We start from the raw sequence: 144,179 nt of genomic DNA, 5'->3' as shown, positions 1-144,179 counted from the left end.
GGTTGCGAGATTGAATACCAGCCACGGCGGCCGCATTTTGATGGTTGCGAAATGCAGAAATATTCGTGTGCATAGATGTAGGTGCACCTTAAGGAACTCCAGGTGGCCCAATTTGATCCGGAGTTCCCGAATATGGCGTGCCTCATAATCAAATCATGGTTTTTGCTGGTAAAACCCCACAATTTCTTTTTAATTTAATGTAAAACACGCTACAGTCCCGATGCGTTTCGGTGATCGGGTCATGTGCCTTTCATTGGGGCGTTCCTTCACCAATCGAAATGCTACCCATCTGTGAGGGCTCATGCTGGTCACGTCGCGCAACATAGACAGATAACCAGTCAGCTAGTTCATAAGGATGATACGGCGCGATGAGGGGTTATATGGGTCTCATCACGGCTGGTAATGGCTCGACGTGCATGGATAAGGTGCGAAACAGCAATAAAAGCTTATAACGGCCGGGTAAATTCTGACAAGGTTGATAAAGACTGATAAGGGTCGCGTCATATTCGATAAGTTGATAAGCTTAAATCAGGGTTGATAAGGATCGGACTCATTGCGGTAAGATTGATAACGAGCGATAAGTGTTGCTAAGTCATCCATGTCCGTGTTCCTTTGCGCTAAAATGGATTTCAATGTGTATTAGCCAACTCGTGCAATAAGTTTTACTCCTAAAGTGTTCATAAGGGTAGGATGTAGCCCAATAAGGTTGATAACGACCGATAAGGGTTGATAAGTGTTTAGACTGGTCGCATCAAGTTCGGTAATTTGATAAACACACTGGGCTGCGTGGAGATGAGCAAGTTCACAATGTCTAAGCATGAGTGAGCAACTCCAGTGGAGTTGCTTTGTTAAATTTTCTTTCTGTGCCTTGAGCACGCAGCTTGTGTGATGAGATAGATACACATTTTATTAATGATAATATACCTTTAGGTGCAGCACACAGGCCGCAACAGACTTCGAAGAGCAGACATCGACAACACTACACTGTTTTTCATATTGTTACGTAGGAAGACGCAGGTGCCACCGAGGTAAAAGACTACGTTGGCGAGCATGATAGTAGGGTCCCACCGGTGATTGCGGCTGACGTGTTCGTACAGGCTGGTCCATTCATCGACGTCTTCCCAATCTTTGCCCGAGAATACGCCAGGATCACGGGGAGCGGGGAGAATGATGTAGGTCGTCGAAGTGGCAGCAGGTGCCGGAGCCGGTGGAGTCGAGTTGCCGCGAGCCATGAAGGAAGGCTTGATGTATCCACTGCGAAGCTCCGTGACGAGGTACAGGGAATGTCCACCTCCACCAGATATGTTACGTAGGAAAACGCAGACGAAAAGCTATATACAAGTACATTTACAAGGAAATACGCCGCACTTTGCCAAGAGGCAGCAGCCCGTGCTAGCCTCTAATCGGCGTCGTCGTCTTCACACTGCTCGTCTCTTTGTGATCGCAAATACGGTTCCGTAGCAATAACTGACTTTTGCAGTGACTTTCATGTTACGAATTTTCCTGTCGGAATAAACTAGTCGGAATAAACTGCTAGAAGAAACTGCCATTATCATAGTAGAAATGTTAGGAGAATGTATGTTGGAGACCTACGAGTGAAAATTTTTCGCGACCAGAATTTTTCGCGAGACTTAAGGCAGCAATCGTAAAATCATAGAACAAGCATAAATTCATAAAATTTACAAAAAAAAATCAGGAAGAGTTGGCAGGTACGGTTTGACGATATGTGCTAACCTGACACCGACTGCGGTGCGGCTTCACATTCAGAATTGCAAATTCACAGCTAAAGCTTTTTCTCTTTCGTTTGTCGCAAGAGAAAGCTTGCTGCTTTTCTAATTTTCTGGGAATATAGCTTCAATCAAAGTTGATCAAACATGATTCATCAGCATTTTACTTCTTATTCTCTTTCTCAAGAAGGTTCCGATTTTATTCGACAAGCTCGCCAAACACTTGGTGGCAAAATCTATTTTTGGTGGCACGTAGTTTTGTCCTGTATACCTCTAGGTAGGACTATTGGGTAGCAACTTAAACATGAAATACAAACAGATATCGCTACAAAGTCTTTCCAGAAGCCACAGACAAGCGTTCGGCAGCACAGGATAGAAATTTTTTCGTACAGTTTTCCCAAGCAGCGCTTCTAGGAAGGCTTTGTGGGGAAATCGCGCGTAGAATGGGAAAGCATCGCTCTACGTGCTTCAGCTCGGGTATCTCGAAATAGGTGCTAGTCTAGGGCTTTCCTCGAAATGGACACACTTCGTGCATTCGCCAGCTTCGTTTCCGCGAATACAACACGTGCGCTATGGTCATTACTTAAGGAGGTAATTGGTGGAATTTATTAAAATGAACAAATTTTAGCAATGAACGCGCAGTAGTTGGAATGTCCATCACTTGTGAATTTTCGCCAACAACAGGTAAAACATGTTATCAAATCCACCATTTACCTAAATCGAAATCATAGCCTTAATAGTTTTGCAAATATCAGATCGTAAAATTAGTATTCTGTATTGCTATTTATTTTGATGCCCAACTGCTCCAGTATGGTTTCGGTAGCTCCTCAGGCCACAGGGCACTTCACGGCGCCATGGATATAGGGTCTGTCCATTCAGAAAGGTCGCAGCGTGCTCATATACTTGTGAGCAGCAACAGGCCTCATAGGGCGGTGGTGTAAACGTCGCTTGCGAAGACAAATGGGCTCCTGCAAAAATTTTCGATTATCGCTATATTTATCTCCTCATGGTCAAGCATTCCATCTTTTTTTGGCCTCAAGTTCATCCTCGGACATGTCGGCAATCTGCTATACTTAACGTACAATTTCATTATCTACACGAACTACAGCTTCATAGAATATCGCCCCAAGCCATTCACGGAAGCCAAACATAATCCACATGTTGCGACGTACCCAGCAGTTCGAGACATCGAGTTTAGTTTGCTTCTATACTACCCAGACGTGTCACTTGAGTCTGTTTTTCCACCTTTTCACCTTCAGTGGAAACATTCTTCTGTATTTCATACATTCTTCTGTATTTCATACTTTGAGTAAAGCGCATTTCACCTTGTTTATAGATGACAGGTCACTTGGATGCTTTGATTTCCCTGCATTGTGTAAGTGCTTTGTGATTGGGTAGCATACTTGTGGTCCAGACGAAGTTCGAGGTGATTTTTTATTCCAAGAATCAATATTTAGCTTAATTGGCCAAGTTCGTCCCATTTGGAGCATTACAATCGCATTATATGCATACGATATTTATTGTCTTACTTCGTACAGCCCCTTAATTATTGTTTGTTACGGACCGTAGCACCGAGTGTCACTTTATATAGAAGGCACAGCTACTGGGGTATTTTTCTGTTTATACAAGGAAAAATTTTCACTATTCCGCACCTAGGTTTTCCTTATTTTCTTTACAAGGCGCGTTGATTCCTACGGGATCCAGTCTATGACAGTGTTGACTGTAGTTCTCTAACCCGATAGAGATCGATTAGTATAACATGTTTTGCTAATCTGTTATGGAAACTCCTCATTTTTTCTTGTTTGGATCTTCTTGTTCTTTAATGTTGGTTCTTTAGTTGTACTGTCGGTGTAATACTAAGCGTAATACAATCATGCCGGTTTGAAAGAAGTTGTTTTCCGTTAGTTGAAACTGTTGCGCAGAGTGACAAAGAAACTGGACTTAACGGACTGGACTTAACGGACTGGACTTAAAACAGTCTCGAAGGCACTGGACTTGAAACAACACATGACACTTGAGCGCAAACGTTTCGAAAAAGAAGGTGCCTGCTCTTTCCCACATTTCTTAAAGACTAGCTTGAGTTGTGGTGTTCTCACCCATGTCCTTGGGACAAAGGAACGACAACAAAGTAGCGCAAACAATCACAAGGGCATTTATTGCACCTTTCATCGACCAATGCCGGCTAGCCGAGTTGCTATCCACAAAACATACCTATGGGCGCATGACAAATCGCGAAAGTCCGACTCACCGCTATCGGATAACGAGCGAGTATGTTCGCCCCATACTGGACTCGAACGCCTGGTCGTTGGCATGTACGGTCACGCGAACGGTGGCGCGTTCGAACGATCATGTTCGTCCATTCCGGGGTAGGCAGAAGCGTGGATTTGCGCACGCGTAGAACCATCGCGCCACTTGCCAAACCCGAGCCAAAGAAGAAGAGCCTGCTCTTTTCTGCGCCCAAGTAACCTCTGTGTTAAGTGGCGCTAACAGAGCCACACTCGCGCCATCTCTCGCAATGCGCTTCAACCATACCAACTGCCGCTGGCACCAAGACACGCGGCGAAGCCGGATTACAGGAGGCGACAGCTATGCGGGAAAAAACATACCAGGCGACGCGTGAGAGTCGCGCCTCCCCACAGAGTAGAAGTCTTCCAGATTTCATTTGTTCTCGGGCGGCCCACACTCCCATAAACGCACTTGCCCCTGCAATATTGCGTTATTGTAGAGATTCTTTAAAACGCTGTTTTTCGAACTTAGACGTCTCTTCTAGATGAAGGAAAGTTTCACATATACCAAGCCTGTGTCCCAGTGGTCTGGAGTGGCCTGGAGTGTGGCCTGATCCCGGTGACCAGAACCGGTAACGCACTCCCTCACCAGAGCAGGATTGGCCACCCTGGTGCAGTACTTGGACACAACCTCCTATATGAACACGACAGTCGCAGAAGCATGAAACTTGAATTGGATTATGGGCTGTACGCGCCAAAACCACACTCGGATTATGAGGCACGCCGTAGTGGCGGACTCCGGATTAATTTTCACACCATGATGTCCTTTAATGTGTCCCGAAATCTAAGTGCGCGTGCGTTTTTTTTTTTATTTCGCCCCCGTTGAAGTGCTGCTGCCGCTATTGAGATCAAATTCATGACCTCTAGCAATGCCATAGCCGCAAAACTGAGCCGGCGGTCACAGATGTTTTGATTTGACAGTCGACCGCTTCCGAAGTGATTCCTGGACCCTCCGATGCGCTTTCATTATCGCGGCTCAGCTTCTGCGCGCCATGCATAAGTTTCCCGCTTGACCAATTTACATGGCGCTTATTTTTGAGAAATAGCAGCAACGTAGTGTATCGTACCTTGAACTTAAGCTTATCCTGTGTCCCTGCAGCCGCTGTCGTATAGTAGTAGGGTTTCCTTTACTTCTCACGTCACCTCCCCCCTCTCTTTTACGGCAACTGCCTCTTCTCCTACCTCTCCTTCCATGTTCTCTTCTCCTCGCTACAGTGCTAACTGCGTCCCCTCTGGCCTCGCAAGTTAGTGGAAAGGGAAGCGCTAAAGTTTCTGCAATGCTTCTGAGGGAAGTCACGGATAATTACAGCTGTAAAGCAGCTAATGTGGCGACGGTCACGGAGCTCCAGAAGGTTTTCTGCACATTCGACGCGGTGAGGTGACAACGAGTTTCTCCCGCAGCCTTTCCTTTCTTACTCGCGCCTGGCATATATATATATATATATATATATATATATATATATATATATATATATATATAAATATGTGTGTGTGTGTGTGTGTGTGTGTGTGTGTGTGTGTGTGTGTGTGTGTGTGTGTGTGTGTGTGTGTGTGTGTATATATGTACGCTCTGAACCACTCCCCGACGTGGGGTGCGCGACTGCAGAAGCCACAGCAGCAGCCACAGCAGCACGAGTAGGCAAAAAAAGGTTTGCTTTAAAAAAGGTTGAGGCCCGTACGCGAGAGCGCCTCATAGCGAGCCATTCTGAGCTGGTTTTGCGGAGTGCAAATGAGACCTACCCACCAACCCACCCACACCCACGCACACAGGCAAGAGCGGGGCAATCTACGTGTGCAAAAAGGGCAGGAGCACCCTTTCAGTCCGGTCGCAAAGAAGGGGAGTCGGAATGACTAAGGTGGTGGAGAGGAAGCTCTGTAGGCCACATAAAATGATGGAGTAGCGGTTTCCGGCCATACAGGCGTGATGGCGCTCAGGCTTCCCTGACCGCTGGTTCAGATGGACTGAAGAAGAAAGATGACTGCTGTCCAAAGAGCAGTCAAGCACCCTGAAGATAAGAAAGACAAGGACAATGTTGCGCTGGTATTTCAGGGTGTGCAACTCGAGGGCACTGAGGTGATCCTCGTAGGCTGGCATGAACTTGCGACGACCAAACTGACGGGAGTAGAGGGTGCCTGTTGGCCGGCGCTGAACAAGCTCATGTTTGTCAGCGAGTCGAGCTTGGTACGGGGACTATGCTGAGAAGCACTACTCAAGACATGACAGAATGATCGAAGTGTAGAGTGCTCTGAAAATCTGAGGTCCACAGAGAAGGGAAACACGGGACACAAACCCGAGAATGGAACGAGCCTTAGATACAGTGCGAAGCGTGCCGACGCATGCCAGTGTTTGGACATTAGGAGCTACACTCTCAAATGTTCACAGCACGACGCGCTCTCCCCTACCCCACCATGCACTCAAAGGCACGCGCGCACGCACGCGCCCCCACTATACACACATACCCACACACACTCGCGCTCGCACGCAGCACGCATGCGTGTTCATCGCGTTCAGACAGTGATAAGCGGTTTTATATGCTGGTGGATCGTATACTCATGCAGCTGTGCTTTAACTAGTGTTGTGCGTGACCGCCAAGTGTTCCAGACCATGACAGCTCACCACATCAATCGGCGGGTCTTGGTGTAGGCATTTCACGAAAGAAGTAAAAATCTTTGCAGTATTGCACAACCTAACACGCAGTCTTTTATGCTTCTTCAGTGATTAGCATCAGGGTGCCTAAAATTCTTTCAAAGAGAAAAATTTTTCTCAGGAAAGCGCTCTCTTCATCTAGTGCATAATCGTGCCGAAAATAGAATGTGTCAATATAGAAACTTACATACCTTCTTGCACAAGATGTAGCCGACTACTTCCTGTCATTGATGATTCCTCTTTGATTGGACCTTGTTCGTATTACCGCCAAGTATACGTATTTTGCATGCTCTATCTGTATCAGCAGACCATCACAGCGGCAGATTCACACTATCACGCACTCCAGCAGCTAACGGGTACTTTGTAGATGGGTAAGAGTGGTCATTCATTCAAATTTAAAGCGAATCTTATCTTGCCTATTACTGATACTGTTCCGCTCTGGCTGCTGTTGCGGTCCCTGTCTTACACGCCGAATCGGCAGGTGACTGAGAGCACACGATAGGAGGGCGGGTAAGAGATGGAAAATTACAAAAAGCAGCTTTCGTGGGCAGCCAGCGTGGAAGCAAGGCCCTGTGGAGCTCCCTGGGAGTCGCGTAATGCCTTTTCACCGCAAAAGAATTCCATAGTGGTAGGGCTCATTATGGTGATCAGCATTCGTTAGACCTTTTCCACGAGGCAGTCCTTTAATCAGCGAGTGCCCAGACGACGCTGGGGCCAGAAATATAGACTCTGACGCGTAAAGAAACTCACTTCGGGATTGCAAATACCGCGAAGGTCGCTCTACTTGAACGTGAACATGACAATCTGAATTCATTCATAAAAGGGCCCAACTTCGCAATCTACCGTAGGAACAGCTTTGATCTCCGATTCCCAGATTGCTACGCGCATGGTCCATATGCGGTGGCGAAGGCGCAACACAGGAGGGGGAGTCCGCCGGAAGGGTGCGACTTCATCGAAGGGATTTCGCAACCGCTTCGACGATTGTGATTGACCGAGATGTAGTCATCAGATTCCCTAGTGTAGTCTCATAGGGGAGAGAACGGTTTTAAATGCAGAGGCTTTTAGTGCAATGAGGTTGTGCTGACGTGTTCTCATGGGAACTCAGACGTTTAATATGCGCCTACATGGAGTGGGCTTGCGTATCTGGAGTCAGCGAAATGATGTAAAGTATGCCGTTATTCATTCATTTCTACTACCGTACGTGCTCACCCCCATGCCGGGTGGATTTCTGGCCTAAACGCTACCCCGAGCCTCAGCAAACCGGTTAGCAATGGTGAGGTCAATACGGCAGTCCTCGCGATCTGGAAACGGTGGACCTGGGGACGTGGCTCCGGGAGACACCACCTTCGTAAGCTCGAGGGAAACTGCGGAGAGAAGAGCAACTTCCTTGGATTGGGGATCAGAGGAGCTCCTATTCGTGGCTCAGGGTGGCACAAACGTCGCAGTATAACGGCATGAAGGGTTGGACAACACGGGGAAACTCAAAGGAAGAGCAGCAGAAGGCAGTCCTCTCGATATGGGATCGGCGTACCTGAGAACATGGCTCCAGGGGGCAAAACGTTTGCAAGCTCGAAGTTGTGTGATTGCTGGTGCGACTACGTTTTGCCGGACGATAAGGAAATTAGTTCTGATTGATTGCCACCGGGTGTGCTGTCTACATAGCGGAAGTTGTCGGTTCTCGCAAAAGCATGGATATCAAAGGGTGAAACAAAAAGAGGAGTTCATTATGGAGAATAAACTAGAGTGTACGAGAATCAGGTTGAGTGCGGCGAGTGGCTGGGGGCGGCACATGCTTTGCCGGGAGACGCGCATACGAAACATACTCTGGCGGCGCTGCGATCTAAGTGGGTTCGGTCGCATCAAGGTCGCGCCGTTGGAGACTGCTGGCGATACTTTTCGGAAGCGTCATTTGTACTACTTCCTACGCTGGTATATGCGTTCAGGCCGCTCAAACAGTACTGATAATTTCATATAACATGTTTTTATGCATTAGGAATAGATGCCGTTCATTCTCTCCTTTATTTCATTTGTAATGCCACTCGGCGATTACGCATGCATCGCGGCCGCAGTGTTGGCTTTGATTCTGCTATGTTATTGTACTGCTCCCTTATGGGACATATGTTTTTCTTGTTCTTCAAGCACCATGTATGCTTCGTGTGTATTTCTTGCGCATATATTTTCCATCAGTACGTCGCGTGAAACGTAGAAGGAAACGCATATTAAACCTTCCTGCTTGCCGCTTCAAACAAATAAAACACAAAACATGCTACCTGAAGCGCCCTGTACTCGAACTTAGAGAAAATAGTCTTATAGAAAAATAACAGAAATCTGCAGTGCGACTTTCCACTCATGTTTCCATCTTCCTCGCGTAACAGAATGTGGAGGTATTGGTACGGTTTTGGTTTACTGCGGTCGAACATCGGGTGCCGAAAACAGTTTTAGGTAGCCATTATATATGCTAATCAATGGCCCGTGAGCCGGGTGCAACGTTTTCTCTAGTCTCTGGTTAAAAAAAAGGAAGAAAAAAAAAAAGCGGCGCGTAGGATGGCTAGTGGTTATATAATGCATATGGCGTTGCGCTGTTAAACTCGAGCTCACGGATGCAAACGATGTCGCTGAATTCGATGGGAACGAAATTGAAAACTACTGCTTAACTTATGTCTAGGCGCACGTTGAAGAATCTTAGTGGTGTGTACAGAACAGGGTGCCTCATAGTCATATTGCCAGACGTAAAACGCCAGAATTTAAGTAAAAAAAAGAAACAAAAAAGTATAACTGCGTCCTTCCGTTTTTTTAAGGCTGTAAACAAAAGAAATTATTCTCGAGTCTGATTTCGGAGAAAAACATGTTAGGCTTATCTCATATTTCATACCTAAATGTAATGCCGTACCCAACTGTACGTCCGCTCATCTAAGCTGCGTCTATCTTATAAACGGCTGCTTCCAGTTATCCCGTGCACAATCATAAGGAAAATAATGAAAGAAATACAGGAACCACATGCCTCACATACACGTACAGATATTTGTATATCTGCTGTGTTCTTTGAGGCAGATAAATGAGATACAACATTGGGCACCAACTTTTAATGGGTTGGAGACATGGTGAAACTGTGAAAAAATGTTTTCCTTCCCAAGTCAAGTTAGCATACTTACAGGCTGCCCCAAAACGGGGTGTTTATACTGAATGACAGCGAGGAACTTGTTAAGCAAACAGATTAGCACCATTGCGTTAATTTTCTCCGGAACAGGTGCGCCTCTGCGCAACAGCCACGACTCTGCAGCAGCGCAATGATTCGAAATAAGAGTTCTCACTCTTATTAAGAGTTCTCACTCTCACTCGCGGAGTTGGTGAAACGGAAGCACAGCAAGTACGTGCGACGAACCTTTACACACAGCATTATTATAACCTGAGCTGTTTTTCTGAGGCCTCCGTTTGCCGGTTACATGTGCCCTCGTAAACCAGTACTAGAAAAAATTTAATATGTCGTCGTGACGAGAAAGGCACCCAGCAACGTAAACGCACCGCGACTTCTATAACACCAGCCGGAACCTTGCCCTTGACGATCCTAGTGATTTGCGTCCTGTCGCATTTAAAAATGCGTAGAATATTAAGTACTGCGTAATTTCAGAGCAAATACAATAGTAGCACCAGTGCGACTTTCACTGCCGAAGACAGGTCGTCGAGAGTGTCGAAGACACCTGCTGTAGCTTGTGGATTCACTACCGCTTAAGATATATTACCCCGAATAATTAGAGCATTACAATGATGTGTTCCGTGGTGAATTTGTAATACTACTGGAATTTCTATTTTGTGTCTCTGTATAGTTGAAAAAAGGGCCCTTTTATTAGCATTTTTGCGTTGGTACTTATATTTGACAAGCAAAAATTAGTTCATTGCAATGTTATTCCTCCCAGTGGGCTGAATATGAACCCAAGTTAATCCTGTCTTGCCTATTAAAATGTGCATATAACAATTTTAAGTATATACAGCTGTAGTTGGCTTAATCGCTGTAAGATATTTTGTTCTAAAAGTAGAGGGCTATTCATAATTTTACTGATTCCATGCAGAAGAACCTTGTTTCTTATACCAAGAAACTCTGACAGCGTTGAATGAAACTAAGTGTGGTCTATACTTCTACTAATTTAATAAAAAGAATTTTGTCTGCCTTGTATCAGAGATTAGTTTACCAACTTGTGCGATACAATGTTGTGTCAACTCCTCCTCTACTGTTGTTGTCCGGCATATTTTGGTAATTTTGAAATGTATCTTATTTTAGGTATTAAAGAAGTGGAAACAGCTACATGGAAGTAGCCATCTTACCCAGCGTGTTATGGGTGAGACAAATCGTAGAAAGGCACTTTCCCATGTCTCATTAACATATGATGCTATTTGTTGTAATTTTTGTGTCCTCATTCCTGCCTTTATTAATTTTAGTATTAATGTGCAAATGCTAATACATTTACATAGAGACAAAGTGGTCACACAAAGATGAGACATGGCTGGAGGAGACAACACATACAACCCTCCTTTGTCTCTGTCTCAATGTTGCACATTTACTCTGTAGTTATCTGCCAACAGTGCAAGTTTCTCGTCACCTACATTTAATAATTCTGTGTTATTACAATTTTATTGACACAAGATTGAAAGGACACATGTACACAGGAAGACAGAGCCTTGAAATCATAAAGATCTGTGGAACAAGGAGACAAGTCCTGACATCAAAATCTTGGCTCCAGCGAAATTCCTTGTTCTATCACCATTTACTGATAAAAGGAAGCATTATTGCTTTTGCTGAAGTCGTGTGCATTGTGGACTATGAATTGCCAGGTTGAAATGTCAAGAATGTGAACGTTATGTATTCTATGGCTAGAGCAAGAAAAAGACAGAAAAACAATAATAATATGGAGAGAAGCACATTGCCATTTTCCACTGCTCGGCTGCACCAGCTTCTTTCTTGGCTTACACTTTGTTGCATTAACGGCCATAGGAACACGTTAATTGAATTAGCTTGGTGATTTACTTGTGTCAAGAGATGTTGACCTTTTATTGATGCAATATAAAAAAATGCATGTAAAAAATTTACAGTGACATTTTAAGATGGCAGGCTAGCAGTTGACTAAGACAACTTGATGGCATGAGCTCAGGTTTCAACCGAGCTTCCATGCACAGATCAGTTGCCCATTATTTTTTGTCATTGCTTGCATTTTCATATATAAGTGCCGTTTCGTTTTTTGTCAGTATTCTGTTTGTGTAGTAGAACCTAACTGTTTACATTTACTTGTGTAGGCAGCCTTGTGCAGACAACAGCTGCATTTTTCTTGTAAATTGCAACATGGTAGGACTAAGAACATTTTTGCAAATTTGTTCCAGGTACAACCTGGCGGATCCTACCTCTGCTTTCCGCCACCACATTGTTCCAACTACGTCCATTATAGAGTTGGCAGTCTTAGTGACGATGCCGAGCAGGCCGACCGCAGACAGCAAGATGCACGTAAATACATGTAATTCATCGGTGCCTTCTTCACTGAAGCAGCTTGTAGCCACTCAGCTATGAAAGAATTAACTTGAAACCAGTTTAGACTCCCTGCTATCAGTGCAAGGATGCTCAAGTCCATGAATTTGTACATGTGGATTGGACAAAACAATAATGCAAATTTTGAGACCAGTGGGAGACCACTTGCACAATTTTTTCTTGCTTAACACAAATAACTACTTTGATAAAGTTTTACTAACATAAATATAATATAGTGTGGTGGACGTGGTATTTAGCGTATTATTACTAAGGCCGCTTCAATGGTAAATATTTGGATAAACAATGCTAAGAGTGACTTTTTTGGCAAGCTCATCCTTATCTCTGTACACTGCTGTACAATGTACGTTTCTGAGACGATTTTGTGCATTGAGTACAAGTCCGGAGCACTTGGATTGCATAAGTTCACAGCTTTTGCTGAAAACCAGCTCTCCAAAAATAAAATTTTTGTCCATCTTTAACGACCCATAATAAGTTTAACAATAGCTAATGAGCAGTCCCAATATTGGTGTAAGGCCTCTCTTCATTCCCCTGAAAAATTTGTTCTGCTCTCAAATGAAGGAAACGCTTTTTGCTATGCCTTTTTTGACGCATAGTTTCGTGCCTTACACAAAGTTCACGTAGCACTTATGCCACTAAAAATTTCTTTGCCAGAAGTATTTCATGAAATTAACAATCCTCCTATATTGAACGGCCTCCAGTTTTTCAAAAAAGAAATTCCAAATGTTCATGTGGCAGGTTGGGACAGCTGGCATTGAATAACCTACTTATACAAATGGGGCACACGGATGGCCAAGTAATGTACATTTGACATTATGTTAAGAAGCAATTATTGATCCACCAAAAGCAAATAAGCATTCCATCCTATAAGCAGTTCTTCACATTTATGTACTCTTTTTGCACATTTATTTATCTTGAATCTGGCGACTTGTGTCTGCTTTCATTATCTGCTATGTGTAGATTGTAAGCTTCAGGTTTGTCTTATGGTGTAGAATATTCTGGCGCTTATAGATATGGACTGGTGTTTTTCAGGTTTCCTGAAAATTTTACCTAAGCTGAGCCACATACTCGGGCCAGGCCTCTTGGAAGCGACGCATAACGAGGCTCAATGCATGAATGTCAAATGTGTCTGGAGGTCTAGGCAACCTGCTTTGCAACCTATGGTGACCCCTCCACATGTTTCACCTATTTCGCAGCTGTACCCTAGTCTTCATCTATCCAAACAGCATCACCAGCTCTGACCATTTATCGAACCATAAGCGAATACGGTGGTGTTCCCTAAGCTAGACATTCTATTTATCTCTAAGGATTCTTAGGAAATATTCATATTATTATAATTTATATGTGTCTTTTGTACATAGCTTTTAATAGTTCATTTCTCTTACAATTCTTAGCATCAACGCCTGCTATTACTACATATATGTGTCTTTATGCCCTGTTTTTCATAGTTCTTTTGTACCTGTGTATGTAATTGATAGGTTCGTAATTCTTGTTATACATGAGGCTAAAATGCTGACTTGAGGCATATTTTCTTGCTTTAATAATCTACAGCAAAATATTCAAGTAATGCAACTCAACTCGGGCTCTGGTGCAGAACAAACTGAAGTGCAATATATAGTAATAATTTCAAGCACCCATTTTTTTAAAATAGGCAATGACATAGGAGCACAAAAAAGAAAACAATATTAAACTAGAGAAACATGCGTGCCCATCATAAGTCTGGTAATGTGATCTTTAAGTCTAACGATACCAGTGGCACTGGAACACAAGGTTTCAGACATGAAACCTAGGATACCGTTGGCATTCGTCAATGTCGCAAATGGGCTTACCACATTGACGAATGTCGGAGGCATCGTAGGTTTCATTCACACACTGGTTGTGTTACACCTTATGGGTACTGCATTTCTCGAACATAAAGGTTTACAGCATTGCTTTGAATGGGAAATGTATTTCCTAATCTTCAGAATTCATTAGTGCAAGAATAAAAGTACAGACCATGTAAAAGTAAGTTTACAGACTATATGTCAATAGATACATGTTTCTCCTGATGACGTAGTACCGATATGTTGTGGTGGGATGTGCTTACTTAAGATTTAAATATTGGCTCCAGGCCTGCGTTAGCCTCCGACATTGATTCCTCTGGGTAAGAGTCCATTTAATAGAGAGAAGTGAATTAAACCACGAATGATAAACAGCAAAAGATCTTGTTCGTGACACTAATGTGACAATCAGAAAGGTTCCTTATGCATTCATTTGCAAATATGTGATATGCTTTATATGACTGCTTTGATTGATGTGTAAACAAATATTTATTTTTTGGCACACTACAGTTGACAGTACCCATTTGCATACAACCCCTTTACACGCTAAATATTCAGTGGTTTATTAGGGCGTTTCAGATTTTGCACACTCAATGTTAAGAGACGCAAATGACGGTATACATTAGAATGCAAAAATTACAAATGTGAGCAGGGCATGGGTATCTTTGGGCAGATGTGTGGGTGTGCTATTTATAAAACTCTCTATGTTGTGCCTGAAGGCAGTTTCAAACGCTTAGGTTGAATACATTGGCAGCCACTTACTGAAGGCAAATGCTCCAAGAAACCTTTTTTTATTATTTGTACTAGAGACTTTAAATTACTGTCAGTCATAGAGTGTTTTATGTAAATGTGAAATATCTCATTAATTTTTACGAAGCTGCGAAATTTTTTTCGTTATGTCCTACGCAGCAGCAAAATATTCTTGCAGGCGGGTTCTTGCGTATAAAAGTTTCCCAAAAGCATTTGTGCTGTGTCTTATTTAGCTCGTTGTAGAGCGCAACGTAGCCGTCCAATCTATCCAAACAGCATGTACAATAACAGGACCCATGCAAGAAAAAAATAGGACAATTTAAATAATTCTTAGAGATATTGCAATTTTAAGCAGATACCAACATTCTACATATCTTGAAGGGTATCTTTGCCAAATTTCGTTAGTATAGGAAAATTATAGGTGCATAAGGTTATTCTCATGTGATTCTAAAAAAGATATTGAAGTGTACTAATCTTTCTTTACTTGCATATTTCTAAAAAATTTAACAAGCTGTTTGGATTGATATTAGCACTTTGTAATCTACTAAAAGCTGATTTAGCTACAGCACAATGCTTTTTGTGAAAATTTAATAAACAAGAAAGAGCCCGCAAAATTCACTATACATTTTGCCGTTGTGTAGGACATAACTCAAGAGATGTAGCAGCTAAACAAAGCTAATGCATGAGATGTATGTTATGTGTCACTCAACCTTCCGTGACCTCCATTGTTTGTAGAAACACTTCTTTCTGTATATGTGCCAAGCCATAGGAAAGCTTTACATATGTCAATCATGGTCGCTAAGTTAAATATCAGAGCATGGAAAATCACAACATAATTATATGAGTGATGTATTATTGTGGCACTTATTCTAACTTTTTTATGTATTTACTGAAAGTAGATTACAGCCGTACATACTCTGCTCTTACAGGATCAGTTGTGATGAGTAAAAGAAGTCTTCCTCACATCTCTAGTTCCTGTTTGTGTATTTTGGCTCTTTATGCATTAAACAGCTGCATGTGTGCAGCTGGGTATAGTTATCACCTATACTGGTTTTTTCCTTGTCCTCATCATTCATGTACTATCTTTGTCATAACAAAATACAGCTACTGGCGCTGCATATTTGTCAACATGTTTGCTGTATGGCAAGTTTTGCATTAGTGCTTATTTCAATCTGTCAAATTGTCAGTGTCAGCTATTATATTTAGTCTTGAAAAAATATGTTTTTGAACATAATGAAAACAATTAGTATAAATATTGATAAATTTGTCAGCATAAATAAAATGATGAGAGTAAATATTGCTGTAATTCTTTTTGTAATATGGTCAGTTACGAAGTTTTTATGCAATGTTGCACATTGTATGAAAGAATAAAATTTAAGGACAACTTTTTAATGTGGTGTCTTTCAGATCAGTTTTCAACTCAAGCTATGAAACATGCACGAGTTGTGTGCGAAAAGTGCCAACAAAAGTACCATAAGGTGAGGCAGATGTTTTTACTGTTACATTAGATTATCGATAGCCAACCAGTTGCTTTCAGCAAGCATCTTATTATGCATAGGTTATGTAATCTGAGTTGAAATATCGTGTTTATTGGGCCTCATTATATGTGTTCGTTTCACATCAATGTGGCCCTTTTTATGTGTTGCGTCTACCTTATTAGCAGATAAAATTGTAAGTCCTGAATAAAAATATGTCTGTGGGAAAAGTGAAAATCTGTAAATTATAAACATTTGACATAAGAGACTTGTGCTGCGGTGAATTGAACTTTTGCACGAGTTACATGCCATCTTGGGGTGTCATGGTTCTAAGTGGCATGGCAGTGTCATGTATATGCAGCTGCAAGGTGCATATTGGATGTTTACGACTATCTTGCTTGGTTGGCCATTGATTCCAGTTTAATAAAGAAGAGAGCTGTCTTGCGTTCATAGTGATTCTTTGCTGACTGATAGACGTGACACTTCCAGAAGGAGTGATGACATATTCACTTTTTGTTGCTAACCTGCCATGCGCTTTTTGGCAAGTTTGCTATGGATTCTTTGTTATTCTAGGTTGTCTTTTCACACTAGCCATATTGAGAAGTCACTTTGCACTGTCCGCAAAATTTTAACTCGTTTTGAAAAGTAGCACAACACTGCCAGCCAAGAGTCGAATGACTTACATGTATTAGTTAGTTTACTCTATTTGCAAGAGTGCTGCATCACGCAATAACGGTAACTTGGCACGCGCTGCTGGTGTCAACAGACTCATCAAGAATTGTTAGCCGAACCCATCAGCAGTAGTCTTGCAACCCTCTTGAGAGGGTACAGGTGAATACTATAACAGAGTGTACATGACTATTGTGTGAGGAGTTAAGTAGCCACCTTAAAAACAGTATAGATAATCTCGGGACACTCTGCCAAAAGAGTGTTCGCGTGTCTCCCTCAAAGTGTGTCGTATCGTATACGTGGCGAGTCCAGACTATTCGAAAAGAGTAAGGGATACTCTTTTTTTCTTAGTGTGGAGGACAATCAACAACAAAACTCAAATACGCACTGAAACATACAGTATGGGATTTACAAATAATATTGAGCACATGAAAAGCATTCTGAAAGCTAGACCGCGATTTTGTAGCGGTGCTATTCCTTTTCTCTATTCTTTAGTGGTCTGAACGACGCCCCAGCCCGTGCTACGTACTGGAACAGCCGGCCGTTAGCGGTGGGTGATAAGATTAGTTTAAAATCGAGGGGTAAGTGTCGCTACAAAATTGCAGTCCTTACTTTATTACACACTGCCCTAACCTACGATTGCAAGAGCTGACATCACGTTCTTAAGATTTGGTTGGTCTATGTCTTTCTTAAAGACCGGCGTCTGATTGAAATATCTCGATTAAAAAGAAACCTCGTTATTGTAATATCGGCCTATATCTGCTCTGCAACGTAGTAGACAAATACGCGAAGACACTCAAGAACATAAACAATACACACGGGTTCTCGCGACACGGACCTCCAAACCGAACTGTATACATACAAAAATCTTCATACAAGGTTCTATCTGCTTAAGCATCAAACATAGCAATCGTGTGCCAACGCGCGAAGCCTATGATACATCGACGTATACTATACACATATACTGTACTTGCGGAATTGTCTATATAACAAATAACTTCTTGCCAGGAAACGACCGAACGAACAGCAACTTTCAGAGTTTTCATAATTGTTTGCCCATTCCGACATAGCATTCATGGCGGGTAGCGTATATTTCACAGAGGAGCACAAGTACGCTGTAACATCAGAGGAAGCTTTCGTGAAATTACTTGCTAAATGTTAACAGCAACATGGCCAACCTACGATCAGAAAGCGCTCTGCTCTAGCTAGTTACACAACACTCATTACGCCAACCATAAGCTTCAAGAATGTGCGCAAGCGCGAAACTTGCCTACCTTTCAAGACAGTCAGCAAACGCTCCTTCGTCTCACAGGTACCGTGACACCGACGTTATTCTGGCGCAAGCGCTGTAGAACTTCCGATGAACTCCAGCTCCATAAAAGCACAACCTTCAATAAAGTCTTCCATACACTACGATTCCAAGCCCCAGTACCAGACTTTTCACGCGAGCACGGGCAGGCAGCTCGACAAACCAAAGGCAGCTCGGACGGGCGCTGTAGTAAGACAGTCACTGTCGACACTGGTGGATCGCACGAAACACACGTGGAACTAATGACACTTAAACGAGTCCGGGGGGTTTGCGATGGTTAATGAACACGACAAGGAGCAAGCACATTTTGTCTGGGCACTTCTAAAATATAATTCAACCGCCTTACTGCAAGGAGCCTTCAGTACAACCAACGTGGTATGTCGACCGAACATATACTGCTGTAGCGCCACTCTGCGGTTATTAGAAAAATGTATATTAGCTTAGAAAATTGCGTGTTTTTTACTAATAACAATCGGTAGAGACCCTTTAACAAATTTGTTGCGTCCAGAAAGTGTGTACTTTGTAAAAGTATGTACTTCGTACTTTGTGATACGAAGTTTAAGGAAATGTACATATAAAAAAACGACGCGGATGTTGCCTTGAATATTCGCAACCATTTCATGCGCATGCAGTTTGCAAAAGCATGGCCTTCGAGATCAGACTTTGTCACTTAAAGGAAGCCGTAGCTGGGAGGAGGGCAGGCATTTAGCCCCCAATCGTTGGGCTTACAGTATCTAGGTAGGCTTCCTTATTTATAAAGCATATACAGGGATTAAGCCGAACCATAAGCGAGCTTTAGTTGGCGAACACGAGCCAATCAGCGCGCCGTCCATGCAGCTGTGTCTGCTTGCAATGGTGGATGGCCTACAGGCTTCTTTGACACCTATAGAGCACAAATTCATGATCACCGCTATTATACACGTTTCCCATGGCGCTAGGTGTCGTGTTTTCGAGAACATATGCCCTCATATTGAATTGGTGAGACCATATTTCCTCTTAGGGTCCGGAATTAAAAGCATTCTTTTCCTATGAAGACGCTACTATCATCTCTTACTTGAAAGTTGATTTAAAATTCGGAAAACAGTTACTGTGCAAAAAAGTTCAAAAGCAGCCAGTCATTCCCTATCCATGTGTAATTAAGATTATGTTATCTGTTCAGTTTTCAGTAAATAATTCCTAAAAGCTTTCTAATAACCAGTGTTACTAGAAAGTTGATTGAAAATGAAGCAAATTTACACCTGTCCATGAAACAAGACTGTCTTGCACCAGCCATGTTCACTTGACAATTATAAGCTGATTTAATAGTATTCATGCATGTTGTGTAACTTGGGTTACATACCTTAAAACATAAATATTTGTATTAACTTCCTATTGAATGGTGTTTCAAAAAGTTAAAATAGTGTGTCTTAACATTCTAGTGACTTTTCCAACATACTGAAGTTCGAAAAAAAAAGTAAGTAACTTTCTTTTGAGAAACGTTACTAAAAACTAAAAGTCCTTAGAATGTTACCAAAGTGGAGAGGAAATTCATAAAAGTTCTAAAGAAATAAGGAAGCATTTTTCTATGGGTTGGTACAGTTCTCTCTTTTTTTTACTGCGGTTGAACCTCGGGCGCCAAAAACAGTTTTAGGTAGCCATTATATATGCCAATCTATGGCCCGTAAGCCGTGTGCAACAATTTGTCTACTCTCTGCTTTTAAAAAAACGAAAAAAAGGCGGCGCGGCAGGCTGACTAGTGGTTATATAATGGATATGGCGTTGCGCTGTTAAACTCGAGCTCGCGGGTTCAAACCATGCCGCTGAATTTGATGGGAACAAAATGGCAAAACACTCGTGTACTTCTGTTTAGGCGCACGTTAAAGAAACCTAGTGGTGTGTTCAGAACAGGCCTGGTGCCTCATAATCATGCCGCCAGATGTAAAATGCCAGAAAAAAAGCATACCTGCGTCCTTCTGCTTGTTCTAAAGCTGTACACAAAAGAAATTATTCTCGAGTCTGATTTCGGAGAAAAACATGTTACGCTTATCTGATATTCCATACCTAAATGTAATGCCGTCCCCATCCCTACGTCCGCTCATCTACGCTGCGTCTATATTATAAACGGCTACTTTCAGTTATCCCGTGCGCTATGATAAGAAAAATTATGAAACAATTCAAGGAATGGCATGTCTCACATACACGTAGAAATATTTGTATATCTGCTGTGTTCTTTGAAGAAGATAATTGAGATACCAGATGGGGCAGTTGGTTTTAATGGGTTGCAGACATGTTGAGAATGTCAAAAAATGTTTTTCCTTGCCGAAGTCAAGTTAGCATATTTACAGGCTGCCCCAAAAGCGGGCGTTTATACTGAATGACAGCAAGGAACTTGTTAGACAAACAGATTAGCACCAGTGCGTTAATTTTCTCACAAACCGGTGCGCCTCTGCGCAACAGCCACGACTCTCCAGCAGCACAATCATTCGGAATAAGAGTTCTCACTTGCATCGACCCTTCACCTTCGAGACATCAAAAGTGCTGTTATGCGTTACGTTCGAACGGAAACGGCTGTTCGATAATTTTTAATAGTGAATTCTGAAGTCGACTACTATCTAAATAGCAAATTCCATTTCGTTAGACTATAAGTTTCTACTTCATTTTGCCTGCTGGGAAGTCGGAGGAGATCGTGAGAGAAGCCATGGAGATGGCATTTGTAAGAACTTCCCGGTCTCCCAATTGAGTTTGATTTGATATGCAATGCCTATTTTCTAACACTCTTGTTCATATTACCGTCCTATAATTCCCTTGATTCCTTTTACCGGAAAGTCGGTTGGTTCCCCTGGGGATGGTGCAGGACGTGATTTCCAAGATACGCTTATTCCAGTCGGGAATTTCCAATTTTTAAATCTGTGCATTTAGAATATTTGATAATTTTTCTCATACATATATGTCGTTGATATACCGTACATCAGGCACGTACCAAGGATGTTGTTTCGAGGGGGGGGGGGGGCAACCTAAGATAATTCTTCTATGCAAATGAGGGGGGTACCACTACTACTACAAATGTGAAGAACGCCCACCATTAGCCAAAAAGACGCGTAAAGCCACAAAAGAGAAATGAGCTAAGGTGTATTTCCCAGCTACGCCTGTGAGATACACCTCTCCTTTACTTAGAAAACAAGAAACCACGTTAAGTTGATTCACGCAGAAAAGAACCATAGGAAGAACACTGACAAGAATAAGTAAACAAGCGAAAGTCTAAAATAAACATCAGTAGGCAACCAAGGCACACAGAGCGCGCGGGATTGTGTTACTTCACCAGCCAATCACAGGAGCATAGAAAATCGTCATGCGGCCATTTTAAAATGCCGTAGTACTTGATACTTCCGGAGCGTCTGCGGTTTTTCAAGAGTCTTTTCATCGGCGGAAGCAATGAGGTGTGCAACAGACATGTACAAAGTGTACGGGGTCTGAGCATTTCACTCTTTAAAAGTCTGCGGTGAAGTTTATTTCACTGATGAACCAGTTTTACTCACGAAATTTCACTGGCATCTGAAGTGAAACTTGACAAGAAATTGTTGCAGCGAAGCAAGCATATTATTTCAGTTTAATAAAGAATTAGGCTTTCGCAATTCCGCTATAATGGGTAACAGGAAAAGTGTGATGTTCGAATTATTTGCAGCCTCGCGGAAAACGTGTGCGGGTCTGCACTGCTGAATGAATTTGTATTCGACTACAGCAACGTTTTTTGAATTCGCTCTGAAAGAATCACTGATTATTATATATTCGCGGAACAATCACAGTTCTTTTGGATCCCTCGTTTACTGCTTTACGAAGGTAAGTGCCACAATGGACTTGTATTGTTATTTGGGAAGTTGCGTAACGATGAGTGGCCGCCAGTCCCGTAAGACTCCGTAGAGCGCAGGGCGCTGCGATCCTAGACGTACTACGCCCACCGCGGTAGGTTAGAAAAATATGTATATATGCGGAAGCACAGCAGAGATGTGGCTACAAGCAGAGAAGAGAACTCTGGAAGCGTCATTCAAAACACACCGAATTGTTCTCCACTTCCGGCGGCGTTTTCTCTACTCGCTTTTTCAATAAAAAGATGTTGATCTATAAATATTTTCATAAAGAACAGTCAGATTTGCTAATTTTTGCTTTTTCTTCCTCTTTAGCTGCTGCCTTGGCTCTCTGCCTTAGTAGATGGCTTAATTTCTCAACTTATCGCGACCCTTACTTCCAGTTATCAATTTTGCGCTAGAAGTGCTGCACAATTAGGGAAAAACCAGACGAGGTAACGGGTGACAGTCATATTGCTTATGAGTTTAAGGGATATTGCAGGGGTTGATGATTGACGCTGTCTCGCATTATTTCATTCTGCTCATCTAACCCATGTAGCGGGCATATGGTTCCGAGGATCTGCCAGCGTCGCGGCGAGCAATCATTCGAGGAAATAATGAATCAAAAGCAAATGTTAAACGCAAGTGGCGTTTTCTCCAGCCGCAACTATTTCTACTAGCATACAGACCAGCTGACGACGAACCAAATCTCTTTCATGGTCCCTTCATCAGCCTAAACTAAGAAAGTTGAACTAACGAAGCAACAGCGATGGGCGTGACCGTTAAATAAATGGCGACAACTGAGTGCATCTCGAGCTAATCGCGCGGGCACCGAATCCATGAAGAAACCGGCCTTCACACCCCAGGAGATGCCGATAAGTAAAAAAAAATTAAATTATGGGGTTTTACGTGCCAAAACCACTTTCTGATTATGAGGCACGCCGTAGTGGAGGACTCCGGAAATTTCGACCACCTGGGGTTCTTTAACGTGCGCGTAAATCTAAGTACACTGGTGTTTTCGCATTTCGCCCCCATCGAAATGCGGCCGCCGTGGCCGGGATTCGATCCCGCGACCTCGTGCTCAGCAGCCTAACACCATAGCCACCGAGCAACCTCGGCGGGTGCCGATAAGTACCGCCATTCAAAAGGAATAGAAAAGGCAGCAAAATGTTGACCGCCGATTATGTGCCAAGTCTCAACATTGATTTGACGGCGCCTTAGGAATCTGTGAGGACTGGTGACGTGGGCAGGGAGGGGGGCGGTATGCCTCTTAATTCCAAGGGGGGGGGGGGGGGCGGACACCCCTTGCTTACGTGCCTGTGTGTAGGGAAGGTGGCCGAGCACGACATCCATAACCGAATTTTCGAGTATATCGAGACCAACGACCTTTTCCCTCACAACACGATACATTTCAGGCCAGGCCTCTCCACCCAGGACGCCATGAAGCTTATCAAGATCCAAATCCTGGAACGCTGCGCTCGGAACACGAGAGCCATCCTTGGTTTGGACCTCGAGGAGGTCTTTGATAACATCCGTCATGAGTTCGTTCACGATGCCATCTCCAAACCCGACCTAGGCTCGTCCTTCCATGACTTCAGCAGGTCTTTCTTGAGCAAACGATGCGCCATCCTCAAACCTGGAGGTTTGGAATCAGAGAAAATGGAGCTGAGCGAAGGAGGCACCCCCCAGGGATCAGTCATCTCACCGCTCCTCTTATACATCGCAATGGGTCTACCTCTCGAGATACCTAGGCAAGATCCAGGGCATCGGTCACACGATCTAGGCGGATGATATCACTGTCTGGTGCACGGGAGGCAGTGACGGACAAGTCGAGGCCGCTCTTCGGGAAGCTGTCGACACTACAGAGCGCTTTCTAACAGACATGGGACTCCGCGGCTCCCCGAAGAAATCGGAGTTCCTTCTCTACAGCCCAACTAGAAAGGGCCGCAAGCCACAGAAGTGGAAACCCCCCTCCACCGGCAATCGACATTAATCGCTTCACCAAGTGCGGAGATCCGATTCCCAAAGTCGCGTCTATTCGAATCTTGGGAATGACACCCGAAGGGGCGGGTACAAATAGCATCACCATTTACAAATTGGCAAAGAAGACGGATTGCGTCATCGGTCTAATCAAGTGAGTAGCTAACAGAAGGAGACGCCTGAGCGAAGAGATCCGATAAGGCTAGTCCACGGTTTCTTGTTATGCCATTTCACGTACGTAGCGGCCATGCACGTCTGGAAAAGAGCCGAGCGAGACGAGTTAAATGCCATGATAAGGATGGGGAATCAAGAGCCCGCTCGGACTACCAAACTACACAAGCACCGACCGACTCCTGCAGTTGGGTATTCATAACACCTTGGAAGAAATTGTTTTGCGTGTCCCCAAATATAATAAAAATTGAAAAAAAAGAAATGGGGAAGCCCGCACCACCAGTAAGGTATAGCAGGCGTAAAAGCCATTAAAAAATAAATGAACAGAGGAAGCATGAGCTATCCAATGTGAAATTTATGTAAGAGCCAATGAGTAAAAGAAAAAATCGTAGGCTAGCCTGAATGGGTGGTCAGAAGCAAAATGTGATCGCCGTAGGAAAACAATGAATCGTTTCGCATAGTGGAGAGGCGTGCTGCTATTTGTGGGAGAACCCTACAGCGCCCCAAAGCAGCCCACCCACCGCCCCCGCTGCCATTTGCAGCACTGGTGAAGCTTATTGAAAACAAATCAGGTCAAGGGCGCGAAGCGCTCTTCGGAGCTTGCGCATATCCAGGGGAAGGCAGGTGTCGCCAGCGTAGCCATGCAAGAAGGCCTCAGGTCGTAGCTGCAGATCGCTCTTCGGAGTTTGCGCGTGTCCTGGGGTAGGCAGTCGACGCAAGCAAAGCCCAGAAAGGATGCCACACCAGGCGTCCAGAGGAAACGGCTAGGCAGGTAGAGCCGATGCCTTGGGCTGCACGCTTGGCTAGAGGCAAATGATAAGTAACGACCAGAGAGCACAGGGATACCAAAGAATGGCCAGGAAAAAGGGGAACGTGATACGACATAACCAGGGAACAAAGAAGAAAGGAAACGATAAAAGAAAAATGAAGCATACAGCTAGAGTCAGCTGACACGGGAAAGCCCCGCCAATTGTACGCTGAAACAGTGCAGGTAACACGAAATAACATGCATAAGTAACATGAGGTAAAAAAATGAATAACATAAATGAATGAAAGAGTAAAGTTAGGAGGCATCATTCACTAGGGAAATGGGAGAGGAACAAATGACGGAAAAGACGACGAGACGTGCTAGCTGCAAGAACAATGCCCGTGATCATCGAGAATCAAGCAGAACGGAGTAACTGTCGGGAGACAGAGACTGAACGTGTGCTTCGTCACACAATTGTCGTACTTTGTGCGCCCTGAGGGGCAGAAGGTGAAATAATGCGTCACATCGTCGCACACTGCGCCGCGCGTGCACAGGTTTGAAGCACGAAGGTGGAATCTATGTAGGTAAGAGACAAAATGCCCATGTCCCGTAAATAAATGTCCAAGAACATTGTTTGGCGGGAATCAATCAGGGATAGCGTGTACACTGGGAACCCAGCGGTAAAGGCGCATGTCGCAGCCCTCTCGTTGCCAATAACTACTCCACTGGTTTCGCGCGATGTTATAAAAGCGCGCTCGCACTGTTTTGATAGAGGCAGTGGTAGTCCGAAGCATGCCCGATCTGCCGCCGACGACGCAGCGGTGGCTGCCAACTCGTTGCCCACAACGCCCCATGTGTCCAGGGATGTGATGCAGGCATATGTGGCGACCCTCACGAGCCAGCAACGTGAGCGCCCGTTTACACCTCCACAGGCGGGAGTCCGCGTCGCGGAGATGTGAGATCAAAGACAGCAAGGAAAGGCAGTCCTTGTAGATGTGGACGGGCGCTCCCACAGGCAACCAAGCTATGAACGCGAGCGCTTCGGCGAGGGCGACAGCTTCAATGCTGCACGCGCTTATTGCGTTTATAACCTTGAACTTGCGCACCACCGTCAAGCGTCCGTGAGGGTCGAACATAACATAAGCCTCCCCCGCCAAGACACTCGTGAACGCGCCGTCAGTGTAGATGTGAAAAGCTGAGAGGGCAGCGATTCGAGCAGCATGAGCTGGAGGAAGGCGCGTGAAGGCGAAGTGACATATTTCGCGAGGGTGACGAGACCACGAGTTAAACGGGCAGTCGATGTCACTCGGATGGAACGTGTCAGACCCGTAATGGGTAATCTGACGGAGCGTGAAAAGCGAAAACTCCGCGCTCAGGCGGTCCAACTCCACAGTGAGAGGCGGGCAGTTTGCCAAAACCTGCAGCACTGATGTTCTGGTCGTATGGTAGGCTCCAGTCAACGCCACCAACAGAGACCGTTGTACCGACGGGACGCGTGTCTGAAGGTGCACCGTCGAGAAAGACGGCCGCCATTCCAGCGACGCCTATGCAACCGCAGGCAACAGAACCTGTCTATATATATGACGTAAAAGTACTGGACGCAGCGTAAAATGAATGCTGATGAAATTTAACAATCCATTTACCAATATCTCGGCTTTAGTGTTAAGATAGTCAGCGTGGGCGTGTATTGAGCTTGTCATCGAAGACTACGCCGAGCAATTTTATGTGATCCTGATGTTTTAGAAAAGCGCCATCCAGTCGAATAGACGAACGGCGCTTCGAAGTGCCAATGTGCTCGTTGTTTAAAAAGACAGATTTTAATTGGCTGGTTATGATCTTGTTTTGCTTGGCCCAATCGCAAAACAAGGTTAACATCGATTCTGCTCAAACCTGCAATTGCAAACTCGACGAACTAGAAAGCAATACAATGGTATCGTTTGCATAGGCCAGTATGTGGACGCCCTCGTGCAGTGGGAGACTTAGCAGTGAATGAATGACTAGGTTCCATTGTAGAGGGCTAATGGACGATCCCTGCCGACTGCCAATGGAAGGGCGGGCCGAGATATCTCCAGTTTTAGTCCGCAGAGCTACCGTACGATCGGTGATGACCGACTGAAGAAACCGATACAGGTTCGCGGGGCAACGATGGTTACGAAGAAAAATCAGTATCGTGCCAGACACTATCGAAGGCGCCAGTGAAATCCAATTACATTAACATGGCAGGCGGCTTGGCGGCGTCAAACGCGCTGAGCCGTTGCTTGAGGACGTACAGGGCCAGAGGGGCATTCCGGGCATGAGTAAAACGAAACTGGTTGTCAGGGATGAGGGGGTGGGAGGTAAGGAAATATTAAAGGCATGAATTGAGCAGGCGTTCAAGAATTTTATCAAAGACAGAATTCATGACCAGCGGACGATAGGCTGATGGAAGGTGAGGGAGATGGCCAGGCTTAAGGATAAAAAGGATGCGGCCCGTCTTCCAGGTAGAAGGGAAGTGGCCCAAGCGAAGGGCAGCGTTCAATATGTGTTAAAAGAAATGAAGGTGAAGATGAAAGAGCTGCTGCACAAGCATGCCAGTTGGCCCATCCGGCCCCGGTGCCGCACGCAGTTTTCCCACAAGGAGCAAATGTTCTGCCTCCGGCAGTGTAAATGGGTCGTCGTCTGGTGTCGCCGGATAAGGAGAGCTCGCGAGCGCTCGAATGCGACTGTGAAATTCACTATCTGCAGCGGGATCGACCACCGCGACGTGCGTGCACAGTAAGAGCGCAGCGGAACCCGGAACCGATGTGCTGAGGGCGCCATCCGATGTATCTAGTGGGGGAAGACCGGTGGGAGAGCGCAGCCTTGCAAACGCCGGCTGGAAAGGCCGGATGAAGAGGTTGCGGGACGTAATGTTCGAACACATCGCATGGTCATGGATCCTAGGTAGCACAAAAGAGATACCTAACGTTTTGGTAGCGTTTATCCAAGACGATAAAAACGGTTTAAAGAAGACACAAATGAGAAAACTTCGTTGTGAAAACGTCGTATATGTCTGCTAATGTGTGGCTTAATTACTTTCTTGAGACGATCTACAACACGTCTGCAAGACGTATTCAAAAGCTGGTCTTGAAATAGGACTGGGGAAGACACAAATATTCTCTTTGCCAAAACTATGCGTAACCAATTTCTAAACTTCTTCAGGAAGTTATCAAAAAGCTGGTATAGAAGTGGTCTGGAAAGGTTTACGATACTCTGAAGCAAATTTTCGCAGGTGCCAGGGGCGCGATCGGACATCGTTGATCGAAACGCACGCTCAGTTTCGCCTCATGTGACTGGCCTATGCCGCACCGACGTCGTGCGCCGCACCCGTCGGCACGGCCTAAGCCAATCGCGTGAGGAGAATCTGAACAGGCGTTTCCAACAACGGTCTCCGATCGCACCCCAGATTAGTAGAACCATCGGTGTTGACTGTAAGAGCCGTGGTGCAGTGCCAAGCACTGTTGCCCGGAAGGCCGGCGCATCCTCTATCAAGTCACATGAAAATGAGCCTGTTAGAAATAATGAATCCATAATACCGTCTTTAGTATGCTACGATGCTTACAACCAAAATGGGAATGACATCCTGCAAAGAACAAATGGTCACGACTTGGCAGGCGGCCAGACCAAGGCCTTCATGCCAAGAATTCATGAAATGAGAACGTTGTGACCAATGAAAAACACTTTATTAAAATGTAATGCTTATGCAAGGTTTGAGCAAAATGTGTGAGAAATGGAAATAGATAAAGTACATCAACGATGACAAAAGTCGCAGAAACAATTCATAATGAATTCTAAAGTGAACATTAACTAGTAAATAAATAAAATTCCAAGTACACATACAAAAATGGACAGAAAATCATGGAGTGTACTAAAGTTTCTCATTTATCATAGTAAAGAGCACGTGCTATTAGATGGACTAGAGCTATTCAGAAGTGACATCGCAGCGAATGGAAGAAGTAGACTGAAAAATGCAAGAGTTTGAATCGGATGGTAACTGCCTCCATGGAATGTTACCAATCATTCAGAAGCTTGAAAAGAACACAAAAAGAAATACCACCGCATACCACCATTAAGCAATCCTGTGACAGTAATCAAATAATGGGAACAATTCAAAATTAGAAATATTGCTTGAAGATATATCAAAGACCATAATGGCACGAAAAAGAACCATGCAACAAAAAAGCACTAAAGTGAAATTAGTATATAATACTTAAGCGGGGGAGTAGTTCACTACTGCAGTACAGTGAACGATGAGACTGAGTAATGCAGCATAAATAATCTTGCCACTCCAGAACATGAGAAATGAATGTGCAAGCCTCATATTAGAAACTTACATAAACATGGAAATAACCTGGAATGCACTGGAAGCTGCATTTGTGTAAGAACAGAAGCAATGCTCATAATCAACACTAATTGGTTTATCTAAAAAGCCCTGTACAAGAGGCAAATATGTACCACTCTGGCAAAAACAAAGTTGCAACGAATACATTAGTACACTGACGTGTCACACATTGCACACATCTCCAGTCTGCTAAAGTAAAAGAAGCGGTATGAATGCTAAAAAAGTATAACACATGTATCCCAGAGCAAAATCTTTGCCAGTTCACCCACACTTTCCCATCCAAAAATATTTGCCACAGAGTCCAGGCACAGCTCCACCGATATTTACCAGTTCACCCCACTTTCACGTCCAAAAGTATTTGGCATACAGTACAGGCAGAGCTTCACCGATGAAGAGCTTGAGAGCACACTACTGAATATTCTACAGTCCCGCTGGAAATAGAACAGCCGTACACGCTGGTAGTGGTTTCAATGTAGACACACTTGCTGCCCTGGACAGGAGTGCCAGATATCTGCACTGGTTCTCCATTTTGTCGAAGTAGACACATTGCTGCACTACACCGCTGGTTGAAATTTTTTGAATGCACAAGCCTTGGCTTCACCAGAAAGACTGGCCCACATACCACCGCTGGCATATATATGCAATTGCTCTTCACTCACTTGCACAGACCTTGAAGTGTTCCCTCTAGGTAGGCCTGCTAGATAAGTGGCCAGGCCTACACATTACTTCAAATTTTTCCAGCTGTAATGAAACACATAACAGCACAATTAAGGTACAATGTGAAAGACATACTAAATTGTATTATGACTTATGAAAGTGGTGTGTACACAAAATATGCAACTATAACACCGTATCCAGATCATAAATATAAGCATACGCAAGGTTAAATATTGAAAAATTACTGTGGCAAATGCACGCTGGTTAACGAAATGAGCACACACTATGTAGATTCTACTTTAAGTATACCAAGCATTTCAACTGAAATTAGTGACAGGATATACGATGACCATGTAATTTGTGTTCACTCGCCCTGCCTGGTTACTTCCATTTCTCAAATGGCTTGAGAAGGTCCTTTTTAGCAGATAAGGGAAGATGCCCAATTTGTGTTCAAACTGTCTCTTCCCTTTTAACCAAGGACCACTGTGTTGATGCCAGTGCATTGAATGAGAAGGCTCAGTTGGCACATTGCAAGGAAGCAAAGATAATAAAAGGCACTATGCCCAAGGTTTAGGTGACCTGTCAAGTGCTATTTACCATTCAAGACACCATGCTATGTTATCATGACATGTCCAATACTGCTGCATTTATTGGCACGCTGTAGCCTTATGATCGCATTTTCTACTTAGACCTCCAGACACTGATCAATCTATGCAATTAGTTATGCAGGAAGCAATTTTGCACTGATTGGCTCTGTAAACAATCCATAACACATCCCCTCTAAGTACCAATTGTTGTGGACTTTTACCCATCAACTTAGTGCACTGACTTGCCTAAACTGAACTCCATATATTCATTCTATCATATAAGTGGTAACACTCCTAAATTTTTTCCTTATATCAACGTTTGCATTTTTTAAATTTACAAATAGAATACAGCGTTGCTGGCCCGATAGATAAATTTATTGTCGAACACCACCCGTTCCTTTATAAAGAACGTTTAAGCATTGGGTCACCTCTGTTAAGTTTATCAACCAAGATAGCTGGCTGAATATTATGTTGCTTAAGGGAATGAGTGCTATTGCTGCACTAAGCAGGCATCACATCTATTTTGCATGTTGGCAAAACATGTTTCACTCTGTGCATATCAAATATAATAATTCATATCGAGGGGCCTGTCAGTGCACCTGAAGCAAAAATGCCTAAGAGCATGCAACCTGCTACAATGCATGCAAAATGAGTGATGTATGCCTTCTATGTATTCCATGTCAGTATATAATAATCAGTACTTTACATACCTTAAGGTCCTGAATTATGAAGCACCACTCAAGCAAAATGTAGTGTGAATACAATAAATAACATGCATGACAACCAGTACAATAAGGTGACTGGTACGTAGCATCTCCAGCCAGAAACAGAAGCAGTAAATACCTTGTATGCGAGCCATTACACACATTATACTAAACACTTTCAACAGAAATCAATATTATGAAGCTAGATAAAGCAAGTTTCTTTTAAAATTTAAATTGTACTTAAAACATAAATTCCACTACACAGCAGCTTGAGTCAAAATTATGAGCAGTGATGTGGCCTATAAGTGCGCCTGCACAGTGGCAGTCTTTTGTTGACACTTAATTTTTTTTTCCTGGAGAAATAAAATTTTCAAGCACTGATAAATAAGGTACCCACAATAACAAAATTGTCTCGTATACTAATGTAACTACTTCGCATAGAACTTATTCATGATGGCTCTCCATGCTTGCGAATAATGTACTGTAATGAATAGCATACCTGCCATTCATGAACTGTAAGTGGCACTTGCAGAGCATTAAAAAAGGAAGGGCACACAAGGTAGATGACTATTGTTTGTGGACAAGATAAGCACCTAAAGGTCCAAGTTTTATTAGTGTCTACTCAACATACCTCTTGATATCAATAGGTCTACTCAACATGCCTCTTGATATCAATAGCAGTGGATAGTTTTTAAAACTGTTTCCCTAAATACTTGGCATCTCTATAAAAGACAAACATTTCAACATATATAATAAAATTTTTCAAATATCTGTGAACAAGTGCAAATCAGACCTGGTTGCGAACTTATCGCGTTCTTAGGGAAATTAAACGATGTTATCTAGCAAACAATGCTGAAGTTGTGGAAGTGTCGTCGCCCCGGCGTGTTTGGCATTTTGCAGCCATACCATGATGTTGGCTCTGATCTCATCAAAAGGAGCTTCACGAGTTCTGACATCTGTATTCACGACTTCTATATATATAGGGACACAGGCAGAAAATTTTGTATTAGCAGTCCTGCAACATATCACGCAATAGCGTATGCCAAATTTCAGTTCTTTATGTGTGACGTTTCCCCATTTTTACTATTCAAGACAAGCAATGTTCATTATGTGCAATAATATGCGTGCATTTTCCTAACAATACAAGCGTTCGTGTTTTTATTATCTGAAACATATGGCTGGTCATACCTTTAATGATGCTCCATAGATGTAGGCTGGCAAAATTCCTTTTTGTTTTTGTTTTTTACCAAGAAAACTGTAAGCTGCTGCCAGCCCATCAGAAAGAAGGTAGCGAAGTTATGCCCTAACTGCCTGGCCAGTATTTGCTCCTCGAAGGTCCGCCAGAAGTTTTATCAGGAAAAAATACATAAAGTCGAATCTATGGTACTTTCTTGTAGCATCTAACGAATGTATGGCGGGCATCTTGATCTTTTGCAAGCTTTTCTTCCAGATTTTCCAGCTGTTCCGGTGTCTCCATGGGGAACAGAAACTCTTCCCACTCGAATCCTGTTTTTATCTTAGTCATTTTGTTCAGTATTGTCAAGATGTTTTCATTCTGATTTTTATGAATGCCAGCGCCTTCAAAATCCAGCCTTGGTCAGCTGTCAAAAATGTGTACGCACATCAGAACTTGAAAAGTCGCACTCGCATACATTGTTAATAGCACCTTAAAGCACTGCATCAAGATATCACTGCATTCTGCCTCATGTACTGATACGTTCCATAGCCAATGAGATTATGAAAGTAAACCACAAAACCTGCAATTATTAAAAGGACACTAAAGAGCGAAAATGGTTTCACCTCTTTGAGAAATTATCTTTATAAATTGCCAAGAGCCACTCTTATCCACAGATAGCCAGGAAAGTTGCAAAAGTGAAAGAGAGTTGGCACAAGACTTTTGACAGCATTTGCTAGTTAATAGCTCATCAATGAAAGTGGACTACATTGTATTCTAAAGCTGATAAAGATCTAACTTGCAAGTTTTACAAACTTTTACTCAGTCAAGGAGGCCCAAATTCATAACAAAAGGTGCTTAGATATCCTTCAAATCATAGTAAAGTACAGTGAACGAGTTCTGGCGGGAAATACAGAAAATGGAACTTTGACCTTAATTTTCTCTTTATTCAACTTATTTTTTCGGAAGTAATGAAAATAGTTTTCAAATATTATCTAGGCAGTCTAACCTCATTTAGTGTGTTTTTGTTGTCTCTTTAAGGAGGATATTCTTGTTACATGCAGCAACACAATTGGCCACATAAAGAATTACAAACATTAGGTTCAACATACCAGATATAAGTTGAGTTCAAATGTGGAAATTATGCATGGATCTTTTCTGTCATGTGTGTCGCCTTGACAATCTTTGCTGAACTTTTTCATCTTAGCGACATTGAGCTGAATCCCACAAACTATAATATAGCAGGCACAAATACATATGTTGCAGGGCTACTAGAAGCAACAAAAAGGTTTAAAGTGATACATTATTGCTCAGGTTGTTTTATTTATTTATTGAATGATTGCTAGTTCACAAAATGAAGGTTAAACACATTTTACAAAATATTTCAGCCGAACTGCAGCGTTACTACATTGCATGAATTTTAAAGGCCTATGCGAGGCACGGCCGATTTTTTTGCCATGTATCTTCAAAACTTGCTTTGTCGTAATAGATTATAATCCTTATTTATCCATTATCAGTTACCTGGCACTAAACAGACACTATTGCAATTCGTAGCACAATGGGTTAGCACAGAACTTTAGAAAGTTGCAGTAACAGTATTTTTTTCATTTTGTCACTTCTGCCTCCCCAAACCTCCTCTTACTGTAGAAGTTGCCCTTCTGCTATTTCCAAAATGGAGTGTACTAGCGTACTATAATGTCCCTTTTTAGAGTCCAATTACCTTGACATAAACAAATTTCCACATGCTATATTCTGGCCAGTCACATACCTTAGACCAAATGAAGCATCAAGTGAGCAAGTCACATTAGGCGTACTTAATAGCAATGCAGCTGCAGGCAACTGTGCTAGCTTTTCAACTTACATTCGCACTGGCAGCTCTTAGCTTGTGAAGCAGAGTTGCTTGAATATCTCTGTGATCTCTGCTCTGGCACAGACATCGGTCTAGAAAAAAAAACATTGGCATTCGCTCCTTGTAGTTTGCTGACAAAATACTGCAGCCTACCGAGCTGGCATGATCTCACAGCCAGCATTGTCACGTAGAGGGCGAGGGCTGAAAAACCTAAACAATGAAATCAAGTACGAATTCATTCAATAATCATATAAAGCATGGACACCCGAAATTCAAAATTCTACAGTTGTCGTCCCCTAATTCCATCACACATGAAGTGCTTTTAAGCTTAGCTTCCCACAGACGTGGGCGGAGTAATCCGCATTAGTGCTTCTCAGCTTGGCCTGCTTGTAAATGTATTCATATTTGTATCTCGCAGCACAGGTTCAGGAAAGACATGGGCCTTAAACAAAATATTCTTTAAAATCTTTATTCTTTGTGTTTGGTGCTGAAAACTTCTATATATATGAAATATTGTGGGCTTATATTGAATATGAGGTCTCTTAAATGTCGGTTAACCCGCCGCGGTGACTCAGCAGCTACGGTGTTGTACTGCTAACCCCAAGATCACAGGATAAAATCCCAATTGCGGCGGCCACTTTTTATAGGGGCGAAAAGCAAAAACGCCCGTGGTCTCATGCATTGGGGGAACGTCGAGCAGTACCTGGTGGTCAAATTTAATCCGGAGTCCCCCACTACTGCCTGCCTCATAATCAATCACGGTTTCGGCACGTAAATCCCTAGAAATCATTGATTTGTTACGTATCTTAGGTAAAAGCCAGCATCCCCTGCACAACAGATGAAGCACAACCTCAGAGCAAGCCCATCATCTTCAGATGCTCCTTAAAGGCTCAGATGTCAGGGTGTACCAGTAATCGTACTTACATTACCCAATAATGAAGTTCTCATAGATCAAACCCCTCCATATTTTACAAGCACCAACTAGCAACACACAAAGGTCCATAATTGTTGATCTGCCTTGGTTCTAACTTGATGCAAGCTTCTCGTAAATATATTATCTAAAGATGTACAAAATATCACTCCATAAGACATCACTTAACAGGTTACCGGTAGCTTGCATATTATTCAATGAATGCCTTAGAGGAACTGTATTGATATGCCTACTCTGTAACAGGAGTTGCACGACGTTGAAGCTGCAGAAGGACGCTCTCTCGAGTTTCAACTGCAAAATCTTGCAACTGTTGTAAAATGGCAGGCAGAGCAGCATGGTTTATGATGTGGTATTCCATGAATCATACAAATTCTATTAATACCCTCTTAGCAAAATCTGACAAACCAAGAATTTGCACGCCTAGTATAAAAATATAAACAGAAGATATTTTTTTTAAACTGGACGTGATAATGGAAATAAGCACATCATATTGCATACACGTACAAGTTTTCTGCACTAAAAAATATTCTCAGAAATTGAGAGCAAATGCATATTAATCTTAACAGCTGTACTTCTACGAATGACAAAAGCTTACTCCTGCACTGACCTTTGAGGCACTCTTGAAGGCATGTGGCGGTTCCTGTAAGTATAAAGAAAATGAGGCTCATAAAGCTATAACATATTCATCATCATCAGCCCATTTTTATGTTTACTGCAGGACGAAGGCAACTCTCAGTGATCTCCAATCACCCCTGCCGGCTGCTAGCTGAAAACAACTTGTACCTACAAGGTTCATAATTTCATCAACCCACCAAATATGCCTTCCTCAAGTGCGCTTCTCTTCATTTGGCCAACCATTCTGTAACTCTAAAATGGTTCACCGGTTATCCTCTCTATGCATTACATGGCCGGTCCAGCTCCATTTTTTTCTCCTAATGTCAGCTAGAATATCAACCATCCCCGTTTGCTCTGTGATCCACATGGCTCTTTTTCTGTGTCTTAAAGCCTAGCTTTTTTGTTCCATCGCTTTTTGTGTGGTCCTTGTTTCAAGCTTCTATGTTAACCTCCATGTTTCTGCCCTATATGCTAGGAGATGAAGGTTGCAAAGATTTCACACTTATAATGACAGTGGTAAGCTTCTAGTCAAGATTTAGTAATGCCTGCCATATGCTCCAGCCCATTTCTTCTGTAAATTTGCAGGAGCAATCAATCAGCTAGCGCAAGACAGAGGTAATTAGAGAATGCTGGAAGAGACATTTGTCCTGCAGTGGACACAAAATTATAGGCTGGTGAGAAATATCATTCTCGTGATCAGGGTTCCCTGCGAGGAAATAACCTCGATAAACGTACTCCTGCACACACTCTAGAGGTCAACTGGCAATCATGAATTATTGTTACCTTTCCTTGACAGGCTATTGAACATAACATTTGTCTTTTGCATGTTAATCTGAAACCGTGCTCTTACACTTTCTCGGTTAAGGTCCTCAATCACTTGTTGCAGTTGATCCGCAGTGTCAACAGGACAATGTCATCCGCAAACCAGAGGTTCAGATATTGATCGTTTACCCTAATTGCTAAGCATTTAAAGTGCAATAGCTTGAAAACTTCTAAGCAGGCAGTGACAGCATTGGAGAGATTGCCTCCTAGCTTGCCTGACAGATAGTATAACTGAGCTAATCCATCAAAAGTAGTTTCCCAAGTTGGAAACTACTCTGAAAGCCGTGTATGAAATTACAGTACCTATCAACTGCTGTTTTAACTATTAAAATGCACTTACTGGTAGTAATATGCTGGCCTCAGCAATTCTGAAGAATGATGGCTCCTATACAAAAAGACAATAGATTTAGCAAGGCAGCTAGTAAAAATGGTTTTCAACTTACACATACGTTAAGGCAGCCGGAAGATATTCCTGGTGACTCTGTCAAAATCCGAAAAGCTCATTTGTACAATAGAAAAGAGGCGTGAATTGTAGTGAAATGCCTTGTGCTAAACATAAAATATGTGAGCATACCCTGTCAGCCTTTCGGTTTCTTCACTCAACTGTGGACTGCAAAAGTTGTATTCAAAATTATATGCACTGGCAAAACACTTCAAGTAGTCTCACAAATAACTTGTTCGAAACAACGTTAACATACTTTCCTTAATAATGCAGACAACTATTATGGCCAGGTTGCAGGGAAGTACAATATAGAAGTCAAAGACAGGCGCTGCTTGCAGTAAGGCAGAACGTGGCCAAAGCCACATATTACTGCACTCAAAATTGCCAAATGTAGTGACTCGTGGTTATATGATAGAGTCACTGGCTGAACTTTTAAGCAGAGGAAATATCAAACACAGGAAAGAAACTCATGAAAAATAATACCGCAGCAGATACAACCAGCAGGCAGGATTATGACCTCACAAATGTGGTAGAATCGTAGTTTTGCATAACATAAACATTGTTATGTCTTCATAGTAACAAGTAGCTGGACTACCTGTATTTTAGAACAATAAAATAGACCTAATTGTCATGTAAAGACCTAGGTGACTAATGCAGGTGAATGACAGTTTCTGCAGAGTTATGAATAGTTAATATGGCCACTTGAACAACATTTCAACTTACATATTATATGATCCAATTGCTGAGCACCAGTCAGCCGAAGACATGTAGCTATCCCTGCACCCACAAGAAATTGTTATAACGAATTCACTGATTTTGTCATTATAAAAGGTGCATACCCAGTGGGCCTTGTTGTTTCTTGGGAAGCAGGAATCTGCATACTGAATGTGAAGATAGTAGTGCATACAAAACTCTGCTCTGAACACATAAGAAGTTAGAAACATAGTAATGATGCTTATTTTCTGTCGTATCGAATAGTTGTGAGCTTCATATTATTGAATTAAATATCGCCACTAGTTCATGAGGCATTGCTACAAAGGAACACCCAAGCAGCTTGAATATTATGCAGGACCTGAAATTTACACTTGTCAATCACATATCAGAGACTTGCTTGGATGTCTGCATGGAGGCAATTTGCAAATCATCCTCACTAATTGTAAACAACATGGCTTGTTAGTGAACCAGTAATAACACGCCTATAACAGCTGAATACCACAGACACTGCAAAATTTTGGTGGTCTACTATGGGATGACCAAAGTCCAACTTACGGTGAACTATGAGCCTATTCATAACAGTTGCTTTTAGAATCAGGCCTGCAGGAAGAGTGGAAAATACTAGCGCAAGAAAGCTTACCCAAGCGCACACGTGTTATGCCCCAGCTGCTGTGGTACTCGATGGCAGAATTGAATTGGTAACATGTTGCTGCAATCAAAATCCCCTTTAACTATTCTGCCACCGTTGACTCCCTATGCTCTGAATTTCTTATCAAATTATTATTTATATCTAGCCATAAGCAACGCCAATAAATGAATATTGTTCTCAGCCTTTGATTGAGGATGGAGACCTTACTAGAGCAGAAAAATCAGGCACACGCATTGTATTTCCAGTAAATCACTGCAACAAAAGCTGAAGAAAATTAGTGCACAACCAAATAACAATCCAAAAAATAAATATTGTCCCTCTACAGAAGCATATAAAATAAAACCGATGCGAAGATGGCATCACTTTACTAGTAACACAAGCTTAAAAAACTGCAAATTAGTCAAGGATTGGAACTTTACCTCCCAGTCACACGTTTGGCCTGTGGTGCAGAGCTGTAATCTTCAGGGCTATCCACGCAGCTGCCACAGGAAGCAAAAAACAAAGAGCTTGTAGAATCAAAAATGACAGATTCCTGTCTATAATCAGGCCTGTGCGCCATTAACGAGCTGCGCTTCAGCATGTGCTAGATTTGTTTCACAGCACTGTAATAACAGTGTCTGTTTGGAATTATGAATGCCATAAACTGCAACACACTATGAGCAAAATGAGAACAGGGTGAAAGGCACAACCTCAAACACATAAACGCCCATACACATGCAGTGCAAGCATGACCTCTCCAAATGAAATCACATGTTTGCATGATGATTGCTGAGCTAGTTGACATGAATAAATACAAAAAAATTAAAGTATGTGGTTTTAGGCGCCAAAACCACTTTCTGATTATGAGGCACGCCGTAGTGGAGGACTCCGGAAATTTCGACCACCTGGGGTTCTTTAACGTGCACCTAAATCTAAGCACACGGGTGTCTTCGCATTTCGCCCCCATCGAAATGCGGCCACCGTGGCCGGGATTCGATCCCGCGACCTCGTGCTCAGCAGCCAACACCATAGCCACTGAGCAACCACGGCGGGTACGAATAAATACAGACTGTGTGACAATACAGGACATAAGGAAAGAAAAGGACAGACGACCTGGGCTCATCTGTGATCTTTTTTCCTGGTTTCCTGTCTTGTGGTGCAGTTTGTATCAATGAAAGAAACTCAACTTAATGATCAACCTGTTAGACAAGGCACGACAGCTGCAAACTAAGTTTTCATGTAGACTACAGATAGCACGCACGTCTACGAAACTGTTACTTTTGTCTTTTAGGCCACAATCCCATACAGAGCTGTCACAGAAGCTGTAAGTGGCAAGAACTAGTGCTAACCATCAGAATAAATTTTTAGAAAGGTTCTAAGCTCAACCAAGCTGGATGCTAAGCTTGGCGAATTGGTATGGTGCCATATTGCTCAAGTAAAAAAGAAGATCACGCTATCCCCCTTTTTATCTTTTCCTTGCTAAATCTACAGCAACTTAGTTTCAGCACAGGGAGCCCCTGACTAATAATTTCAAGACTTGTGCAAATGCTTCCCCACTATACAATCAAATGAAGTCAACATACAACGTCCCAATAGGAGCCGTTTCTGGTGGCTTATTGTCCTCATCGTCAGAGTTGCAACTAGGTGACCTGCGAAGTAAGCAAAATTTCGTCTTTTAGTGGTGTCCCAGAAACACATTAGTAGATCAAGCTTCCTTGTAACGTTGAGCTGGTGAAAGCTGACGTTCCACAAAGTGGAAAACAAATGTGGTGTATCAAGTGAATTTCAATGAAGTAGGTAAAAATCATACATCTCACAAACAAATTTTAAAAAACTTCCATGATGGTTACATGTGCGTAAGGTGAATGTTTGAGCCTAAGCTGTGGTGTGGCATATTACACCCCATCTTGTGCTCGCCGAATCGCATGGAAGTCTAAATGTTCCGCTTCTTCCTTGAAATTTCAGAGAAAGGTTGTTTTATTCATTCTTGGATAAACTACTATGCTCCTCTCCTATGCTCGAGTACTCGCTAGCTTTCTAAGGATACAGTGGCGCAGGCGAAAACACTATGATGACGATGGCATGACAATTCTGAAATTATCAAGGTAGTATAACATAACAGCACAACGACACCATGAGGACTATCAGATGACAAGTGTGCGACAACGATGGCGTGGCAATGAATATGATAACAATATAACGAGAATTGGATGATAAGCTAGAATTACGATGATGGAGCGATCACAAGGACATCACGACGACGGTATGCGTAATGATGGAAAGAGAGCGGCGCGATGACTATGTGGCGAGAATCGGATGATGCCGACTATAAATGATGACACATAATAAGTGGCATGATGACACCCATTGGTACATACCCAGGGGCACATAACCATGAGAAATGTAGACTGCACCATCTCCAGGGTTGCCTTACCACTGTAGACATTGCAAAATTACGCAAGAAGCTAAAAAAAGCTAATGCCTTAAGATAATAAAGTGCAGGTTCTCAGATTCTGATTAAGCATCTAGCCTTCTTGAATATTGTTAACAATAAGTGAATAACAAGCTGCAGCTAAATAAGAAAGTCACTTATGCAGCCTAAGTTATTATTGTCAAGAATACACTAGACTTATTTTGAAGTATGAACACAGATGCAGCATGAAAACCTTACCCTGTAGTCCCAACCTAAGCAGCAATCTATTATATCTCCTCGAAAAGAGAAAGTTCATCTTAAAGAGTCTACAATAGAAAGTGTAATACGTATACACACACGCGTACAGTTCTGATTTTATAGTAAGACATTGTATGGGGTCAATTGGTGCACCTGAACTTCGCATAAAATCTGCACAACATGAACAAAGGCAAGTTACAGAATTCGCTACTGCCTTTGATTTCTGTACTTTCGTCCACACTGCATTGCGGTTTTTACCTCAATCTCGCGTCCCAATCTTAGCTGTATTTCAGTGAGGACACCACATAAGTACATTTTGCACATATTACTAGAAACAAAATACTCCACAAGAAAATATCTGGAATTTCAAGGAATCCAACTCAGGTGGATCGTATGCAAAAACACCTCATCAAAATTCCAGCACACCTTGTGGCAAGCAATACAAAACATCTATCACTTCAAGGTGTTCGATGGCAGTACTCATCACATCAATTCAATGAAAATAATGCATAACCAACTATGTTACATGCAAGTTCCTTCTGGACTTGTCACTATAGATATAGTTGCATTAAGATTTATAGGTTAGTAATATAGAATAAATTTATTTTGAATTTCATACAAATTGTATGTGCTTAACTTCATGACCACTCCTAACGAGATTTTGCATTGTTTTTGTTTTATGGTGCTCTATGGATACTTGCTCTAGTGACAAGGACCAGTGGATGTTTCTACTAAAGTACTATGTAAATCTTGCCAACTTTAATGCACATCCCTTGCATATAATAAATTACATAATCAGACTTTCAGAGTGCTTTACAACAGGTTACTTTTCCTGCAGCCTGCAGGAATTTCCTGCAGCCTTTTTTTATTAACATTCCCCAGTTTTATTTGGGATTTGCTGTTGCTGAGTTTTCCGTATCTGCTGCAATGCGCTTTTCTGCTCAGCTCTTCAGGAAGTGCTGCAATGACATTCGGTTTTTCTCGACAATCATTGTTTCAGAGGGCACCTGGGCCCTGTTTCAGTTATTTGAAACCATCACTCAAACGTTCTCCAAGCATCAGCAAAATTTTGTAATTGCGATATGCACGACATCCTCGCCCTATGGATGACACTACAATGAGTGAATGTTGACTACACTTGGAGACAGCAGCGATGCTGGGTTACTTCCGACAATAAAATAAATGGGGGGATATGTAAAGAAATACTGTTGCATTTAAAGGTGCAAAACCACCTTAGAGAATGAACCCAGACGTAAGCACCTATGCACCCCCCGAGAAATAGTTACCTCATACAGGAACATGAAACTTCCATGTATTTGTGCGCATATCTTCGTTTGCCTCGGCCTCTCTCCCCATCAGTAAAAGCAATGTTTTCAGTGTCCTCACCGACGATAGCTTTTTCTCTGGCACGTTTATATGTGCCTGTAAAGAAACAGTGCATTTCTCAGGTGAAGGCGCAGGTGTGACATCGCAGACGCGACAGGCTTTAAAGGAAAGAATAGTATTCATTATATGTACATACTAGCACAACTGCAATCCCCAATGGTTTTCAGCCTCATAATTTTTGAAGTGTTTAATGTACACATGAGTAATGTAACCGATTACACACCTCATATTTGTCCTTCTGCAAAGCGAAAGAAAAATAAATGTCGCCATTTTTAGGAAACATTTTAGTGATTTTTTTTCAGAAGGCCCTAAGACAGGAACGTAGTAAATATATGTGGTGATTCCAATAAATAATGCTCCTCTGAAAAGCTCAGCAAAATAATTTCCTGGCTTCAGTCTCACAATAATTGACATTAACCCCGTCATTTTATGAAACCCAGTTACTGTTTCTGCCACCTTTTGATACTCCTAGCCAACACACAATGTCCCACTAATTGCAGCATCAAGGCTTATTAACAGTACAGCGTTCGAGACTGCAAGTAATCAGGAGAGCTGTCAGTTGGGCTGAAACACGAGTGCCTTTAATCACAACCAACGCACTTGTACAACCCCTTTTTTAAATCGAATTCATTTAAAACAACACGAGATTTTAAAATAGGGTTGTGCACATGCCTTGGCTGTGATTGGAGGCACTTGTGTTTCGGTCTTCATATCTCGCATTCAATTCTGGTTTTCAATGACGCTGCTTCATAGTGACGTAAGTTCTTTCTGTATATAAGAACACATTTGCTAAATAAAATTTTCCAGTTGGTAGTAGCGCTTTGTCCTGTGTTCTGGCTAAGTCTCCATCTTAGTAGCACTTTTCCATAATAACGTAATCAGTGCCCTTCGAAAATGCAGTGCCTTCAGAAAATGTTTGCTCAGCGTGATAGTTCCACTTCTGAACAATTTGACGCGACTTGGCCCTTGATGCATTGAACTGATATAGCTGAGAGTGCATGCTCTTAATTGGCATTGTGCGAAGCTATAGAGACTGGCCTGCAAGGATGGCAGACACATCCAGTGCCGGGTCTTGTGGAAGCAAAACTATCTCTAACGTGATCAACGGGAGGTCAGTGCCCCAGTCAACTACAACGCTTTGCTTGCATATCCAAATCAACTCATGTCCTGCTGATAGCATGGCTGATGGCAAAATAGATTAGAAGCTCTCTAAGAAAACAAAAAGCTGCACCTGCAGTGGCAGTTTGAAAATTATCGGTAATAGGAACCGGGCACCGTTTCGATGACCTAAAACCAGATTTTTTTTTCCACATCAACATTGGGCACAATCAGGCGTTATATATTTTCAATAAATATTTAGCTGAGCCAGAAGTGCTGAGGTTGAAAATGGTAGTGATAATTTCATGTACTTACAAAGGTTGTGTGAAAAGGTTGTGTTGCCCCTAATGTAATGCCCCTGGGGCCCTTGGAGAACCAATAAATAAATAAATAAATAAATAAATAAATAAACCTAATGACACTTAGTTTTCATAAATATTTACACAGTCTCAACAAGTCCACGAGCAACGAACTACTAATATAACCACCTGTTTTGGCGGAACTATCACGTTTCATAAAGAGTGTGACTGTTTACCTCGACCACAATTATTTTAAACACGGAAGCCTTTCCCAAGATGCGAGATACTTTCATGCTGTCTTTTCCATATACTTACTGTTTATCACGTATGTAATGTCACTGCTTAGCAGAGTAATGGCTATTGGGACAGGTAGGGGACATAAAATCGATTTAAGCCATTGCCAATGCATTCACAGACCAAAACTTAGCAGTAAAATTGTTCAACGCAGCTATGCAGTTCAACCCAGAGACAAAGAAAAGTGACCCGCAGCAATGCTGCTACCATTATTAAACCGTGCTCGACCTAATCGCTAGTGCAATATGGAAACGTAGAGAGCATATCAAGTAGGCAATGCCTTCCTTCACAGGAAATTGGGTAAAAAAAAGGTGTGCAACGACACCATAGTCAACATTTTTAACATACAAAAAACAATGTGAGAAGGTGCATGCTCAATCTGATCCTGGAATAACTGTTAATGAAAAGTACATGGCTTAAGCAAGCAAGCGTAACATTGAGGGGGCCACAGATCGCTATTTATTTACTCTTAAGCCTCCCACACTTACTTGCTGTTCCAATGACCCTGATCTTGTGTCTTTCAAATGTTCGATCCGGCGTTTCGCAGCGCATAATGGCTTTTTTGAGGCGAGAAGGAGAGTAGCCAGTTGGCCAAAAGCACATTCCATTTTTCAGCCAACATGTTGGGACTGCCTCAACCTGGTTGTCTCCAACAAACCGCACGATAGTGAAAACTGCAAGCAATAAGCAGGTCCAAAGTAAAACTGCCTTCTGTTTCAGGCAGCCATATAACAATAGCTTACGGAAGTAATTCATATGTGCTCACCTTGCTCAGGTACAAAATGTGGAGTGGCTGCGGAAGCACCCATTTTTTCGGCTGAGAGAACACTGTGTTGATTAGAGAAAAAAATGACGCAATTAATATAAAAATTCCAGGAAACAATGTTTTTAAGTCTGGGCAGACACCATTAAACGAGACCTGATATCGCAGAAACCAGAAAGAGTAGAAGCATGATTACTATAATCTAACCTCGTCCGCCAACATGGTAATTAACTTATTGGTAACTGAGGTCAGCGGACGTTGCCGATGACAGCCACTGCTAGCAAAAGCAAAAAAATGAAGAATTTGCTGCAGGTATACTTTACCTCCAAACGGCATGTAAACTGGCACGCATAATAAAACGGCTCAAAGCAGGCATACATCAAAGAGGCAAAACGAAGAAATGTGCCTTGCTAAATTTAGCGTCAGCGTGGCGCAAGAAAATCTGCCAAATGAAAGATCATAGATCTCTTAACATAAACATTATTAACCCGAGGCATATCAGGCAAGCCGGAAGCAAAAGTCTGTGAAACGAGGAATATTTAACCACTGCAAGGTGCGAACAGGCTGAGCAGCCTTCCCCATCTTCCCGCGCCGCACCGCAGTTACTCGGAGAAAGGCGCCATGCTGAAGTCCGGCGCACGTAGCCAATGAGGAGCCATGTGTAATACCGGTGTCACACGACCGCTCGTGATCGCTATTAAGCGCGATCCGGATCGAAATTCCCGATGCGATTCACTCACTCGCGCAGCTTGCGCAAAGGAGCCAATCACGACCGAGAAATTCGATTTGTAACGCACTGGATAGCGATCAAAATGGTCCCGTGTGAAACCGGTATCAAATAATGGACAGACGTACGCTAGGAAAATTTGTTGCACACGGACAAAGAAGCTGCGGCATACCCTGTTGCGCAAAGCGCACGAACATAACACAAATAGAAAAAACCGCGCGAGCGCTTCGCAAACTTCATGCGCACACATGGCACCCGCACGAACTTGGCAGGCGGCCGGCTAAGTACAGCGCGAAGGGCGCACAGCGTACAGTCCGACACATGTCCCAAACTGCAAACAATTGTACTACCTGGAGCATACAAGTTATTTTATACCAAGGGGATAGCCGAAGCGCACACGCAGTATCCACAAGCGAGTTATGCAGCGTACATGCGGTATCCATTCGCCAAGTAGAAAAATTGATAACAAGCACAAAGACACCATGGGCTCAATATATTGCTACCATTTGACGCGTCAAATAAAATCGAATTTGGCCGTTTCATATATTGGACACAAGTTCCCCGTAAGACCATGAAATACCCATCACGTGGGTAAAGGGGCTCAAAACACAATCGAGAACCTGAAGCGCAAACGATAACAGCACGGTATGGTGCACGCAAAATTCTGTCATTGTGCAGTAGCGCGGGGGAAGAAAATAGGGCGGGCACTTGACCTCACCGCTTGGGATACCATACTAGTCCTGAATCATTAAAGAAAAGCCCGTTTGTAACAAATCTCTTGTCTGCAACATCCTTGCTAAACGGGAGACTAAAATACCACGATGACGGCTCTCCTGCGGAGATCGGCAAGATGCGCAGAGACAGCAATTTTCCCGCCTTTCTTCGCATTCTCCAAAACGCGGCTTCTTGTTAGGATCACGCATAGTGGCCGATCCCGACGCTGGGACAGACAAGCACCATTTCGTCCCTCTAACGTTCGTCGTTGCACTGCCCTTAACGCCTGAATTACAACGTCATAGAAAAGGCGCCTAACATAACATGACCATGAACTTGAAGAGCTGATTAGTGCCCTTCACTCAGCACCCTGCAATTGAAAACACTACTGATTTTCAAATTAAAGCCACACAAACAGATCGCGCAACCCAAACTAATCACAGAATATCGTTTTCTTGACAGCAAAACACTGCAACATTTACACGACAAAGGGAAGCGGCAGCACATTACAAACAGCCGCAAACAAACCACAGCGCCATGCGAGTGCGATAACGCAACTATAATCGGCTCGCCCGGCTTCACGAATCACGTGGCCGCCTTGGTCACATGCCAATTGAAAACACTACTGATTTCCAAATTAAAACCTACAAAGAGATCGCACAACGCAAACTCATCACAGAATATCGTTTTCTTGACAGCAAAACATTGCAGCACTTACATGACAAAGGGCAACGGCAGCACATTCAGCACAGCCCCAAACACACCACAGAGCAATGCGAGTGCGGTGAAGCAAGTATGCCCGGCTCGCCCGTCTTCACGAATCACGTGGGCGCCTTGGTCACATGCTTGGTCTTGTAACCGATGTGACGACGGTATCGCCACCTTGCGAAGAGGCTGACGCACCGTGGTGTGGCGCCTTAGTGGGCGCGTCTTCAAAGCCCCTTAAACTTCGTAAAGTAGCGGCACGCTTTGTAGAATGCCGCCTCCTCCTCGCGCGCTCTAGTCGAGGCCGACGCCGCGTCGCTATTGGCCTAATAGCATCACGTGGGCCCTCGCGCCATGCATAAGCGTCATTTTTACTGGAGAAGCGCCTACGGAGGGACGAGGAGCGCATGTTGGCGCTGTTAGATATGGAGCTGTTTCCTGCGACTACTTCAAGTTCCCCAAACCACTTCGAGTCGCAGCACAGCTAATTGAGGAATGCAGAAGCAGGAAAGCGCATTCCAGAGAAGCGGCCGAGCAAACAAGTTTAAGGCAACAAGTTCACGTGCCAACAAGTTCGTGCGTCGCCGGGATTAGCAGGTGGGCCTCCAACAATGGAGCATGAGCAGCCCCCTCCTTCTCCTCGTTAGAAGTGCATTGCCAGTCTGCGAGGCAAGACCACAGCGAGCCGCCAGGTGTGACACCGCGACACGGGCGCCTACCATTGGCTGAAAGTGGCGTCATCGGAGCGGACTCTCCCATTGGTCAAACATGACGTGACTTGCAGTGCTCGAAGGGTTTATAAGAAGCCTTCCAGAGAGACCTGAGGATTCTGGGACATTCCCTGTTTCCCTGATTCACCTCTCTCGAACTTCTTGCCGCGGGCCGCAGCGTCCGAGTTGCTGCCGGCCCGTAATGACTGTACGTCTGATATTTGACGCTCACCTCCCTGTATAGAATGTAGAATAAATCCTCCCAAGTTTGGGTTTTCATCCCGAAGTCCCGTCCTCCAACCCCTACATCTGGTTGGCAGCGGTAGGATCGCCTCCGAATGCATCAGCTGGTGGCAGCGCTACGGATAAACCTTCGTCGAGAGAGATCCTAAGGAACCGGGAAGAGCGAAGAAGAGAGAGCCTTCGTCTGAAGAGGTCCGAAGAAACTGGGAGTAGCGAAGAAGGAGCGAGCCTTCGACCCAGGGAGTCCGGAGGAAACGGGAACAGCGGACAAATGAACCGGATGGCAGGGTGCTGCAACCGTAAGTGAGCGCGTGGTTTTTTTCCTTATGATTCGCCAGACTCAAAGGTTGTGTGTTCAATTTTGATAGTTCTGGGAATCGGGAATTTGTTGCATTGCGTGTTTGCACAAATTAATTAAGGAAAACAGTTTTAACCACCTGTCGGGGCAGCTGCCATGGATCTTAGAAGGTTGACGAGGTTAGACTTGTTGTTGGTGTGCGACGATTTGGGAGTTGAGGCGGACGAACGGATGAAAACGCCAGCTATCATAAAGGCGATTGAAGATAGTGGCAATGATGATAAAAGCATTGAGCTTGCTTGGGAAGTGATACAGGAGCCACGGAAGCGTGTGCGTCGTGTACGTTTGCGAGAGCGTCGTGAACTTAAGAGTAAGAGTAGGCGTGAAAAACGCGAGAATGAACGGAAGCATGAGCTTCAAGAACTTACTCTTAGGTGTGAGCGTCACGGACGTGAGAATGAACGCGAACGTGAGCGAGAGGAAAAGTATGAGAGAGAGAAGGCAGCACTGATCAAAGAGATACAGCATTGTGATCAGTTATTGGCACAGAGACAACGGCTGTCTGAGAATTCTGTAGGTAGTACAGAGCGAAAGAATGAGGAAGCATCTAGCAGATTTTCGCCAGAAGCCGACGAAAAGAGTAGTGCCTGTGAGATTGGCTGCAGATTCATAAGTAAAGGGAAAAGGCTAGCTGCTAACGATGCCTTAGTAGCAATAGAGGCCGTTAAAGGCCAGAGTGAGAGCGACGAGGTGCTGTGCCAACAGATGACTGTAGAGACAGCTAGGCCAGCTGCGAACAAATTGGCACAGTTACCGAGGGTGTGCGTCGCTGGTAATGTTAGCGAGGTTGCTAGCGAAGAAAAGGGTACTCCTGACCCGACGGACGCGAGCACCCATGTCGAGCCAGATGTGCGTGCAGAAGTGAAGTGCGAGCTGAGCGGTGCAGTTGAGGGTAATTCTCAGGATTGCGAGCTGCGTAGCTCAAGAGAATACAACTGCATGGTTCAGGGATCGGTGCGGCTCTCCGCCAGTCTAGGTAGCCTAGATAGGGATGATTTAATTAGGAATCATTCGGACTGTGCGCGTGAGACAGCGATCGATACCGACGGGCTGTGTGCCGATGCACAGCGTGTGCTGGGCAATGTAGTAGAGGGCAGTTCGCAAGAGTGCGAGTTGTCTTACTCGAGTAAAGCCTGCTGCATTGTTCCAGAGTCGGTTGGGCTGTCCGCCAGTCGAGGCAAAGTGAGAGTAGATTTAAATGTAAATCACTTAGACTGTGCGGGTAAGAGACCGATCCGGGCCGACGAGATGTGTACCGGCCAGCACGAGGCACGAGAAGGCGACATGAAAGTGAGTGCGAAGAGAAAGCGCCGTAAAAAGAAGCGCAGTAAAGACCGGAAGACGGTAATTAATGTCGCGCCGCCAAAGATGGCGAGAAACCCAAATGGGCAGGGCGCGAGGAAAAAGGTACGGTCGTCACGGACGATGCTGACGCATCGAACAAGTTCAAGCCACCGGTCAAAGGGGGACCGCGAAGAATGTTCTGCACGGACGCGGACAAAGGGCACGAGGCTGTTAAACTACTCGTCGTTCCCTAGTTCTTTTCATAGCTCAGCGTGCAGTTCGAAGAAACGCAAGGTGGCAGGACGACACCAGGTGGGGAGTAGCGACGCGGTCAATCGAGTTTGTGTTGAAAGCGGGGCGCGAGGACGCAAATTGGCAGGAGACCGTAACGTCTTGGGGGAGCTGATAGTGAATCAGCCCTTTTGTTGTCTCTCGGCAGCCAGAGTAGCTTTCAGACCACGTCCACCCCGCGTTCGACTCAAAGTATGAGTCAGACGGAAGCGTTTGGAAAAGGAGGCCTGGAGCGCTTCCGTAGAAATGAAGTGTCTTGTTTTATTTTTGGGCATCGGAAAATTTCGTGATTTGAGACTAGGTTTTCTTTCAATATGTAAAGGTATGAGCTTTGTTTGTGTTTTCGTTTGAGAAGCTCGAGATTTGAAAGATGCGTTTTAAGTAAACATGTAGTCTCGCGAGATGCTCATTAATAAGTAGATAGGCCTTTTTTTTTGTGTGTGTGAGTAACCTGAGGGTCAAGGTTCTTGTTGAGAGGCCTATCGTAACGCGCGTGTGTTTTATTTAACCTTCTTTCTTTTTAAGTGTTTTTGAATTTTCTAAGGTTAAGCGCGTAGATTTTCAGTGAGTGCATGAGTTGCACTGAGAGGCGTTCTTAGTTCCTTTAGCGCGTGTCCTGTGTGGACGGAAGGAAGCAGATTTATGACTGGGTTGCTAGTGTGTGTGGAGGGCAGCCGTATTCTGACTTCTTTAGTGAGCGTGCGGGGAAAGAGTTAGTAGAAGACGCATCATTTTAAGAGTTCTGCGGAGTGTGTAAGTCCCGCAAGTTTAATTGTTAGTTTATGTCACGTGTCCTGTAGGACTTTCAGGGAAGAAACGTGAGTAAGCGTAAATGAAAAGTTTGCCTACAACGCAAGTACGTGTTCTGTTTAGTGACCACAAGGCTAGTGCGCTTGTGATTACGTACTTGTGAGGTTGACCAGATTGTTCAGTGGCACCATTACGTGCGATAAGTACGCCACTGCGATAGATTGGAAACATGCTGTTCGTGTAGTTAGGCCACTTAAGTTATGTTCGGCTGTTTTCATTTGTTGTTTGCATCGTCAACGACCCTTTTGTTTTGCAACAACAATAGTACTCTGGTCTTGTCGGCAATCGAGGAGAAATGGATAGCTGTTTGGAAGGGTGGTTGGAACTGCTTTGTCAAAATTGGGGAACTAAAAGATCAGGGTTGATTTTGACTCAGTAATAGCCTGGCGAGTCAGGGGTGAAGAGCCTGCGCTTACGCGTGGTGCAGCGCTGTGTTGTTTGGTTTGTTTGACGTATGTTCTCCAGGGCCCAGGATCCCGAGGGTTGTCAAACGAGGCTCGACCCCAGTACCCTGCAGCTTCTTTCAGCGTTCCTCATGGCCAGCGAATTGAGTTCACCGGCCATTCAGAACAACCGCGGCGAGGACGAGCTGTTAGATATGGAGCTGTTTCCTGCGACTACTTCAAGTTCCCCAAACCACTTCGAGTCGCAGCACAGCTAATTGAGGAATGCAGAAGCAGGAAAGCGCATTCCAGAGAAGCGGCCGAGCAAACAAGTTTAAGGCAACAAGTTCACGTGCCAACAAGTTCGTGCGTCGCCGGGATTAGCAGGTGGGCCTCCAACAATGGAGCATGAGCAGCCCCCTCCTTCTCCTCGTTAGAAGTGCATTGCCAGTCTGCGAGGCAAGACCACAGCGAGCCGCCAGGTGTGACACCGCGACACGGGCGCCTACCATTGGCTGAAAGTGGCGTCATCGGAGCGGACTCTCCCATTGGTCAAACATGACGTGACTTGCAGTGCTCGAAGGGTTTATAAGAAGCCTTCCAGAGAGACCTGAGGATTCTGGGACATTCCCTGTTTCCCTGATTCACCTCTCTCGAACTTCTTGCCGCGGGCCGCAGCGTCCGAGTTGCTGCCGGCCCGTAATGACTGTACGTCTGATATTTGACGCTCACCTCCCTGTATAGAATGTAGAATAAATCCTCCCAAGTTGTGGTTTTCATCCGCGAAGTCCGTCCTCCAACCCCTACAGCGCCGTTGCTACGCTCGAGCAGTGTAGGCGCCACTGTCGAGAAGAGAGCGTGAAAGAGAGAAGAAACGAGGAGGAGTGAAGGCGGAGGAGGAGAGTGTCGCTACATTAAAGGGAAGCTGAAAGGTTTTCCAGAAAAATGAGTGAACATCTGTACATAATGGTTTTCAACCCTCCGAATTCGAATATCGTATCGAAATTGAGCGAAAGAAAGCGCAAATATATTTTATTTCGACGAAAAGTGCAGCAGCGGACACGCCCAGCTCGCGCGTCTCGTTTCCGCCTGTGATTGGTCGGTGCGCCTCGTGACGTCAACTCTAGTAAAGGCCGATCCACACGACGGACCAAGTTCGCGGGCCGCTCGGTCACGTGATGCGACGTCACGGCCTGGCGCGGTCCGGTCCGGCGCAGAGCACATCCACACGGCGGACCGCCATAGCAGACGGCAGAGCAGACCAACCAGCTACACTCTCGGCCAGAGTGTTATCATTGTTATCATTCCGGCTCGAGTCCCACAAAGCCGGGAACTGCTCAACGAGGCATACAAAATGAAAAAACCTCCTCGTCACTCCAAGAGGACACTGTGTTTAAATAATATATCTGCTGCACGTAGGTGTAGGCGGAACGGCGGACATGAAACGACTGTACAGTGTACTATTCTAGTACACTGTAACGACTGGCTTGACTGGCTTTTGCTGAGCCGAAAACTAGATTGGATTTGGCTGACGACACTCTGTTGCCGGACAACATTCGTTGGCTAAGCCAAAATCGCTGCGGTTTGCATGCGGTCCGCCGCCAAAACGGAAGCGGGAAAAGCCTCGGCGATTTGTTGGACAGCGAGGGCCGCGGTCTTGCGCGGGCCAACGGCGGTGCGCACGAACTGGTGACGTTCTATCATGTGATGCGCGGACCGCGGTCCAAAAGAGCAATTTGGTCCGCCGTGTGGATCGGCCTTAACCGACCGCTGCCGCTACACATGAAGCGCGGTGCCAGGTAGTTTGGTGCTGTTTTTCTGAGACGGTAATGGAAAATTTAGAGAGACTGCGTTTTTCTGAGGAGTTCGGCATTACTCCCTACATGTACGAGCCGATTGCGAAGAGCCGGCCTCTCGAAGAAGCAAACGATGCTGGTGCGAGAAGTGCTTTCGACGCGAACGAAAGCAAAATCTTGGGATCTCCTCGTGTTGGAAATGCTCTTTGGTGAGTATGTTTTTTGCAAAGCGATCTAGTGATCTGGCCGATCTTTCGCCGATCTAGTGAGCTCGTTTTCGGTCAAACAACTGTAGTGTTGTATTCCTGCATGCCTCCTCGTGGAACATAAGCGGGGATGCGATCGTCGGCATTAGTGCGCTGTCCAAAGCTGTCGGCAATCTACAAAGACGGTTTCAACGCGTGAAAAGCTTCCCGGTTCATGCAGTACGTGTAGTGACCTTCATCTGTTGACTACCACTCACGTTTTTATTTATTTATTTATTGATACTGCGGTCCTGTTACCAGGACCTTAGCAGGGTGGATACAAAGTGAAAAACATCCAAGTAAATATACAGCGATACATAACATAGGTCACTCGCGATGTACAAATGCAAGCAGTTACTGAATAACATAGAAAATCACTCGCTACATAAACATAGGTGCGATTCAAATAATGGCAATGAGCATTGAGTTACAACGTCATTAGTAAGATTATTCCATTCAACAATAGTTCTGGGGAAAAAGGAAAATTTGAAGCAATTCTTTTTAGTAATTAACGGTGTTATTGTCTGTGAGTGTCGATGACGTGTAGCATAACCAGTAGAGAAAGTGATAAATCGTGATCTATCAATGTTGTAGTGCCCCTTTATGAGCTGAAATAAAAACTTTAAACGGCATGTTTGGTTCCTTTGTGTCACAGGTGGCAATCCACTTCTCCTGAGAAGCTCCGTAACTGAAGTGCGACCATACGAATTATATATGAATCGTACTGCCCTTTTTTGAACTTTTTCTAGTTTAGTAATGTTTCTTTTAGTAAAGGGATCCCATATGACAATTGCGTATTCCAACATTGGTCGAATGATGGCATTGTAAGAAAGAAACCGCACAGGAGGCGTAGCGAATTTTAGAGAGCGTCTTAGGAAAAATAGTTTTCGAAGGCAGTTTGCCGTGACAATGTCAACATGTTTGTTCCACGAGAGAGTGTTAGTAATCCAGAGGCCAAGGTATTTATATGCGGTTACTTCAGAAAGCATGATGTTTTCGGTATTGTAGTTGTACAATAAAGGCTTGTTTTTTAACGATATTCTCATAAAGACAGTTTTATCGAAGTTAATTTCCATTTGCCAATCATTGCACCATGTTACTATGCTTTTAAAGGCATCATTCAGTCTAATTTGATCGTCAACAGAGGAAATTTTTTCGTACAGAACACAGTCATCAGCGTACAACCTAATACCCACAGAAATGTGATCCACAATGTCATTTATGTAAAGTAAAAACAGAAGCGGACCAAGAACTGATCCTTGGGGGACGCCGGAATCAACGGGCACCTTATCTGAACTGGCTGAATTTAGTGTTGACTACCACTCACGTTGATTACCACTCACGTTGACTACCACGCACGTTGACTACCACTCTACATACACGCAGATGCACCAACAAAGGAATGCAGGGTCGATCGAAGCAGATTACGATGGTACGCACGCAGAAACAAGCGCGGTCAGGCACGGTCGCGGACGCTGCGAAGGAACGAAACAGAGTTGACGTCACAACACCGCGGTTTCCAGTCTCCGCTCCGCTCGCTCACTCAACGGGGGGCGGAGCTACAGCGCAATTTCAACCGACGATTACGTAGCTCCTAACTGAAAAAAAAACCCAAATTTTACCTACATTGTTTATAAGGTTCCCGCATCCGTATATGAGCGTCTTTTGGAATTCGACAGACTCTTCAGCTTCCCTTTAAGAAGTTTAAGCGGCTTTACGCGTCTCGCGTGTCGTGCACATTGCGCTTTTGTAGTTCTCGACCCGTGAATCATGTTGCGCAGAGCCAGACGCCGCGCGCTCTTCCTTTGTTCTTTTGCCACTCCACCTGCAACATGAGTGGCGACCTGGAAGTTGCCACTGTGCGTTCCGCAGGCCTTTCATTTTCCCCTCTCATTTCGGACGCTTTCCGCTTTCAGTGCCGCGTCATTGTGGTTGCAGCATGTTAAAAACAATCGGCGCTTCTATATAGGTGCGATCAAACCACGCTCTGCGCCCAAGCATGGCGAGCCTATAACAACGACTTTCAGAACTATTAAAGCGAATAACTTTCTGTCTCCGTCGGATGTTTTCGTAGTTGTTCTGTCGTAGGTGGTCCGTCGTCGGACTGTTGATCTGCAAGGAAAACGCTCACGCGTTCGTTCGTTCGCTCACACGCTAACTATATTTCACTCCTCTCTCGCTCGCTTTTTCTCGCGTTCTTTTGTTCGCTCGCTCGTTCCGACTACTCGCTCGCGACTATTGTGCTCACAGTATAGAATTCGTTGCCACACTTTCTACGAAGCACCGTTACAAGAAAGAACTGTACTGATGTGTTTCTCCCGTGGCACCAAAAGTGATGTACGCGTAATAACTCGATACTTTTATTTATGCTGCACGTGACTTGCATGGATCAGCGCTCTGGAGCCAAGCTCCAAGTTGTTCATGCGTCTCAGGGGGAAGCGCGTTGTCTGATGAATAATGGACGCTTATTGTATTGCATATGCGTAGATATAACGTAAAATTTCATATGTAGTTGAACGCGTGCACACACACATACACTCATTATATATATATATATATATATATATATATATATATATATATATATATATATATATATGGTTAACTTCATACGTACTTATGCAAAGCATTGTGAACATGTACATGCTAGAGTAGTGGAAAACGTTTGCTGCATTCTCTTTATATTACGCAAGGAGGAAATAAAATGCAGCTTCTGTTTATATTAAAACCGCAGTTTTCATTATTCAGACGATTGGGCACAATATGTTAGCTTCGTACGCACGAAAACTGTACTGCAGTCGTGCTTCAGCAGTAAAAAAATTTAGTTGTTTAGGTAGGTAAGGTATTCATATCACTGTACTGTGAATAAGAGGAAACACGGGAAGGCTACCTTGTCCAGCGGGGATATAGAAGCATTTGCATGCGACGCTGCTCATTTTCCAGGAGCTCGTTGTCACATTTAGTGATGACACTTTTGATATTCCAAACACACTGGTAGGAATCGGGGAGTCATACAGGTCTTTCCTCCTGCTGAAGGCTCGGCGGACTACCATTGGCGTGCGGGCATCCGAACCAAAAACTAAACTATCGGCTATTATGACCGTTCCATCCAAAAGAACACAATTGTCAGCCTCACTTGTCTTCAAAACAACGCTTTGAATGTGTGCTACCGAGTGCTGCGTACCAGCACAATTCTGCGGCAGCAACACTCCTTCGTGCGGCTGTTTCAACTGCAATTCTGGCGTGACAGTGGATGAAAGTGTAGCGCAGGTGGCTTGATACTTCTCGTGCACGCGCCTGTAGAGCTGCTGCAGCTGATGTTTCCCAGGTCGAATGAGTCGTCTCATTTGACTCATGTAGTTTTCTGCCCTAAAGGCGCTGAAACAGTCCAGGGGGCCAAATTTCCGGACATCCTGAGCGAGGTGTACGAGGCGATGGACATTGCACGTGACATGTTGCTGCCCGTACAGTTGGCTAAGCGTACGAACAAAGAATACCAGCAGCTTGTGGCGTACTGGTTCATGCTGTGGCACAACTGCTGGCAAGCCAAAATTGTAATGGCAGGATGCAGCGCCAAGAAGTTGCCATACCTTTGGCGATCTAAGCAGCGTTGCATTATTACCGCACCTGTGTACAAAAGGAATTGCCGGTACTCGGTAGCCTTCCACGAGCTCAGGTCATGTAGAGATTGCGGTTTGCGGGCGAATTCTTGGCAGACGTATATGCTACCAATGTTTACCGACTTTCTTGACAAATTGGAAATTTCATCTGGCCGTAGTTTGAAAGAAGGCCTGCTTTCTCTTTTCCACAACTGTAAGAGTTTTTTCTGCCCGCCCAAGCACACCATATGCCTGTCCTCGTATCGGACCTGGCTTACTAACCCAATGGGAAGTTCCGAGAGTGGTGTGTTGTTCACGGGAGGCTCAGGGCAAGCTCTTGTCTCAAAGTCCTAGCTGTCCGCGTGCTTCGGTATCAGGGAAAACCACTTTGCCCATGCAATACAGCCCCTTGTGCTGGAACTGGCTGCAGCCACGGTATCCAGCGTGATATTTAATACCAAGCACAAATGCTCTTGCTGGCGCGTCGCAAATAAATCCTTTCACGTGCATATGAAAGTGGTGACCATTCGATGTGGCGCCAGTGTTAATGGCTCTGGCCAGGTCCACCACAAACTCCGAAAGGAAGGCTTCCACAGAATGAGGCTTTCCCTTTCCTTGGTAGCAGCCAATCATAAACACAGAACGTGAGCCCAGCTCACACAGCTTCCAAGGATGGGCCAGAATTGTTCAGTGGTGCTGCTGCCAACACGCATACCGTCGATGTAAAAAAGCAGCTCAAGCCTTGTCCCACCAGTAAAGTTTTTTGCAGCTGTAACCATTCAAGTGTTTTTGCAAGGGAGAAGTGAATATATATGCCAGGCGGCACACTACGTGTCGGAGTACGCCTCGGCGTACTGAGCAGTGTTCTTGCGCCAGACGGAACATCCACGTTGCACACATTCTGCAACTGCACAATAAGTTCTGATACCGCAGTGAGTGGGATGGCATGCCGAGTAGTCCAAGAAGGTAACCACGCTTGGAACCCCAGAGGCGGCCTTGAAACCGTGAAGCCAACCTTGACGCCGGCTTCTAGATGGGACGCTGGACAGTCGTCGTCGTCACTTGCCCCTGGCAGTTGACGATTGGTTCCGTCGCTGCTGCATACTGACAGTTCCTCGGCTACTGATCTAACGGATGCGCTGTCAGAATCAGCGTTAACACCAACAACATGTGCTGACTGGCAGCGTTCCTCCGAGGGCGATGCGGAGCCGTTTTCTGTGTTACAAAGAGCGGCTTCGATGTTTCTGTTCTCGCGCTCCATTTTCTCCTAGCGCAAGACACTTCCCGTTAGCATGCCAACTTCATGTGCAATCCTTCGTATTTTCTGACATGAGGTTGACACCACAAATGGCTTTCTTTTTCTTGCCGCACTCATGCTGATCTAGGTCGAATAGAGGAGCAATTGACACGACGAGTGCTGCTTGACAAGCGAGGAAGTCTCCCGCCAAAAACGGCGCTGTCGAAAACGTACCCGGTACGCTAGATAACAAAGCAGATAGAGCGAGTCATGTGAAGTCGTTTTCAAAACGTATTCACACCTCGATTTTAAGCTATCTTGTTTGGAACGTCTTTGATGCGTCGATTTTGGTCAAAAATTCGTTTCAGACGTTGCATCCCTTAATGTGACATTTCAAAACTTTGCGTGCTACCTGGGAGCGGCATCCTTCGCGCGACGAAAGCAGCGCTTATAAACCGCTAACTCCTGCAGGCGTACTGCAGACGGAACACCTCGCGCAAGGCGGGATCGCGTACGCGCTGATAACGCCTGCGCAGCGCGCGCACTCGCGACCGTTCCGCGCTAAATTGAGGCATCCACCATGTCCTTGCGCCCTCACCACGAGACCGCAGCTTGCGGGCGTACCGCTGGCATAGAGCGCCATATGCGGCATAGAATCTCTCCAACGCGGCGTCAAGTATCCACGCCAGTGAGAATCGACAACGACACATGTTGCCAAACCAACGATCGCGGCTGAAAGCCTCCAGGATCTGCGCCCGAGCGTAATTCGTGACCTATACTTCTCGGACGCACTCACAGCATCCCGCAGCGTGAACTCGATGTATCGGTGATCGGATAGAGTGTCGTCGTCAGAGACCGACCATCGATATCCACTGCCAACGACTGAGACGGACGCAAGGGCGACGTCGATCCAAGAGCTAGCATAGGACGTCTCAAACTTTGGGAGGGAGTCGAGAAGATACAGAATATGGCGTTGATTGCTACACGCAAATTGGGCGAGCTGCGCGCCGCGCTCATTCTCCGCTACAGGTCCCCAAAGCGCGTGCTTGGCGTTGAAATCACCGCCCAAGACAAAGCTGAGAGATGGAAAACGCGTGAACACTTGGCTCAGCTCGTCGAGGATGGGCCCGAGAGGACGATGAGGCGGGGCATAGACGGCAACGATTATAAAAAAAAAAACGCCTGCCCCATCGCAATGCACCGCCATCACCAATTGAGATACGTAATGAGGAAACAAATTTAAACACGGAGCCCGCGCCAACAAGACCACAGACGAGTGCTCGTTTGCGTGAAAAGAGTGGAACACGTGCGTGGGGCACGTTGGGCACTTTGTGATAGCCCGTATGGGGTTCGGATATCAGCCCAAACGAGATGCCGTGCTGAATCATATGGTTGAGGAGGACTTTTCTGGCGTCACCGCTGCTGGCGAGGTTGGCCTGGGTCGGTGTTTTGTAGCGATGCCTTTTTCCGATTCTATGCTTTTTCAGGCTTTTCGCGCTTGGCCACTGGTCAGAGCGACGGTCTGTCCATATTATCAACGCGATCAGGCGGCCGTGTGTGGTGGATGATAAGAATGGCATAGGATAGGATAGGGATAAATTTAATAAAGTGCCGGCAAACGATGGTTTAACGCGTCGTGACGCTGGCCAAGCGTCGATCCGGGGTCATACCCTACTCTGCACTAGCCCAGTTAGGCCCGTTTTTAGTGGGTCATGAGGCTTGTGCTTTTTGAGCGCACCGCATGCCTGGTGGACGGCCCATAGTTGTGAGTCCTTGTGTGCAGACTGCAGTGCACCTTGAAGTTCGGGCGGGTAAGTGCTGGAGGTAGCTGCCGTCGGGAACCCGGCACAGTCCCACATGATGTGCCATTGGTCCGCCGGACCCGCTGCACAAACACCGCACAGCCCGTTCGGATAGAACTCTGGGTGAAACACTTGCAGCATTGCGGGGGCGAGGAGTGACGCGGTCTGTATTTGTCTTAAGATTACGGCCTCCTCCCGACAGAGTGCCGCGTGGAGAGGCGGCATTGTCCGTCGAGCTCAGCGGTAACACCTGGTTACTTCGGCATAACTAGTCAATCTGTCCTTGGTTTCGAACCACCACACGGAACGGTCACTTTCGAGGGCGCGGAAGGTAAGCGCTCGCGTCGCCGAATGGGCCGTCTGGTTGTGGTTCGATGAGGATGCACACTCGCCGGCGTGCGCCGGGAACCACTTGATACGGACGGTGCTGCCGCGGTCTTGAAGTTGGAGCTTGCCGATGATGGCGGCCGCCAGCGCGCATATTCGCCCCTTGGCAAAGTTGCGCACGGCATTCTTCGAGTCGCTGAGCACGGTGCGACACTCAGACTCGGTGATCGCCAGAGCGATGGCAACCTCCTCGGCGTCTGTGGCGTTCGTGCACCGCACGCTCGCTGCCATTGTCTTGGTGCCGATAGCCGCCGCAACGACCACTGCCGCGAAGCCTTCCCGCTTGCATTCTGCGGCGTCCACGTACCTGGCGTGCGGGTCTTGGGCGTGTTGTTCGGTGAGGGCTTTGGCCCACGCCTGGCGCCGTTCTTGGTTGTACTCTGGGTGCATGTTCTTCGCGATGGGGTCCATGTAAATGTGGGCCCGCGCCTCATATGTGATCTCGCAGGGTTCCCGGCTGGGAGCTTGGGGGGTTGTAACCCAGGGCCGTCAAAATACTGGGGCCCGTCTTGGTGGTAGAGAGGCGCTCGAATTGCGCGGTGAGCTGCGTCTCGGCTATTTGTTTTAGGGTGTTATGGACGCCGAACTGCAAGAGCCGAGCCGTACTCGTGGTCTCCATTAAACCCAGCGCCGTCTGATCAGCGTGTTGATCTTGGTCCTGTCAGTGACGTGTCAGCTGAGGTAGGCCGTAATGTAGGCGATGTGACTGATCACGAACGACTGGACAAGGCGCACGAAACTGTCTTCCCGCATGCCCGCCCGTCGTGTAGAGACTCGATGTATGAGCCGGATGGCGTACATTGCCTTGGTGGTAAGCTTGTTGATGGTCTCGTCGTTGCGGCCGCTCTTGTTGAGCAGCAGGCCCAGGACCCTGATCTTGGGAATTTCGGGGATGCGTTGCCCCGATGCAGTTACAATCTTGATGCGATCACACTCCCGAAGGGGAGCGCGCTTCCGTCCCGGTCGAAGTGGTGTGAGGACGAACAGCTCAGATTTGGCGGGCGAGCACATTAGGGCTGTACCGTCAAGGTGCTGCTCGATGGCGGTAACCGCCGCTTGCAGCTGTTGCTCGATGCTGGCGTCGGTGCCGCCGGCCACCCACAGGGTAATGTCGTCGGCGTAGATCGTATGCCGGACGCCGGTCCCCGCTACTGCCCTCGCAACCCCGATCATGACGAGGTTAAAGAGCAACGGCGACATGACTGAACCTTGTGGAGTACCCGTACTGCCGAGCTTGTGTTCGGGGAGCTCGAGGTCTCCGGCGTGCAGTTCCACCATGCGGTTGGTCAAGAAGTCTTGAATATAACTGTAGCTCGTTACCCCCATGTTGAGTCTTGATACTTGTCCTAATATGGCTGAGTGTTTGACTTTGTCGAATGCACTTTGTAAATCGAGACCCAGAATTACTTTGCTGTCTTGTGTCTTGTTGTCAATGATTTCTTGTTTGAATTGTAACATGGCATCTTGTGGGCTGAGTCTGCGTAGGAAGCCGATCATCGTGTCAGGATAGAGGCCTTCCTTCTCTAGGTATTACCCGTTACCCGTACCACTGGTATGGTAACGTCTCGGTCGAGCCACGCGTTGGGACGCCCCCCGTACAGCGGGTGGGTTTCCGTTGGCGTGTCTGGCAGATACCTGGCTTCCAGGCTCCTGATAACAGCGTCTTTTCCTTGTTGTTGTGTGATGGTGTGGATGAGGTGGGCCAGGCGGTCGCGCTGGTATGACTTGGTCTTCGTTTCGTCTAGGAGGTGCCGAAATAGATTCCATCTACAACTGCGATGCAATTCCCTGCCAGCTCGGTTGCAGATCTCGTTCCACTGTTGACGGCACAGGAGCATGCAATGTTGTTCAATGGCCCTGTTTAAGTCAGCCACCTTCTTCCTCAATTTGCAGTTCAGCCGGTGCTGCTTCAACGCACCTGTATCGAACGTTTGGCCTCTATCAGATGGGCCAGGCGGCTGTCCATGATGATGACGTCCTCATCTGTTTCTATGGCCTTTGTGGCTGAGCGCACTGCATCGCCGAGCTCCGCCGTCCAGGTTTCAATCTCTGTGATGTCTTGTGCTGTGGTCAGGCGCCCCTTACGGAATTCGTCCCAGTACGTCCACTTGTGTATAATGGTATTGCTCCGTAAATGGTTGGGTATCGTAATTTCGAGGATGTAGTGGTCACTGCCCAGGTCGACGCCCATGTTGTGCCATGTTACTTTGCCCGTATGGTCATTTTTGATGAATGTAAGGTCTGGTGTGGTGTCTCGTGGTACGGAGTTCCCGATGCGGGTAGGATGCGCGGGGTCCGTGATTAGGACACATTTGTGGTCCAGGGTATCCTGTAATAAGTCCCGTCCCTTGGACGTGTCCTTCACATAACCCCACGCTCGATGGGCGGCGTTGAAGTCCCCTCCGATCAGCAACGTGTTGTCCCTGGCTTGGGTGCTGGCTGTGTGTAGTAGGGTCTTGAATTTCTGTGTTTGGTGCTTGGGGTTACTGTAGATGTTGGCGATGAACACGATGCCTTTCCATTGCTTGCTTGGAATGATTTCGGTGAAGGCGTATTGCACCCTGCTGCGGCCGTGTCTGAGTTGGTGCTCGATGAACATGAGCCCTTTGCGGACGAACGTGCAGACGCCCCGTCCCTCCGCTTGGCTAACGTGAGGGCGATACCCAGGGAGGGTGGGGGTCACCGTCGCCGTTTCTTGCAGCAGTATAATGTCGGGTTTCCTACGGGCAGGCCTAGCGTACGGCTTACTGTGGTAATATGTTGTTGCAGCACTGCTTTATTGTTCTTGTAACTGTGGCAGTTCCACTGCCACACCGTAAGGCCCGGTAGCGGTCCTATTGTGGATTGGTGTTGGGACATAGTTGTGGCGAGGGTGGGGCTTGCGTCTGTTCTTGGAGGTATGGGTGGTTGGCGAATTCCGCTGAAAAGATGGGGCTGCGCACTATGGGCTTGAGGGTGTGTTTAATGAATTCGAAACGCTCTTGTAAGGTGCGGAAGGACGTGGTGATCAGTTCCTCCAGCCGTGCCAGTCGTTGCTCGGTCACGGCAGCCGTGCTGGCGTAGGTGTTGGCGAGAGCTTCAATTTTGGCCTCGAGCTGAGTGCCAATTGCGTCAGGTCCTTGTAATGTCGTGATGAAGTGCGCGTTCGTTTCTTGGTGGTTGGGTCAGTGGTCTTCTCCTCCTGTGGCGCGTCTTGGACTTGGTCCTTTGATTCTCTGCCTTGGTGCGATTGCGCGTCGGTGTTCTGCTGGGGGACAAAGGTGGGTTTAGGTTCGGTGCGTGCTCGTTTCTTGGTGGTTGGATCAGTGGTCTTCTCCTCCTGGTGCTAGTCTTGTGTTGTGTCCATTGATTGCATGCCTTGGTGTGATGGCGTGTCGGTGGTGGGTGTAGGTGTCTCGGGTGACTGAGCTGGGTCTGTCCTTGGATGGGCTTGCTGTGGTTGAAGTTATTTCTTGACCTCGGCAAGCTGTTCGGCAAGCCGGCACGTGGTTTCTACCAGCGTCGCATTGGTTGCGCGGAGTTGTTCGAGTTCTTTGTAGTAGGGGCTGGTAATCCACGCCTGCCAGCTGCTCGGAGTGCTTCGGCCACTAGTGGCGCTGTTGGAGCTGGCGCTGCTGCCTTTAACTTCGCCCTTGGCTACGTCGGCCCAGTTGACTTTGTCACGGGAGCGCGATCGCTTTGCACCGCAGCTGTTCCTGTCCGACGAGTCACGGCCGCGAGATGCGCTGCGCGAGGCATGACGGGAAGCGTAACGTGACGCGTGGCGTGAGGCATGGCGCGACGCGCTGCGGGATCCGCCACGGGAAGCGCTGCGCGAGCGTCCTAGGCGTGGAAAGGCGCTTGATTCGAGTGCTTGCTTTCGCTGTTCTTCGGCGTTACGGCGTTCCTATCGCCGTCGCCGCACGACGTACGGAACCTTGTATTTGGCTCTGCAGAGGCGGTCCCCAGTGGGGTGTTCTTCTCCACAGAGCTTGCACTTGGGGACACACTTGTGGCCCTATCTAGGATTAGAAACACCGCATGAAAGACAAACACGTACGTTCGGTGTGGGGCACACGTCGCGCCTGTGGCAGACCTTGCCGCATACTTTGCAAACTTCTATTTGCTTCCTGTAGAGACTGCACGGATAGAGCGTGGATGCATAACGTACATACTTGGGAACCTTGATACCGTTGAACACAACGATTATTGTCGTCGTGTTCCCGATACGCTTCGCTCCCACGGTGAGGGGGTTGTACTTTGTAACGATCTGCTGCATTATTTCGGCTTCGCTGTCCTCGAGCGCTATGCCCCTGATCACGCCCTTGACTGTGTCGTGGGCGGTCGTTCCGTAAGCGCTCACTTCGTATATTTTGCCTTGGACGTTGATAGCTTGTATTCGAGCATACTTGTTCGCTCGCTCCTCACACGGAGTGCTGAGCACCATAATGTTCTGATGGGTATTGGGACACGCCATATTCCCAGCTCAATCTGCCTTCTCAATTCCCGCTGCCGCCATGATGGCAGTAGCCACGCATGCAGCTCCCGCCTTGGAAATATCGAGCCCTCCGCGGGGCCGCACGACGATCTTAATTTCTTCCGCAGGCATTGTGGGCATGCGAGCCGCCCGAATAACTGCGGTCCTGACGTTCTTGTTGAATTTAGTCTTCTGCTGAGAGCTCGGAGTATCGGTACGAGAATTCGACACACCATGCGGTGCATGCAGGCGTGTTCGGCGCGTGTGCCCACCCTTGTGCAGCCATCCGGGCGTGCGATGAAATTCCTTGGGCATCAGGCACGTACCCAGGATTTTTTTTCGGGGGGGCCCACCACCTCCATCATCATCATCACCACCACCATCATCATCGTCCGGTTTTATGTCCACTGCAGGACGAAGGCCTCTCCCTGCGATCTCCAATTACCCCTGTCCTGCGCCAACCGATTCCAACTAGCGCCCGCGAATTTCCTAACTTCATCGCTCCACCTTGTGTTTTGTCGTCCTCGATTGCGTTTCCTTGCTCTTGGTACCCAGTCTGTAACCCTAATGGTCCAACGGTTATCTAACCGGCGCATTACATGACCTGCCAAGCTACATTTTTTCATCTTGATGTCAATTAGAGAATCGTCTATACCCGTTCGCTCTCTGATCCAAACCACTCTCTTTCTCTCTTAACGTCACGCCTAGCAATCTTCGTTCGATCGCTCCTTGCGTGGTCCTTAACTTGCTCTCAAGTCTCGGCCCATATGCACTGGCAAATGCACTGGCACTGGACATATTGCACTGGCAAAATGCACTGATTGCACAGCTCACTTTTCAATAATAATGGTAAGCTTCCAGTCAGGAGCTGGCAATGTCTGTCGTATGCGATCAAACCTATTTTTATTCTTCTGTGAATTTCCTTCTCATGATCAGGGTTCCCTCTCATTAATTGACCTAGGTACACGTACTCCTTCAAAGTCTCTAGTGGCCGACTGGCCATCCTGATCTCTTGTTCCTTTGCCCGGCTATTTATCATTATCTTCATCTTCTGCATAATAATATTCAACCCCACTCTTACACTCTCTCTGTTAAGGTCTCCAATCATTTGTTGTAACTCGTCTGCATTGTTGTTGAATAGAACAATGTCATCGGCAAACCGAAGGTTGCTGAGATATTTGCCGTCGATCTTTACTTCTAAGCCTTCCCAGTTTAATACCTTGAATTCTTCTAAGCACGCAGTGAACACTTTGGAGAAATTGTCTCTCTCTGTCTGACCCCTTTCTCTATAGGTATCTCCCTGCTTTTCTTGTGTAGAATTAAGGTAGCTGTAGAACCTCTGTAGATATTCTAACGCGAAAGACGAGTCAGTAAGACGAGAACCTATTTACAGATTATATTTACAACAACGGTTGTAGCACTCATCGGTTAGATTCACAGCGCGAGCCCAGTTCGTTCTTGCTCCTCTTTTCTGGAGTGATGGCGCCTACGCGCCTCATTCAAACAAACAAATACCTCACGCATGTAGCAATATTTTCCAAGCTTTTTACGTAAGCGTTCTGTACTCCTTGATTACGTAGTGCCTCTACGATTGCTGGTATCTCTACTGAATCAAATGCCTTTTCGTAATCTATATAAGCCACATAGAGAGGCTTATTGTACTCTGCAGATTTCGCGATAACCTGATTGATGACATGGATGGGATCCATTGTAAAGTATTCCTGAAGCCAGCCTGTTCCCTTGGTTGACAAAATCCAGCGTCAACCTTATTCTATTCGAGATTATTTTGGTAAATATTTTATATAATACTGGGAGCAAGCTAATGGTCCCATAATTGTTCTATTCTTTAACGTCTCCTTTTTTGTGGATTAATATAATGTCTGCATTCTTCCATTTTTCTGGGACCCTTGCAGTCGATAGACACTTCGTATAAAGAGCCGCCAGTTTTCCAAGCATTATGTCTCCTCCATCTTTGATTAAATCGACTGTTATTCCACCTTATCCTCCCGCTGTTCATCGTTTCATGTCTTGAAGGGCCCTTCTGACCTCATCGCTAGTTATAGGAGAGTTTCTGTATCCTGTTTACTACTGTTTCTTAGTGAACTATCGTGACTCCTCTGGGTACTGTATACAGGTCATCTTAGAATTTTACCGCTGCTTTTACTGTATCTTCGAGATTGCTGATGATATTATCCTTCATATCCTTTAGTGCATACATCATGGTTTGTCCTACACTCTAAAAACTAAGAGAGTGCCGGGCACTCCCTTTGAGGGAGTAGCGGCTTGTCCCATATTTCACTCTCTTTTCGAGAGTAGATCGACCCTCTTTGAGAGAGAGTAGGTCAACTCCTGTTGACAGAGTTTTGTTACTCCACCGCAAGGGATTGCTAGTACTCTTCCGCAGAGTGATAATACTCTTCCCACAGGGAGTGCTAGTACTCTTCCGCAGAGTGCTAATACTCTCACCGCAGGGGTAATGGCACTCCACCAGACCGAGTACTTCTACTCCCCCAAACAGAGTGCTAGTACTCTTCCCAATACCCTCGTAGCGAAGTCCTGGCCACGCATGCAGGCAGGAAATCAGATCAAATTAGGGCCGCTGATATACCTTCCCAAGGCGGCTCCTCAGAGTCAGTGGCCCAATTCCAAGCAGCCTTCTGAATAGGCGTGAGCAAAGTTATGCAGGCTTTTAAAGTCATTTTTCCTGGCTATTTGCTGCCTACCATGAGGCGTGACTGCTCGGAATCGGCCTATGCGTATGCGTCCCGAACGCCACCGCGGAGAAAAAAAAGAGTTAACGGAGACTTAATCCGCAAATATCACACTCATAAGTCACATAACCTAATTAGAACATGATAGACAAGGGCATGACATACTTATGAAGAACCACATTGCTCTATACATCACGTGGATTCGAACCCGCGTACACTCGAATTTATACAATTCAAAGCACACATCCTAACCATTACACCACAAAACCACCACACTCAATCGTGTTCTTTTAGAGGTTATATATATAACAAATGTATTTGAGGAATCTGCTGCGGTGGGTTGAGTTTCTCTGCAGTGTGCTGTGCTGTTGTGTACTGTAATACGTTTGCGTTTGCATCATTTCCATTCCTTGCTACGACTAACGAAGGAATACAACGTAGACGACGACGTGAGAACTATTAACGGCTTGTCGTCACCCCAGAAAAATAACAAATGTGCCGTTCAGCGCACGATCGAGTGCTTTTCCAGTCCATGCATAATATGTTCTCCGAAAATACGCGGATACAAAGTATCGTGCCAACCATCCACGTATGTGAATTTAAGTCGCGCGTATACTGGTGAGTATTTCTGTTTATTTTTTTCCGCCAGTTCCATTCGTATGTGGTCAACTGCGACGCCAGTACCAGGCATTTCAACGTGCCTCACGATGCCGTGTAGGCGTGCTTTTCAAGTGCATTAGTTTAGAGTTTGGTTCAGTCCGTTGTGAGCTGTTGTCCTGCATTAGCAGCGGATCGTTAGCGTTTTGAAGTGCATGCATTCCAGCATTTGGAGACTGCTTATGCCGATAGCCGCGTCACATGCATTGGCACGCATGTTTAAATGACTAATGTGACCACTTGTTACGCGTGCACTGCTCGTATCCTGTGGCAGGGCTCGTTCTAAAAGCTTCGAAGACCATCTACTTTCATACGTGTGTTCAATATATATGCAAAGGATGGACTTGCCGGCTAGTTGGTTGAGCATTTTAGAAGAAAGAGCGCAACAGAAGCACGACGCAAAAACATGGACCACACCACGAAGCGCTGGTGTGGTTGATGATTTTTTTCGTCCTGGTGTTTGCGCTGTTTCTTCTTCCACGATACACGCATACCACAGGTATGCGAAAGTTTAGGAGCATAGGGCGTTAACTTTGTTTTCCCCGTTTCCTCTCAGTGTCAATGGCACAATGCGTTGCCCGGAATTGCGCACGCTTACCCCCATATTCAGAAATGCATCATAACTTGAAGCCCATGCTTGACTTGATCTAAATGACGCAAGTCGTGAACGCACCAAAAGAAAGGCAGTGAGCGTCTAGGGGACGTTCGCACCAGGCGTCGTTTATCTAAAGTCAAGCATGAGCTTTGTATTAACATACATTTCTGAATACGGGGGTTAGTCATCTACTTCTCAAAGAAAATGTCGAAGAAACGCCCACCAAAACCAGGCACATTCGTAAACTTAACTAGGCAATACGAAGCTCCATAGAAAAAGAGTGGTATTAAAAGCTTTCAGTAGTTTTCTTTACTCCAAAATGGTTGCGCTCTCGTGGCTTCAATGCACAGAGATAGTGCAGCGTTAGCTAAAAAGCATGAATTTACGAACTCTATGCCAAAATAAGCTTGTAAAATTATTTAGGTGCTAGAATCCAGGGTTTGTAGCGATCCTTGAAAACCCCTTATTTCTAAAATGCCATATTCAAGGCATTGAAAACCCTGGAATTTTTAGAAGTACTGGAAAGTCCTTAAATTTGTACACTTGGCTTGACTTAGCAGACATTGCCAAGTGTTTTTTTTTCCCCTTTCTGTGACACTCTTCGCATGTCACAGAGAATTGTCCGTGGAGGTAATAGAAGGAAAGCGACATCCTTAAAGTTGAAATTACAAAGGAGCTGCAGATACCAGTTTTAGGCACATGGAACCGGCGACAAATGTACTTGGAGGAGCAGAAGCAGGAAGCTCAACAGTTGAGGCATTCAAAGAAAAGCCGTGATGAGTAAATCGAGAGCTACAGACACAATAGAAGGAATTTACAAATGACTATTGCTTATTTGGTGATGAAAAGCTGAGGCAACACATGATATCACATACACTGTCAAACCAAACAGCATTCAAAAACTGCAAATGTTGCAGGTCCAAGTAGTTAATTGTGCTATTGCAGAAAAACTTTGAGCAATTTCTTGAAATGCTTCCTTGTGTGCGTTTAGTGATGGGCGGTGAAAGGCAAATTAGCAGTCTTTCAAATGTTTGAAATCAGTGAAATGCGATTTGTTTTCTATTCTTTTGTTTGCATTAAAGTTAACGATTTTGTTGAACAAGTTATTGCCTGTCCAAACTACTAAAAAAATCGCACGAGGTCCTTGAAGTTACTGTGTCGGGGCGTCGAAAGTTCTTGAAAACCATTGCATTTTTTTCTTCAATATTGCTACGAACCCAGTAGAACAACTGTCATGGAGTAAAAACCTTGGCTGAACAGGGGCTTATACGAAGAGCACAGGACGACTAGAAATGCAGTAGCAGGCATGGAGAGCCCCGAAAAAGATGTGCCACATCTGCTCGTCTGCCTTATGTTTCTGCATTGACTGTCACATTTTTAATAGAAGTGCACTTACTGTTCTACTCCAATAAACGCAACATTACTAACTCCAGTATGGGGCAGTCCTTCAGCCAGTGCAGAACTCTTTCTGTACATCCCTGTCAGCTCTGTCATTTTTCCAGCATTGTAGTACAAGATTTGTTAAACTGGTTTCGCAGAATATGAGCAGTATAGTCTTAAATTAGCTGTTTATTTGTATGCACAAGTTCAGGTCCTCAGTTTTGTTGCATGACAAATTGCCATACCTCAATAGATACAAGAAAAAAACGTTATTAGAGTTTAATAAAATCCAAACAGTAATGATCACAACAATATAATGACATACATTTCTTTTGGTACGTATACAGCCCATGTCTTGGCACTGTATAAATTCAACTATACATCGCAAGTACTGTGTCCTGATCACTATTATTCACATGTGTAAAACCATCACAGCAATTCTTCAACAAATATCACAGTGATTAGTGACATACACTTTGTAACTGCTTTACATGAGCATAATATATACAAATGGTCCCTGTGTACCTACACATGACAAGTGCCACCCGAGTACTATTACTCACAGGTGTAAAACCAACAAAGCAGTTCTTTAAAAATATCACAGCGCTTAGTGATGTACATGCTGTAACTCCCTTGTAAAAGCTTAATACAAACACGTGAGCACACAGAAAGCTAGCAGTGGGCCTACATGGAAATACCACCGCCTCATTACTAATTTCCAAGTGTAAAACCAACCAAGCAGTTCTTTAAAGAATATCACAATGCTTAGTGACATACATTTTGTAACTAGCTTATATAAGCTTTATACAAACATGAGAACATACACAAAGCTATCGGTGCACCTACATAGAAGCGCGGCCATCTGAACACTATTATTTGCAAGTGTAAGCTCAACAGAACAGTTCGTTATAGTGACGCCCATTTTGTAACTGCCTTATACAAGCTTAGTGCAAGCACAAGAATGCGGAAAAAAATAAATTAAAAACTTGCTCTATGAACACACAAACAGATCAACACAAATGGCAAACACCGCTTTGAAGACACGTGACCGTGACAAATCGCAGTGCTGTGCCGGTTGAAACTGCCATCCACAAAAGTATTGAGCAATGCTTAAACCACACGCAATAAAGTGCTGAAAGACTGCGTCTCTAACGTACCTATTTTAATTCACATTTCTTGAATATAGGGCTCCCTTGCAGATAAGGCATCTGATCCAACTGACCTGATTTTACACCTGCTAAATGCATACAATGCACTCAGGTATAACTGGTAATAATAATTATAAAAGTCATTTAAAAACTTGATAGTATGATGAAGATGCATGACTACAAAAGTTCTGTCCCCCTCGTACTTGTTAAAAAGGTGTAAGTACGACACATGTTCTTTTTTTCCAGAATTGTTGCATTAATGGACACACGGGAACCTCGAACCCACAAAAAAAGAAGATACTGCTGTGTTAATAGTGTTATGAATAATTTTTTGTGAAAGCTTTTTACAGACAAGTTGCAGTCTCGTTTCTGAAGGTTGAGCTGTATCATGCAAAATAACATGGAAAGTGGTCACATGGGAGCATGACACTATGCCATAATGTTCGTTTCAGTTGACTCTCTTGCCCTACAAGTCACTGCTCACTGTGACCAGTGCTGGAACAGCAGTGTCTGTGTGATTTTCATCACACTTCTGTCCTATGCCATCCTTACCAGAGATGGCGGCACATCGATACCCAAATTCCGATAGTGTTGCTTTCTCAGGTGGTTGTTTTTGATTTGCTCAATATGAGTTGGCACTTCAGCTGCATCAAACTTCTATTTTACCTCTTCAACAACAACATAACAATCTTATGACACCTGTGTTGTCCTTCTAGTTGCCTACAAAGACCAGTTAATCTAGCAACAACACTGACAGTCTCTACTACCTTCTAATGGGGAAGAGGTGTGTCCCACCATGTGTTCCACATTGTTGTCGCTATGTGGGCTGGCTGGGGAGGCAACTGTAATATGTTTGCATATCTTAAAGTGATGCTTGTACTGTGTTATAACACTTAACTTAGTCTTGCACTTGCTGCACAAGAACACTGGCTCACAGTCGTGGTGAAAAGCTTTTGTATGCTGAGCAAATGAGTTCTATGCACTACAAGAAAGTCACATTGATAACACACATGTTGCTCTAGCAGGCCTGGTGCGGTTCCTTCTGACACTGCTGCTGATGCTGACACACTGCTGCTTGCGTCGTACACTGTTGCAGCTGCAGTAGACATGGCCGTCTCTGTATCTATTGCTGCCGTGCCACCTGTCATGGTAACTTCAGGTGGTATCGGGCTCACTTCTGCAACAGAGATGTCGTTTGCCCCTTGAGGGCTCTCGTCATCAGGGCCAATAATTTCATAGGCATTGTCTCCTGCATCGAAGAATCAATAAGAACAGCCTGAATTAATAAACATAGCTCTAAACAGTATGGACATCAAAACTTAACGCCCTAGCTCGAGCGCTAATCAACCGAGCGGGACCAATCGTCTCGTCAATCCCCACCCTTTACTTTCATGCCCCTGCCATCCAATTACTGCGACCGACTCGAGATCCAGCGACTCAACCGCAGGATTTATCCTCCGCCTCACAAAAAGCTCAGCACTGAAGATGCCGTAGCTCTTCGACTTATACAGACCAACACATTTCCAAACCTACACAGATACAGTAAAATGTTCCCACATACATATTGCGGCATCTGCCCCTGGTGCGGCGACACACGCCCTACACTCTTTCACATCTCGTGGGGGTGCGAGGGCAAACGTCAACACTTAAAGACTCCTAGCACGTCATTTGAGCGGTGGGAGGTACAGCTGACCGCCGATACCCTGGCGGGACAAGAAGCTCTCGTCCAGCAAGTACGTCGAGCAGCCATGGCCAGTGGAGTCCTGGAATGAGGACACCACCCACTCGACCTCAAGAGCAACCACCTCGATGGTCCGAATAAATGTTTTCTCTCTCTCTCTCTAACCACAAGCTTTGCACATCAGTGACCAGGCTTATTGAATAATACTTGCAGGAGGAGTTACACAATTGTGTGTGTACATTACAGTTAAGCCTCATTAGAAGAGATACTCAAGAGGCACGGGAAACATGTCTCTTGAAACCAAAAATTTTAAAACACTGAGGAGCCAGACTAGATCACTTTATTATGCATCATCACTAAAGTATGTTTAAATATATCTGAAGGAATAATTGCTCAGGGTGGCTTAAAGGGCCCCTAAACCACTTCTCGACATTTTTTGAACATTTCAAGTAAACACACGCATCAAAATCAGAATGCCGTCACAATTGACGATGCCAAACGCCACAGTGTGTAGCACCTGTGGGAGCACCACAAAATGAAGAAAACGACCCCGTGCGCCTCTCTGGACCTATCCTGCACCCCCCAGTTTGTCCTGACATCACCAGGCTGTCTCTGATGATGTCACCAGTTTCCGGTGCTGTCGAGTGGTCGAACGAAAGTGTATGACTGCCGGCAAGGCCTGCAAGCAAATACACACTCCTTCCTCGTCGCGTTGCTCGCGATGCCATTGTGGGCAGCCAATGGGGGCAAAGAACAGAAACGCCAACAGGAAGGTCTCCCTATGAGGCTCTTCAACTAGAGTCACCATACAGTTCCATTGTATTGGCGAGGTCATTAGCGCCACCCCTCGCAGGACGACGGGCCTGCGTGGCAGCAACAGAGCTCGTTGGTGATGGCCTGTCCCGTAACATTTGGAGGTGTACTAGGCGAGGAAAAGACGATACTGTCCAGATGGCGCGTACCAGATGACATAGTAAAATGAGCGGGGACTACTTTTCGATAATCAAACACGTAGCTCCGCTATTACTGCACCGTTTCGAAAAATTCTCGTGGCTACGTGTTCGTTGCCTTAACATGTACAACTGCAACACCGCAACTAAATTTCAACCTGGGTGGTTTAGGGGCCCTTTAAAGAAAACATTCACAGCTTTTTAGTGACTGTAGATTATGTTAGCTTCCTTCCTAACTTCTGGAAGTTAAACACTTCACTTTGAAAGCCTTGTTGCTCGCAGTGCCTTTGAGGTGCTCTTAGACGCTCGTCAGCTTCAACTGTCGACACTTTCTGCCCTGCACTGTCCTCGTTGCCCTCCTTTTCTAGTTCATGCTTAAGAGACATGCGCAATTGACTTGTGTGAGAATTGCATGATCTTTACGCCCTTCACAGCATACAAGGTGCATGAAGTGAATGTGTCTGGGTTGTGTCCCTTCGAAGTAGTGAATACTTAAAAAGTCGTTGGTAACAAAGGTGTCTCTTGTTACAGTGTTGTTAAAGTGGCAAGCACTGGAAAACCAACCAAACCATTTTCAGATGTCTCTTACAACCAAGTGTATCTTGTAATGAGATTCTACTGTACTGAATATTTTTCATCTATGGATCATCTGCATGTACATTAGTCACAAAGACATGTTGTGTGGAATGGCGAATCAGGAAAAAGCTCGTACTCTTACTTTTTGTCCCTAACATAAGCAGCTGATAACAATATGATAAAAAGCAAGTAATGAGGCTAGCATGGAACATAATCCTTCAGCTCTAAACAGTTTTTTGGGCCCACATCATTCCCTCATGACATAAGGAAACAACTTGATTGCAAAAATGGCTGCATGTGATCTGAGTTGATTGAAGCAAACAATACGTAAGGTTGCCCTGTATGTAATTTTATCAGAGTGCTTTTTAAATGTCCTGCTGGCGATCCTGGCTGCACGATGTTTCTCATGCTTTTTGGCACGATTCCTTTCTTTTCCACTCCACTCTTTTTTCTGGTTTTCTCCCCTTTCCCTTCCCCCTTGCGTAAAATAGCACACCTGAAGTATCAAATCTGTTGAATTATTGTGCGTATTAAACCTGTTAACATGCGGGCTTCTTTGTGGTCTGTTTTGTATTTTTGTGCTGTACAAGTCAATTCAAAATGAAAGATGGAATGTCTCTGCCTTTAGTATAATTGGATGTGTTTGTGTGTGTGTGTGTGTGTGCGTGTATATATATATATATATATATATATATATATATATATATATATATATATATATATATATATATATATATATATATATATACACGTCTCTCATGTTTTGAAATATATGTACATTCAGGAGTGCCTGCATGCTCTTCTCCCCTGCTCCAGTGACGAAAAGGAGAGCCTTTTTATGTACCATAGTAAAAGATTCATAGGTTTTCACTGAGCCCATTACATCACTTATCACATGGATCTGTAACAATACAGAGTAGCAGTGGTCCATATTACTAACCCATCCCAACATAACTATATATCAGCACGTACCGACATGCTGTGAAACAGCTGTTGCAAAGCCGCTGGTGCTGGCAATTTCCGCAGCACTGCAGTGGTACAGCCGAGTGCCACCTGTATAGTGACAAATGCATATGCATGTTAGCAACTCACTAGTTGCTGATGGTTTCATAAGCTTTACACTACACAATAAAGTAATCTAGACAACTTTGTTGGAACAAATACACATAATTAGGACACCATTTAAAGACTAACACAATTGCCCCCAATCTCTCACTAAGGGATAATACTACTGAAACATCGGTGGAGAGCTCAGATTAACACAGCCCATAAACGACAAGATTTTCTTTGAGGAAAACAGCTATAACAGCGGTTAGTTTTCTTGATCATTTGATGTGCTAGCTTTGATTTAAATGCCATGCAGTACTATAAAATATGAAGTGCCGCATTTCTAGCAGCAGAAGGCGTCGTCAGCCTCATGGTACAACTGATTCCTGCACTGTTTGTGTCAGTGAGCCGACACATACAAAGAAAACCGAATTCACACATACATATACAGTGCCAAGTGCACTCCTTCTGAAAACGCAGCCGCCAGTTCCAATGCTGCTGAAAGGAAAGGTTATATAGAGTGCGAGACTGCATGGAACTACCACTTATGACTGTAAGTGTATGATCTGCTGATTGGAGAGGTAGTCACATGCTATTTCTGGTCTCTTTTAGAAGCATTACTAAAGGATGAATTAAAATCTATTCATAAGTCACGAATTTCACGCATCCACAGTTTGGTTACATAACTTGTGAGAAAAAGACATGTTTACCTGGAATAGCAGCCTTTCTTCCTGCTGCAAAATTTTCCTTCGAATTAATGAAATAACTTTACAGCATCATAATATATTGTGTTTCTCGCAACTACTTGCCGGCAGTGGCGAGTTACAGTGTTTATATCTGACTCATTGGGCGACAATACTGCCAAACACAAATATTTCACGAACATGAGAACACGTCCCTCGCAGAGAATAGCAACCATATATGCCTCTGTGAGATATGATCGCACCTTTGTGGTCAAAATGTAGATTAGAACGACACCACCATCTTATTTAAAAAAAAGCCTCAGTACAAGGCAGCAGCCAACTGCATAATGTGAAATTGCAACTGATGTCCACTTACTGGTGGCCTGTGTTCGAGTCACTTCTGGCAGTTGACAGGGTGCTGAGAAATGCACGTCCTGGGTTGTCCCTACAAAACATACAGGGTTATGTCAAATGTTGAAAATATATATACACCGGCATTTCATAAGTTGCAAAACTATGAGTAAACTAATAAACAACTGTAATGTAAACAGAGTACACATGATAAGATAGGCTGTCAACTAGTAATGCATTATGCGAAAAACCTAACGCATAGGAAAGACTATATGTATACACACGAAGCTGACACACAATTTAATTCGCTATAGGTTTTTCCGTGCAGTATATTCAAATTATTATGTCTTGTGGTTAGAGCAAAATTAGTGTAAATTACGCACTAAATTATGTACCCTGGAAAACTTTTCTTCAATATGCACCTGTGCACCCTTCGAATGAGTAGCGTTGTAAAATTTACGCACATGGCATTTAACATAGTTGCTGAACACGGATTTCCTTTGCCCTGTGTCGTGTACAGTGAGCTACATATATCTGCCCCCCCCCCCCCCTTCTGTGCTAGCCATACTGCGTGCCATTGCACCTATACGCATGTCAATAAACCTCACGACACAGAAATAAAAAAAAAGCGCCAATCACCCATGCCTGTATGTTGTAGTGGGCCTAGCCTAACCAAGCATGGGCTGTTGCTTTTTATAGTAAACACAGGCACCGTGCTCATTGCAAGTATGTATCATGTCACTAAGCAAATATACAATTTCATTGTACAACTATTTTTTTATCACATGGATCTATCTGTTGAGAGGCAAGACAAAAAGCAGTCACTTCTCAGAACTAATGAGCTTTTTTAAAACACATCTCTAACTTTTCAATGACACTTGCTGCTATGTGTTTGTCTCCAGAGAGCATACTTGATTTGACTTTCCAATCGGAGGCATTACATAAGTATACCATGTTAAGATAACTGCCTGGAGCACGTGAGAATTTTCATCTTGGTGTAACATACTGTATCTTGATTTTGTTTACATTTGGTCAAATGGTACACCCAATATACGCACATACTAGTTTTCTTGTCCAAATTGCATGCCAATGTATTTAGATTTTTTGGCATTGGCTTCTCTGCACTACGTGAAGTCACGCTGCACTGGCTCTTTCACATCCTCGTGTCCTTGCAGCTGCCTTCTTGTGTTCTATAAAGCGGGTGCCTGAAAAATATCGTATGCAAAAGTCAACACAAGGGCATGGTGCAAAACAACATCAAGACAGTCAAGGCCATGGCAATAAAAGTCTTAGCTCTTAGTCTTCTTAGTGAAATGCATGCAAAACATCCACATGACTGCAACAGTCAACTGCTAAATTAACTTCAATTTTAGATATACACAAAAAAGAAATAACGGACAGTTCATCCTCGTTCAGCACGAATGTTAGAATACTCCTGCTAATGAATAGAATATTGGTCATTTTCAGACATCATAGGTCTGTCATGAGTCTGGTGTATCACAAACACTACTTGTGACACATCCTAAGCACGTGCCCAGTGTGCCCCCCGCACCATCCCTGGTTGTGCCACTGCTGAAGCCATAATTTGAGGATTATAGCTGCAAACATGATGCTCAGTAGGGATGAAAATATTGTTTTTCAGTTCAATGGATATATGGATGTGCCTATAAAAAAGGGCAACAAGGCTTGTTATGGCAAGCTTACCCACATTTCAATACTAACAAGAAAGTTCACTGTGGCCTGCATCTAAGTTTACTAAAAGGCGTGAACTTATTTTCATGTACGAGGTGCGCAATGGAGTTCATTTTTGACAGAGCCGACTACTGCTGCAGTTTGAAATCTAGCATTTTAGATTCTTGAAGGCATGTAAAAGTTGCAGTTAAACCGCAGTTATTAGTTTATTACACCAACCTATTGTTCTGTGTACGACAGACTGGTAACATGGAATTAAAGCAACATTTTATTTTGATATTTTATTTCTATACTAAAATTTTCAAGCGATAAACACATATTGATCTGCCATGCAATAGCAAAATGCACACATTACGCTTGTAACCCCCAGAGGAAGGCTGATTTAGCTATTCAAATGACATAACTCTGACACGCCAACTCATATTAGCAAATGCACAGGCATGTCCAAAACAATAAGCGTATGCAAAGCGTCCTTGCAATTGTAATTCCACACAGCAGCCGTTATATTCGATGCCGATGCATAACTAGCAGCTCGACAATTCACCGAGTTCGTAGACATAAGCATCCTTTCAGTTTCGCACCGTGCACGAAAACCGCAACAGGAGACAAAACCAGACCCACCTATAATCACACCATTTCAATACATGAGCAAAAACAGTTCAGTCTTAGGGATAAACACTGTGAGAGCGATTTAGTGCGCGACGGCGACGAGCGACGGCTTCGAGCGACAAAACGGGCCGTCGCTTGAACAGATGGCTCGGTTCTGGAAATCTATAAATCATCGCTCGTCGCCCGAAAGTGCTATGAGCGATTAGCCAACAGCGCGAAGCCGGAACTGGATGTACATCGCTCAAATACTACCGATTGTCGCGCGGAACGAGCAAATGATTCAATTTTTATACCTGCAAGGATGAGAACCTACGGCAATAGCTCCGGAAATATTTTATGCTACTTTTTATCGTAAAATACATCAACGTAAATTACTAAAGCACGCGTCACGCATGATTGCAGCCCTCATGCCGGCAACACCGGGGAGGCGTCGCTCAATATCGTCGCTCGCACGGAGTACGACTTGTAGGCGACAAGCGAACGCGACAGCCATCTCCATCGCGTCGCTTGTAGCTGCCGCGCGCAAGATCGCTTATATGGGGTTTATACTTTTTTCAGCATAAAAAATGGATTCCTCATGCGTTTTCAGTAAGTTCAAGATAATGCGCCCAACTGACCTCTTGCAGCATGCAGCTGAATGCCTGCGGCAAAGTTTCTAACTAGCACTGGTGCTGCACGTAACTTCAGTGGTCGCAGATTCCCCCTGCGCGAGACACCGTCAAGCGCGCGGTTTACTTATAAAAAAGCATGCTGCCAGCAAAACGACGCCTTCTGTTATGTGATTCCTTAGTTCAACAGCGTTCCGTACACAGTAGACTGCCAAACTGAATAAATTCAAACACACAAAACGCACGCTAATCACGCTCCGCATAGGCTCGAAATCACGGGCTGGTGAACGAACCATTTTAAGCGTCCTCTCGCCTTGTGTCTTATTGAACATACCATAGTTCTGGCAGCGTTTGCGATTTTTAAAGCTCTTACGGACAACGGCAAAGTGATAAAATCACATGGAGTTATCGCGACGACTGGCTTTTTCGATTGACATCGAGAGACACAGCGCGTATGCCTAGTCTTTTGTCAATCGCGTCGGCTAAGCGCAGCGACGACTTCCTGGCGATAGCATGACATATACGGAGAATGTGCACCTAAGTTAGAATTCACTTACCGTGGAGGATTTGCTGTTATATCCAAGGCATGACGAACGACTGTCGTGTTTTCGTGGCGACGCGAGATGGCTGCAACACGATCTCCGTTGGCTGGCAATCGCAGCTCCTATGCTGCGGATCACCTTTCTCCTGTGCTGTGTTGTTCCGCGATCTTGAGCGTGCGCGCGCGCGCGCGCGGTGGAGCAAATCCGAGTGAAAAAGTAGAGCGCTCGCTACGCGTTCCATTTGAACTGCGGCGGCCTGTTCTCTTAGAAGCAAAACGATGTGTTCTTTGCTCAGCGTGCATGAATGAAACATTGCCATGTTCGGGGCCAGCCACCTACAGTTGAAGCAGAAGATTACGCTACGTTTTGTTCTCTATTCTGCTAGTAACAGCGCAAAATGTAGACAAGGGACGAGACAAGAAGACACCACAAGCGCTTGTGGTGTCTTCTTGTCTCGCCCCTTGTCTACATTTTGCGCTGTTACTAGCAGGATGGAAAACCAACAAGCCAAGCTGCTATTCTAGCGAAATACATTTCCAGCGCTTGTGGTGTCTTCTTGTCTCGTCCCTTGTCTACATTTTGCGCTGTTACTAGCAGGATGGAAAACCAACAAGCCCAAGCTGCTATTCTAGCGAAATATATTGTTCTCTATTGCCGCAGGAGTAGAACGGGCATTCTACTCTCTCTCTGAAGGGGAGAGTGAAAAGCACATTTTACTCTCTCCTTGGTGAGAGAGTGAACAATGCATTTCACTCTCCTCGACATTTTGCGAGAGTAAAACGACGCTTTGAAGAGTGAACCGGCCGTTTCACTCCTGCGATACCCTTCCTAGTTTTTAGAGTGTATGCCAGGTTTCTTTTTTACTGATTTCAGGCTCCGTTCATTTCTTACGGCTTCTTCAGTCTTTCTCATGTTATAGTTTCGAATATCAGTTATTTTCGCCTTGTTGATCAGTTTTGACAGTTCCGCGAATTGCGTAACGCTGTGCGGCCGCCAGTCCCATACAACCGCGTAGAGCGCAGGACTCTGCGATTCTAGACGTACTGCGCTCACTGCGAAATGTTAGAAAAACACCCACATAAGCACAGCAGAGAAGTGGCTACGTGAGGCGGTTCGACCGATAACTGTAGAAGCGTCATTCAAAACAAGTAATTGTTCTCCACTTCCGGCGGCGTTTTCTCTACTTCCTTTTTGAATAAAAAGATGTTGATCCATAAATATTCTCATAAACAACGGTTAACGTTTTTATTATTCGCTTTTGCTTACAGTTTGGTTGTTGCCTTGGCTCTCTCCCTTAGTAGATCGCTTAATTTCTCAACTCCTTGCGATTTTTGTTTCCAGTTGCCAATTTTGCACGAAAGGTGCTATACAGTTAGGGAAAAATAGACGAGGTAACGGGCGACTGTCATCTTGCTTATGGGTTTAAGGGTTATTGCAGGGATTCATGATGGACGCTTTTTCACATTATTTTATTTCCCACCTTATCTAACCCATATCACGTGTATATGGTTCCGGGCATCTGCCAGCGTCGCGGCGAGCCGTAACTCAAGGAAACAAAAAGCAAAGGGATAAGTTAAACGCAATTGGCGTTTTCTCCGGCCGCAACTCGTTCCATGATAGTACAGACCAGCTGAGTAACAGCCGCATCCCTCTCCTGGTCTCAGGATCAGCCCAAACAAATAAGGTTGAACTAAAAAAAGCAACAGCTATGCGCGTGACGGTTGAATAGATGGTGACAACTGAACGCATCTCGAGTTAATCGCGCGGGTGCGGAATCTACGAGACAACTATCCTTCACCTTACGAGAGATGCCGATAACAACCGCCATCTAAAAGGAGTGAAAAAGGCAGCATAATGCTGACCGATGAACAGATGCGAAGTCTCAACATTGATCTGGTGGCGCTTCAGGAATATGTGAGGAGTGATGGCGTGGGCGGGGAGGGGGGGGGGGTGTATGCCACTTGATTTCGGGGGGGGCCCGGGCCCCCCCGGGCCCCCCCCCCCTGGGTACGTGCCTGTTGGGCATAATTTCTTCTCCCTCTACTTGCACGCACATTGGGGAAATCTGGGAACCGTGCGTCAAAGCGGTGGAGAAAACCTCCATGTTGTCGTGGCAGTAGTACGGCTGACTTGGCCTAGCAAGACTTGGCTTCGCTTAGGCCTAGCAACGTCTTTGATGGAAAGTCGGGTATCCGAGGATAGCGGATACCTTCACGATCACAGTGGTAGTGAAATCTTCGGGATGCAAACTAATTAGCACTGCGAAAGCGGGCATTAACGACGGAGCCGATACGAGCACTTCTTTGTCAGCAATGGCTCATACCCTCTTTCAAGAATAGCATAGAATAAGGCATAAGGCATCGCTACAATATAGCGGCCCTGGATAAATTGAAAAGGGTGCAAAGCAGCCATGACAAATGTAGGAGTGGCGGTTCAACAAACGCAGGCCAGCCAGGCGTGTTTGATCCCCCCGATACGGTAAGCCCAGTCCGCGCACCGCTCGCGCAACTTAAGGCCAGCCCGAGCCGAGCACCCCTCGACACGGCAGCACATCACCACCGCAAAACGACGTACGGCAAGAAAAAAGGAGGGTGAGGAGGACGGTCACGTGTTGCCTGCGCGGCTCTTCCCGTGACTACCGGCAACCCCCTACTAAGCAGCTAACGAGCGCACGTGGTTTTCGCCGACGGCTTCACGCGCGCGTTTTGTTTGAGAGTGCGGATGCTAGATACCCTGTTTCGGCGCCACCGGTTTCATACGCGCTGCTAGTGGATCAATAATACCTGCGGAACAGAGAAGTGCCTTCCGCGTTGTTTGTATTTCCAGTGGAAATGCAATAGAAATCAATTCGTTTCTATGACCAACGTGGTTCCAACTGGCATGGCGGGCACCAGGACAGTCACGTGCGCGCTGAACGCCAGTTCGAACTGCCTAGCGAGCGTCAAGTACCGCCGTGTTGACCTCTGCACGGCTGAAGATGCGTAAGAGTGGATCATCAGCTGCAGCACCGACTACCAATACAACATGGATTGTCGACTGGGAGGAATATGCTGAAGGAAAGTGAATGTTTTATTTTCTTGAACTTGAACTAAGCGAATTTGCTTGAAAGTCCGAATATTCAACCAGCTAGCGTATCAGGCCACGCAAGTGTCGCATGGGCATCTGCCGTACAACGTAAGCAAAATACAGAGAATTTTAGAAGCAGCATGCTAAACCCTAGGCTGGCAACGCTATTTCGCGTACGTAAGCCGCTTGTGATCGCCATATTAAAGTGACATTCGCTGGAAAATGCTCGTATGCTGATCCCATTTACCGATTTGAAATGAAAAACACGCTTCAATGTTCAATATTCTAATGAACTGGGAATCTTATTTTGGTATCGCACGTGTGAGGCTGACGGTTGAGCCGTGCCAGCTGATAAAGTGGGACAAGTTTTATTCTTCCTATTCATGCTCCGCATCATTCACGATTAGACGAGGCTGATTATTCCCCTGTGGTCTTCTAGCTGCATGCATGAAATTCTTATCAATTTTAGGCATAGCTTTTGCTTTTTCAGTTGCATTGGGGCCCTTGATGGCCAAATCATAATCGCGCCACTACTAATCAATTCTTGGCGGTGCTAAATGCGTAGCAGTGCCGTGCACTGCACTCGTCTGATCGACGTCTTCTACCATGATAGGCTCGTTTCGGTCGTCAGTTGCCGAATCCGAGATATGGTCGCACAGCGTTAAACTTATTAAACCCCCAAACTTAAAAAATAACAGATTCCTCTCAGTGTTACTCCAAGTTTCTGAACGCGCCTCTGTTATATGCATTACTAGTACCTCGACAATCCATCACCCTCGACAACACATTCTTCATTCGCCGGTATTGTGATCTCGAGCATACTGGCCGCCCGAAAAAACTGCACCATTCACGCACGTTGCACGGTGGAGTCCTTCGTCGGCGCGAACGCAGTAAGTGTCATCCGAATCGTGGCGCCAGTTAATGTACGAGGAACGACGTCGACGAAGGGTGCATCAGCGATTGTGAGTTGTTCAGTAGCTAAAATCCTGAAAACCTTACGGCATTAAATTCACAGCTGGCACTCGGAGCGGCGCGGAGGGCAGCGTTGAATTTCCTGAAAACCGGCGCATTAAATTCACAGCTAACACTCGGACTGGCGCGAAGGAACAGGAGTGGAAGCCACATACGCGAAACTTGATACAACTAAATTCTGAATTAGAGTGCAATAATGCATTCGTCAAACTGGAATATACACCACTCACGCGTCAGGTAACGTAAAGGACACCATTGAAGAGTTGCATTCATCACAGGCCAGAAGTAGCGAAAATGGCTTCCGTACATGAAAATTTATGCTGCTGCTATCCGGACTTCTTGCCTGAAGGGCGCCATCGAAAGAAACACGCGGTGCGCGGCTGACCTGACGTCCGAAATCCACGTGCGCGCGTCAGCTGCACGTGGATTGGAAGAGCCGCGCAGGCAACACGTGACCTCACGGCGAGAACCAATAGTGTGCAAGGGCGTCTGGCGGGAGTTGCGGCGTCCTCTTCGCCCTCCTTTTTTCTCTCTCAAGTCTGGAATCATCCGCGGAAAGCAAAATACGCGACACCGCATGCGGGAGCTCCCCGGCGCCCGTAGACAGCCGCGCCTTCGCGTAGATGGTAGACAGAGGAAAATAAGAAAAGGGGAAAAAAAAAACGAAGAGGCCCCAAAGTCGGAGAGAGCATTTTTTCCGCGAGGGGCGCACGCCGTCGAGCACGGTTGCGCATGGTAGGTTGCGCCCACGGTAAACACGGGCAAGGGGCGCGCGAGCGAGCGAGAAGCTGCGGCACTCGCAGAGCAGCAGGTGCAGCTTCTCGATCGGGCTACAGTCGCGGCAGAGGTGAGAGGGGGCTCCATGAGGCGGTGCCTGCGCTCGCACGGCCACACCGAACCCGTCCGGAGCGCGAGGCGCATAGAGTTACTATACTGAGGACAAGCTACCCATAGGGCCCATGCATTGAAATCCTCATCCTGATAAAACATGTAACCTCAGTTATGTTACAGATTTTTCTCAGCGCTTGTAAATCATGTTTGCCATTGTTTCGGCATTTACATTGTGTATCAGTCTAAACCTTCGTTTTTTTTCTGAAATGTTTCTATGTACTGATCTACTTACTGTATATGCTATTTATTTTCGAGCAAGTGATTCTATGGTTTTTTTACTTCTGGTGTAAGCCAATTTTATTCGTATTTAATACTTATTGCATATGTATCTTCTGCTTTTTCGAAGTCTATCCCGTTGAAGCAAAAGTAATGCTTTGGAGACATGTGCTCTGAATAATTGACTTTTTCGTTGCTGTGTGCTGTGTGTTGAAGATATGTTCGGCAAATATGTATGTGAATGATATGTCATGCTGCCTTGAAATGTAGGGGCGCAGAGGCTCTGTCAGGCATTTTGCCTTTACCTCTGCCCCCTACACAGAAAGAATCCGTGAAACAAACAATAAAGAAAAAAAAACAATAAAGAAATCGGGAACCGCAAGAGCGCCGCCATGCTGCTACGCGCCGAGGTTGCCAGCTCCTGAGATGCTTGCTAGACTTGGTGACAGTAGTCAGTTTTTATCCGGCAACAGTAGCAGCGTAGCAGCATAGCGTCTCGCTTGTAGTGTCGTGAAGTGGTGTGCGTGCAGCCGTGTTTTGGGGCTTTTTTAAGTTGCTTCTTTATTCTATGTTGCGGGATGGTGTGGGTGTGGTCCATGTTGGCCGTGCAGGTGGCAGTTATGCAATCGAAGGATGATCCTGTTGAAGTTTCCGGCGGTATGCGGTTTTCAGCGGTCACGCCTGTTGCTGCAGTGTCACTCGACGAGGTTACGAGCTCGAAGCTGTGGTCAGATTCCTCGTTGGCATTCCGTAATTCTCTTCGCACGAGCGCGGTATGTTGCAAAAGCCCCTTTCGCGATCTATCGTGGCGACGATAGATCGGGTTTTTTTATTATTGTAAGTACTGATCCAGCTGTAGGGCACATGTGACAAACGGAAGTCTCAGGAGAGCACCTGAGATTATAATAAAGCAGGCGGCCCAGGAACTCCAGGGCACCCAAGGGACAGTGGGGGGGTCAAAGATCGAAGCAGAACGGTACGAAGGTTGGAGCCGCCGAAACAGGTGTGTGCCAGGGAGTGTTCGCACGGTGTCAGGATTGGGGGCTCAATCCCATCGCTCGTGGTCCTTTGCCAAGATTGGAGTACGGCATGAATTCGAAGGTAGCTGGCCCATGCCGTCGTCCAACTTATTTACGCTGAGGTCGTTGATACAGTGAAGAACTGCTTCTCATCGAGAACGAGGAAAATGGGTTTATTTACAGAAATTAAATCAGTCTAACATGACTGCTTGAGAAAAAGAGTATCACTCCAACATGACTGCATGAGAGAAGTGAATCAGTCTAACATGACTGCTCAAGAGAAGTGTGTCCAGCATTCGCACAACAGTTTTTATACACTCGGTCCGCCGGCCATACGAGGCGGCGACTGTTCGTTTACTCATCGCCAACTAGCTGCCGCTCCGCGGAACAGTTTACGTACACAAAGGCACACACATTCCGATGCCCAAACGACAGCGTCGGAGGGGTGCCGTTCCGGGAAGTATTGGTGCCAATCGTGGGTAGCTCGTTGTCTTGCGTCACGCCGAGGCATGAGAAGCACCAAAATACGGCTTTCCCGCGGCAGCTTGTCCATGCGTGTCAGATCAGGTCCGCGCTGGGGAACTCAGGAACCATTGTTCGCACACCGAACTCGTTCCGTCACAATGTCGATGGGGCTGGAGGAAGGAGGCGGTTTTCAGCACGAAGGCCGCTTCTTCGAACGCCTCCTAGCTGCAGCGACGGTGAGGGGGAGATGCGCGTCGTGTCGCCCTGTCGTAACTGGGTGGCAATCTTGCCTTGCAGCTCGCCATTCTTAACAGCGCAAAGGCCGCTTCTTCGAACGCCTCCTAGCTGCAGCGAAGGTGAGGGCAGAATGCGCGTCTTGCCCCCTTGTCGTAATTGGGTGGCAATTTTGCCTTGCAGCTCGCCATTCTTAACAGCGCCTCCATGGACCGAAAAATCTCGACTGTCTAGCGCTGACAACCGCTAGGCAGGAAGAGAACGGCTGGTGGTCAGGGGGGGATTGATGTCTTGGCTCGCAGCGACCACTTGGGCATTGATGTCATCGCCCCAAAACATCCAACAAGGACAGGCAACTGCAAAATGAACCCCACAACACGGCTCTGCGCCGAGATGACGTGCACTGGCTCCCACTTTAGACTCGCTAGGCTTCAAAAAAAAAAACAACATAAGTGCAGAAACAAAAAATGCTGCATTTCGCTATGCCAATTTCTGAAGCAAATTCCTGCTGACAAATTCAGCAATCATGGAGGGAATTCTGCTAAATGAGATGGGATCTTCTTCGCCTAAAGAAAAGTTAACACTAGTAACCCTAAAATTTAGGCGGGACCCTCAAACGCAGAATTCAAATTAGCCTGCTCAAACCATCCGCATTGCTATGCAACTTTCCCTTCTTATATCTAACGGAGAAGTTGTACTCTTGGAGAGTGAGGCTCCATCGGAGCAAGCGGCCGTTTTTGTGTGACATTTGATTGAGCCACGTCAGAGGACAGTGGTCTGTCTCGAAGATGAACTTCGCTCCGTACAAGTAACACGACAACTTCTGGGCGGCCCAAACCAAACAAGCGCATTCCTTCTCTGAAGCGCTGTAGGCTTCCTCCCTTACATTTAGTTTACGGCTGGCATAGAGGATAGGATGTTCCTCGTTATCGTCGCCGACCTGACTAAGTACCACGCCCATACCTCTGTCGCTTGCGTCGCATTGAACTATGAATTCCTTTGTGTAGTCTGGCGCGCGAAGCACAGGGCGAGAAACCAATAGCGTTTTTAAACTTTGGAAAGCGTTCTCTTTGTCCTTATCCCAGTGTACGTTACTCGGTGCTCCCTTTCGGAGGGCGTCTGTTAATGGACTTGCCAATTGCGAGTAATTCGGAATGTACCGTTGATAGTACCCCACAAGTCCCAAAAATGAACGAAGGTCCGTTTTCGTGCGCGGCTGAGAAAATTCTCCAATCGTAGCTATTTTCAGCTCAGCCGGCGGTCTCACGCCCCGACCGACAACATATGGCCCAGATAAGTAACCTGCGAACAACCAAACCTACACTTTTCCGCTTTCATCATTAAGCCGGCTTCCCTCAACCGTGAGAACACCTGTTTGAGGTGCGATACGTGTTGTTCCCAGCTGTCCGAAAAAATGGCCACATCATCAAGATAAGGGAAAGCGAACTCCTGCAAGTCTTTTAGGACAATATCCATTAATTTAGAGAAGCTAAACGGCGCGTTCTTCAGCCCGAAGCTGAGTGCGAGAGGGCGAAAAGTGCCTATAGGCGAGATGAATGCGGCATAGCGGCTGGCATTTTCTGAAAGGGGAACTGCCAGTACCCCCGCACGAGATCTATAGTTGAAATGTATTTAGCAGCGCTAACTCTTTCAATTCGTTCCTCAATGTTGGGTATCGGGTACAGCTGATCCCTAGTGATGGCATTTAACTTCCTGTAGTCAACACACGGACGAGGGTCCTTGTTAGGGGTTTCTACGAATATTAGCGGTGACGTGTAGTCACTCTCAGCGGGCTCAATAACTCCCAACTCTAGCATGCGCTGTATCTCTGCCTCCATAATCTCTCTCTGTTTTGGAGACACCCTGTAAGGTTTTGATCTTACTGGTTCGGTTGATGTCAGCTCAATTTCATGCGTTATCAGTTCGGTTCTACCCGGCCTATCGCTGAATCTGTCGATATATTCCCCTAACACCCCTTTTAGCTCATCTAGCTGCTCGGGTCTTAGAGCGTGCGAGCTTACCGAGTGTTCTACTACTTCTTCTAGGCCGATTTCAGAGTTGGAGGTCGCTCTATACTCCTTAAACTTGGTACAGATGCCATCCGGCTCTTTGACGGTATAGTTAATGACTCCGCTCCGCTCTACATACGGCTTCATCAAATTACAGTGATATATCCTCACTTCCTTCCTGCGACCGGGCATTCTCAAAGCATAGTTAGTATCTGAAAGTTTGTGCAACACTTTAACGGGCCCGTCCCAGTGAACTTCAATCTTGTTCTTTCTTGAGGGTTTGAGGATCATTACCTGGTCTCCGGCGTTAAACGTACGAAGCCTCGCATTCTTGTCGTAATAGAATTTGGCGTTCTTTTGTGCTAGTGCCATGTTCTTTCCGACTAGTTCTTTGGTTGCGCTTAGCCGTTCCAGTAAATTTAGCACGTATTCAACCACGGTTGGGCTCTCCCCTCTTTCCTCCCACATCTCTCTTAACATTCTCAGTGGAGACCGGAGTGTCCTCCCATACACTAGTTCTGCTGGTGAGAACCCTGTTGCCTCATGTGGAACCGTTCGCAAAGCAAACAAAGTTGCCGGCAGACAGTTCTCCCAGTCCTCCTTGTGCTCGTAACAGAGCGCACGTAAAACTCGCTTAAGCACCGAATGCCACCTCTCTACACTGTTTGACTGAGGGTGATAGACAGAACTGTGTATTAACTTTACCCCGCACTTTTGCAAGAATGTGGAAGTCAGTGCGCTCGTGAATACTGACCCTTGATCTGCCTGAATTTCGGCTGGAAACCCAACTCGTGCAAACACTGTCAAAAGCGCGTCTACTACTTCGGTGGAGCTGAGCTCTTTCAAAGGGATTGCTTCTGGAAACTTGGTAGCCGGACACAGCATGGTAAACAAGAACCTGTAGCCTGATTTTGTTTTTGGAAGAGGCCCTACCGTGTCTATTACAAGTCGTCCGAAAGGCTCTCTTATTAAGGGCACTACCTTCAGTGGAGCTTTCCATGTCTCTCCTGGTTTACCAGAACGCTGGCAGGCGTCGCATGATCTTACAAAGTTTTCTACATCTTTGAAACAGCCAGGCCAGTAGTATTCCATAAGCAATCTTTCCTTTGATTTGTTTATGCCTAGGTGGCCGGACCACCCATTTCCATGACAAAGACTCAAAAGGTCCTCCCTATACTTAGTAGGTATGACTAACTGATCTAAAATCCTACCCTTTCGATCTCTGTAATGCCGATACAACAATCCTCCTCTCTCATGTATCGTTACGTTGCGCCTAGCGATGCCTTCTTTAGCTGTGTCATGTAATTTAGCTAAGCTCTCATTATTCTTTTGCTCAGCTGCCAGTGAATCTCTATCCACGCGTAAGAGTTGATCAAAGTTCTTTGAGGCCGGTGATAATAACGACCCTGTCTCGCTTGTGAGCGCGTCTACTTGCTCTTCCTGCAGGCTAGAACTCTGACACTCTAGTGCTACGCTCTCATTGAGCTGGTCAGCTGGCAGGCTCTCCTCAACTTGTCTTTTGTCCCTCGGGCCTAGCTCGGATTCGGGTATTGAAGTTATCCCCTTTTCTGCTTCCGCTGGAGGAGCTTGAGCATTTTCAGCCGAAAGCGCCGCGATCTTACGAGCTTGGCCTCGGGTCAATGCCTGTACTATGCTCTCTCCCAGTTTGAGCCCTCTGTCCCGCAGTAACTAATTCGAACGATTCGAAAAGATGTAGGGATACTGCAGTGACAAAAATTTGGAAACTGCAGCCTCAGTCTCTAGCTCCCTGAATGATCCACTGTTTTTGACTTTGGCCATGGGCAGACACACGCTGTGTTCTTCTACAACCTGTTTTATCCATGCTACTTCTCCGGTGAAGTCATCTACCGTCACGTAAGACGGATGGACAATGTCCAGCGTGGCGGCACTGTCTCTTAGCACTCGGCATGGTTTTCCATTAACTTGCAGGTAGTGGAAATATGGACTTAAAAGTTCCATATTCTCATCTTTTTCCTCCACGTAGGAAAAAACTACGCTAGACTTCTCGCAGTTTACAGCTATATGTCCCAGTTTGTGGCATTTGTAACAGCGAATTGGTCTAAAAGATTCGAATTTTCTTTTCTGTTGTTTTTGTGCGGTTTCTCCGTTAAGTTTCTCCTCGCTCTTTTCTGCGGGCTTTTCCGCCATGTCTACAGGCTCTGATCGTCTAGTTTGCGCACCCTTTTTGAACGGAAATGGTTTCCGCGGTCCATTTCGACCGTCCCAGTTTCCCTCCTCGGCGTTCAACTTTCTACGGGTTGCGTACTCCTCGGCTAATTCAGCCGCCCTTTCCACAGTGTTTACATTACCTCTGTCTTGCACCCACAGTTTCACATCTTGGGGGATGGTTTTGTAAAACTGCTCTAGACACGTGCATTCAATGATCATGTCTCTGCTGTCGTACGCTACCGCGCTTTTAAGCCACTCGACTAGGTTGGCCTTTAAGCTATATGCAAACTCCGGATAGCCCTCGCTATCTTTCTTGCCTGTGCTCCTAAACCTTTGCCGAAAAGCTTCGGCTGAAAGGCGGTATTTCTGCAGGAGACTAGCCTTAACTTTTGCATAATCATATGCATCCTGCACACTCAATCTGGCGATTACTTCCGCCGCCTCACACGGCAACATAGACAGCAACCGCTGTGGCCATGTACTCGGGCCGAAGTTCATCTTTTCGCAAGTCCTTTCAAAATTGCTTAGGAACAAGCCTATGTCGGTCCCGACCTCAAATGGCTTTAATAGCCTGTCCATGCGGTACGATTCTGCCTCACTTGATCGACCCAGAGCGCCTTCACTTCCTTGAGAAAATTCCAAACGTCTGCTTTCAAGTTCAAGTTCCATTTTTCTTAACTCGCGATCTTTATCGCGTTCCTCTCTTTCTCTTTCCCGTTCTTCTCTGTCCCGTTCTTCTCTTTCTCTTTCCCGTTTCTCTCTCTTTTTGAGAAGTTCCAATCCCATTTCAATATCTTCCTCACTGGCCTGATTGGAAATTAGCTCCAATAATTCCGATTTGAGCATTTCCTTGCATACATCTAGGCCCAGTTCCTCACCAACAATCAACAACTCGTCTCTCAGCAGTGTCCTTAACTCCATGACTGCTGCTTTACTGCCTGGATTCTGCTCTCTAAATCTAGCTAGGAAAACGCAACCTAGCTAACACACAACAATCTAGCTTCCCTACTGTTCTAAACAGAACAACCACAAAATGAAGCCTAGAGAGTCAAAGCAAGAACCAAGCACTCACCGCAGATACAGCACCATGTCGCAAAGTCCATCTCACCGCTGGCAGCCAGTTGTCAGGATTGGGGGCTCAATCCCATCGCTCGTGGTCCTTTGCCAAGATTGGAGTACGGCATGAATTCGAAGGTAGCTGGCCCATGCCGTCGTCCAACTTATTTACGCTGAGGTCGTTGATACAGTGAAGAACTGCTTCTCATCGAGAACGAGGAAAATGGGTTTATTTACAGAAATTAAATCAGTCTAACATGACTGCTTGAGAAAAAGAGTATCAGTCCAACATGACTGCATCAGAGAAGTGAATCAGTCTAACATGACTGCTCAAGAGAAGTGTGTCCAGCATTCGCACAACAACAGTTTTTATACACTCGGTCCGCCGGCCATACGAGGCGGCGACTGTTCGTTTACTCATCGCCAACTTACCTGCCGCTCCGCGGAACAGTTTACGTACACAAAGGCACACACATTCCGATGCCCAAACGACAGCGTCGGAGGGGTGCCGTTCCGGGAAGTATCGGTGCCAATCGTGGGTAGCTCGTTGTCTTGTGTCACGCCGAGGCATGAGAAGCACCAAAATACGGCTTTCGCGCGGCAGCTTGTCCATGCGTGTCAGATCAGGTCCGCGCTGGGGAAATCCGGAACCATTTTTCGCACGCCGAACTCGTTCCGTCACAATGTCGATGGGGCTGGAGGAAAGAGGCGGTTTTCAGCACAAAGGCCGCTTCTTCGAATGCCTCCTAGCTGCAGCGACGGTGAGGGGGAGATGCGCGTCGTGTCGCCCTGTCGTAACTGGGTGGCAATCTTGCCTTGCAGCTCGCCATTCTTAACAGCCCAAAGGCCGCTTCTTCGAACGCCTCCTAGCTGCAGCGACGGTGAGGGCAGAATGCGCGCCTTGCCCCCTTGTCGTAATTGGGTGGCAATTTTGCCTTGCAGCTCGCCATTCTTAACAACGGACAGCTCCCCTGGCACGCGCAGCAGTGCCTCGCAAAATCGAGATATTTTAAAGGCACCTGCGCCCATGATCTTTCTTTTGCCTCGGTGCAGTGAGCACGATTAGGGAGAATAATATGGAGGGCATCCGGTGCAGTCGCGAATGCGTCATGACAAATGTAGCTCGCGTCACCCGGCCTGTGTAGTAATATCAGGGTTGGTTGTATGAACTTTATGCGTAATACGCTTTGTTACGGTGCCTTAACGGAATGGGTCTAGAGGACGGTGTTGGTACATTTTTTCGTACCGCCCTAATCCTATACCCCCCACTACAAACACACACACATACCCCCTTTTTCATGTATACATACAATTCCTTGCCATGACGGATCATAGCCTCCTTTATTTTTGAAAAATAGAGGAGGCTATGGACCGATTGACCAGTTCAGCATGTCAACTTGTCAGTAACTGTCATAGGAATTACTGTAATAAATACAATTCCACAATCGGATTGTTTACTTTCAGTTTTTATTGGAACACTGAGGACTACATAGAACCTTATTTTGTATATGTGAGAGAAGTATGTGGATATCACAAGCATAAGCCAATGTGCATACACAGACAAAGCAGCTGCTACAACATGAACTGGAATTGAGGGCCACACAACACATACGTAATTAAAGGTGCAAAATATAGAGGGAAGCTTCAAAATACGCTCTGTAGCACTGCAAAGTATAACATATATTGTATGTGTACAATAAATGTTCAATAATACAATGCATCACTGTCCCATTGGCCTTCAAGTTTATTATCAAGTTCAAGTTTACTGAAGTTTGTTATGAGCTTATGTACAACAGGAATCTCCTGACACGCCTGCAGTCAAGGTGGCTGTTAGAGGTGTGCTGGCTGCCTCAGTGTAAGAAAAAGAAATTGGGTGAATGTCGACACCAGTGCCACTGCTTCTTGCCTCTGACCTGCACGTGCCTCCGCGGCATCTTTGTGCAGAAGTGTGCTGGTGTGGCGAGGCGTAGGAGTCATCCGAGAGAAAGAGTATCGTTTACATGGAGAAATGGCTGTTCACATTGCCTGTCGCTTTCCCTCAAATGTTTCCTTAACGACTAGGGTGACGCACCTGCAGTCAAAGTGGCTGTTCGAGGTGTGCTGGCTGCCTAAACGAAAGAAAAATAAAGAAATTAGATGAATGTCGATACCAGTACTATTGCTTCTTGCCTCTTACCTGCATTTGCCTCCACGGCCTCTTGGCTTGCAGAGTCTGTATGAGGGAGCTGCTGTGGCTAGGCGTAGGCATTGTCTAAGCAAAAAGAAAAGGCCATTCAAATGTGGAATTATGGAAATAAATGCAGTTGTTATGTCTGCTTCTTGCACTCTTCTTGCCTAAAAGTTTTCAAACATAGTGTCCAGTACACACCGGCACTTTGACTGCTTCTGCTTTTTACCTGCAGGTGTTGCTGCGAGATCCTTTGTGTGGCTGCGTGCAGCATTGTAACACTTGGTGGAGGCATTTGAAGTGGTAGCCAAAAATGTAAAGAATCATCCTTGTCTGCACGAATGCTTTCAATTTCTAAATGCAGTGGTAACTATCACTATTAGTGCAAGGCCCCCCACATCTATGCGACAAGTGCCATAGCTCGAAACTGAATTTTTTCTTTAGTGTTTCACAAGGCATCTGATATGTCCAAATTAGATGTGATGTGTTTGTTTTTATTTATACCAGTGTGGAGAGAGCATCATTAAATTGTTTTTCGTTTTTGCGTGTCTTGTTTTTTGGTTTATTTCTGAATTTATCAAGCAGCAGTCTCATGATGCTAAAGTGACTTATGTAATGGCAATCAGCTTTTGTTTTGCAGAAAAACAATGCATTTCCTGACCCATTGTTTGACATCCCCTCACTTGCATAATTTTGCAGAGTATTCTACCTATATTGACTTGCTTTACCTCCACCAAAGAGTCTAGCATTTTCAAATACGACTCTTTCCTTAAAATCATTTGACACTTCTCATAATTTCTGTACCTTGGGCTTCTGATACTCTGCATTCACCATTTTTGCTTGTTTCTGACTAGAAATGTCTTCTTTAATTTAGAGCTTAAATTTTACCTTTGGAACACACAGAAGGGCTTGCCATTGCATATCTGCGTAAAAGGGAAACATGTTTCATTAAACATTTGCAAAATACAATTGAAGATTGATGAATGCAGCTTGCAGTGTGATATGACTGAATGAGCCATAAAAGTAACTCATCTCACTTGGTAAATTAAAGCGCATATTAGTGTGATGTACAAGATATGTTACACTAACGTGGTGGGTTCTCTTGCTTATACACCAAAATAATCCGTGTGCGAGAAAAAAAATTATTTTTGCATACCGCTTGTACACACTGATTTATGGAAAATGAGCTGGAGCTGTCTACATGATGTACTTATTTTACCTGCGAGTATGGTCAACAAGAATGTGTCCCTGCTGCTTAGTGGTATTCGGTATTATGTCAGTATTGCATATGTGCCTGTTGTCCAAAATAATTGAATATTGAAAATGCTCGCAGGGATCTGATGTGCATACCTGCACTTTATGGATACATGTAAAAGACTCAGCATCAAGTGCAAGTGAACGGTCCCACAGGCCCGGAGTCGATCATGCAAATAGATTCGCTGCACAAATTTGTGACTAGAAAAGATATTCCACATGAAATGGCATGCAAGGAAGTGTTGAAAATATTGCACAGTTAATAAAACGGCTACGCTATTAATATGTGGGTTGATGCCCTCGTTATGCAAAACGGAGGCGTGCAGACAGGACACAAGAGTAGAGTATTTACAAGCAAACAACACGAGCGCCGCCCACTTCTCTACTCTTGTGTCCTGTCTGCACGCCTCACCTCTGTTTTGGATAATGAATCCTTACCAACTAGCTCAGCTTTCTGTCGTTCTAAGTCTCGATGCACTCGATTTCGTCCCCATTAGGCACTCGCCTCTTGATTACTTCGTGGCACAGAAATACTCGGCATCAGGCTGTTTTTCTGCTGTGGCCTTTGTAGAAGCATGATTGTTCAAAGTGCAACAATTAAACAAATTATTTGAGTTGCTTGTGGATTCGCCAGTACAATTCCGGTGCGCTGGTCCGCCTGTCCAGCAATTTCCTACTGAAGGGAAACCTGCAAATAAAAACACCGCTCCGCATGCAGAAAAATGCTCTACTGTGACGCTTCTCAAATGATTGTGATGCACCACAAGAGCTGCCTACTCGCGTGATATTCTCAACAAGGAGATACATTCGTTTACTTACATGTGAAGGTATATGCTAGAGCACTTCCGGGCGTCGGTGGCACATAAGGCATGAGTGTGCCATAGCGTCCGATGTCGACGCGCGATCGCATGTCAAACCTAAACTGTACGAAACTACTACGCTTCCAAAAAACAGATTCGAAACCGAAATTCGCGTCATCCTTGATTTCATGAATGCGTACTACAGCGTAATTTACATAAGTCACGGACTTAGCGATCGCTTTTTGTAAACTTAATATTAACGTACCACCTTCATAAAGCCATCAGGTATGCGTTTTTAGATGACAAAGCATAAGGTGACCTGTACTTGTTTTCAGCTCTTTCAATAGTAATTGCGCTGGCCACATTGACCAGTAGCAACAGGGCGGCGCCCTAGTGGTTCCCACTTTTCCGGCCCAGCTTTTCCTCTAGGGTTGTTCTACTAACTCCATGGCGAGGCGGGAGGCGCGCTCGCGTCTAGTGAAGCCGGTATCCGGGAGATGGCGCGGTGGGAGCCCCTCCTCTAAGTTCCCTTGATAATTTGGAAGTAGCGCCACTCTTTGAACTCTGCCTCCGCCGCGCGATCTTCTCTATGGTCACGGGAAAAAATTTCAGAGTACCGCAAAGGTCGGGATTTGACTGGTAACACTGAGCGGCCACCACCATATACCTTCCAAGCCGACTGCGTCGCGGGAAGGCCGCCGTGTTGGAAGAGCTTGATATTCGGTGACACATCGGGTTGAGTGTTTACTGAAGTATATATACTTTGTGCCCGGAGATAATGGTTGCTAAGGACGAAAATAAAATGTTATGTTGTGCGAAGTAATGCAGCCGGTGGTTGTTTTGCACGCCAATCGCGTTTACTGCTGGAACTGTGCTACGAATGTGGGCAGCAGCTTAGCGCTGCTATCGGGAGCACGCGTTTTTTTTTTTTCCCTTCCGCGGAGCGAGCTACGAAGGAAACATTCCGTCACTTCGAGCCGGAATGAGGCAAGCTTGTGCTTTTAGGCATGAACATCGTGGACCGCCATCGGCTTCTATTGAATATGTTTCCAAGCAGGACGAAACTAACACCTGACAGTCTCACAGGTACGTACGTTCATTGTATAATTTCACAAGCTAAATCGGACACATCTAATTTAGTTTGTAAACGCATACCGCGCGTTCTCGATTCTGCAGGGCGACTTTGTTCGCCGTATACGCACGACACACTGCGACTGCCGTGTGCACACCGGTGTTTTGCCGTGATCGTAAGACGATCTGTGCACAGCAGGCGTAAAAACCAACTTTGATGACCATTTTGCGCACTAAATCTTGTGGAAGGCCAATATGAGCCATTCGCGTGATTACAGCAACGTATATGTACTTCTGTACACTGATAATGAGCGAGAGTTTGCTACATTGCGATTTATGAACGCGGCTGTCTAGTGCGTTCCATGAGCGGCTACTCTTCTCAACTTATGACTGTTTTCTTAGACTGCCAAGATTTGCTGCCTGTGTAAAAAAAAGCAGGAATGCCCGCTGGTGACACAGCACTTTTTTTTTCTAGTTACATATGCGATGTATAAAATAATTGTGCTTTTAGAGCGGCTTATGTAACATGCATAGGGACAGAGTGAAACCAAAGCTACTGGGTGTTCTGTTGTTTTGTATTTCCTGTTATGCATCAAGCACAACATTATTTGTTTATGCACCGTAGCATTTCAACATAAAACATAATATGTATGCTGACTTCAGTTCAGTGCATGTGCTCGGCTTACAAGCTCAAAATTTGAAGCATGTGTTGTGAATATCACCCGGCTATTGGTTTCAAGCTCGAAATGCGTATGTATAAATGAGCAAAGGATAAATGGAAAAAAAGGAGGTATAATGGGCCTCGTATTGACCATGTTTTTATTGACTGCGATCGTCACGATCTGCGAAAAACAAGTGCTATATAGGTCGAGTGACTCGAGGCGAGAGCGCGCTCACGTGCGTGGAGAAATCATGCGAGTACCTGGTGCACGTGAGGACGCGGAATTCTCGCGCGACACGTGTGCCTTCGCGTGCCACGAGCACGGAATAACCGCGTGTGTTGAGCAACAAACGCGTACACGTGTACCCGCGTCAAGCGTGCAAGACGCGAACGATCCCGGCAATGAGCTCCTATTTTCGTAGCATCGCTAACACCGCATGCACTTCGCTTAAATTTCTTCTAAAACAGTGCCGAAAAGCACAAGCAAGGTGTATTTATAGCTTGCACACGCGGGTGTTTTTTATAGGCTTGAAGTTCTCCCGGCCGATTCTGTGTAACCACGCAGAACGACGCTCTCGGTCATTTTTCCCGGTCAGACTCTAAAAAAAGGTATTTCCAGCCTCAGTTCGGTTGTTGCATCCGAAGGCGCAACAGCCAGGCATGATTTCCTTGCAGTCAAATGCGAGCGCGACATTCGGAACACATACAAAAAAAGAAATACGTAGGGAACCTGCGCTGCCTGCGCTCTAACTCAGCCGGCCCGCCCGGCGCTTGGAAGGTATATGGCACCTCAGAGGTCACGTGGTACGCTTGGGCGAATGAACGCGTCTGTGGCGCGGGGAAAACAAATGCGGTACTCTGAATTTTTTTCCAGTGATTCTAATGTTCTCGCCCTTTGCGCGTCCTCCCGCGGTAGCCAGGGTTTCTCCCGTTTTTCTGCACGATTGGTCTCCAAGCCGTTGCCCTTGGAAACGCGCGGATCTTGCTTTTTGTTTGTGTTTTTATTTTTCGTTCGCGTCATTTTTCTCCGCAGCTCGGCTAGCTTGGCGCTTTAACTCGCCGTAGTGAACGTTGTACGCTGTGTTTACTGCTCTTTGTGCAAGCGCTGTGCCGTGCTGTTGCGCATATAACTGGAAGATATAACTATATTATATAACTGAATATAATACATATAACTGTATATAGCTGAGTGTATAACTGCCATTTAGGTGCACGTTAAAGAAACCCAAGTGGTCGAAATTTCCGGAGTCCTCCACTACGGCGTGCCTCATAATCAGAAAGTGGTTTTGGCCCGTAAAACCGCAATATTTAATGTAATTTTTATATAACTGCCTGAAGGTGGTTATGCAGTTTTTATGATACCAGAAGGAAAGGGTGACGGCTTGCGCAGGAAGCAGTGGCTGCATAACATTGGCCGAAATGCAACAAAGAACAGCGTTGTTTTCGAAGTGAGACGTCTTTCTTATTGCTCGTAGGGAAGCATCCCGTAATGCTGCATTTTTTTTCTTTCTTCCAGCCAGGTATTTTTTGTTGCGGCAATTTGTACGGAGCATAAAAATGCGGTTGTCCTCAGTATGCGTAATATTCTGCGGCGGTTCCATCGCCTGGCACGTCGCCAACAGTTGTTATTCAGTCGGAAACGCAGCACCATAGATTCTGCTTTCAGTTGTGAACAATTACGTACGAACATACAGCCTCTCGATCGCAGTTTTCGCGATTGTTAGGATCCGTTGACTGTTCTGCTGAAAATTAATGTAACAGCTTGTAGAGGAGCTATTATTTCTAGCTTACGTCGATCTGTGCGTTAAAATTAAGTTATGGGGTTTTACGTGCAAAAACCACTTTCTGAATATGAGGCACGCCGTAGTGGAGGACTCCAGAAATTTAGACCACCTGGGGTTCTTTAACGTGCACCTAAATCTAAGTACACGGGTGTTTTCGCATTTCGCCCCCATAGAAATGCGGCCGCCGTGGCCGGGATTCGATCCCGCGACCCCGTGCTCAGCAGCCCAACACCATAGCCACTGAGCAACCACGGCGGGTGATCTGTGCGTCAGTCAGATACCGTGAATGCAAGCCCTGAAAAAGTTAGCGGCAAGTATACCCGTGGTATTGCAGGTGATCAGCGCTAGCTAGTCCACATTGGGTTTAGGTTTTAAGGCGATAGCCTTTAGATCTCTGTTTCAAGGTGGCGTTGTGAACAGAAAATATCACGTGGCCCAAGGAAGGCCAGAGGCGGCCGAAAGCATGTCCACCCCTGAATAAGCGAATGATTAGCCAAGTTAACTAATTATTCATCAACGATTTATTTAAGGTGAATAATACCGGTGGCACACGGACGAGGTTAATGCCATAAAAAGTTTAAGACCTTAAGTTTCTTAATGCCATTATATTTCGATCACTGTTACACGCGCATACTTAATGACCTTAACCGTTGCGATGGCGATAGCTGCAGGGAAACGGTTAAGTTTGCTTGCAAAACGTAATACAATACAAAACAGTTATCTAGGCAGCAGTTGTTTAAGAAATGGCATCAGAAACATTAATCAGCGTATTGTATGTAGTTTACTTCAGGAATGTCGTTATTGCACCTAGCCGTAAGCTCTTTGAAGCCGAAGTTAGCTCGACGGCCAATCCATAGCGGCCAATCCATGTCCCTTTGTGTCTTCTTTTGTCCCGTCTTTGAATCGCGCTACCATACTTCCCTTGAAGATGCATTACCAACAAGCCCACATTGCAACCCTCGTAGCCAAAGCATTGACATTAGAAAAATAGCGCTCACAGGTTTAAACCTCTCGAGCAGCGATCCTGAAGAATTTGACCGTGTGCTCGAGTTTGTTCTGGCGTATGTGCTTCGTCGAGTCAAGCATCGGCGAGAAATTCGAAGGCTTCAGTATGAGGCCAACAAGGCAAGGAGCCGCCGCCGTGCAATCGAACAGGTTCTCCTGGGCCGCTATCTTGTACACGTTCGAAAAGCCGACGTTCGATTTCGCCTTACGCGATTGGACTAGATTGACCTAGACTGCGATATCGGCGCAGCCTGGACAATCGCGCGAGGCGAAATCGAACGTCGGCTTTTTGAACGTGTACAAGAAAGCGGCCCTGGTTAACGCGCTCACGTTTAGTGCTCTAGCCGTGAGTAGCGGCAAGATCACCTGCTGATCTCCACGAAATTAAAGAGCTCCTTTTAAAAAAGTCAAGAATATATTAGTTGATTTTATCTGCAAGTTTGCTTAATAACGTGAGAATAAGGTCACTATGGCCACGGCGGGTACATTGTAAACGAGAGTACGCATTCGACGGCCAAGAATAATTGTAAGAACCCATTAGGCCGCGAGAAAGAGCAACTTTATAAAGAACTTGAGGAATATACAATTGTTCTTCACTAAAAATTTGTTTAGTCACATCAGAATGTAGAGACATTGGGAACGAGAGTATGCATTTGACGCAAAGTGAGTTACGAACGCACTTGATCGCGAGTGGCATTAAGTGTTAAGCCATTAGACACTTTTAGTTTAGCGTACGCAACTATAGCGCACGCTATACGCCAAGCAGCGCACGTTTTGTACAATTTTAGTTGGCCGGCGATATCTTCGGATCTCAGAGGCCGTATGCCGTCGTTGCGAATATTTCGCGCCTGTAGCGTTAGGTGGCGCTGACATCTTGAATGTTTCTTTGGTTAGGTTTGGACTCGTTCGAAACGAGAAGCGATCTCGAAAACACCACGAGGTTATCCATAATACTCTCTCGTCGAAGCGGCCCGAGACTAAGCGAAAGCTGTTTACACAGTCATTTGCTACGAACGAAGTGCATTGTACAAAAGCAACGCCAAATTCGATTCGAAGCGGGCAGCCGGGAAGCCGCCATGTTTCCCGCAAACCACTCAAAAACGCTAACGCTAACTCGTTTACGTTGCGTACGCCCGCTATCGAGCTCCACCACTGGAAAAGCTGGCGCCACCGTCGACGTGACGTGCTATGAGGGATCACGTGGGCATAGCGGCCGCGTCGGCTGCTTCGGGAGCGCCGAAGCCAGCTGAAAACGAGAGGTGAAATTCCCTCGTACGCTTCGGTCTTCATTTAGTGGCGAGATTTTCCCACTTGGAGTGCCTCCTTTACAACGCCTGAAAGCACACAATACGTAGTGGCTGCCTTTGAAGGCACGCAACATTGTAGGCTACTACACGGTGCCGCAGTGCCGGACGTACACAACGGATCCCGGTGTCAGCTTTCATACATACCCACGGGACAAGAGGCTTCGTGAAGCTTGGATCACGAAACTAAGAACCGGCAAGCAGCCATCGGCTACAGCTCGTGCGTGCAGCAAGCACTTCCGCGAGGAAGATTTTTGATACGGCGTCGGGGCTGCGATGTTCGGTGAGTAGCAGAAAGCGCGCACTGAGACGCTCGCCCGCGTGCGCTGCCCGGCTAAAGACGCTTATCACTCGCAGGCTGGAAAAGGCGCTGGCTTTTACGAGGTGCGATACAATCTCAGAACCTTCCGGTGCGACCTCTTGATCGTCCGCCCCGTCCTCAGCGTCCGCAAAATCGACTGCAGATACGTACGTCATTGTTTAGACTCGTTGACTGCAATAATATCTACACGACGTTTGCTGGTGGATGTGCATCGCGAGCTAAACGCTGTGTCTGCTGCTCATCTGATGTGTGCTGCATTTATTGTAGCAATAATTTTCTCTCAACCAAGCTTGCGTTCTTCTGACGGGAACGCTATGCGCTAAAGAACAGCGAAGTGGTGTGCGAGCCGAGATTCACAATCGATACCCTGCCTATGGTGGCACTTTCATCATCATCATCAGCCTAGTTACGCCCACTGCAGGGCAAAGGCCTCTCCCATACTTCTCCAACTACCCCGGTCATGTACTAATTGTGGCCATGTTGTCCCTGGAAACGTCTTAATGTCATCCGCCCACCTAACTTTCTGCCGCCCCCTGCTACGCTTCTCTTCCCTTGGAATCCAGTCCGTAACCCTTAATGACCATCGGTTATCTCCCCTCCTCATTACATGTCCGGCCCATGTCCATTTATTTTTCTTTATTTCAACTAAGATGTCATTTCCCCGCGTTTGTTGCCTCACCTAATCTGCTCTTATCCCTTAACGTTACACCGATCATTCTTCTTTCCATAGCTCGTTGCGTCGTCCTCAATTTCAGCAGAACCCTTTTCGTAAGCCTCCAGGTTTCTGCCCCATATGTGAGTACTGGTAGCACACAGCTGTTATACACTTTCCTTTTGAGGGATAGTGGCAACCTGCTGTTCATGATTTGAGAATGCCTGCCAAACGTACCCCAGCCCATTCTTATTCTTCTGGTTATTTCAGTCTCATGATCCGGATCCGTGGTCACTACCTGCCCTAAGTAGATGTATTCCCTTACCACTTCCAGTGCCTCGCTACCTATCGTAAACTGCTGTTCTCATCCGAGACTGTTAAACATTACTTTAGTTTTCTGCAGATTAATTTTCAGACCCACCCTTCTGCTTTGCCTCTCCAGGTCAGTGAGCATGCATTGCAATTGGTCTCCTGAGTTACTAAGCAAGGCAATATCATCAGCGAATCGCAAGTTGCGAAGGTATTCTCCATCAACTTTTATCCCCGATCCTTCCCACTCCAGGTCTCTGAATACCTCCTGTAAACATGCGGTGAATAGCATTGGAGAGATCGTATCTCCCTGTCTGACGCCTTTCTTTATTGGGATTTTGTTGCTTTCTTTGTGGAGGACTACGGTGGCTGTCGAGCCGCTATAGATATCTTCCAGTATTTTTACATATGGCTCAACTACACCCTGATTCCGTAATGCCTCCATGACTGCTGAGGTTTCGACTGAATCAAACGCTTTCTCGTAATCAATGAAAGCTATATATAAGGGTTGGTTATATTCTGCACATTTTTCTATCACCTGATTGATAGTGTGAATATGGTCTATTGTTGAGTAGCCTTTACGGAATCCTGCCTGGTCCTTTGGTTGACAGAAGTCTAAGGTGTTCCTGATTCTATTTGCGATTACCTTAGTAAATACTTTGTAGGCGACGGACAGTAAGCTGATCGGTCTATAATTTTTCAAGTCTTTGGCGTCCCCTTTCTTATGGATTAGGATTATGTTAGCGTTCTTCCAAGATTCCGGTACACTCGAGGTTATGAGGCATTGCGTATACATGGTGGCACTTTATTTATGCGTAAATGTTCGTATTGCTCCTGGTTTTATTGACACGAAGGCTCAAACATTTGATGCACATGTGTACCAATATTGTAAACAGGCCATTTAATTGTAATCAGGGCAGCGAGAAACGAACAACAGATAAGGCCTGTGAGGCATGTTCACCTTTGCTCGGCCTTCCCTGGTTCTCGCATTTCGAGGGTATTTCGGCTAAAAACAAGCATTTTTGCATCGTGCTTCATGATACTTGTAATCTTCCGACACGTCGTGCTGGGCCTTCCCTTGTTCTCGCATTTGGAGGGTATTTCGGCTAAAAACAAGCATTTTTGCATCATGCTTCATGATACTAGTAATCTTCCGACACAGTTTCTACTGCGCATGGGTATTTTATTTGCTTCTGCTCGATCAGAGTCCATAGCAGCTAGAATACATGTTAAGTTTCAGTGTGTGGGCAACAAGAGAGCTTCATGCAAGCACTATGCCAAACTGTAAACGCAAGTCATTGTCGAAGGGTAACAGCACCTAAAATAACTCATTTTTCCCAATATGCAAGATCTGCTGTGCAGTGCATGACCATTTCTCATGGTGTCAGCATATCAAGAAAAAGGACCTACAACTGTACATTGTAATAAGCTTAAAGTAGTATGTAGGGATGTGCTGTTGCCAAATCTTGGTTATGATGTAATGGTGAATCAAAATGTTCTGATAGTTGTGCCAAGATGCTGCGGTCTTCACCAGACTTGAGTAGTGATGCAATATGTAGTCACCTGTACTATAAAACATGTGGCCGTTAGCTAACCCACCGGAGGAACAATTTGTGCACATGTCTAAAAAGGTACGCACTAACTTCAAGTAGTTTATAACATAACTAGATGAGAATGTGTAAACTTATCAGTAATGATAAACACTACGTCAGTGCCTATAAGAATTATTTTGGCAAATCAGTTCCGCAGAAACCTGCAAGATGGGAGGAAAGTACATAAATATTTCCCTTTAAAAAAATGTTCTGTATGCGATGAAATAGTACGATCGCAAAAGTAAATGCCAGCTGTCTTTGCAGCCAGTTGTGAAGCACGCAAAGTAAGAAAATCGAATCCACACAAGCCAAGTATTGTTAACAGTTCTAGTTAGAAAGGAAAGAATGTCAACGTCTCTACCTTTAGCTTGAAATGTTGTTGCTGTGCTGAGGTAATATATGTTCTTCTATATACATTTAGAATTGGTGCTTAATCAAGTCATTTTGCTTCATATTAGTTGTGGGCAATATGCTATGTGCTTTAAGTGTGCACAGAGGACAGACCTCTCGTTTACAGAGGACAGACCTCTGGCCGAGACCTTCCGTAAAGATGATCCTGCAACACTGGCTGTTGAGCCCCAGGCCAGCACCAGTCCCCCCCCCCCCCACATTCACACTGAGGAAGAACAAGATTCCAGTGAAACCTGCAGCCAAGGTGCGCTAAAAACAAAGGTTATTGTGTATTTTTAATCCATGGGAACACCCACAATAATTATTATTTTCTACTTCAGCCATACCTTCCGACGCCCTTACAGTTACAAATGACATTGGTGTCCAAGTCAACACCCTTGACGCAGCGCGGCGCCAGCCACTAAGCATTGCTGCGATCCGAGATGAAAAAGCCCTCAATGTTCTTACTGGTCTGCCCTGCTTCCAGGTTTTCTACAACTTGTGTGACCTATACACATTGTAGACTACTTTCACATGCAAAGGGATTTTGCATCTCAAATGAAGACGCTGTGTTGCTCACGTTTATGAAGTTGCAGCAAAACCTGACATTTTCAGTGTTAGGTGTACTCTTTGGTGTTCATAGAACCACTGCAGCCGACATCTTTAAAGCAAGTGTGACAGTCCTTCCAGCAATATTGCGAGAGGCAGTCTAATGGCCTACAAAAGAAGCTGTCATTGACAATATGACTGTGTACTTTAAAGATTACACCACTGTTCGCGTAGTACTTGACTGTACTGAGATACCATTGCAGAGGCCCAAGAACATGGAGTCTCAGTTGCTGACTTACAGTTGGTATAAAGGTACATACACAGCTAAAACTCTTGTCTGTGAGACAACAGGAGGACACATCAGCTATGTTAGCAATGCCTATGGGGGAAGGGCATCCGATTCCTTCATAACTAAGGAATGTAGTGTTGGAGAAGTTTCTACCTTTTATAGACAGTGTTATGGTAGATATGGGTTTTCTGATTGACAAATTATGCCTTGAACACCACAATAAAATGGTGCGTCCACCTTTTTTGAAGAACAAAAAGCAGCTTTCAAAAGATGATGCTGAAAGAAAGCAAAGCATTGCTGCAGCACGAGTTCACGTGGAGAGGGCAATCCAGCGAACGAATGCATTCAAGATTTTGGGAGGAAATGTAGGAATAGAACTTTTTCCATTTATTCATGACATTGTGCAGATCATAGCTGGAATTGTGAACCTTTCTAAGCCAATTTTCAGTGATGACAAGTTTTTAAATTAGGAAATTATTTTTTCACACGACAGAGCACGCAACAGAGAGGCCACATAAACAAGCCTGCATTTATTTTTGGTCATTAGTCGCACCGTCTAAAAAATCTGTAGATGCTGATGGTCCTTAATTTTACGAACAGTGGTTCAGAGGTTAACATGTATTTGCATGAAAACACTTTGTTGATGTAAAAAATCTTCTCTAAGCAATGATCTTGTTGCAGATTACTCACAATATAGCTCAATAGTGCAATGAATGTTTGTACAGTCTGCAACTTTGCAATCAATTTTCTGTTCATTATTAAAAGCAATGTTCATATCTTGAGTTTTTTAATGAGTTACATACGGCAGCACATAACACTTAAAAAAATATACAGCTCGCTCTACAACAGTGCTAAAAAAGTCTCTATCAAAATTAGCTGTTAGCAGCTACACATTCTCGCGGTCCTGAAAAACAAAGAAATCAGCCATCTCTACTTCTAGAATCCCCATTTGCACTCGAATTTGGCCGAAATATCTACTTGTTTTCTTAAGGCTTAACTTGCCGTTGCTCAGTGTTGTTAGCTCCTGAGCCTGAAACCTTTCCAAATTAACTGGGCATTTTACTTGTAGCACTCTGGTAGCACAGCAGCTACAAGTAACAAGTCCATCTGGACTTGCTCCAACACAAGGGTTGTCTTTGGAAATTACAAGGTCTATGCTTTGTAGTTGGAGATTTTGGTGTGTTGTTGTGGCTAAGTAGAACTCTTTTGCTGTGTTCTCAAGCAAGGATCCTCTTGACATAGCTGGAGTTTGCACCGTTTGTTCCCTCATCACTGACCTAAGCAGAGGGCGCACGTCATGAGGGCCCATTTTTGTTTTCAGTGTATGCACTCGCGTGTACACAGAGTAAGCAATAGATGCTGTTATGAGTCCTTTCCTGTAGAGCATCCAGTGTTGTGAGTTCACCTATTGCTTTGTCAAATGCGTGATTGTCTGAATGTTTGATTGTGTGAATGTCTGCTGCAATCGTATATAAATGTCTTCTGTTGAAAGTGCCCCCGCTTCTACTGCCTTGATGACGGCTTCTGTCAGTGCTGGTGGCCTTGCTTTGCAAGACCCTTCCTTATTGTGCTCCAATATTTCTCCACATGCACTGTGTTCATTTGGCGTTGGGGTTGTATTTGGTGCATCTGCAGCTCTGCAGTCTTGTTTGCCACTTGAAGACGAGCTGCTGGCTACATCTGCTGGATGCGTAGGGTTTCCTAGAAAGCAAGCACATTGTCTAAGTGCCAAAAGTCATGACCGCAGCTTGACAAAATGCCATCACACGAGTGTATGGTATATTGTTGTGCTGTAAAGATGGCAAGCACACGTACATCAACACTAAAAACAAGAAACAAACACAGACCGTGCTAATGTCATTTGTGTGCCACCTTTTGTGTGCAGTGAAACAATACCGCATGCAGTGATGCCATACAAACTAGCCCCAATCGAAGCACTTCTGACAACACATATAAGTCCATTTTTGCTCATTGTACATAATCTGCCTTGTATTAATGTTTAGACTCTATGACTGTGACTGGCAATTATGTCCACAATTTGTATAAGTAGTTGCTCTATTGTTTTGATTTTATTTACACCTGCAGGTTCTAGTAAAAGATGACTACATGTAGTGCATTGGTCATAAATAGAGTTGGCTCATTACCAAAACTTCATTTGTCTGTATTTTCTTGTAAGCATGTGCTCTAATGTGAAACTGTCAAAAAAGTTTACAGGCCATGGAACCAGAGATTTAGTTGTAAAATATTTGTTTTAACGTCTTCCTGCAGCTTAAAGGGGTGGAGACATCAAAATTTTCGTTCATGCGTTTGTTGATTCAAACGTTGAGTCATGCTTCAGGGAGCACGATACACACAGCGGAATTCATATGTATCCAATAAATAATTTCATAATAGCATTATTATACCGAGCGATTTCGGTTTCGGTTTCTGGGCTCCGGGGGAAGCTATGACGTCACAGAGGAGGAAACGCAACATGGCTTGGTCACGTGGGCCACAAAAAATACTGACGTAAAACTATGCTGCGTCGTCTGCTCGCGCATACGCGTGCTCTCCCAGCAGAGGTCAACTGGTGATACGAAGTGCATGTCGCGATTATTATAATTATTGCGAAGAGCGACAACAACAGTAAGAAAATATTGCGGCTTGTGAGAGCCGGGGATTCATTCCGAAGCGCCGTAAGCTTTAGCTTTGAAGTGAACCGGTAAAGGCCTAGCGACGATATCGGCGGCGCCGAACGATCAGAGGCGGTGAAGCTGCCGTCGGTGCCAGAGTGACCACTCGGTCGCTGATTGGCTGCTTCGCCGTACGGCTGCCGCACAAGTAGGTTCCGGGCCCGTCCTCTCTACGGCAAGAAAATCTCGCCGTTCGCGAGCAAAAGCGCAGTCGCACGGGGGCCCGCGAACGGTGAACGGCGTGCGGCGAGTTTCCGTGCCGGTAACGTGGGCGGGCCCTCACATTGAGAAAGGCCAAGCGAACGAGAGACCGCTCCGAGCTGCCGAACTATGCGACTATGCGAGGAGAGAAGCGGACAACACGAACGCCGCATATCCTGTTCGGAGTCGGCCTAAACGCCCGTCCGTACGGCAACTCGCCGCACGCAGCTTGCCGTTCGCGGGCCGCCGTGCGGCGTTCGTGTTGTCCACTTCTCTCCTCTTGTGTCCGTGTATGCACGCCTCCCCTTATTTGCATTAAGAAAGGATTTCTATATGCCTGTAGCTCGGTCGTAGTGGAGGCTATGCTCGGTCGTTCGGCTCAGCAGGCTCCGTAATCGGCATTTCATCTCTACTCATCAAACGTCACGCTTTTGTGCTAGTGTGCTATGACCTCAATATTTTCGTTCCTCCTCTGTGACGTAGTAACTGCCGCGCTAGCGATGGGTCTCGACTACGAGAAGGAGTTTTTATTGACTTTTTGGAGCTGAATTAAAATTATTTTGAAACGTTTGCAGCGTCCAATACCTCGTTCTGAGTGTCCTTGCATACGGAAGCAGCCTACAACATGCTTTTTATAGCCTCAAAATTTGGTGTCCCAACCCCTTTAAGTGGATAACACAATACAATAAACTTGCAATCCACTACCTATGCAAGTTATGTTTGCAACAACCAGCACCAAAGTGTTTAGAAAGCATGAAGTGGTGTATGTGGAAGAATCTGTAGTCAGCCTTACAGGTTCAATGAAATGTACATTGCAGTCCACTGTTAAAGAGAGGAGGAATTTTAGTGGTGCTGCTGAATTGCATGTCACTGCAGGTTCCAAAGTACCTGGCTTTCCTGTTTCTAGCAAACCCGCCGTGGTTGCTCAATGGCTATGGTGTTGGGCTGTTGAGCACGAGGTCGCGGGACCGAATCCCGGCCACGGCGGCTGCATTTCGATGGGGGCGAAATGCGAAAACACCCGTGTACTTACATTTAGGTGCACGTTAAAGAACCCCAGGTGGTCGAAATTTCCGGCGTCCTCCACTACGGCGTGCCTCATAATCAGAAAGTGGTTTTGGCATGTAAAACCCCATAATTATTATTGTTTCTAGCAAGCAAGGTGAAGCAGCAACAGTTCCTCTCTGAGTGGTTGCACAGTGTGTTAACAAGAATTAGCTAGTACGAAGAGCTGGAGTGCTTCTATAATGAGCAATTCTACCAAATATGTTCTCTCTGACAGTGGGTTGTACATTTCTTGTAGTTGGCATTATCTGTGCACAAATGGTGTTGGCAGCCAGTCATGACTTAATGGTAGAAAAGGTGTACTTACTGCTTTCATTGTGCCTGAATGCTGTAGAACTGTAGGGCAAAGCATGCCGCAGCCTGTTTAAGGTGTCCTCAGTGGGAAGCTTCACGTGGTCACTCTTCGCCTGAGACATTTCAGGAATAAACATCTGTATTTTATTTGGTTCTGCTTTATTTTACTACTGCTATAACTTTAACGTTCCATTAACCAAGTTGAAAGTAATTTTTGTTTACCTTTTCTCAACAAGGAAGATCCACAATCTTCCTTGGCACATATTTATCTTTGATACCTGCCTTGAGCGCTTTGCCCCACAGCTGAGGAAGATCAGTGGAAGACAGGATGTCAAATGTGTCCCTTGCATTATTGTGCAGGAGGAGTGCAACCATGTGCTTGCATTTGTGCAACCTGAATGAAGACATGCAGAACCAGCTGTTAGCTTGGAGTAATATACATGCTTACTGAATGAATCGATGCCATACTAACAGCCATATACACCCACAGAAATGATATTCGGTACTGTACAAAGAGTGGCACAATAGAATGCTGCTATGCTACTAACTTAAATGATAATGCGCGACACTAAAAAAACGACACGGACGTGAGAGAAGACCACACCAAGCGCAAGTGTGTCGTGCTTGCACCGTCTTCTCTAACGTCCTTGTCGTTTTTTTAGTGTCGCGCAATATCATTTAAGTAATGGATTACCAACTTGCCCGGAATGCTGCTCTCATGCTACTAACGTAGCGGTGCTTTCTTGTGCTCAGAGACATGCATAGGTGTGCGTTCATTTTACTCAATTTTGTTGAATTTTTCAATTCTAGTTGAAAAGAAGGGTAACTCAGGGGGCTAATTTTGTTAGTGACAACCATATGAAACCAGTAGATAATCAAGTCAAGAAAAGCAGGGGTAGTAATTTGTAGTTTTTCTGGTTGGATTATAACAAGAAAGTGATCAAATTATTTTATAAAATTTTTAATATTGTTTAAATATACGCTGAAAGTGATCAAAGGATTTCATAAAAAAGTACTTTTAAAATGTAATGCTTCAAAAAATTTGCATTTTAGTATTTACACTTTGTTTTTACCCTGCTTTGCAGCTGCAAGTTGCTACAATAACTTCTCTGTCTTTCACAGAAATTTCCAGCTCATGCGGGTCCTTGTTTAGTGCCTACGTTTGGAGAACAAGCCCAGCAAACGTTATTGTGGCATCTTTCATCTCCTTCACATTGCATGCTACCACATGTTTCGATTCGTAGACTGCTTCTCCTTCCAACAGCAGTCGCGAAGTCGTGAAGCTTTGCTCTATGAACTTGGTGATGCTTGATAACGGCAAGTTCACTGGAATGGAAAGGGAAGTGTAAGAAGCACATCTAAAAAAGCATGGCATATGCTGATGTTTGTATTAGCACCAAACAATTAATGTACTGGATCAAGAAAAATAAACAGTGGGGAATAGCTCGCCGCAAAGACCGAAAAATGTGCAGTGTGACACAACTTGACAAATAACGATATTCAAATGTCCAAGAATTTATAAGAAACAAAATATAAGAATAAATTGTCGTGATGGCACATCAGAAATCGCCGTAGGCGTCGAAGTCCCTAGTTATAAGAAAAATATTTTTGAACAGCTCTGACAGTGTCCAGGCAACAAAGGTAGCTTCTGTACTGCAAAATGCGCATATGTAGCGGCCTAAAGCTCGCGGCACGGTGCGAAAACACGCTCGCAGCGAAATCGAAACTTCATACGCGGGCGTGCATGCAGACGCTCATTCGGTCGCTGCGAACCATTGCGATCGCTGCATTGTGGTTTCATTCTGTTATGCTCGACATCGTTATACAAACAGCCCACTATCAGAACATATTTCACATAGTTAGCTCTCGGCAATTGCCTACCTTTCACGCAAGAAGCCGCTTCGGGAGATTCCATCGCGGCGACCACGGGCAGTGGGTGCTCATTGTTGTATTCTGCAAAGATATAGTGTCTGTAGACCATTCTGGGCTTTCTGCTTGCCTAGGATTATTATTTAGACAATAAAAAACTTCTCTCGTTTCGAAAGTACTTACAGAAATGTCGGGGAGAGCTCCCGCGTGGTGTTCTCAGCGAGCGCTGACAGCAAAACCTATGAGGAGCGCGTCACGTGATCCCTCATACTACGGCAGCGAGGCGCTTCCAATAGAGGGCGACTCCGAAACTCCTCGCCGCCAATACCCGCTATTTCGTTTAGCGTTCAGTGCATGCGCAGTGACGACCCGCGATTTTTTGGCGTACGCAATGGTATAGCGTACGCTATAGGCGCCGTGCACGCCGACGGACGCGCCACTGGTGGCGGCCTTGCGCAGAACACGCGGGAGAGGAGCTTGGCGCGCGCCGTAATTTGTTGTGTCGTTGATCGTGCTTCTCTGTCTTATTCACGTTTTCAGAGCAAGATAGGCAACACCGTTCGCACGTGTGGGGTGGCCAAAGCTTCAGGGAATGTCGAAGAATTGTTGCAGGGTGGGGGGCTCAAATACCGGTGAAAACGTGCCGGCGATACGGTTCTAATCATTACCGGCAAAGCCTCATCAGCGGGAGCAACGGTAGCAAAAATGTATCGTCGCTTCGAAGGGAAATTTATTGTTCTCATCGTTTCCTTTGTCTCGTCGGTGTTTTTTTTTACTCGATCATAGTAAGACGCGTGAGCAACGAAGTTCGTCTGCAGTGCAGCATGAGGTTTAAAGGCATTTCGCTAAAGTTCGGAGTGCTGTTTGCCGCTTATATTGTTTTCCGCTTCGTTACCGCGTTGCGCTAGCTAGGCAGCACGACTGCACGAGCGCATTGCGTTGTATCTTAAAGCTACTGAAATTCGCAAGAACTGAAATTGTTGGTTTCATGTGGCGCGGTAAATCCTCTCAGTAGCTGTCGCGCACTTCATGTTTTTACATCTATTTTATACGTGGCTTCGCACATGTTTAACTGTTCCTAGTTGCTCCATGCCTAACACTGGTCGATTCTTTTAAGCTGCGAAGTTTTCACCCTGCCTTGTTTGTAAAGGGTATAAATCATGCTGTGTCTTAGTGGAATGATACCAAGGAAGTGCTTCTTTAACAGCTTTATTCTTTTCTCCCGAGGGCATCTTAGATATCGTTTGCGTTTTTGGAAATGTGTTTAGAAAATACGTAGTTCAGGGCGAGAATTGCTAATAGCTGCTGCATATGGTATTTTTTTCCATTTCTCGCTGAAAAGTTCGCGTCCCATTTGGGAAGTCATCACACCTCGATGCTGCCTGAGCAAACTTAACACGCTGAGTGATTTCTTTCTTTCACAACGTAGTCCCTTCTTGCAAGTATGTTTTGTACGCAACTGAATTATTTCTTATACTTACGCTGCAGACGACTAAACAGGGCTTTGCCGCCAACGCTCATCTACTTTGACTGGCGCTGCTCTGCCTTTAAATATATCATGTGACACCTCTCTCTAGTAATATAAAAAGTACTGAAAAGTTAGTAAGTCTTCAGCTTTGTACGTTTCCAAGCAGCTCCCTTGGGGAATATAACATTGCACAAACTGCAGCGCGAAAGGTAGTTCATCGGCGTATGCAGCAGAATTGCATCGGCGGTACAGCACTAACACGCGCTTTTATTAACCCGTGTGTTTGGTGACTTCGTTGGCTAGTGTACGCGTTTCCATCAATAAATTGGCAATCACTCTTCTTGAGGCGACTTCGACTGCAGTTATTCGGCGATGTCACATGTATTCATCGGCAGAAAAATCACAACGGCATATGCAGAGACTGCACCGTGTGAATTTGTTTGATATAAGTCTGCACTAACGACGGGTGCTTATTATTCAGGTACAGAAGGAGCATTGCGGCAAGGGTAGAATAAAAAATCCATCGAGAGATCGCATCACTCAAGAAAATTTATCGGCTAGTCAACATGAGCTTCACGTCATGTAAATGGGGTTCATGGCGTTTGTCTGCGGGACACACCTTGCACGTATGCGGACCATGGTGTCCCAAGCACCGATCACATCATGGTCATACCCGCTCACACAAAGGTCAGCATCTTCCCTACAGCGGTCACCGCAGAAGAAGCAGCCTGGCACCCGAACAAAGGAGAAATCGCAGCCGCGAACTTCAGCCATCCTTGCTGCAAATGGTTGTCGTCTGCTACTGCTCCCGCGTGTACTGTTGGAAGCGTCCGCTAGGTGGCTTTCAGTGGCGCCTCTATAGGCGGTGCACGAGGCGTATACTAAAACTGTCTATAAAGCATGTCCGTGTGGCACCCCGCGAATGACATTAAAGTCCAAGGCATTAGCCAGTTACTGTCATTTTCTGTGCCCGTGTGGCAGGGATATTAGGGAGGATTAAGGTGATTAGTGTATTAAGAAGGATTAAGGTGCACGAATAAGGATAAAGGTTATAGGTTTTGAAAGAGGATGAAGGAGGACTAAGGCGTATTAGGGTGGATTTAGGTGAATTAGGGTTGAAGCGGTATTAAGACCGATTAGAATGCATGAAAAAGGATTAAGGTGAATAAAGGAGGATTAAGGTTGGTAAAGGAGGATTAACACCGATTATGATGTATCAGGGTAGATTGAGGTGGGTTAGGTTTGACAGAGATAGATTAGGGTGTATTAAGCAGGATTAAGGTGGAATAATGCGCATGAATAAGGATTAAGGCGTATAAAAGATGATTAAGGTGGATGTAGGATCATTAAGGTGGATTAGGGTAGAATAAGGTGAATTAGGCCTAATGAAGGAGTATTAGGACTGATTAGGGTGGATTGAAGTGGATTAGATTGTACAAGCAGGATTAAGGTGCATGAACAAGGATTAAGGGGGATTAGGGTAGATGAAGGAGGATTAAGGTTAAGGATTCAAAAGCATTTGAAAGTAGCGACACTCTCTTCCTCACGGCGCTTTCCTCCTCGATTTTCTTCGCCCGCCGGCTGCACACGGCACGCTTTTCCTCCTCAGCTCCCGCTGATGGGCCGCAGCATTCTATTGAGGTGTGTTATTTTGGGCAAGTTGAGCGCCCCAGTGGTGTCGAAAATTTTGGGAAATGCTGATAACAGCATCGATAATTCTGAAGGGAACGTTTATGAGGGTTTTTTTTTCTTAGAGCCGTATGAACGGTGTATACTGATGGAAAAGGAGCTTTGAGATGAGTTCTATACTCCGGATACTTTTTCTGCCAGATGATGAGATGCTTTACTTTGTACATCTGATGTGGTATTGCGTGTGGCACATCCCTCTGTGTGTGGCTTATTAAGCGACCGCCTTAAATCTCTGTTTCAAGGTGGTGTTGTGAGCTACAGAAAACACCACGTGACTGAAAGAAGGCCGGTAGCGAAGCCAAGAGCCAAGCACGTGCAGCCGTGTATAAGAGATAATTACTGGTTAGCAAAGTCAAATAATAATTGATTATTGATTGGATTAAGACGAATTAAGATGTAATAAGTATAATTAGGGTGGATTGAAATCAATGAAGGTGAATCAGGGTCGATTAAGCAGGATTAAGGCGCATTAAGGAGGATTAGGGTGGGTTAACGTAGATGAAGGTGGGTTAGGATGAAGGTGCATTAAGGTCTATAAAGGAGCATTATGGTTGGCTAGGGTGAAATGAAGTGAATGAAGAGGGTTTAAGGAGGATTAAGTTGGAATAAAGTCGATGAAGGTGAATTATTACGGAACAAAGTGAATGAAAGATGATTCGGGTGAACTAAGGATTATTAGTTGGATTAAGAGGGATTAATGTGTATTAAGGAGGATTAGGGTGGATGAAGGTTGATTAGGGAGGCCCGTGGTGAATTAGGATGGATTAAGGTAAATTAAGGAGGATTAAGGCCGATTAAGGAGTATGGATGACTAGCCTTGGTTAAGGTTTATTACAGTAGGCTTTACAACCTTAATCCTCTTTCACACAGCTACATCCTCTTTCATACACCTTAATCCTTATTCATGCACCTGAATTCACCTTAATCTTGCTTAATACACCCTAATCCGCCTCCATCAACCCTAATCCACCCTAATCTACCAGAATTCATCCTAATCGCTCTTAATACTCATTTACAGCACTAATTCACATTAATCTACCCTGATCGAGCTCAATCTCCTTTCACCCACCTTAATCCTCTCTAATCTAGGGTGGTTGCTTGGGCTAGTTGGTAACTCATTATAAAAAAAGGACGTAAAGCGCGAAGGACAAGTACTGCGAGAGACGAGGACCTCTGGCCTTCCTTGGGTCACGTGGTATTTTCTGTTCACAATGCCACCTTGAAACATACAGATCTAAAGGCTTTCGCCTTAAAACTAAAAAAAAACGCTATGTGGAATAGCTGGCGCTCACCACCTGTAATACCATGGATATACTTGCCACAAATTTTTTCAGGGCTTGCATTCATTGTATCTGACTGACGCACAGATCGACGGAGGCTAGAAATAATAGCTCCTGTCCAACCTGCTACTTCAATTTTCAGTAAAACAGGCAACGGATATAAACAATCGCGAAAAGTGCTATCTAGAGGCTGTATCTTCGCACATAATTGTTCACAGCGGAAAGCAGAATCAATCTATAGTGCTCCGTTTCCGACTAAATAACAGCAGTTGGCGACGTCCGAGGTGATGGAGCCGCCGCGGAATATTAAACATAGTGAAGACAACCGCATTTTTATGCAATGTAGAAATTGCCGCAACAAAAACGCTGGTGAGCAGGCCGGAAGAATGAGAAAAATGCAGCATTACGGGATGCTTTGCTACGAGCGATAAGAAAGACGCATCACCTCGCAAACAATGCTGTTCTTTGACATAACAAAGTGCTTTCGGCCAATGTTATGCAGCCACTGCTTCCTGCGCAAGCCGTCACGCTTTCCTTGTGGTATCATAAATGCTGCATAACCATCTTCAGGCTTCTAGCTGCAGTTATATGCGCAACAGCTCGGCATAACGCTAGCATCTGGAGCAGTATACACAGGGTACAACTTTCGCTACGCCGAGCTAAAGCGCCGAGCCAGCCGAGCGGAGGAGAAAAATGGGGCGAACTAAAAAGCAAAGCACAAGCAAAACGCAAGATCCGCGTGTTTCCAAGGGCAATGGCAGGGAGACCAATCGTCGTGCAGAAAAACGGGGGTAAAACTGGTTGCCGCGGGGACGAGCACATCATAATTGCATTTCTCCGCTCTTTGTGCGCATGCGCGAGGAGCAGTGGTTGCGAGGAAGAAATGTGGGGACTTTCGGCCCTTGAGATATCTCTTCGCGTAGGTACTACGGGGAAGAAAGTTGTTAGCTCCGTTTGTCCCTATCGAGCTGGCAGACAGAATGCGTGGCCGGCAAGGCGAAGAAGCCGTGTCCGAGGTGAGTTCGTTGCTATTGTGTTGCGACGGTAGCATATTACATTTTTATAGTCCCAGGGGGATACGTTTGGAAGTGAGGTGTCTTCTCGGATCACTTTAGTGGCAAAGCATTACAGCGTGCCGATGCATTGTTCATTAGTGTCGTTGAGCAAGGTCAGCATACCGCTCACTTCAGGAGATTCGCGGGAACGGAAACAGTTTATGAATTCGACTGTCATGCCGATGCGAGGCGGTTGCTTATTTTTTTTTATGGCGGTCGCATATTAAATTCTGATAGTCGCAGGGGGATATGTTTGGACGTGAGACGTTTTCTGGGATGACTTTAATGGCAATTGAAGCATTACGTCGTGCCGACGCATTGTTCATTAGTTTCGTTGAGCATATCATACACTTCAAGGGAATCGCGGGAACGGAAACAGTTTATAAATTCAACTGCCATGCCGATGCATTAGTTCTTAATGTAACTGAGCATACACCACACTTGGAGATTCGTGGGAATGGAACATTTTGTACTCTGTATGTGAAAGTACTAAAACTTGCGTCGCAATGCAATCTGAGTCGTAGATCGTTGTGAGAGCTGTACAGCCACACTGGCAAAACACTGCGCCCTGCTGATGAATACCGAACAATTAAATGCATGCTAAAGAACAATGGTCGTCATGCTTCATAGGAGTAGACCGTTGTGAAAACTGTACAGTAACACTGATATTGGCTTTGTGGTGCAGACTCGTAGTGATTCTGTGGTGCTTGTGCGCAAGGGTAATTAATGAAGGAGCACGTATTACTAATCCCGGCTGTTACGATGTCTAGGTATTACATCGGCACGATGTAACACCTGGCGACTTCCACGGAGAAACTACCAATGTTCAGAGGCGCGCGCGCTGCGCTCTTGCGGCCACTTCTGTGCCACAGCCTAAATGCTTTGCCACTAAAGCCATCCCAGAAGACAACTCACTTCCAAACGAATCCCCTGCGACTATAAAAATGTAATATGCTACCGTCGCAACAAAATAGCATCAAACTCAACTCGAACACGGCTTCTTTGCCTTGCCGGCCACGCATTCTGTCGATTGTGCTGCCAGCTCGGCTAGGGAAGAACGGAGCTAACAACTTTCTTCCCCATAGTACCTAGGCGAAGAGAAATTTTAAGCACCAAAAGTATCCCACATCTCTCTCTCTCGCAACCATTGCTTCTCGCGCATGCGCAGAAAGAGCGGAGAAATCCAATTATGATGTGCTTGTTCCGCGGGGGGCACGCGCAAGGGGCGAGAAGGTCGCGCGGCGGCGGCAGAGTTCAAAGAGTGGCGGTGCTTTCGTAAAGTAGCGCCATCCTCCTCCTCCGCCTTCACTCCTCGTTTCTCCTCTTTTTCACGCTCCCTCCTCGATCGTGGCGCCGCCTACACTGCTCGAGCGTAGCAACGACGCCAACATGCGCTCCTCGCCACTCCGTAGACGCTTCTCGAGCAAGAATGGCGCTGATGCATGGCGCAAGAGCCCACGTGATGCTATTAGGCCAATAGCGACGCGGCGTCGGCTCGAACGCGCGAGGAGGAAGCAGCGTTCTTCAAAGCGTGGCGCTACTTTACGAAATTTAAGGGGCTTTTCCCTACGCTAGGGGGCTTTACCGTGTACAAGGCGGCTGTCCAGATGGTGGAGCGTGAGTTCCCGTTTGAAGTGGAGCCGCGCTGTGTCCAGTGAGCTCACCCGGGCCGTCAGCGCAGTACTTGGGTAAGGCCCCTCACACTCTCAAATTCAACAAATGGCACCAGAAAGCGAAAAAACCAACCGCGAGCCGCTGCTAATGAAACAAACGTAGTAGAAACACTCAAGGGATGGCCGGTTAAGTTTCAATATCTCCCGCTAGAGGCACCGCAATAAGCGCAATTTTTTCTTACAAGCTTTCTCCTACAATTACAGAAGCATTTTTATAGCATAAGAAGCAGTACAAAATTATCATTGCTAATTAGATATTGTCGCGTAGCTGTCTCTCTTTACGTTTTTTGTCGCCTGTGCTGTGTGACAGTGTTCTTTTCTTTCTTATCGGTTTTCTCTCAAAATGTCTTTTCACCCACGAGTGGGGAGGCCGGTGGGGGGATCTCACGCGCGGCACCACCCGCTCCACCTGAAGGTATGGCCGGCCGACCGCGTTGTCGTCCACCTGGCAACAGAAGCGGCGTCTTCTAATTTCCTAAACTATTTGGGGATGCTTCTCGACTCCTTCTTGCGCTTTATCTTTGTAGACGCCGATAGTTCTTCCTTCTACTTCGTCTAAAGCCCAACGGATGTATCTGTAGTTTTCTGTGTATCTTTACTTTGGGTTATAATTCTTCAGGCAGGTGGCTGTCATCAGGTTCAAACTCGGCCGCCCACGATTGGCTGTGAGGATTTGAATCTGTGCGGCCTGATTGGCTCTGGTCAACGAGGAGTTGGGATTGGTGTTCTGTTTGCTCTCTGGTGGGGTGTTGTGACGTTTCCCGAGGGTCCCAGGGGGAGGTCGCGCCACGGACACCAAAAGATGAGGTCGCAGCGAGTGCTGCTGAGATGTCACCATTATGAATTGTGCAAGTGCCTAAATGTTTAATGCGATTAACTAAAGGTCAAATAAATCAAATCAAGAAATATCTACGGATCTCCAGTGTGCTCGCCTCATCTTTCCGGCGCGGAGCAAGTAGCGGACAACATTCAACGCTACAACATTGTACTCTTTATTAGTAAGTTTATTGTTTTTGTCATTATAAACGCAAATAGCGTTCAGCATCATCGATCTTCCACGGAACCTCTGGCCTGGATTTAAAATTTTTACCGGCATTTTAGAGCGCACGGCGGCACGGATTCATTCGTTCGTACACTTAGACTGGTTGCTTGGTTGTTGCTAAAACTAGTTAATTGCGCTTCGAGGTCTCGCGTTATTTAACTTGGGGTGAAGTGACGCGTTTGCAAGCGGACATGTAAGCCCTGAAGCTACGTTTCGGTCGTGAGCCATGCATCTGCATCGAAACGGGAACCGTATTCCGTGACTGAGGACAGCAGTACCGGTGAGTCGTTTGATATCGCTGCCTGAATGCTTATGTAATATTGCTCTCGTTAACTTACAGGCGGAGACAAGTTAACGAATTAGGTGCTGCTTTACATACGGCCAGTCAGGACCCTCCGTTGCTGTTTCCGAAATAAACTTTTAGTTGCGAGGCCATCATTATGCACACATTCACGAAAGAGAAAGCGATATCGGAACGCGCGTCACATTTTTTTTGTCTCGTTATAGCCGTAGCCATGGGTGACTGAGTAGCTTTATCAATATATTGTTTTTTGAGTCCGCCTGAAAGTTCTTTCGTCCATAGAACCGAATAACCCTTTGATAAACTGAAGCTAAAGTACTGAATTTAATGTATTAAACAGTTGCTCGCATGGTAATTCAGCCATATTTCGTACCTGTTCGTTCAATGTTCTTGCTGTTCAATTTGGTTTACCAAAGGACATTTATTTTTGTAGTAGTGAAATGGTGCATCACGTTCATGCAGGAAACTAATGCATCATTTCTAATAGCTTCATGTCTTTGATGCGTTTGCTTGTGAAACAAGCAGTGTGATCTCTTCTAGTGTATAAATGAGCGCACAAATGTTCTCGTTTGTAGTCTTGATAATACCAGAGTCCTTCCATTTTTTTTTTTGTGGTCACGAAACTGCCGCCTCAGTTTCATATAGAGCCAGCGCCCGCCGCTAGAGGCGCAACTGTGCATGAGAGGGCATGCGAACGCGGCGACCGCTGTGGTTGTGTGTGGGGCAGCCAAAGTTGTTCTTTATTCTATGGGGCAGCCTCGGTATTCTAGCTTTATCAACTTCCTCAACCGTCGCTTTAGTTTCACGTAACTATATTTAACATTGAATATGCTTAAATTACTGCCTGAGCGCGTCTTCTGCCATGATATGAGCGCCTGGGACGAAAAAAAAGCCGCGCATAACATGGAGCTTGCGGCGGTCTCCGACAAAAAATGAAAAAAAAAAACATCTGGGGTTTTAAGAGCCAGAACCGCGATACGATTATGAGGCACGCCGTAGTGGCGGACTCAGAATTAATTTTGACCACCTGGGATCCTTTAAAATGCACCTAAATTTAAATAAACGTAAATAAATGTCTGAATGAGATTTAGATAGGATTAATGCGAGACAAACTTCGCTACTAAATGCCCTTAAATGGACCTAAAGATCTGCAAAGCGATGTCAGTTCTGTATGACATTTAGGTAGGATTAATGCAAGACAAACTTCGCTACTAAATGTCTTTAAAATGCACCTAAATTTAAATAAACTGGTGTTTTCTATTTCGCCCCCGGCGAAATGGGTCCGCTGTACACGGCCGGGTGGTCTCGGTCCCGATTTGTACATCATCGCCGTTCGCCTCAACACTTCAGTGTGTCCGCTTTTAAATATTTGCCTGAAATTAAACACCGCACATTCACAACAAAGCGCCAGTGGTCCCACTTATCACCATATGCAAACATATGGGCTGTACCCCCCGTTACCAGTAAGTAAGCGCCAACTCTCCGTTGCGCATAGCGCCAGATTGTTCGCCGAGCACAGCTGTTAACGTTCTGTTAAACTGTGGCAGAGAAGGACTCTGACTGTGGGCAGCATCTTATAAGGAGATCAAAAGAATCAAATTGTTATTGCAAAGGGCTGCTACCGTAGAATACTTAATGACAAAGAAAAGGAAATTGAGCTGCTCCGTGCGCTTAAGATTTCTCTGCAAAGCGATGCCACTTCTGAATGAGATTTAGGTAGGATTAATGCAAGACAAACTTCGCTACTAAATGTCTTCGGTGCGGCTTTTAGCAACGGATTAAGGCGAACGTGAAGTGTTGGGACCTGCGCAGTTGAAACTAGCTGTATTGTAATTAGGCAATTGCCTTAGCAAGCAGTCGTTTAGAAGCGTCAGTAAGCCCAGCACATATTCACGCTGCTCGTGGTTTCGACGCAGAAACGACGAGACTAGGTATTTTGGTTCTTAATGTGAACTATTTACGATATGTTAAGAACTTTATAATTCGATTAAGAAAAGAAATAGAACGTGTTGGTGCAAAAACAACATGCAAGCACGATCATTTATTTATCATGTAAAATAAGCGGAGCTAAATACAGACAGCACAGCGGCGTCCGGCCACGTATGGTCCACCATTCACAATGCAAGAAGTTTGTTAAAAGCATGACACTGATATATTAAGTATAAAGAAATGACATCAAACGTGAGAGATGTGCATTGGGGGGCAGGAAACAAACACCAGCAAACGAATGGCAATGAATACAGAATGCTTAATCGATTGTTTCTATAAACAAGAAAGTGTAAAGCATAAGCACTTCATAACACATGGCAAAACAACTCTCAAACGAACACAAGTAGCCACATCACAAATATAGCATTTTTTTAATGGCTTGTTAGAGATACCACCACTCTACTTCTTCAGCTGTTACTTGCAACACGTGTTCGGCATCCTTGTCACATCCCGCCACTTCAACTAAACAGCCCAGCACTCGAAAAATAGCGCAGCACATGCACAGAACGCACCCGATCACTCAGCTCGCCTCGCACTGCGCACACGCTTCGGTACGCGAACGATGCCTTCTGCGGCACAGTGGCGCCGCGTCGCGGCACCTTTGGGCAGCAAATGAACCTCTCCCATTGCGTGACGGCGGAGTTTCGTGACCAGAAAAACATGGAAGGACTCTGATTATACTTAGGCTGTTGACATGCATTGTAGTTAGGCAGACATCAATTTTAAGGACAATAGCAATATTTATTTAACAGGCAGTGTACATTTGCATCTGTTCTGTAGTCACAAACCATTACAAGCTATACGTCACACCTTCTCGCACTTCATATGGCAAAATTGTGCTTAATCAATTTTTGATGCAGCCAAAATTTTTGTTCCAGACTTGCAGTAATGAGGACGGCAGCACTATAAAGCAACATACTGCACGCACTAAATAGAAGCAGCTGCCTGCTACAACAAGGCAATTGATAATTGTGTGGTCTTTGGCTGCTACTACAAGGTAAGCAAGACCTGGTTCAGAAATAAATATGCTTGCTATATGCTGTATTGGCTCGCTAGTCTTGAGATACATGTCATTTGTTTGTAGTTGATGATATCAACGTTTCTTCGCATTTAGAGGTCAGCATACTTGATCTGACCATAAAATAAAAGGCTACATGAGTTTGGATAATATCTGCTGCATCTCATGTGTCACTGTTCTGCCTCAACAGAGTCTGTGCCAAGTAGATCCTGGTCATCACGCGAGCCCCCACCTGCATCAACAGGAAGGGGCTGGAGCCGAATTCGCAAGGCTTTTACACCACGAAGAAGTCGTTCCAGAAGTATTTGGATGAGATATGAAGTCTACTGACGAGTGTGTCAAGAGTGAAAAGAGCCTCTGCCATCATTCGACCAGCACGGATATTGGCCGAGTCATCCAGGTACCTCAACAACAAAAATTGTGTGTCTTCAGATGTACTTGCAAGCTCCGAACAAGCACAGACGACGCTGGCCAAAAGAGTCCCGTCAGTTTGCCCCTCCTTAATGAGCTTCCTGGCCTTGTCAAATACCACTTGTCCCAAGTCAGACTTTTTTTCAAGGAATACAAACTTTTTAATTCCACAATTTTGTTAAAGATGATTCCTCTTCTTCATACAAACATCAAAGGTCAACCGATTCTTTGCTCATACTTAATACCAGTCGTTGTCTAGTAGCATAAGATATCTGTAGCACTATTTTCTAGTGTACGTTGCCATGTGCAATTCCTCTCCTGAACTAGCTGATGCGGAATTGACATGTGTCTTGCATTAACCTGTGCACCGTGTGTTATGTAGCATTAACTCTTAATGTTTTTGCATTTCAGTGCTTGCAAGGTAGAGTGGCTTATTTCTTCAATGCAAGCTTTCTCATACCCATATTTAATTCCTAGTCTCGTTCAAGATTGCTATTCTTGCTCGACAGCCTGTGTTTTCGCGCAAGCTAAATTGAAGTGATTCATAGGAATCTTGTTTCGCAGCTGTCCGACGTGGTAATTGTCACCATGATAGGTTTCTCGTATGTGGGAGCCTGGTTAGTTGCACAGGGAAACAGACTCTCGCTGCAAGCACTAGCTCCTGCAGTCCGCACAGCGACATAGACTTCGAATTTACACGCACCGTGATTGGTGCTCCCCGTTCCGTCCTTTCTTGCTGCTGCCGTGTGCAAATTCTGCTTGTGGCCTTCCTCGGCCATGAGTTGGCGTCAACGGAGACTATCATACGTGATTACATGGTCCGAAGTGTATGAAGCAGATATCCACATGGGTGGGGTTACGTTTCGCCTCCTACATGCGGTATAGCCGGCGCGGATGCAATGGACGCCGGGGCTTCGTTCACAGCGGCGGACATTTTGACCAGTTCAGCGCTCTCCGAACGCCTGCTAAGTGCGTCCAGGCATGTTTCAATGCCACGTGTCTTCGTGTATGTGTGTGTGTGCATGTTGGTGCTCGCGCTTGTCAAAGCGCGGCAGCCGGGGAGAGGAGCTCCCCAACTGTGAAGCGAGGAGGTCTGAATGGAGCCGGCCCGGCGGATACGTCACTTGTCACAACGTGTCCGTGCGCCGCCATCATGGGCGCCTCTTCCGAGCCGTTCCTTCATGCTCTAGACTCCGAGAGTATAAAAGCCGCTGCCCCCAGACGCCAAGAGAGAGGCTTCGATTTCTTCCATCGAGTAACGTGGTCTCCCGTTTCTCCACTTCGGTCGACCTGACCGGCCGCTCTTTTGCGATGCTAGAATAAACAAGTTGTTCTGTTTGCAGCCGACTCATCCTTTGCCAGGACCTTCGGATGCTTCCAGCTGTGCCCCAGGCCACCAGGCCAACGCTACCCTTGGGGCTTGCGACCCAGATGCAACAATGGTTGCCAACGGTGAGATCGCGGCAACGGAGGCCAGCAGCGAAGATATGCGGTCGACTGTATGCTGAGCAGCACAACGACCATCCGGGAGCAGTGCAACGAGCCCTGTGTGATGACTGGTTGCCTACAGTGGAACCACTGCGCTGAATTCTTGGCTGCGAGGTTTGGTGTGTGCGGGACTTCCTTCTTCTGAGTTTTGCCAGGCTTTTGTTAGTGTCAGAAACAGAGCTGGTAATTGTGGTTGTCGTTGCTGCCGGGTTAGTTTGCGGCAAGACAATAGTAGGCAGTACAGAAAGCAGCATTCAGAGCAGCCATGGATTTGAAGTCGTTGCGCAAACCGAAATTGCTGGAGCTTGCAAGAGAGTTGGGCCTGGATGTCTCAGACAAACTCAGAAAACGAGAACTGCTAAGGGCTATTGTTGAGTTAGAAGCTGAGGATGACGAGCTGTCGGAATGCCTTGAGACCATTGAGGAGAGGGAGACGGCAAAAAGACAGGAGCGCGAACGTAAAGAGCAAAAAGAGAAAGACGAGCGCGCACGTAAAGAGCAAAACGAGAAAGAGGAGCGCGACCGTCAACACGCTTTGGAAATGAAGCGTCTCGAGGTAGAGATGGAACGCGCTCGTAATGGAAGTGAAGCACACGGTACAGGAGAACGAGTATCGTTCAAAATGACTGACCTGATGCGGCCGTTTAAGCTTGGAGAGGACATTGGTTTGTTCCTGGCTAACATTGAGCGAACGTGCGAGAAGCAAGGGTTCTCTAGGGAAACGTGGCCACAGCGCTTGCTCACTTTGTTACCCGGCGAGGTGGCCGACGTAGTCGCTCGCTTGAAGAGAGAGGAGGCAGAGGATTTCGACCAAGTGAAATCGAGTCTGCTAAAAAAGTACAGGCTGTCAGCGAAGGCGTGCCGTCGGAAGTTTCGGGAAAATGAGAAAGGCAGAAGTGAGTCATATACAGAGTTTGCCTACAGGCTTATGTCGAACATGCAGGAGTGGCTCAAAGAAGAGAAAGCGTTTGGTGACCACGAGAAAGTTCTGCAGTGTTTCGGGCTGGAACAGTCATAGTCGGTGAGAACGTACGGTACTGGGTCTTGGATAGGCCAGACGTTAGTACGGTGGCTAAAGCCGCCGAGCTAGCCGAGGAGTTTGTGACGCGTCGAGCTCGCGTAGCTAAGGATGGTCAAAAGGGTGAATTTGGCTCCAAGTTTGAGAGGCCGAAGTTCACGCCCATGAGAGCAAGGGGGGACACACGTAGTGCGGATGCGAGTGAAAGCAGTCCGACCGAACGTAAGGAGATGGCGGCAGCCGAAGCCGAACGCAGAAAGCGGTTCGAGACGAGGCAAGCGCGTATGTGTTATACGTGCCAGAAGCCGGGTCACTTTTCGGCGTAGTGTCCAGAAACAAAAACAAAAGTCGTGTTTTTGACATTATGCAGCACTGACGAGAACATGAAGCTTCTCGAGCCTTACATGCGAGACCTCGTCGTAAACGGGAAAGAGTGCCGAGTGCTTCGTGATTCCGCAGCTACAATGGATGTAGTTCACCCATCTTACGTAGAACCCGATATGTTCACGGGCGAGTGCGCATAGATCAAGCAAGCCGTGGAAGCTCATAGCGTGTGTCTGGCCGTAGCAAAAGTGCTTATTGAAGGACCTTTCGGAGCACTTAAGACGGAGGCCGCAGTGTCATCCATGCTGCACCCCCCCCCCCCCCCCCCGCTACCCGTACCTACTTTCGAACAGGCCCGAATACCTCCTGCGCGAGAAGGGCCTTTTGTTTGGTGAGGCTAGCGTTCAGGCCTTAACCAGATCGAGAGTTCGGGAGCTCGCTGCAAAGGCGGTAGTTGTGGGGCCGACGTTGTCGAACAAGGAGAAAGGTTCGGAGGCGCAGCAAGCTGATATTCAGAGCACGTCCGAACTGAATGAAATTGAGCCTGTAGCGTTGAAGGCACCAGATACTGGAGAGGAAATGCCCGATACGGGAAAGTTAGATGAGCTATCTGCAGATTTGCTCATCGCGCCTACGTCAAATGAACTTAATAGGTTGCTAAAAGTCAGCCGGTCGGCCTTGATAGCCGAGCAAAAAAAGGATGGCAGCCTAGAAAACATGCGCTGCAATGTCAAGGAAGGTATCGCCAAGAAAAATGCTCGTTTTAAGGAAAGAAGTGGGGTCCTGTACCGGAAGTATCTAGACCACAGGGGAGTGGAGTTCTCTCAGCTGATCGTGCCTCAGTGCTACCGTCAGGATCTGTTGCGCTTGTCGCATGGGGGTTCGTGGTCCGGACATCTAGGAGTTAAGAAGACTTAGGACCGTCTCTTGCAAGAGTACTATTGGCCAGGGTGTTTTCGTGACGCAGAACACTTTGTGAGGACATGTGACACCTGTCAGTGGGTGGGCGAACCAGGGGACAAATCGAGAGCGCCGTTGAAGCTGGTACCTATCGTTACGGAGCCTTTTAGACGGCTCGTTATTGATACAGTGGGACCTCTGCCGGTAACAACCACGGGGTACAGACACATTTTGACTGTGATCTGCCCAGCGACAAAGTTCCTGATGCAGTGCCGCTTAAAGAACTCAGCTCAGTTGAGATAGGCAATGCAGTACTGTCCATATTTGCGCGAGTTGGTTTTCCTACGGAAATCCAGTCAGATCAGGGCACAGTGTTTACTAGCGCTTTGGCGACAGTCTTTCTCGAAAAGTGCGGGGTAAAGCTGTTACACAGCTCAGTGTACCACCCACAGTCGAATTCAGTTGAGAAGCTCCATTCCGTCATGAAGCACGTGTTGAGAGCATTGTGTTTTGAACAAACTGACTGGGAGTTGTGTCTGCCTGGGGTGATGTTTGCATTAAGGACCACGTCGCATGTGGCTTCGGGGTTTTCGCCAGCTGAGCTGGTGTACGGTCGCTCGCTGCGGTCTCCGCTTCGCATGCTTCGAGACTCGTGGGAAGGCAGAGGCGATGACCCAGTCGTGGTGGAGTACGTGCTTAGGCTCCTCGAACGCTTAAGAAGGGCACAGGAGTTGTCAGGTGAAGCAATGGCAAAGGCCCAGCAGAAGGCCAAGGTTTATTATGATCGGACAGCCTGGGCCCGTTGTTTTGAGGTGGGCGATGAGGTAATGATATTGCACACATCGCTAAAAAACAAACTCGACGTGCAGTGGGAGGGCCCAGCACTGGTTGTTCAAAAACTGTCGGAGGTTAACTACGTGGTGAGTCTGCCGGGAAAACGGAAAGCACAGCAAGTTTACCACTGTAATCTGCTCAAACCCTATAGACAACAGGAAGCAGTGGTGTGTATGATGGTAAACGTTCCCGAAGAGCTTCCGGTCGAGCTTCCGGGACTAGGCTCAGTGACGAACAGGGAAGACACCGATCAAGCCATTAGTGACTTAATCAGTAAAACACCGCTGTCGCCTGAGCAGAAAACTGAACTACACCAGCTTTTACTAGAGTTTCAAGGTCAGTTCTCTGAGAGGCCTGGTAGGACTTCTGTCCTTACTCATGAAATAGAACTTACCCCACCAGAGCCAGTACGATCCAAGGCGTACGATATTATGGAGGCTAAGGTAAAGAAAATGCTACAGCTCGGTGTTATTGAGGCGGGGGAGAGTGATTATACCTCCCCTTTGATTTTAGTTGAGGTGCCGTGCAAAGAACCTCGTCCTTGCGTCGACTACCGCAGGCTTAATCCCATCACTAAGGATGAAATTGATCCGATCCCTAACATCGACGAGCGCCTTGAGAAAGTTAGTAGCGCTCAGTTTATTTCCACCCTAGAACTTGTCAGGGGTTATTGGCAGGTTCCACTTACAGAAGAGGCTAGTAGGTATGCGGCGATCATTTCACCAATGGGGACATTCCGTCCTAAAGTTTTGAGTTTTGGTTTGAAGAACGCGCCATACTGCTTTTCAAGCCTCATGGACAAAGTGTTGCGGGGACAGGAAGAATTCGCTTTACTGTAGTTAGACGACGTAGCGATATTCTCTGCATCCTGGTCTGAGCATATGGCACGCTTGCGGGCAGTGCTAACCCGCCTGCGCGAAGCGGGTTTGGCAGTCAAGACTCCCAAGTGCCAGTTAGCACAGGCCGAGGTTGTCTGCCTCGGTCACGTGATTGGACGGGGTCATCTCCACCCCTCCGAAATAAAGGTGGCCGCTGTGCGAGACTTCCTGCAACCGCGCACGAAGACCAATATTCGGTCGTTCTGAGGTGTCGCCGGCTACTATCAGAGGTACACCCCAGGTACTCTGATATCGCGGCTCCCCTGACGGATGCTCTAAGAAAAATAAAGCCCCAAACAGTCGTCTGGGACGAGACAAGGGAAAGAGCTTTTAGCGCCCTAAAGAGCGCCCTAACAAGCCAGCCTGTGCTACGATCGCCAGATTACACAAAAGGGTTCGTTGTTCAGTACGATGCTAGTGAGCGAGGCATGGGCGTTGTACTGTGCCAACGGGAAAATGGAGAAGTGGAACACCCCGTCCTGTATGCTAGTCGTAAGCTGACCAGTCGTGAGCAGGCGTACAGCGCCACCGAGAAAGAGTGTGCGTGTCTCGTGTGGGCCGTTCAGAAATTGTCATGCTACCTAGCCGGCTCGAGGTTTGTCATTGAGACGGATCACTGCCCTCTCCAATGGCTGCAGACCATCTCTTCCAAAAATGGTCGCCTCCTACGCTTTAGCCTCGCTTTGCAACAATATTCCTTTGAGGTGCGTTACAATAAGGGGAGTCTCAACGGTAACGCCGATGGCTTAAGTCGAGGCCTCTAACGTAGGAATCAGCCTCAAAGTTGTTTGTTACTGATGGTTTTCTTCCTGAGGCAGGATTTTTAACATATAGCTTTTGTTTAGGGTTTCAAAGTCATGACGTGCTTTCTAGTGCAATTTTCCAATTTCTGACGCTTTCTGTGTGCTGCTAGACTACTGTTAGCAACTAGGCAGTAGTATAAAAGGGGAAAGAGCCTGGCATGGCTTAGTGAGGGTTGTGTCGTGCTTGCTGACTGAGCGGTTGAGTTTCGGCGTAGTTCTAACGCTTGCTGGGAACGAGAACAAAAATGGCGACTCTACCGAAGTGACTTTGCAGTGTCCTGTGTGAACCTGAACGTGAGAACGAGGCCTTCTCTGTGCGCTGCGCTCAAGAAACGCCGAGGGACGACCGACTTCGGTTATGAGCATCATCGAGCGACATCCCTCCAGACAGCGGATGCAGTCTCCTGACCATCGGTATCTCCTTCTCCCGGCGGAGCGGTCTGTTACGTTCGCCTCCGACGTGCGGTATAGCCGGCGCGGATGTAACGGACGCCGGGGCTTCGTTCACAGCGGCGGACATTTTGGCCAGTTCAGCGCTGTCCCAACGCCTGCTAAGCGCGTCGAGGCATGTTTCAATGCCACGTGTTTTCGTGTGTGTGTGTGTGTGTGTGTGTGTGTGTGTGTGTGCGCATGTTGGTGCCCATGCTTGTCAAAGCGCGACAGCCGGGGAGAGGAGCTCCCCAAATGTGAAGCGAGGAGGTCTGAACGGCGCCGGCCCGGCGGATACGTCACTTCTTGTCACAACGTGTCAGTGCGCCGCCGTTACGGGCGTCCCTTCCGAGCCGTTCCTTCTTGCCCTCGACTCCGAGAGTATAAAAACAGCTGCCCCCAGACGCCAAGACAGAGGCTTTTATTTCTTCCGTCGAGTAACGTGGTCTCCCGTTTCTCCACTTCGGTCGACCTGACCGGCCGCTCTTTTGCGATGCTAGAATAAACAAGTTGTTCTGTTAGCAGTCGACTTATTCTTTGCCAGGACCTTCGGATGCTTCCAGCTGTGCCCCAGGCCGCCAGGCCAGCTACCCTTGGGGCTTGCGACCCGGATGCAACAGTGGAAAGGCCTGCAAAAGTTGCTGCAAAATGGTGATGCCCATGACACCGACCATGCCCATATTTAGAGAATGTGGGGCGCCAAGTGTAAGTTACACATTAGCGGTACGCAAAAGAACAAAAAGAAATGTGCAGGTTGGAAAGGAGATAACGCTAAAATGCCGGGTACTTCATGTCGCTATGTTGGCTGCGGCAGCAGATGCTTGCGTCACCCGAGTGCTTTGCAATGCAAGTTGCTCGACTTCGATTGCAACTGTCAGTGGAAACAGGTAGACACACTGTTCAATCTGCTTGCGCTGCTGGTTCTCGCTTGTTACCAGGCCACCATGTGCAACGAAGGCAAGTGCTATGCCTGTAGTCAGACGGTTAAATGTGCCGTAAGCGACCCGTGCGCGTGTATGCTTCCTGTTGTCATGTGGATCGTAGCCAATGTATAGTGTAAAGGATGTTGACAAACGACGAGGAGGCTGAGAAGTAATTTCGTCCCCTAATTGTGGAACATGGCCGTTTTCGGGCTTCTTCGAGAGCAAAACCTGCTGGGCGCTTCGGTAGTGAGTCAGGAGGCGCTCTTTGGCGGCAATGAGCCCGCGTCGCCACCTCAGGGCATCGTAACCTGTCGCACGTGCGGTCTGGAAAAGTGGGGAAGGGTGTGACTTTGGGGGCTCTTTGCCCAGGAAACGCGGACGGAGGCGCCCTGCCTGGGACGGACCACGGGCAAAGCGTCATTAGGGCGGCAATGGGCATGCCTGGGGGCAAAGGGGCAACTCCAAAGCCAGAGGGATCGGTGACCCGATGCGCTGTCCCTTGAAAGAGAGGCTGGCACCGGAGACACAATCCATCTCTGCACTTACAGTTTCATGGGCCCGCCGGAGGAGACGAACCACGCAGAAGACGGCAAGGTGAATCGGTGGGTGCGCTTCGGCAAGGGTGCCCTTTGCGGCAGGCAGGGCGCGATGGTTTCAATTAAGGTGCGAGGATGGGGCGACACAGATGTTCGTTCCTCGTAGTGTTCTTCAAAATGTCGGGAGACTTTCCCATACATGTCGCAGAGCACGACGGTTGGGGTGTTCTTTATTTGTTGTTTGGCGGTTCCTTTCTCTTCCTTTATAGCTCACTGAATGTTCCGAGGAACGCGGGGAGAGGGTGAGAGAGAGTGTGTCCAGTGAGTGACAGCCCAATTGATCCAATCAGGTCACTGGGGTGTCGTGATTTGCAGTGAGGGGATTCGGGACGAGTGACTGAATGGTTAATACCTGGCTCCCGACCTCTCACGGAGGTTCCGGACGCAGGAAAGTGCTCTGCACTTTCGGCTCTGCCGAGTTAAGCCCGGTAGGAGAGGCGGCCATCCCTCGTAACGCGAAGGGCCAGCGCAACACAGGCGGCAGCCGCGGAGCAGTCGCCGAGGACAGAGCGGTCAGCATACAAGTGCGTCCTCCCCCCCCCCACCCCAGGTCGTCCTCTAACCTAGTAGCAGCATCGTGCAATACAGCGCAGAGAGGCGGGCGATGCTTGGAGCGGACGCCCGGGAGGTCGAGACGTGCAGTGGCGTGCGCTGGTGCGGCGGTGACCAGGGCGGTGGGGCGGACAGCGGGTCGACCACCATGCAGTCGAACAGCTCACACACCGTTCCCACTCGAGACCAGGGTAGGCGACGAAGGAGGGACAGGATGGGGCCTACGTCCGGGGCACGGGAGAGGCGCTCGAGGTGGCCGAGGGCACGCCGGTCAGCTGTCAGGAAGACTGGCCAGGCACCGGTCACCGCGAGCACTTCCGCAACCCGCGATGCGCGAGGGAGGCGGTATCACATACGAAGCACTCGGTGGTGGTCGCCGTCGATGCACTTGCACAGCCAGGCACTCACAGGACACAGTGGCAGCGCGTAGAGGACCTTGGGCAGGGCCACCGCGCGGAGTAAAGCGCCGGCGCGATCGAGGCAGGGCAACCGTCGGCGCGAGTAAGCAACCTGCGCACCGCACTCTTGACTCGTCGCATCTCAACGCGCAGCCGGTGAACGGCAGCGAACCAGGTGAGGCGGTGGTCGATCGTGAGTCCCGGGTACTGCACTGTCAGATGCCAGGGCAGGGGGACTCCGTCGACGAGCATGCAGCAGGTGCGATGGCGAGTATCGCTGCGGGGGTGGATCATGAGCGCCTCGGATTTCGTCGACGACAGTCGCAAGCCGATGGCGCACAGGAAGTCCGCGACGATGTCTAGCGCCGCCTGAAGCCGGGAGCGCATCTTGTTCATCGCAGAGGTCTGCCTGCGCACGTAGAGCGCGATGTCGTCGGCGTAAAACACAGCGCGCACAGGGAAGGGGCCCGTTGGGGGAATGTACTCGGTGATGGGTGCGAGGGCAAGGTTGAACAGAAATGGGCTCAACACGCTTCCCTGAGGCACACCGCAAGTCATCGGACGAAGCCAGCCGACCGTCCCTCGGACGCGGACGGCAGATGTTCTTTCGGCGAGGAAGGCATCGATGTAGGCAAGGAGCCTGCTCACCACACCAAGAACCCGCACGGCCATAGAATGGTGGCGTGAGAGAGGCAGTCGAATGAACCCCGGACGTCGAGGAACAGCAAGAAGGCGGCTTCCCCGTCGAGCCTGGCCTGCTCAAGGGTGCCGACAACGACGCGATGCAGTCCGCCGTAGTGCGGTGAGTGCGGAAGCCGTACTGCTTGGGAGGTATAGCACCGTGGGCATCCGCAATGCACCGGAGCCGGGTAAGAGCCATCGCCTCCACTGTCTTCCCTGGGACAGACGTGAGGGAGATGGGTCGGTATGAGGCAGGGCTGCGAGGTGGCTTGCCACACTTCAGGACGGGGACGACGACAGCATGGGGCCACGAATCCCGGTGGGAGCCGCTACGCAGGACGTTGTAAGCGTCGAGGAGGACGCAGCGCTGCGACTCATCCAGGTTGCGTAACATCTGCCGCGTGATCCGTCTGCCCCAGGGGCGCTGCGGCGTCGCGGGCTGTGAGACAGAGCCCGCAGCAGCTCGTGATGAGTGAAGTCACCCTCGCACAGGCTTCTGATCGCATCCGCGTTGTTTGTGTGAGCTTCACCCCGCACGAACGCCGCCGCGTACAGCGCCTGCAACGTAGCCGTGGGTGCTCTGGGAGTGGGAGGGGTGGCAGCGAAGGCGTCCGCCAGAATCTCGGCAAACGCCAGATCGCTGATCCGCCGCGCTATAGAGCTGGATAGCACCGAGAACCGCGGTGTCCTCGGGTTCAAAAGGGCACGGAGGATTCGCCAGCCACAGTGCTCGTTGCATGGCTGGGCGAGCGACGAGCAGAGGCACGCCCGGCTTCAGTGGCGCAGCTGTCGGGCGTGTCGTCTGCACAGCACGTCAAGACGATTATACACTGTCCAGTCCACCTTGGCACCGGACCGAATCGCTCGCCGCTGAGGGTGGCGGCGGTCTGCGCGTACATTGAGGAGCTTGAATATCCGCGCAAGGGGAGCCGGCGGGGACGCCCACACGCGACGATGCCTGGTGCAGGAAGTGCGCGAAGAAATCGTGCGCGAAGAAATCGTCACCGTGCGGTGTCTCGGCACAGAAGTCGCAGAACATGGGCCAGCGCACGAGCATGTACGCACGCGTGGCACCACGACTCGGCAGCCGTGCGGGGGAGAGGGAGATGTGGAAGTGCTCCGATCCAGCGGTGTCCGGGGCGCGCTGCCAGATGTATGAGCAGCGCTCCGAAACAAGCGCCAGATCGATCACTGTGGCGTTCCCGCTGCGACGGACGTAGGTTGGTTGGCCGCTATTGATAACGGCGAGACCCACCACAGCGGCCGCGCTCAACAGGTTCTTCCCCCGCGTGTCACTACTGGCAGAGCCCCAGCTCCCGTGATGGGCGTTGAAATCGTCGCGCACCACGCACTCAGGCGCGAGCGAATCAGCGTGGCGCGATAGGAAGGTCATGTCACACCGTAAAACAGGGCGCACGTATTTATTCGCGACCGACGTATCGGTGCCGCGCACCCGAATGGTAACGGCCACACACTGGACCACCGCACAGCACAGAAGTTCCGAGGTGATGAGCGCGTGCGGAAGGGAGGCACGGACGTACACAGCTATGCGAGGAAGGCCAGACGGGTGCGCCCCGTCGGTGCAGGGTCCAGCGTCGCAGTCGTCGAGTCATTACTCTGTGGCGCTGCTGTAGCCGATGTAGCCAGGCAGCGAGACCTCCTCTGCACGCGCATACGTTTCCTGGAAGGCGAGGACATCGCATTCGTGCAAAGGAAGCTGCTCTGCGAGCTCAGCGTGCCGGCTATGCAGGGAGTTGGAGTTCCACTGCAAAGTGCGCGGCCTGGAGACACACTGGGCTCTAACTGCCAAGGCTCGTCAGAGCCTCATGGGCGGCGAGTGCTGCGGCACGCAGTGGACGGGCTAGTGAGGCCTGCGGCACAAGTTCGGCGGCGCACTTTAGCGCGGCAGCGCGGCAGCGATAAGCACAATCATAGCGTCGCGCGGGTCGACGGACGTCACGAAGAAAGAGACGAGAAACAAGGAGAAGAAAGAGCGAAAGCAGCAAACAAGGCCGTAGGGGACGCCGTACCGGGGTGCAGAGGTAGGGAAAGTGCGACTATCTATAATCGGTGTGGGCCCGCAAGCGGGCTATCCTGCTCTGCAGGATGGATCAAGCATGAGACCCCGCAGGGTGCGGGCTCGGTCGTCCCGCGCGTCGACACTCGCTGTAACACAAGGCCGCATCCCCCAAGCGAACGGTACAACACTCGCCGACGTGCGGCCCCGCGCATCGCGTGCATACAGCGCGCTCAGGCTGCGAACGAACGGGGCAGGCGCGCCGGGGGTGGCCGTAGTGGAGCAGGAGGTGCACGTAGGCATGTGGATATCCTCCACCACGCTCGCAGACGTCCACCCTACGGCGACACGTCCACGGCTCATGAGCGTGCTTAACGCCGATGGATCCAGCGCGATGATGAGGGAAAAATTCCCCGATCGCTCGCAGAACGATACCTGAACCTCATATGACAAGGGCTCAAGCTGCAATTCGGTATTGTGCAGGTTGAGTTGTTCTATTAGGGTATTCACCGGGACGTCGGGATCCACCCCCATAAGTTTAACGTTTTGCTTCCGCTGGTGGACCAGATTAACGGACATTGCCATTTTGGTAACGATGCTATTCTCGATCGCCTGCTATAGGCGCTGCATGGACGCGAGATCGTCCAATAAGACCAAGGGGTGTTTTACGTAGCGTTATATCACTAAGGTTGGCTTGAACAGGGTCAATGTTAGTTTTAAGCAGGCGGAAGACGTCCTGCGCGGCAGTGGGTGACGCCACTAGCGGTGTCAAGAACATAATGTCAGCGTGCTCACGTTTGGTGGCTGGAGCCTCCGTAACTGCCACCGCAGGAACCAGCGCCGGAGCTGACGCAGGCCCACGCACGGCCGAGGCCAGACGCACCCGCATCACCTGGCGGAGCACCAGGCAAGGCAGTGCACCTGCCCCAGCAACGCAGGCATAAGACAGCCCCGGCGCTACCAGGGAGGTAGCCCACGGGCGCATCACAGGGCCAGCACCACGCATCCGCTCCAGCTGGTCACTCAAGTCATCAGCGCAGCCGCACTGCTGCGCCACGACCGCCCGAATGTCGGCGCACTCCTGCATCAGTTGTCTCAGTAGGCCGGGAATCTGCGACCTGTGGCAGTTGGTTACTTTGCAGTTGAAATCAAACAAGACGTCGGTAATCTCTTGTTGAAATTTCACCGCGGGGTGATATAGTAGCTATTATGGTATAGTATGGTATAATAATAATATATGGGGTTTTACGTGCCAAAACCACTTTCTGATTATGAGGCACGCCGTAGTGGAGGACTCCGGAAATTTTGACCACCTGGGGTTCTTTAACGTGCACCTAAATCTAAGTACACGGGTGTTTTCGCATTTCGCCCCCATCGAAATGCGGCCGCCGTGGCCGGGATTCGATCCCGCGACCTTGTGCTCAGCAGCCCAACACCATAGCCACTGAGCAACCACGGCGGGTTAGTATGGTATAGTATAGTATAGTATAGTATAGTATGGTATAGTATAGTATAGTATAGTACAGTAGTTCCACCGCGGGGTGAGTTTATCGTATTGCACTTAGAAATATTTTAGTGGAAGCTGAAGAGACTTGGGAATTTACGCATACCGACTGCACAAAGCACTGTTGACTCATTTTCCCCTTCCCCGCAATGCACCCACACCATCTGCTCTTTCCATAAAGAAACAAAGAGATCAAAATCCAATTACAGTTTCATCGACTCAGGACGTACTGCCTGCCTCTCAAGCAGGCAACGAAGCAATCCTAGTATACGCAGCTGCATGAATAGGTCTTTAAAGATGCAAGTCCTCCTATGCATTGCACACGGCGCACATATTGAGAACTGATCATTTCTTTTTGTCGTGCTCAAGTATAAGGACACAGTGACTCAAACATGTCAGCGCTGTGTGATGTTTCGTTCAGTACATAAAGGTACTGCTGCACGACCGATTTTTTCCAACTAGCGCATAAGACGCATGCACTTGAAAGATGTGAGTGAAGGAGCACTGTTTACTTGTGCTGGAATGGATTCACATGCCGAATAGATGAGCGCACCGTAACCTGAAACGGACGGCATGGCTTATGACGCATATATTTCCTACCGTTCGGCCACGAGCGTCTTCCACTTTTGAAAATTGTCTTTGCCACTGGAAATAGCACAGAGCTCTCCCGTTAGACTTGACACGTGAGACCACACGGAACATGCTGAGGTTCACCACCCGAAGTTCTACACAGTTTATTCACCATATCACACACCACACAAAGTTAGGAGTGCAATATTTCAGATCTCTGCAGCGCCAAGTCGTACTGAAAATAAATTTCCTTCAACGCTCTTCTTCAGCTTGGCTCCTTCACTCCCCATTTACTAACTCGGTGAACGCGCTAGGCCTACGCGTTTGTAAACAACATTGGCGGTAGGCGAGTGCTGATTATCCAGACTTCGGAAGCATGTTTCCATTCGTTTCGAGTACGAGAAAATATACAAACACCAAGCACAGACATTGCGTCAATAGTAATTCGGTTGGATGGTTTAGCAGACCATCGCACTGAGACCGACGTAATGACAGTCGGTAGCTAGGATTTGTTTGTGTCGTTCGAACTCTGCACGGATCCACGTCGCACTGCCACAAACCATGGCAGTCGGTCGTGTCGTTCTTGACCTGGTGTCATAACAATGTCTGTTACCAACATTTTCGTGCGCGTCGTGCGTCCAAAGAACTCAGACGATCTCTGGCGTCGGCGTCTGCGCATCGGCGGCCATCAAAGACGTAGCAGCCGAAAGCCTCGCCTCCTCTGACTGGCGGACGCCAGAAACGCGTCTAAGCCTCTTATTGGAGCACGCTGGCGGCGCGTCGCCACGCGTCGCCAGCGACACACGCCCACACACGCACATACACACGCACACACACACACACACACACACGCACACACGCACACACACGCACACACGCACACACACACACACACACGCTTGCTTGCTTGCACGCAAGCATGCATTCGCGTTCATCGCGTTCAGTCAGTCATATACGCCCATATATGCTTGTGGATCGTATATTCACGCAGCTGCACTTTAAGTGGTGTTGTGCATGACAGCGAAGTGCTCCAGACCATGAAAGCTCGCCACATCAATCGCCTGGTCTTGGTGTAGGCATTTCAGGAAAAAAGGGATAATCTTTGCAGTATTGCACAGGCTGACACGCAGTTTTTTATGCTTCATCAGTGATTAGCATCAGACTGCCTAAAATGCTTTCAAAGGGAAAATTTGTCTCAGGAAAGCTCTTTCTTCATCTAGTACATAATCATGCCGAAAATAAGATGTGTCAGTACAAAAACTTACATCATTCCCTTACAAAAATTTTTATAGAAAGTCCATAGACAGTCCATAGACATTTGTCTATGAAGTCTATAGACTGTCTATAGACATTTCTTTAGACTGGTCTATAGACAGTCTATAGATTTATAGCCGCACACTTTTTATAGACTGGTCTATAAAAAGTCTGAGTTTATAGACATTTCTTTAGACTAGTCTATAGACAGTCTATAGACTTATGGCCGCACACTTTTTATAGACTAGTCTACAAAAGTCTGAGTCTATAGACTGTCTATACACTGTCTATAGACTGTCTGTAGACTTATGGCCATACACTTTTTATAGACTAGTCTATAAAAAGTCTGAGTCTATAGATTGTCTATAGACTTTCGATAGACTTATGGCCATACACTTTTTATAGACTAGTCTATAAGAAGTCTGAGTCTATAGACTGTCTATAGACCGTCTATAGACTTATGGCCATACACTTTTTATGGACTAGTCTATAAAAAGTCTGAGTCTAAAGTGTCTATGGATTAATTAAAATTCATGTTTGTAGACAGTTGTCTGCATAATGTCTATGGGCAAGTGTATAGGCTTACAGTTCTACTTTTGTAGACTGAAGTCTATGGAATGTCTACAGACAAATGCATATATACTATAGACATTCTATAGACTTCAGTCTACAAAAACAGAACTTTATAATCCAATACACTTTTTTCTATGACATTCTGCATACACTTGCCAACAAACATGCATTTTCATTAATATATAGACACTCTATAGACACAGACATTTTATAGACAAGTCTACAAAGAGTGTATAAGGCCATAACTCCATAGCGGCTATCTACAAGTTAGTTTACATTTTTCATTACATGCGGTAGCATTACCGTTTTGAATGTATTTCATTTCATTTTATAGATATGAAATGCATGGAAATGCATGGAATGCAGATATTATGCATGTGCACCTGTTCCTTTTCATCTGCACTTATGCATTACCGTTAGTAGATTAATAAAGCTCCTGAACCAGCTGTACTTTCATATATGTTGCATAAACAGAAAGAATTTATATAGTGCTGAATCATGCAGTGCAAAAAATAAAACAAATGCACCGGCAATGCATTAACCGTTTTTATTGCTCGATATAATACATGAATTCCTTAAATTCTTGTCTTATGCTATTATAGAAACATTAAATATTTACACTACTCCTTGGCAAGCATGGTCGCCAGGCTGGCCTTGACCTTTGTGTCATTAGTCCCAAAGGTGCTGCAGGTGTATGCTGCAAATAAGTACATGCAGCAATATGAGGCAAAAATAACAGATGTGTATTCTTTGTATGTTCATTAAGCAGCTGAATATATTTACTCAAACCATCTAAGTCAATACTTAATGCGGTTTAACTATGACTAATCGCTGCTTGTCAATACATATCAGTACCTTTATGCAATGTTCTATTGCATGGTATGGTGAACAATTAAACAGTCACAACTGCTGCTCGTGTCAGCAACAGTATGTTCCCTTTTATGACAAGTTCATATATGATGCATTAATGTACTTATCCCAAATGGTCCCTATATTTATTGCGGAAACGTTACCCAGTTGGGCTGTCTGTACAGTTTTTTTGGCTGGTAGTTAAGTATGCCCGTGCAGAGGGATGTTTTCAGAAGACGTGACTGGAATATTCCCAGCATCATGCCTAAGATTGTAATTTATTTTGCTTAGTACACATTGAAATGTATTTCTCATACTTTTAAATGAATGGGTCATTGGCCATAACTTCAACAGATGGCAGATGGGTTGATTGTATTGATATGGTACCTTAATTTCTTGCAGGTAATGAGGCCTCTTGGGCATGCTAACAGGTTTCCAAGTTAGGTATACCACATGAGCACCCGAAATACCACACGAGCACTTTGTGTCATGGTACGACAGATATGCACCTCCTAGGAAACAGAACTGATGGTATAGTTCGAATGAATTCTATCACAGTAAATTATTTAAGGTGCTTTGAAAGATGAAAATTTTTTCTAGGCTATGGAGGTTCAGGACGTTTAGTTAACGCAAAAAAAAAAACATATTGAGTAAGAAATGCCTTGTCAGTCTGCTTGACTTTCTTTTTTTTTCAATAAATAGAACCAATTTCCTTCAATTTTTATGAAGTGAAACGTTTTAAAAATATATTTAACACAGAGACTTTCTGGAAACTTTGACATGTAACAAGACAGCATACCTATGTGGCCAATTTAAAGTTTCCTGATCTTTTTCCAAACCTTTCCTGGCTGTTTTCATGAAAATTTTCTGGCAATCTATGACGCCTGCAGCTTAAGTGCAATAAAAAATACTATGGTTTAATAATTGCCAAGTAGTGCCAGTCCATAATATTTAGATAAAACGAATAACACGTCAGTCACTTAACATGTAGTATTAGATGCAACTGACTTGAATCCCTTGTTTAATAAAGCTGACAAGGGCTTCGGCAAGTTCGTAATTGATGGCCACACGAGTACAGCACGGAAGACACAGAGACACGCGTAAAACAAATGCAACAATGTGAGGGAAAACTATACAATGAGTTATTTTTACGGTTCAATAGTAGTTTTCTATATAATTTGCTCTCACCACTTATGCCTATAGTTAACTTTGTTTACCTATGACTAAAGACTACATGGCAATATTAATCAGTACCATTATGATGTTTCGTTATATTATAGTATGATAAGCAGTTAGACAACCATAATGGTCGCCGGTGTTAGCAACGGTACGTTTCGTTTCAAGACAGGTTCATGTGACACACAGTGTACTCATAAAAATGAAAGAAATGTGAGAATCCCAAACGATTCCTATAATAATAATTGTTGAAACAAAGATACCCTGCTGGACTGTGCACATTTTTCAGGTGTTAATGCAATGTGCCCGTGCCGATCGAACATGCTCAGCATACTGACTGCAGTTTTGAACAATCACGTTAACATTTGCAATTTATTTCCGCTTAGAACAGTCTGCATTGTCTCTTTTCTCATACTTCGAGATGAATAGATTTGCCACACTTTCAGTAGAATGCACATGAATGGGGGCGTACTGATCAGGTCACTTAGCAACTAAAACATGTTACGATCTCTTAGGTGTGTTAATAAGGGTAGAACAAATGCAATGTCCACTGAATTATTTGAATATGATGATGTGTGGTTTTTTGTGGCGCAAGGGCCAGGTTTGGCCAAAGAGCGCCATGACAGGTGGTAATGTTGACAATGTATTATGGAAGATGTGACTTGGCTGTAAAGTGGCCTAAAATATTCGCTGTAAAGTGCGTAAAATTAACTTGTTATAAAATTATGGCGATGACATATGGCGAATACTATGAACATTAAAATCCATCGTAGAAGAATGATGCTAAGTAGAAAAATATAGGATGTTAAAATTACTTGGAGCACTGCTGCCTCGCCAGGGCCCTTGAAACACAAGGGCCTAGAGGCATGTGCGATACGAAAAAGCTATCGCAGCGGCATCCTCTGAAGAGAGGACCCGCTACGAACATGTGGGGCTAAAAACATGCAAGACAACATCTTTCAGAAAACTTAGGACTGCGTTGGTATCAAATAGAGGTTCTGGGCCGAGTAACATGACAGGATGAAGGGGCATGTGCTGTCGGTATGCTAAGGGAAAATGTTTCTTTCTTTCATATACGGCTTTCCGACACTCCAGGAGGACGTGGAGGACGGTCAGCCTCTCCCCGCATCTACCGCAGGTTGGAGGATCATTTTCAGTGAGTAAATAGTTATGCGTGCCAAATGTGTGTCCTATTCTGAGACGACAGAATAGGACATCTGTTCGGCGTGATTTTGTTACGGAAGGCCAGAATCCTAGCTGTGGCTTTATCACGTGGAGCTTATTATTTGTTTCCGCGTCCCACAGGCGTTGCCAGTGGTTGCGTAGTTTCCTCCGTAAAAAGGGCTTCAGATCTGTGACAGGAGCTGCAGTGGTGGGATTAGCAGAATGCCATGCAACTGACGTGGCCATCTGGTCCGCCAAAACATTACCTTCGATGGCCCTATGACCTGGCACCCAGCATACAGTCACATGCTGGTTAGATACATATGCTTTGCATAAGACGGAATAGAGTTCGATTATGACAGGATTTTTGTGCCTACAGAACGATATCAAAGCCTTCACAACACTTAGGGAGTCAGTATATATGACTGATTTTTTGAGTTTTGATTTCCTAATATGCTTCACGGTCGACAATATTGCGTAGGCCTCAGCCGTGAAGATACTAGTTTCCGGATGCAGTACGTCGGATTCCGAGAAGGATGGACCGACGGCTGCATAGGACACCCCGTCGTGTGACTTCGATGCGTCTGTGTAGAACTCCGTGCAGGAGTGTTTGTGCTGGAGTTCCCGGAAATGCATTTGGATTTCAATGTCTGAAGCGTGTTTTGTAACATGCATGAAAGATATGTCGCATTGTATGAGCTGCCACTCCCAAGGAGGTAGCAGCTTGGCTGGATGCATTAGGGGGAGCTCGAGGAGTGGGACATGCATTTGATCGCTAAGCTGCTTCACACGCAGCGAGAAAGGCTGTCTTATGGAGGGACGATTGCTGAAAAGTGTAGCGCACGTCATATCGGTAACAGTATCAAAACATGGATGTTCAGGATTAGAGCGTATTTTAAGGAAATAAGTAAAGCTGATGTATGATCTCTGTAGGTGGAGAGACCATTCATTTGATTCTACATATAGACTTTCTATGGGACTCGTTCTGAATGCGCCAGTGGCCAGTCGGATTCCTAGATGGTGAACTGGGTCTAGCATCTTTAGCGCGCTC

General features: G+C 46.2%; 2 protein-coding genes and 1 pseudogene across 7 annotated transcripts; 1 reads left to right on the top strand and 2 right to left on the bottom strand.

The window, feature by feature from the left end:
* Positions 1-29,113: 29,113 nt before the first annotated feature.
* Positions 29,114-84,297, bottom strand: LOC135917120 (uncharacterized). 5 transcript variants are annotated; one of them, XM_065450609.1, is made up of 12 exons: positions 84,172-84,297; positions 44,930-44,991; positions 44,652-44,837; positions 42,373-42,508; positions 39,999-40,064; positions 38,856-38,915; positions 37,913-37,954; positions 37,797-37,850; positions 36,972-37,016; positions 35,802-35,834; positions 34,276-34,355; positions 29,114-30,033 (listed from the first exon to the last, which is right to left on the bottom strand). In XM_065450609.1, the coding sequence occupies exons 1-12, from the start codon at positions 84,195-84,197 to the stop codon at positions 30,020-30,022; spliced, it is 804 nt and encodes a 267-aa protein (XP_065306681.1). In that variant the 5' UTR covers positions 84,198-84,297; the 3' UTR covers positions 29,114-30,019. The 5 variants fall into 5 exon arrangements, 4 of the variants coding, with proteins under 4 accessions (XP_065306681.1, XP_070388216.1, XP_070388220.1 ...); XM_070532115.1 differs by lacking the exon at positions 29,114-30,033 and adding an exon at positions 32,758-32,841; XM_070532119.1 differs by lacking the exons at positions 29,114-30,033; positions 36,972-37,016 and adding exons at positions 37,075-37,112; positions 37,206-37,241 and having other exon boundaries at positions 34,278-34,355.
* On the bottom strand, positions 70,281-80,027 carry LOC139054684 (uncharacterized). 2 transcript variants are annotated; one of them, XR_011511430.1, is made up of 5 exons: positions 79,919-80,027; positions 77,511-77,657; positions 76,478-76,546; positions 75,344-75,424; positions 70,281-72,413 (listed from the first exon to the last, which is right to left on the bottom strand). XR_011511430.1 is itself a non-coding variant. In XM_070532107.1 (5 exons), the coding sequence occupies exons 2-5, from the start codon at positions 77,561-77,563 to the stop codon at positions 72,058-72,060; spliced, it is 555 nt and encodes a 184-aa protein (XP_070388208.1). In that variant the 5' UTR covers positions 77,564-77,657; positions 79,919-80,027; the 3' UTR covers positions 70,281-72,057. The 2 variants fall into 2 exon arrangements, 1 of the variants encoding a protein (XP_070388208.1); XM_070532107.1 differs by having other exon boundaries at positions 77,515-77,657.
* A 21,619-nt stretch (positions 84,298-105,916) lies between the features above and the next one.
* On the top strand, positions 105,917-106,640 carry LOC135917113 (uncharacterized; annotated as a pseudogene).
* The last annotated feature ends 37,539 nt before the right edge of the window (positions 106,641-144,179 follow it).

The sequence above is a fragment of the Dermacentor albipictus genome, chromosome 1 (assembly GCF_038994185.2).
Source record: "Dermacentor albipictus isolate Rhodes 1998 colony chromosome 1, USDA_Dalb.pri_finalv2, whole genome shotgun sequence".
NCBI lineage: Eukaryota > Metazoa > Arthropoda > Arachnida > Ixodida > Ixodidae > Dermacentor > Dermacentor albipictus.
The sequence above is the reverse complement of the archived record's forward strand: the minus strand, read 5'-3'. Positions and strand labels throughout refer to the sequence as shown.

Coding starts and splice junctions, on each gene's coding strand:
- LOC139054684 (XM_070532107.1), bottom strand. CDS start 77,563: ATGCCAAAAAATCTAAATACATTGGCATGCAATTTGGACAAGAAAACT. Junction 75,425..76,477: donor GACTCGAACACAGGCCACCA/GTAAGTGGACAT, acceptor GTCACTATACAG/GTGGCACTCGGCTGTACCAC. Junction 72,414..75,343: donor AGCTGTTTCACAGCATGTCG/GTACGTGCTGAT, acceptor TCTTCGATGCAG/GAGACAATGCCTATGAAATT.
- LOC135917120 (XM_070532115.1), bottom strand. CDS start 84,197: ATGGTGTCCTTTACGTTACCTGACGC. Junction 38,916..39,998: donor ACGGCTCCTATTGGGACGTT/GTATGTTGACTT, acceptor TTCCTGTGGCAG/CTGCGTGGATAGCCCTGAAG. Junction 37,017..37,796: donor GCAATTGGATCATATAATAT/GTAAGTTGAAAT, acceptor CTTTTTGTATAG/GAGCCATCATTCTTCAGAAT.